The 142,406-nt window shown below is 45.1% G+C and overlaps 5 protein-coding genes across 8 annotated transcripts in view; 3 read left to right on the plus strand and 2 right to left on the minus strand.

Moving 5' to 3' along the window:
* TMEM178B (transmembrane protein 178B) overlaps positions 1 to 22,312 on the minus strand; it is a 280,209-nt gene extending 257,897 nt beyond the window's left edge. Inside the window, exons 1-2 of one of the 2 annotated variants that reach the window (XM_081212075.1) lie at positions 19,738 to 22,312; positions 19,033 to 19,047 (exon numbers count right to left, since the gene is read on the minus strand). In XM_081212075.1, the coding sequence (XP_081068201.1) occupies positions 19,033 to 19,047; positions 19,738 to 20,119 (397 nt within the window). In that variant the 5' untranslated portion in view covers positions 20,120 to 22,312. The remainder of the gene's footprint in view (positions 1 to 19,032; positions 19,048 to 19,737) is intronic. The other variant, XM_081212076.1, reaches the window with a different exon arrangement.
* Positions 22,313 to 47,409: 25,097 nt separating this feature from the next.
* MRPS33 (mitochondrial ribosomal protein S33) lies at positions 47,410 to 52,107 on the plus strand. 2 transcript variants are annotated; one of them, XM_081212093.1, is made up of 3 exons: positions 47,410 to 47,505; positions 49,339 to 49,603; positions 51,955 to 52,107. In XM_081212093.1, the coding sequence occupies exons 2-3, from the start codon at positions 49,386 to 49,388 to the stop codon at positions 52,058 to 52,060; spliced, it is 324 nt and encodes a 107-aa protein (XP_081068219.1). In that variant the 5' UTR covers positions 47,410 to 47,505; positions 49,339 to 49,385; the 3' UTR covers positions 52,061 to 52,107. The 2 variants fall into 2 exon arrangements, with proteins under 2 accessions (XP_081068219.1, XP_081068220.1); XM_081212094.1 differs by having other exon boundaries at positions 47,462 to 47,505; positions 49,322 to 49,603.
* Positions 52,108 to 62,831: 10,724 nt separating this feature from the next.
* On the plus strand, positions 62,832 to 120,271 carry BRAF (B-Raf proto-oncogene, serine/threonine kinase). Of its 2 annotated transcripts, XM_081212041.1 has the most exons (20): positions 62,832 to 63,003; positions 72,229 to 72,330; positions 75,215 to 75,478; positions 81,939 to 82,042; positions 85,555 to 85,657; positions 87,878 to 88,026; positions 89,892 to 90,008; positions 93,987 to 94,146; positions 95,703 to 95,739; positions 97,994 to 98,113; positions 102,733 to 102,869; positions 103,208 to 103,325; positions 103,981 to 104,065; positions 105,530 to 105,706; positions 110,073 to 110,119; positions 110,872 to 110,990; positions 111,571 to 111,702; positions 113,143 to 113,277; positions 115,727 to 115,880; positions 120,210 to 120,271. In XM_081212041.1, the coding sequence occupies exons 1-20, from the start codon at positions 62,863 to 62,865 to the stop codon at positions 120,230 to 120,232; spliced, it is 2,424 nt and encodes an 807-aa protein (XP_081068167.1). In that variant the 5' UTR covers positions 62,832 to 62,862; the 3' UTR covers positions 120,233 to 120,271. The 2 variants fall into 2 exon arrangements, with proteins under 2 accessions (XP_081068167.1, XP_081068168.1); XM_081212042.1 differs by lacking the exon at positions 97,994 to 98,113.
* Positions 120,272 to 130,574: 10,303 nt separating this feature from the next.
* On the minus strand, positions 130,575 to 133,729 carry NDUFB2 (NADH:ubiquinone oxidoreductase subunit B2). Its single transcript, XM_081212095.1, has 4 exons — positions 133,555 to 133,729; positions 132,177 to 132,318; positions 131,330 to 131,433; positions 130,575 to 130,650 (listed from the first exon to the last, which is right to left on the minus strand). Exons 1-3 carry the CDS (start codon positions 133,650 to 133,652, stop codon positions 131,359 to 131,361), a joined length of 315 nt encoding a protein of 104 aa, XP_081068221.1. The 5' UTR covers positions 133,653 to 133,729; the 3' UTR covers positions 130,575 to 130,650; positions 131,330 to 131,358.
* A 537-nt stretch (positions 133,730 to 134,266) lies between these two features.
* LOC308596785 (uncharacterized protein) lies at positions 134,267 to 141,696 on the plus strand. The gene is made up of 12 exons (XM_081212037.1): positions 134,267 to 134,369; positions 134,918 to 135,126; positions 135,465 to 135,818; positions 136,183 to 136,277; positions 136,599 to 136,746; positions 137,399 to 137,630; positions 138,516 to 139,072; positions 139,404 to 139,518; positions 139,930 to 140,123; positions 140,283 to 140,446; positions 140,928 to 141,183; positions 141,447 to 141,696. Exons 2-12 carry the CDS (start codon positions 134,920 to 134,922, stop codon positions 141,669 to 141,671), a joined length of 2,547 nt encoding a protein of 848 aa, XP_081068163.1. The 5' UTR covers positions 134,267 to 134,369; positions 134,918 to 134,919; the 3' UTR covers positions 141,672 to 141,696.
* The last annotated feature ends 710 nt before the right edge of the window (positions 141,697 to 142,406 follow it).

Genomic DNA, 142,406 nt, shown 5'->3' on the forward strand with positions numbered 1-142,406 from the left:
GGCAGCCAGGAAAGGGAGCCAGGTCCTAAAGCCCGGCGCAAGGAGACAGGGAGTTCCGGGGGGTCGGCGTCAGAGGAATCCCGGAGGGAGGAGACCCCGGGGGGCAGAGGGACCCAGAGGAGAGCAGTCAGGCGGAAAAGGTGGAGCAGGGCTAGGATATTAAGTTGGTGCACAAGGGGCGGAGACTCAGACGGAGCTTCGCCGATCTAGCCATTAGACGTAGAGTTGCACGTAGCAGCTTGAGAATGGAAACTTTAACTCAATAAAGACTTTTACTTAATGACCGCTGGCTAGCGTGATCCTCTGTGAGCTAGGATCTTGAAGCAGCTCTGACAGTAAGCTCCGTCTCCAAAAATTGTGGGCATCTACAGCCTCGAGGAGAGGAGAGAAGCAGGTGCCTACTAGCTAGCTCACAAACGGCAGACAACATGACGGCTGAGCAGCAGATAGAGGAACTCAGAAAAGCAGTGTCACAACTGACTGCCGAGGCTCTTGCATCCAGGAAGAGAGAGGAGGAGGCAGCTGCCGCCTGCAGGGATCTCCAGGTCAGGTTGGACATGCTTACGAAGCACGGGCAACTGACACCCAAACAGGAGGGAATTGGGTTGGCGAGACGAACAGGCGGGCTGGTCTCTCACTTCGATGGGAATTTGCAACAGTACCCCAATTTTAGAGCAGATGTAATGTGTGCACTGCAACTGCTGGACAAAGACTTTAGAGATGAGCAAGAGAAAGTGGGGTTCATCATGTCCCATTTGCATGGGGAAGCTAAAGCATGGCTACGCAATTTGTGGAGGGATAAGGATCCGGCGCTCCAAAATGCGGATGCCTTTATTAAAGCGATGGATGGGTGTTTCTTATCAAGCATTGACGTGGATCTTGCTCGGCAGCGGATGCATGGACTTAAACAAGGAAGGGCCAGCGTAAGGCAGTATCATGCCCGCTTTTTCGCTTTGGTCAGTGCTCTGGAATGGGACAGGGATTCGGCTCCTGTAAGAGACCTGTTTTGGGAGGGATTGCACGGCTCTGTGAAAGATGAAATTGCGAGGGGGGAGAGACCCCGGACCACGCAGGAGATCGTTCAGAGGGCGCTAGCCGTGGGGGTGCGGCTGGAAGAACGTCCGTGGAACAGGGACGAAGGGCGTGGAGGGCGCGAACCAGCCAGGGGCTCCTCCTTCCTTCCCAGAGAAGCAGCGCGTGCGCAATCCACGCCTCCACAAGGAGGAGGTGGGGAACCTATGGAGGTTGGAAGTGCAAGGGCTCAATCAGCAGCCAGAGCCCTAGCACCGACAACAGTGAAAGCGAAGCCTCCTAGAAGGAACAGGAAGTGTTACATCTGCGAGGAGCCAGGGCATATGGCGAAAGAGTGTCCCCAGAGGCTCCACAAGCACACTGCAGCCTCAGCAGTGGTAACTGCAGCAACGCAACAAGGAGGACCACAGCAGGGAAACGACGATGTCTGGCTGGAGGAAGAGGCAATGGGGCCCAGCCAGACGTGTCACTGAAGAAGTCCCCGGAGATTTCACAGCCCATGGACCCCCTCCCGCCCAAACCGGTAGTGAGGCTCACCGCATCGCTCCAGCTGCCCAATGGAATCACCATGGACGTGCCGCTCACCATTGACTCCGGAAGCAATGCGGACTTTATTGGGCAGGACTTTGTAGACCGGCACGCTATACAGTTGCTGCCGGCCACGCTGCCCCTGCAGGTGGTCACGGTGGATGGCAGGGAGCTGCTAGGGGGGCAAGTGGTGAAGCAGACGCCACCAATGGTGATGCGCCTTGGGAATCACAAGGAAATCATCAGCTTCAACGTCACTCGACTATCGGACACGCCCATTGTATTGGGCATGAGTTGGCTGGACAAGCACAGCCCAACACTGGCTTGGTACCAGAGGCAGCTGACCTTCGGCTCTTCCTTTTGTGCTGAACACTGCATCGTCCCCCGGCAGGACGGGGAGGAAGAGGAGTCACAGCTGCTGCTAGGCACGCTGCAAGCGATTCCCCACAAGTACGCAGAATTTTTGGAGGTTTTCTGCGAGAAGGAGGCGGACAGGCTGCCCCCCCACAGACCATATGACTGCAAAATTGACCTGCTGCCGGGGGCGGCGCTACCTAAAGGGAAGCTGTATTCCATGTCTGAGGACGAACTACAGGAACTCAAAGAGTTCATAGATCATAATTTGGAGCGCGGTTTCATCGGGGAGTCCAAGGCAGCGGGGGGCAGTCCGGTGTTCTTTGTTAAGAAGCGGGACACGCCCCAAAAAAGACTGGTGGTGGACTATCGCATCTTAAACAGTGTGACCAAGCCATTGGACTTCCCCATGCCCCGGATCGACGACCTCCTCGCAAAGGTACGGAAGGGCAGCGTGTTCACCAAGTTAGACCTGCGAGGGGCGTACAACCTCATTCGCATGCGGGAAGGGGATGAGTGGAAGACGGCCATGTTCACGCCTCTGGGCACTTACGAATATAGAGTTATGCCTTTTGGATTGCAAAATGGCTCCCACGTTTTTCAAGCGTTCATGCATCACGTGTTGGCGGGGCTCCTCTACAAGACGTGCGTCTGTTTCTTAGATGACATCCTGATCTTTTCGGAATCGCAGCAGGAGCATGACAGACACGTCAGAGAAGTGCTAAGCAGGCTACAGCAGCATAGGCTCTACGCCAAGCTGGAGAAGTGCCAATTCGACGTGACGGAGGTGGATTTTCTGGGCTACAAGTTGTCTGACAAGGGGCTCGCCATGGACAGCGCCAAGGTTCGAGCGGTGTTGGACTGGAAGAGCCCACGCAACCGGAAGGAGGTCCAACGGTTTGTCGGCTTCGCGAACTTCTATCGCAAGTTTATCAAAGGCTTCGCTATGCAGACAGCGGCCATCACGGACACGCTTAGCTCCAAGAAAAAGAAATTCATCTGGACAGAGCAGGCGGAGCAGTCCTTTCAGGCACTCAAGCGTCTCTTCGCGTCGGAAGAGCAGCTGCTGCATGTCGACCCCAGCAGGCCGATGAGGGTGGAGACAGACGCCTCGGACAGAGCCGTGGGAGCAGTCCTGCTGCAGAAAGACCCGCAGGGGGTTTGGCGGCCGGGAGCGTTTTACTCCAGGAAGCTCAGCAAGTCCGAACAGAATTACACCATCTGGGACAGGGAGTTGCTGGCCATTCATGCAGCATTCAAAGCATGGAGGCACTTCCTGATCGGCGCCAAGCACACAGTGCAGGTCTGCACGGACCACAAGAATCTGGAGCACTGGCGCACGGCACAGTTCCTGAACCAAAGGCAGATACGTTGGGCTGAGTTCTTTGCGAACTTTAACTTCCGAATAGAGTATGTCCCGGGGGACACCAACATCATGGCGGACGCTCTCTCTCGTAAGCCACAATATCTGGAGGACGCCAAGCCAGCGGCCGCCATGCACATCTTCGCACCAACAGTGTGGGCGTGCGCTGCGGCAACAGTGGACCTGGAGGCGGTGCGGCGAGCGTTGCAGGATGACTCCTTCGCGCAAGCGAAGATGGCAGAGGTACACAGGGGCACGGCAGCGACCGACGAGTTCCAGCTGAGAGATGGATTGCTCATTCGTAAAGGGGCCATCTACGTGCCGGGAGACGAACTTCGCGCCAAGGTACTGCAGCAGCTGCACGACGCGCCCACTGCCGGGCACTTTGGCAAGGAGAAGACGGTGGAATTAGTCGCCAGGGACTTCTGGTGGCCCGGAATGAGAGGGGAGGTCGCGGACTACGTGGCGCGGTGTGACACCTGCCAGAGGGCCAAACCAGTGCACAAACCGCCGGCCGGACTGTTGGAACCGCTGCAAACTCCGGTCGAACCATGGAAGAGAGTGGCCCTGGACTTTGTCACGGATCTGCCCAGCTCGAGGGGCAAGACGGCCGTGCTGGTGGTGGTGGACTTGTTCTCCAAGATGGCACATTTCATTCCGTGTGCCAAGGTGGCCACGGCGGAGCAAACCGCCAAACTGTTCATAGACCACGTGTTCAAGGTTCACGGTCTGCCACGGTCTATTCTGTCCGACCGGGGGCGGCAGTTCATCTTGAGTTTCTGGCAGAAGCTGATGGGCTTCCTGAACGTCAAGGTCAACCTGGCGTCGGCGAGACACCCGCAGACCAACGGGCAAGCGGAGCGGGTCAATGCCATCATGCAGCAGTACCTGAGATGTTATGCGAATCAACAGCCTGCGACGTGGGTGGATTACCTGCCGCTCGCCGAGTTCGCCTACAACAACACGAAGCACGTGTCCACGGGGGTCACGCCGTTCTTCGCCAACAACGGGAGGCACCCCAGAACCTTCCCGGGACTGGAAAGAGTGGGGGAGGGGGAGCCGCAGACAGCAGATGCGTTCGCGTCGGAGTTGCAGGAAGTCCACGATCAGCTGCGGCGACACCTGGAGCTGGCCAAACATGCATACAAGGTGCAAGCGGACAAACACAGAAGGGTTGGCGAAGAGATCCATGTGGGAGACTGGGTCTGGTTAGCAGCCCACGCAGTGCCGGCCAGGTCGTTGGCCAAGAAGAAGCTGGGGCATAAGCAACTGGGGCCCTACCAAGTCGAAGAGCAGGTCAACCCGGTAGCTTTCAGGCTGGCGCTTCCGGAGGGTTCCAGAATGCATCCGGTGTTCCACAGATCGGTGCTCACTCCCTACAAGGCACCGCACAGGTTTCAGGAACCCGGAACGGCACCGAGTCCGCTCAGAGAAGGAACCGGGCACGCGGGAGTGGCACAGAAGGAACGCATCAACGAAGTCACGGAGATTTTGGACTCCAGATGGGGGGAAGAAGGGGTAGAATACCTTCTCGCCAAGGAGGGCACCCCGGCCAGTGCGAACAGCTGGGTGCCGGGCTACGCCTTGGACGAACCTCTGCTCAAAGACGAGTTTCATGCCCTCTTCCCGCATAGACCAATGCCAGCAGACTTTTTCGACGACTGGCTTTTCACGCCAACGCTTTCTACCAGCACGTTCCGGGGGTTCGACTCGGACGAGGACCCGATACGAGACGCCAGTTCCCCGGAGGGGTCACCCTCGGGATCTGCCTCAGAACCCTCGTATTGGTGGGACGATAGACCAGAGGAGCAGTGGCGCAGGAAGTGGCAGGAAGGTCCAGGACGAGCAACGCCGCCAGGAGGAAGTGAGGGAGAGACGGACATGGACGTTTTCGGGGACGACCCTGGTTTCGAGCACGGCGGCACAGAGATGGAAGCGGAGGTGACCGTCGTCGACGAGAGCAGGGAGGCAGAACCGGGAGACTTCAGATGGAGGCCCGCCACGGGAAGCGAACTGTATCCGACGTTCGTCCCTCTGACACAGCAGCACCCAGTTCCCGCACCGGAAGGAGGGGAGGGGGGAACGGGGGGCTTCGAGGGGGGGATGGATGTCAGGGGTTCAGGAGCAGAGGCAAGGGCAAGGGAGGAAACAGAGAGCGAGGGGGAGGAGGCAGAAGAAAAGATGAGTGATGACGACGGCCCGAGATCTCCGAGCCTTTCCAGTGAATCAGAAGATTCACAGAAAGGGGCACCAGTGGTCAGGGCAAGGGGGGAGCCTAGGGGGACACCCCAGGAAGATAGAGCCAGAGGGGACTCCGAGGGGAGCAGTTGGAAATCGGGACCAGCGTCACAGCCAGAGAGCAGGGAAGAGGAAGAGCGCCAGAGATCAAGCGCTGGCAGCTTGCAACAGGGGGGAGGGCACGAGTCAGGAGTGGCCACACCTCCATCGGGGAGCGAAGAAATGGTCAGACGGAAAGTGGAAGGTTGGGCGCGCGCGCCAAGTTCAAATGCACAGGGAAGTGACGCAGTAGGCAGCCAGGAAAGGGAGCCAGGTCCTAAAGCCCGGCGCAAGGAGACAGGGAGTTCCGGGGGGTCGGCGTCAGAGGAATCCCGGAGGGAGGAGACCCCGGGGGGCAGAGGGACCCAGAGGAGAGCAGTCAGGCGGAAAAGGTGGAGCAGGGCTAGGATATTAAGTTGGTGCACAAGGGGCGGAGACTCAGACGGAGCTTCGCCGATCTAGCCATTAGACGTAGAGTTGCACGTAGCAGCTTGAGAATGGAAACTTTAACTCAATAAAGACTTTTACTTAATGACCGCTGGCTAGCGTGATCCTCTGTGAGCTAGGATCTTGAAGCAGCTCTGACACTATCTATCTATCTATCTCTATCTCTATCTCTCAGCCTAACCTGCCTCAGTGACAGAGGTGAGGATAAAGTGGGGCAGGGGGTTCAAACCGTGAACACTGCCTTAAGCTCTTTGGAGCAAAGGGTGGGATGTACATGCAACCACAGTCATCGCCTTCCCATAGCATGACGTGCCAAATTTTGCACTGTATAAGCCACAACAGGCACAAACTCCATGGATGTTTCTACACCCTTGGGGTACATAGAGAACTGGGTGGCAGGAACAGATGTTTCCCCTAATTCTGTGGCTGGCTCCACCTGGCCAGGAACCAAACTCCTTCTCCAAATTTGTGTTTTCACTGCCATGTTGGAGCAACCCTAGGCATCTCTCACATACAGGCTGGCACAATACATTTTTCTGATGGAGGCAGAGCAGCAAATACTTCCAACCAAGTCAAGGTGCATAGTGGTACCCAAGACCAACCAACTTATTTCTTGGCAACAGATGAGGAAATCCAACAAGCTCCTCTCCCACTCCTTGGCTATAAAGACACTGTCATCATCATATAATATGCTGCCCTTTCAAAATCGCTTTGTTGAATAGCAGAGGCACACAATATGGCAGTGCTGCTGTTTCAAAAGCAGGGGTACAGATACAAAGAGTCACAGCTCAGCTTTTCCTTCACGTGTAAATTGTGACTTGGCTCACTTGCTTGAGCTATCTGCTTGGCAGGTGCATTGATATGGCACACCATGCTGACACGGTGGTTTGTGCCTTCCTGTAGAGATCTAAGAATGGGTTGCCTTCTGGTTCTCTTCCAAGTATCTATCCATATATATGTGTGTACCTAATAATAAAACTGAAGAATTCAAAGTACAGGTTCCAGTGGCCCCCTTCCAAATCTTCCTTTCGATTCCAGAGTAGAGCAATGCAGACCACTGGAGCACTCAAGAAATCACTCCCTTCATTAGCTGCTACAAAATGGCAATGCCAGATGAAAGCAATGAGCATATAAAGCTACACAAACATCTGCAAAGGTCACGCAAGCTGAACACCAGCAATCAAGAGCATCAGGCAGGCACTTGCTGGAGGAGATTATCTCCTAAGGCCCTTTGAAACCTGGCTGGCAAAAAAAAATTGTGACAGGTACAAGCTGGCTCCTGTATGTCTCCTATGGAAACCACAGGAAAATGTATCCATGTTCCTTACATCATTACCATGAAATGTCAAAGGAGTCACCCTCTTAGCAACAAAGGCCATCAGAAACAGGAGGAAGCCATTTGGAAAGTCTTTGAAAACCAACACTTTCCCAAGAAGAAAGTTGTCTGTTAATCGCTGCCCATCTGCAATGGGTAAGGCAGAGGCTATATTCACATCTAACTCACATGCCCCTGCCACATTGAAATGCAACAGCAATTGCTTCCCTTGTGTGACCGAGAAAAACCGATATACATAACCCAATGGAGTGCTTTCAAAAAAAGTGTGCAGGAGCAGAACCATGGCACATGGGGAAGTGGGGCTAAACCCTTTCTTCCTAATAATAATAATAATAATAATAATAATAATAATAATAATAATTTATACCCCGCCCATCTGGCTGGGTCTCCCTAGCCACCCTGGGCGGCTTCCAACAAAGTATTAAAATACAGTGGTCTTTTAAACATTAAAAGCTTCCCTAAACAGGGCTGCCTTCAGATGTCTTCTAAAAGTCTGGTAGTTGTTTTTCTCTTTGACATCTGGTGGGAGGGCGTTCCACAGGGCAGGTGCCACTACTGAGAAGTCCCTCTGCCTGGTTCCCTGTAACTTGGCTTCTCGCAGTGAAGGAATCGCCAGAAGGCCTTTGGCGCTGGACCTCAGTGACTGGGCAGACGCTCCTTCAGGTATACTGGACCGAGGCCATTTAGGGCTTTAAAGGTCAGCACCAACACTTTGAATTGTGCTCAGAAACATACTGGGAGCCAATGTAGATCCTATGCTTCATCCCAGGAAAAAATACCACCAGCACTAGCAATGGCATTTTTGCTGGGAGGTGTCATCCCCCTAAGGGACTGTAGCAATGGGATTTTCGATGGGAGTGAAGCGCAAAGGAGAAGAATTAACACACACCCTTCTCCTGCAAGAACAGAAGAAATGTTTGTTGGATGGGGCCAATGGTCCATCTGGACAGCATCCTTCTCTCACAGCAGCCAACCAGATGCATGTAGGAAACCAACAAGCAGAACCCCTTGCACAAGGGCCCTCTCCCTTATTCCAAATAGGATTCCTCGCAAGAAAAGGGGAAAGTTGACAGCTATGGACCCACTGCAAAAGCTCCCCTAGATCATCACCCCCTAACACGACTCCTGACCCCCCACATATCTGGGGGCTTCCATGTCTGGAGGAGCCATCACTCAATAAAGAGTTATGAGGATCCACTTTGTGACAACCCAGTTCTGCTTGAATCCCTCCACCTGGCAACACCAGCAGTCAGCATTCATTGCCCGACATGACAGCATTGACGTCGTCTGACAGCCATTTTTTTCCCCTCAACAAGCATTGACTTTTGCAATTGCCTCATCCCTGCAAAGATGTCACATAACGTTTTAAACGTTCCCAGGGAAGGTTCAGTCCTGGTGCAGCTACTGTGAGAAAAGCAGAAGGTTGATCTTGCCAGTGGTGCAGGGGAATCACATTCTTCCTGGGGAGGGGGCAGGCAGACAGGCAACTGACAGGATGGAGAAAAAAATGGGAAAGAAGCACACAGGGACAGAGGAAGGGGGTGTGGTGGGGATGGACCGCCCTGGTGTCTTCGCTGTGGGAGGTGACATTTGGCCCACCACCCTCCCACGACTCCCAAGCCTACCCCAAGCCATCGGGGGAAGGGAGGAGCTGTGCCGGTTTGCCTTGTGCCAGAGAGCCAGTGTGGTGTAGTGGTTAAGAGCAGTAGACTCGTAATCTGGGGAACCGGGTTCGCATCTCCGCTCCTCCACATGCAGCTGCTGGGTGACCTTGGGCTAGTCACACTTCTCTGAAGTCTCTCAGCCCAACTCACCTCACAGAGTGTTTGTTGTGGGGGAGGAAGGGAAAGGAGAATGTTAGCCACTTTGAGACTCCTTCGGGTAGTGATAGAGCGGGATATCAAATCCAAACTCTTCTTCTCTTCTTCCCCCCCCCCTTCCCCCTTCATTTTGGCAGCTGGGGGAGGCTTGGGAATTGCGGGCAGGCGGCACGCCAAATGCACCTCCGGCTGCAGGGTGCACGTGCCACTCCATGCACCGAAGCGGCTATGCTGTGCCTTGGAGGGCACCCTCTGCACTCTGCCCCCCTCGGGAGCCCCCCCCTCAGGAGTACGCCCACCCTGGGCAGCGCGGGCATATGCTCCGCCACTGGAAACACAAGGGGGAAGACCTGGGGAAGTGGGAAATTTGCAGCCCAGAAGGATCAGAATTCTCAATATTTCTGTCAATCCTTTGCCAAAAGGGCACCATCATCTCTAGACCAGGGATGGGGAACCTATGACCCTCCAGATATAGTTGGACTACAACTCCCATCATCCTTGACCGCTTTGCCATGCTGGCTGGGGCTGATGGGAGTTAGAGTTCTACAACATTTGGAGGGCCACAAGTTGCGCATCCCTGCTCTAGAATTATGCCTGTCTGGACTGACCAACTGAACTTACTTACCATCTACTTCATAGCTGTCAGGGCAGGCAGTCTGGAATCAAGCAAGCATCAAACAGAAACTTCAGTAGCTAAGTGGGAGCAACAGTCAGTCTGAGAGCAGTTCCGTCTGTACCTGAACAACAGTTGTTCAGACTTTGGAGCTAGACCATAGTCGGAACCTTAGGGAACCAGGTGAAAACCTAGTACCTTCCAGTATCACCTGATCTCTCCTGAGCTGATAGCTGCAATGCCTCCTTGTTGCATACCCTCCAACATTTCTCTGATGAAAATAGGAATGTCCTAAGGAAAAGCAGGACATTCCAGGATCAAATCAGAAACTGGGAAGTTTTCTGTAAATTCGGGACTGTCCCAGGAAATAGGGACACTTGGAGGGTCTGTCATTGTCAGAGGTTGTAATCCAGTAACATCTCAGTAGTATCACATTAGCTACCCATGCCGGACATAGCAAGAACAATCATACTGCAGGAAAGGCTGTAGCATGTGTCTTCCATGAAGAAGGGACCAGGTTCAATTTGTGGCATCTCCAGGTATTGCACAGAAGCACCCTTTTCTGAAACCCTGGGGAGCTGTGGCCACACAATCCTGAACAAGCAGGCAATGGCCTCTGACTTGGCAAAAGGAAGTTTCCTCTGTGTACACATTGTGCAAGTAAGCCATGATTGCATCTCTTCTGTACTAACACCATGCATTTCTCTCCGCCCCCCCAAAGTACAAGGCACAGTTTGCTGGCCTTGCCTTGGGATGCTGGAAGGATTTCATACTCAGGAAAAAAAGAAAAACACGTGAATCTTCCCCCAGACCAACAGAACATTGCATTGCACTCAGTCTTACCTTGGGGAAAAGAGGAAAGAGTCAAGCAACAATATGTGACAGATGTTAGACCCATCACTTAACGCATGATAGGAAAATACCATGGCAATGAGAGTCGTGTAACAACTTGTATAGGAAGAAACAAAGAATTCCCACTAGCGGGTCCTTGTCTTAGCAGAGGGTTCATATTTAAGGAGGTAAACAAATGGTCACTGAAGCCCTTAGATAAATAAAAAAAATCGCCTCAAAGGTGAAATGAAAACTTAGTTGTTAATAAAATAAATAGATTGTGACTATAAATACTTTGGCCACCTCATGAGAAGAGAAGACTCCCTGGAAAAGACCCTGATGTTGGGAAAGATGGAGGGCACAAGGAGAAGGGGACGACAGAGGACGAGATGGTTGGATAGTGTTCTCGAAGCTACCAGCATGAGTTTGACCAAACTGCGGGAGGCAGTGGAAGACAGAAGTGCCTGGCGTGCTCTGGTCCATGGGGTCACGAAGAGTCGGACAGGACTAAACGACTGAACAACAACAACATATATGGTTGAGGTATTATAGGGAAGGATCCAAAAGAGATGGCTGGTTGGCCATGGTTGAGAACCGGATACTCGACTAGATGGGCTTTTGGTCTGATTCAGCAGGGCTCTTCTTCTGTTATGTCCTTACATATGGGAGCGGATGAGCAACAGGGAGGGAATCATGTGGCTGAGATCAATCCAAAAGTTATGGAGGCAAATTCCACCCACTGTCATGAACTGACAAGAAAATAGGGAGGAGGAAGAGGAGGAAGGCAATCCTGGTAAGGGGTGTAGCCAGGACCAGAACATACCGGGGCAAGCAGGGGATGGGAAAGGGAGTACTCACAGGGTGATGGAGGATGACAAGAGAATGGAGGTCAGTGCATAGGAACCAGAGCAGTAGGACCCTTCACCAGAGCCAGGGGGTCCCTATCTCCAGAGGGCCCCTATCTCTGAGGCATAGGGAGCAGTGGGTGGGATGTTCCAGGAGGCACAGGCAGACAAGGGCCCACAGTCCAATTCCCTAGCTGGCCAGGTGAGGCTTGCTAGCTCTAGGAGGAAGCGTGTGATTCATCAGCTGGAGTAGGCTTGGAACACGTAAGGTTCACATGTGTAGTCAAGCCCAGATGCTGCGGAGTACATAAGGGAAGCAGAGCTGAGGTACAAAAGTGTCTGCTCAACTGTCCATGTTGATGGGCCTTGGCTTGGATGCTCCTGGACCTCTATGGGACTGTGCTTTGGGTTTGACTCTGAACTGTATCCTGTCTGCTGGACTTCATACTTGACTTACTTGGATGGACCATGGATTGTGTTTCCTGACCTTCAGGCTTTGGACTTTGCTTGTATGGATTGACTCCCCCAGACTTTGAACTTTGGGTGACAAACTGACTTGCCGCCAGGTAAGCCAGGGATTCAAGACATCCACTACCCTATGCCCATGAAGACCAGGGCCAGTTGCCCTTCTCAGGAGTTGCTGGTGTGGGTGCCACTTCACCACAACTAGAAGGAGGAATGTTTCAAGAAGCATACAAACAGTTTTTCCAGATGACAGGCAGTAGCCAACTAACCCATTTCATCTGTGTGGGGATTCCTACTTGTGCAATGGAAACTCCCTCCCTCTCCTCCCTGCATGGCAAACCCAAATCTGTTCTGGGGGTGTTCCCATTTCTCAAGAGCAGATTTGGAGAGGGCACAGGGTGTGTGCAGGGACTGGATGGAGGGGAGGTCCATTGCACAAATGAAGATCTTCCTGCTGACAGTATGAGTTAGTTGGATACCAACCAGATCTTCCAAGGCAATGTGCAGTCAAATGCGTATGAACCAATATAATAAAAGGATGAACTGCAGCAATACAAAGTCATTCAACCAAAAAGCTAAGGAAAGAAACAAAAATCAAGCTCAGAGCCCCAAAAACTGCCCAAAGAGGAAAAGCAGAGAATAACTCAAGGCGAACAGGTGTGGGATTCTCAAAGAGGGTTCAGAGCAAGTTTCTTTAACCACAGATGGAAGCTGGTTTCACACCTTGTCTTATGCACAGCGATATCTGCAGGTTGAAGCTTGCTCAGACCTTGTCTTGCCCCCTTCTCTCATGCATACTTTTATAAGAAGCCTATATGTGTTGCTGCAGATGTGAGTTCACCATTCAGCTTTTAAAAATATCAAAAACACTCTCACATTTTTTTGAAGGTATATCCTACTGAATTCATTGGAGCTTACATCTGAGTAAGCATCCACAAGGTTGCACTGCACGTGTCCTTAGGGTTCCCTGTGGTACTCATTCCATCTTCTCTTTGTCTAGTTCCAGTGTGGACCCATTGGGGTACTCGATTTTGTCCCTCATAAGAAGTAGGCGTGTATCAAAGCAATAGCTCAGAGTAATCCAGAAACAAACATTAAGAGACAGCTTTGAAATCAGCAAGACCAAATAAATTCTCTGAAGTGTATTGTGCAATCTCCAGCTGAAGTCGGCGTCAAGAACTGGGATTCCTGCTTTGTACCATTTCCACCTTCACTATGGACTTAATTTCCTTTCTCTCTAGAAACAGATCTAACAGGTCTTCTAAAGCAATTTATTGTGAAAGCAGTAGGTCAAAAGAGCAGCTCCTTGGAACACTGTGTATCTGGAAATTCAGCTAGGAGTTCAGGAGTATTTTAAAGAAGTGGTGGGGGAATGTTCTAGGGCTCCATAATATCACTAGGACCATTCCCTCCATCTCCAGTGTTCAAGCCGTGAGTGCTGTTACTTATGTAGCCAAAACGGCATGCAAACACACCCCACACCCCACAACAGGGAGGTATCATGACGTATCATGAGGTTTGGCCCTTGAGATACATGCTCCCCCTGTCTGTATCTTCTTTTATAGCAATATATAGCTTCATGTTATCCTGCTTGTTGCTGTTGTATTACTGTTTACTATAATGCTTTATTGCTTTGATTGTTAGCCCTCTGTGAAACTAGTGTTTAAAAGCAGGCTATGAATCCTTAAAAGTGTGTTGGGGGGGTGTATTCTGCATTTCCAAGGAACTGATCCTTCAAGTGTGGCAGCACCTACATTCTGAAACTCTGTGCCCACTGATATTAAGCAGGGCACCTTTGCTGTGCTGTTTTCAGCAGCTGCTAAAACAGGTAGATTTGCCATGTAATGTACATTTAGCATGGGTTTTAATCTTGTTTTATTTCATTATTTTATTTTAAAGCATTTATAAACCGCTTCGTATTTTAAGAATCTCTGAGTGGTGCACAACCTAAAAACAGTACCATTAAAACAAAACAAAAATGCAAGACAGTGTTGTTGGTGTTAAACTGCTTCTTTTATTCTAAAACAAAAATGAATTACTGAATTACTGGGAGGGGTGAATTACTCCTCCATTCCTACGCAACATGGAGGAGATACTGCAAGCCTTAGAAAGAGCTTCCTCAGTTGATCTTAATGACCAGAAGGGCCTGTCCTACCATTAGGCAGAGTGAGGCAACTGTCTCAGGTGGCAGATGCTTAGGGCAGTGTTTCCCAACCACTGTTCCGCGGCACACTAGTGTGCCGCGAGATGTTGCCTGGTGTGCCGCGGGAAAAATTAAAAAAATTGAAAGATTTTTTTTTTAAGTCAAATTTTTGATTGGGGCGCCGTCACTAGATGACCCCTGGGGTTCCCTCCCTCCTCCTCCTCCTCCGGGGAGGCCCTTCCTGGCTCTCGGCCAAGGCTTGGCGGCTGCCACTCACTCACTCGCTCGCCCACCCATCCCTCCATCCCTGCACCTGGCCTCTCCCCCTCCATCCCCGGCGCGGGGGCTGCCGGGATCCGTAGTCCCCTCGCCCTTGGGCTCCGCGCCCGCGCGGGGTGCGCAAACTACGTTTCCCAGCATGGCCTGGCGGGCCTGGCGTTTTGTTTGAAGCGCTCTTCTCCCGGCCATGGAATGAGCGCGGCGGCGGCGGCGGCCGGGCGGGCAGGGGCTCTTCCGCGCAGACCCCGCGCAGCCTGCCTGCGCCCCCGCGGAGATCGGGTGGCAGGATGGAGCCCGGGGATCCCCGCGGAGGCGGAGCGGCGGAGGCGGAGGCTGCCCCCCAGGTAGGGCTGCGTCGGGGGGGGTTATTTTTGCAATGCTGCATCCGCGCCGGAGGGGACGCATCGGACCGCGGGGAGACCCCTTGGCGGGCGTGCAAGGCAATGCATGCGTGCAGGCGTTGCATGGAGTGCAGTGCAATGCAATGGCAACGCGGCGCCCTACATGCATGCATGCAACTTCCACCGGCGCTCCGGACTTGGCAGGTGAGGGGGGTCCCCAGTGGGCGGCAGAGAGAGCCGGGAGGGCGAAGGGGAGCCGGGGGGGAGCAGCGCTGCTCCCCGAGCCGAGCCCGGGGGGAAACTTCGGCGTCGTTGCGCCGGGTGTTGGAAGCGGAGGCTGGCGGGGGCCCCTCACCTGCAAAACCTGGTCGCCTCTCATATATTTCGTGCATTGCATTCATCGCCCGCTTTCTCCTCCAAGGAGCTCCCGGGGGCGAGCGTGGTTCTCCCCGTGTTATCCTCGCAACAACAGCCCTGCGAGGTGGGTCAGGCGAGTGGCCCAAGGGAGCACCCAGGGATTGTCCTGGCCAGGTGGGGTGATTTGAACCCTGCTCTCTGCCCGGTCTTCGTCCTCATTTAGCCCCCACATGTGCATGACTGTGCATGACTGAGGTTTTCCCCCCTCGTCTTGGCTATGGTGTGAGTCTGTGCTGTTAATTAATGGGGTTCTGCCTTCGGAGAAGATGAGCCAGCCCTCAAGGAGGTGATTATGTAATTTGCTAGCAATTCATGTCCCTCTCGGCGTGACGCTGCGCGCTGACGTCACGGGGCTGTAATGGTGGTGTGCCTCGAGATTTTTTTCATGAAACAAGTGTGCCTTTGCCCAAAAAAGGTTGGGAAACACTGGCTTAGGGGCAGCAATAGGAGCCCCTGCCTATTCCTCCCAAGTTGCCAACCATTCCCCCTTTGTTGCCACATGGCCTTTATTTGGTTCCCTAATCTGACCCGCTGCCTCAGTGGAGGATGCTACTGCATCACCAGTGTTGAAGTAAGATTCAGCTGCTGCTTCAGCCAACTTCTGGATGTGTAATTGGAAGCAAGCATCTAGTCCTCCACCAAGGCAGCAAAATATCTTGGGCTGGCTGTGATGAGCAGCACATATGGAGGGGGAGGCGGCAAAAGGTAGCTCAAGATCTGCTGGCAGTTGTCTGGGTGGTGTAGATCATATAGGATTTATTTTGATTAAAAAATTGCAAATTGAGCATCTCCCCTTCCCCACATTTGCCCAACCCTAAGGCATAGCTCAGATGTAAACAATAATAGCAAAGGTCATGCAAGCACTGAAGTGGCAAGAGAATGAAAGTTGCTGTTATCAATATGAAAGAAAATGTTAACACAGCTATATATTGCAGAACATGGCAGGTACAGTCTGTCCTCTAGAGTCCTTGTTTCTGCACTGGATGAATGGCCACCATTCCAGCATAAAAGTCTCTCAGGGTTTGTTTGTTTGTTTGTTTGTTTGTTTGTTTGTTTGTTTGTTTGTTTGCCCTCCAGGCACTTGAAGTTTTTGTGTCAGCTTTTTAAGGATTTTCAATCCCCCCCAAAAAAAATTATATTATCCCAATTTAATTCATATAAACTTTCTGCTTCTTTCCAGTTTCTAGCTATTCTTGAGGCCATTAATAACCAATTAAATGTTTATATAATAATCCTTGGTTATCTCCACTGAATATACCCAACAATACTGTACTATTTCCAGTGGAGTTTTCCCCCATCCCCGGTTTTCCCAGTATTTTTGATATTTCTATAAAAATCTCATCCCAGAACTAGGCAACTTTGGCACAGTCCCACCACATATGCGTGAAGGAACTGTGAGCTGTACGTGCCCTCCAGCAAACAGGTGAGTATGACTTATCCATTTTAGCTATTTTGTAGGCGTTAAATGCCATTTTTGCATTAGTTTCAAAGAATTTTATTTTAAACAGGCTGAGGTTATTTTATAAGGACTTTTTCCCCACATAGCCGCCCAATCTTCATCATGATTTCCCAGTTTGCTTAACAATAGCAACAACCAAATAACCCACACATAGACTGGACTGTCTCAAAGTAGCCCACATCTTCTGCTTGGTGAAGTTGCATCTTGTTGGTTAACACACATATTAGACTGCTGAGATGAAGAAATCTTGAAGTAACCAGTAATGGATTTTAGTATGGAAGCTTGGTTCTCATCCTCAAAACAAATCCCTGTGCTCAGTGGCTGCTCTAAGAGATCGTGTTATTTTATTCCAAGTCTATGTCTTCTGCACCCCTGTCTTCTCTTGGTGGATCTCAGAGTTTTAGTAAAACAAAACTTAGATCTCAGAAACCACAAGACAGACCTCCCTTGCTAAATGGGGGCCAAAAAAAAAATAATCATTTAGAGATCCTCATCCTAAACCAGCTCCCATTGACCCTGACCATGAGTTATGCTAACTGGGGTTGGTGGCAATTTGATAACATCTAGAAAGCCACTGTTTCTTGCTTCCTTACAGTAGTGCTAAATTCTTATGGTGTTTGATGCTCGATAATCTCTCTTAACGCATCTCATCTCATTTCATTGTATGCAATGGCTTGTGAAGGCTTTGCTCTAAGAGATTACCTATATTACGGTCTTATAAAATGTTTCAAATAAATAAAATGGAGTTGTGGCAAGGAAGAGCAGACAAATACCATACATTTCCTATTTGATGTATCAGACTCTTTTTTAGATTTCAAAAAATCTGACATACTATCACATTCCCATCAGTCTCAGTCTCAAAAAAACCATATTCTTACTATTTCCATTTTGCTAATGGACAGTTGAGGCCATGCATGGTTGCTTGCCCAAAGCTACTAAGTTAGCTCATGCCTGAGGTAGCTTGTAATGTAGATTTTCCAGATTTACACCTGTGTCAATATCTGCCCTACTTAATAGTAACCCAGCCAACCCAGAATTAGACCAAAGGCCTGTCTAGCCCAGTATCCTATTTCACAATGGCCAACCGAACAACTCTGCAAAATCCAGAAGCAGAACATGAGGAAAATGCCCCATCTGCACTGTTATTCCCCAGTGACTGGTACTCAGAGGCATGTTGCTTCCCATACTGGTGGCAATATAAAGCCACCAGTGCCTGGGAGCCATTGACAGGATTTGTCTAATCCCCTTTCAAAACCATCTACGATGGCAGCCATCACTACACCATGGACTAGCAAATTCTATAGTTGTACTATGTGCTGTGTAAATAAATATTTCCTCTTGCCTTTCCTGAATCTTCCAACATTCACGTTCATTGGGAGTCCCTGGATTCTAGAGGGGGAAACATATCCTTGTTCTCTTTCTCTACAACACACACACTTTTGTTTGCCAGAGCCATGTCCCACTTTACTCACCTGTCTCCCCCACCCACCCAATCTAAAAAGCCCCAAATACTGTGACCTACCCTCATAAAGGAGTTACAGGAGTGCTCCAGTTCAGCCCCTGATCATTTCGGTTGCTCCTGTCCTCATTTTCCAACTCTACATTTGAGATGCACTGACCAAAACCATACACAATATTTCAAGTGTGGCTGCACCAAATATTTGTACAAAGGCATTGCAATATTGGCAGTATATTGCCAAGCTAAAAGCTGGGGGTTATTTGCACCTATGAGCAATAGAGACCTAAGTTACTTATCAAAAGAAGAGGTCTGTCCAAGACGTAGTCCCATCATTCCTTTTGGTCCTATGCCAAGAAACCCAAAGCCTGACCTAGAAGAATCCTTGGTTTCCCTGCTGAGCCTGCCAATCAGGATGCTTGTTGTGATGACAGCTTCTGAGCATGGACAGTTGCCCGTTACAAATTGCAACAGGGCCAAGAATGTATTTCATGAAGTCACTAAACAGCCGCTAGCTCATAACGCCTTCTAGCCATTAAACCCCAAAGTTGCGTTTGAACTCGAACTCATAACAAATAGCCAACAGGCTTCCAATTGCTCATTCATAAAGAGTGTTTGATGTCAGGGTGTTGACCTTTGCAATCCTTTGTGTATAGCAAATGAACCAAAGTTATATATTTATGCAAATGCACTTGGAATCTATGCTGAAGACAAACATATTTTTAACAGAGCTTGATAAAGCTAGCTAAACAGAAGCTCTATAAAATGAAGGAAAAACCAGCCTAATCCCTGTATGCAAAGAAAACCTTGCAGGTGATCTTTTAAATTCATCCAGGAACTACTGGAGGATATTCTGTTTTGCAGCAAAAAGATATAATAGCGTGGGCAGAAACCAAGCAAAAACAATCCACTTGTTCCTTCACATACCTTTTTTCTAGATAAATATTTAACTGAAGCTGATTCATTATATACCTTTTTGCATCCTGTGCTATGAGCAGAAGAAATAATCCAAGTAGATTGACTAACCTTGTTGGCCAAATGCTGCATGGAAAAGGAGGAAATGATATATGTGCACTTTTTGTCAACATATGACTCTCCTTGGGGAGGAGGCATAACATTATTTCATTTTAGAGCTTTAACGGGGTACTTTTGCCAAATGAAATTCAATGATCTCTTTTTAAATAACCTGTAACCACTGGGCTTGAACATGCACACATTCTATCCCCACCTCTTGCTTGCTTGCTCCCTATCTGATGTTTAAAGAAGTCTATTAGTTTATTCAGAAGTAAGCTAGCTTTCTAGCGTAAGATTAGTGACAACCAAAAATTAGCGGGATTCAGTTAATCGGGGTCAAATTCAAAATGCTCATCTAGTTATTTTCTGCACTGTTTATGCATTAAGCAAAGAGTTCTAAATGCCACAGTGATTTGTGGCCTTATTAAAAAAAATTATACAGAGCAGAAGATTTGAGGACCATGCAGACCCCTTCCTATAAAGTCTATAAGCCCAGCAGAATGTCTCGACCTTCATATATGTTCCAAGTCAAGTCACTCAGAGCATAGCCAACAACCATCCTTCCCACAGAAAAGAAAACTCTATCAAATGTGATTGTTGGGCTAATGGGATAATCTGGTGGGTGCACTTGTAGGCACTGCACAGTATCTTTGCACCTGGTTTCAGCTTATTCAATAAACTTATATTGGACAACTGCTTCTGAAAAAGAAACCCTACCTTTAGCAATGAGCTCCTCCAAGTCCAGGTCAAATCCCAGCCGGTGACATTTCCTCCACAGCCCCATGTTAGTAGAGTTGTACTGTCTGTTGCACTCATCAACGGCACTCATGGCAAAGAGCTGCCTCCTGTTTCTTGCCAAGAGAAGTTTCCCTTCCCAACGGTCCAATCTAGACCTGCTGGCTCTGAGGGGCAGGTTGTTGTTAGAGTTATAAATGAAGCCGGGGTCATTCCTCCGGGTGGTGATGCTTTTGCACCGTTCCCTGTGCTTCCTGGCATCAGTTTCATACCAATGGTCAGAGCAGATCGCCACAGCCAGCATGCCTAGAGCACACAACGCTAAAGAGAGACCAGCATAGAGCAATAACCTTCCGGCAGCCATACCTTAGCTTCACAGAAAGACCATGGACATCTTCACTAGGAGGCAGAAAGCCCTTTGAACTGGATACCAGGTATGAGCCCAGCTCTTGGGCAGGTGTCACTGGACAGTGGCTTCCTTCAGTGATCACATAGAAGCAGGTGGAGATTCATCAAACTCTGGGGGAAGTGAGGAGAGGAAAAACTTAGGCTCCAGAAGGAAAGAACCCTGGGCACTCATTCGCTTTTTCCTATGGGCAAGAGTAGGTAGGGGTGGCAAAATGGCCAGGAAATTCTGAAGCTTCAGCTTCACTCAGTCTGCTAAGGCGGAGAGGTCTTGTCACTGGCCAGGAAACGGCAGTCAGTGGTAAACAGCCATCCCTTTCTTGTGTCTGGCCATCTGGATCAGTCTACTGAGCCCTTCCAGACTGAACCCACCCAGAAATACCAGAGGGGGGCTTTAGATAGACAGATATTCTACCTCTCTCAGCCCTTTAAGGGGGCCACATTCAAGGAGTAGAAACGCTTGAAAATCAAAGTCCAAAAAATAAGGGGGGGGAGCCCGAATCTTCAGCTTCCCAGCCTCCAGCAATCTTGCTTCTAAACACCAGGAAGCATGCGATGTGAAGTAGAGTGTGTTTTTATGATGATGGTGATGATTTTGCAAGAATCCTGGTCACGGTCGATATGCTTGCTTGTTTCAGAGGACAGGCAGCGAAGGAAGAAAGCTGCCCTTTGGTCGATTTCAACCCTGGGCTTTTTCTTGAAACACACACACAACGCACATCCAAGCCAGTCCTTTGCCTTCCTAACGCGGGAGTCTGGTCGCCCTGCTCCGTCGCCCCAGAAGTCCTGCAGCTTTGCAGCAATGCACTGACATCTTGGTTCTCTCGCCGAGCCGCCGCCGCCGCCGCCGCTCTGCCTGCCTGCCTCCTCCTACTCCTCTTCGCCAACTGATTCAGCGCGTTTGTTGTCCTGCCTTGCGCCCGTGATCACGGCAACGTAAGGGGAGAATCGGCGATCGGCGATCGAGAACGCCGGATCACCGGCGGAAGAAGAGCGGCTGGGCTCTCGTCGTGGCCATCGTCAGCGACAAGGAGGCGCACCCACCCGGGCACCCTGCCGCCCTCTCTGTCGGTTCCTCCCCCGGGGAACGTGTGGCAGGCGGCGGGAGGACAGGCACGCACAGAAGCGCCGGGGAGCTTGGAGGCGCCGCGCGATTCAGTACCACGGACAGCGCCAGCTTCCTTCCGCGAGACCCAGCCCCCGGAATATGTGTGTGTGTTTCCTCCTGCTGCTGCTATTGCAAAGCGGTCCTCCTTCAACCCCCTCCTTTTTTCCTATTCTCCCCCCCCTTTTTTTTTTTTTTACACCGGGGCTTCCGTTTTCTGTTGAGCAAGGCTTTCCAACGTACAGATCCTATATATACAGACACACACAAAAACAACAACAATGGGGAGTCTTCGTTCACTCCCCGCTTACCGTTGCAAAAAAGAAAAACCCCACCCCGGTGAATTAAAACACGATGGTAAATGGAGGGAGGGGGGCAAGCAGGAGAGGGAGGGGGTAAAATTAATAAATAAATAACGCCAGCCGATTCCACTCCAAAGGAGGAGGGGGGTGGGCAATAAGCCTCTGCCTTGTCAATAGCTCACGGTCTGCACCATTTCCTTGCCACACGGCCTGATCCTCCGTTGCAAGAAGCGCTATCTTCCTTTGTAGGCTTTTCCCTCCCCTTTTTCGTAGCAGCTTCCTACCCGGCGTGATCCTGCCGTCAACAGCTGGAGAGATTGCCTTCTTCAGACATTTTGCTGGGCCGGACCTCCTTCCATCCCGCTTTTCTCCTCTAACGGGAAGAACTCGCCCATTCTCGCCAGGAGGCTGCCGGGCAGGCGAGATAGAGAGCGCCGGGGAGCCTTCGCAATGGCATTGCCCTCGCCCCGCTTGCAGGGCTGGCTGGCTGGCTGCTGTTGCCCTTTTAATGCCCCCGCGCTAATAGCTCGAATATAAGAGCGGCTCCAAGTCTTCTGCCCACCTGGGAATCTCGCCTTCTTCAAACACGCCACCCTGCAGCCTTGGCTGAAGCCTACAGCCAGAGAATACAGAACGCGGAGCCAAAAGCTAGTGATGTCACCCATGCAGCGTGAGCCTCATTCCTTATTTCTCTAGCCTCCTTAAAGATAAACTGCACTCCTTCTCCGAGAGAGAAAATGCCTGGAGATTCGTCCTTCCCTTAAAGCAGGCAGAATAAAAACATGGCTCTGTTTGCTGGGCTTCCTGATTTGGGGTCACCATGCCCTTTAAACTGCCTAAAACCAGCCTAAAAACCCTAAATGGTCCTGTTGCACACTGTTACATGCACATGCCGGCATCTAAATATTGCAGCATGCTTGGAAATCTGCAAATCTACACCACAATCATTGTGAGACTTTTGCACAAAGGACCACTTCCCTGTACATTTTTTTGGGGGGGTGTACACATGCACACACACAGTAGTGTGGTCCAAACGATCATGGTAGCTGAGTTGTCATATCTCAACCTCAGACCCCCCCCAGCTGGAAAAAGAAAAAGGAATATGGAGATTACGGTGCAGTCGTATACATGCCTAGTCTACTCACAAGTAAGTCCAGTTGAGTCTGATGGGGACTTACTCCTGGGTAAGTATATTGCAGCCATAATCACCTACCATTCATACTGCTGGTGTGCAGATTAAGGAGCACTGTAAATTATTATGTATAGCCAAAGAGCTATATGTATTATTAATGAAACCAATACATAAACATATTCCAGACATGTATTTAGACAAATAGGGTTGTCAGCTACTCTGCATTTTCAGAGCAGTCCCCTGCGTTATGAAGGACCTCACAGAAGTGCATAGAGAGAATTGGGCAAACAAAACCATACAAGGAAAGGAAGGTTTGGATGTAGGAACTCCATGGTGCCTTCACAAGACTTGTGAGAGTGTTGCGGTGAGGCGGCGTGGATTTCAGCTATCACCCAGATACCTACATCGGTATTTAGACAAGACAAGCTGATTTTTTTCCTACTACATTACACTGAAAGTAAACGGAGCGCCATTTCTCTTGAACCCTGGCTGTTGAATAGCAGCACATAGTATTTCCATAAAATGCTGGAAGTATGAAGCCGACCTATCAGGAAAGACCATTTGTCCAACTAACCCAGAGTTGTTTACTCTGGTTGGCAGCAGTTTGACAGCAGGGCTCTTTTTAGGAATGGCATCTCTGCCCCATCTAAACCCTGTCTGGCATGGTGGGTCGGTGGTTTGCATCATTCTGCACAGTTTTAAAGCAGTTGTCACAATCTGTACAGTTTGCTTTTTAGTCCCTTCAACCTCACTGCTTACAATTCTCCACTATTGCACAAACATGAACATACGTGTGGTGTGGGTGGGTGGGTGTACTTGCCAACTAAGTATAACATTTCATGCAGCTGTGTTGTTTTTTAACTGACTCCTAGGGCTTCACCCCTCAGCTCTGACTCTCTGGTGCAAGTCCTTGGCTGTGAACATACCATACATTTAAAGCACATTCCTCAAAGAATCCTGGGAACTGAAGTTTTTAAGGGGGCTGGGAATTGTAGCTCAGCTATGGGTAAACTATAGTTCCCAGGATTCTAGAAAAGAGGCCCGTGTTTTATGTGTATGGGGTGTACACATCCCTGGGTCCTAGCCCCTCTCCAAGACCTGCTTACAACTCAGCCATGACACAACTGAAACTGAGGTTTCCAAAATAATCAACATTTCCAACGATTTATTATAAAAACAAAATGTATCTCTCTGGTTGTCTGGGATAAGTGTCAAATGTACTGAGATAGTGTTTTGATCCAAAAGAACAGATATGTTTTAACCTAAAAACATAAACCGTAGAATTCTTAATCCAAAACTATACACAATTTCAATATTTGTCAACCTCGGCAACAAATTATATGTGGCTTTCACTCCAATGTGGTGAAACAAAAGCTGAATCAAATTGGAGGCAGGGGAGAGAGAATCTGAATTTACAAGCACAAGTCATGTCAGTTCGCAGATTTCTTGCCTGAGGACAAAATTGACAGATTTGTCGCCGAAGTGTGATTATGCCGCAAAATTCAGAAAAGTTGTAGGTAGCTGTGTGGCTCCATTATAAAATCCAAACTTTGCAGTACGGCAAGACTTTTAAGACAAACCAGGATGTTAGAAAGGATGTTTTCAAGGTCTCAGAAACAAAGTTATGTGGTGTTCATTCTCTCATCTGATGCTTGGAAAGGAAAGATAGAGGGCAAATATTCCCCTTTTTTTCCATATATCAGCATTTGTTGGAACCGATCGCATCCAAGTATGAACAGCCATGTGACATGAATTCATCCATTTGATGCCGCAGTCCTGCAGGCTCCAAGTTCTAGATGTGTGGCTAGAATCAGGGTGGAGGACAACTTCCCCTCCTGGTTGCTATGTCACCAGATGCGCTTTGCAGCCACCTCAAGGTTCATGGATGCTTAGCAACTGCAGGAATGTTTTCTCCATTTTCTTCAAACATCCAACAAAATAGCTAGCTTGGAAACTGATAAGCCACTTCTATTAGAGAGAGGAGGCAATGGCTGCCTAAATTATTAGACCTTGGTCCTCCAAGATATTGCTGAACTGCAAGTCCCATCATCCTAGAACATTGGACATACTGTCTGGGGTTTACAGTAATTAGAGACTTAAAACATCTGGAACCTCAATGGGCTACCATGGTTGGAATATGACAGTAGTTCATCTATGAGTCTTTATCTAACTACATTAAAAATCATGACTTAATCCATTATGCCTTTAGTACTGTGGCAGAGCATGGGAACCTTTGGCCAAACACATAAACCCTTATTTCTCCCCTAATAACCTTACTGAAATCAGTAGTTAAAATCAGGGCAGTTCAATTGACCATCTTGATTCAAAATGGCATCCAGTGACAAAAACGTGTACATCTTCAGAACCAAAATTTGGCTATGATCTCATGAAAGGTATCCAGAGGCACAGGAAAGGACAAAATATGTAGAAGAACATACCAGTGGAGCATAAGTGTGACCACAAGCATTAAACAAAAGATGCTTTGTTGTACTTACTCAGAGCATTGGGCCAGCTGACTCAGCATTGTCTACACTGAATGGCAGTGACTCTCCAGAGTTTCCGAAAATTGTCTTCCCCTCAGTCCTTCCTGGAGGTTATGGGGATGGAACCTGGGGCAAGGCATGTGTATACCACTAGGCCAGGCATGGCCAAACTTGGCCCTCCAGCTGTTTTGGGACTACAATTCCCATCATCCCTGACCACTGGTCCTGTTAGCTAGGGATGATGGGAGTTGTAGTCCCAAAACAGCTGGAGGGCCAAGTTTGGCCATGCCTGCACTAGGCTATGGCCCTTCCATGGAGGCAAAGAGATGTTCTTACAAGATTTCAGATCCACTACCCCACATCTGATCCCTAGAAGGAGGCCCTGAATGGCCAAGAGGCCTTGAGTCCTTAGCCAGCTCATATCTCTTTCTTTTTCTGAGGCCCTCCCTTCTCCCTCTTTCAGAAAAAAAATTGCCAACAAGTGTTTTACACACACACACCTGTCTCATATGGAAGGTCGTCACCTTCTCCAGGCTCCAATGCTTTATCGTCTTGAAAAAGGCTCAGAGAAATTCTTCAGCTGCCTCAGGAGACCATCTCCTGTCAGCAGCTCTCATTGATGAAATGTCAAAAATCAACATGAACCACTTGCCTAATCAAGGAATAGTCAGCTAGGCATCAGGAGATGTTAGGCCTTGATTGGGGAACCTTTGGGACTGTGTGTGGCTGCCCTTACCACTACAATGAGCCACTGGATTACATATTATAGCAGGGGTAGCTCAAAAGGCACCCTCCAGATGTTTTTGGACTGCAATTCACATCATCTGCAGCCAGCAGGGCCAATGGTTAGAGGTGATGGGATGCTGTAGTGCAAGAACGTCTAGAGGACAGCACATTGCCTTTCCCAGTGTTATAGCATATGTGTGGGCAGCACCATATCCTGAATTGACCCTGCCCAGCCAGATTATCCTGGGCAGGAAGGGACTGCAAGACGGTTTCCTGCCCTAGCTAAGCCTCGCTTGAGAAACAAGGTCTTCCTGAGCTTTGCCATGGTCATGTTTCCCAGGAATGGAGAACCCCAAGCCATGCAGATGTTGTCAGATTCCAAGTCCCATCAGTCTCAGGAAGCAGTTATATTTTTTTTTATTTTTTTTATATGGCACCTTTTTTCTCCAAGGAAACATACATGGTTCTCCCCAGGCTTATTTAATACCCACAACAACTCTGTGAGGTAGGTTAGGCTGAGAGGCAATGACTGGCCCCAGGTCACCTGATAAGCTTAATGGTCAAGTGGGGATAGAAACCCTTGTCTCCCAGGTCCTAGTCTAACACTCTACCAACCAGCTCACATTTTCCACATCTCCAGTTTAACCTTTGCTTGTCCTTCACTTTGGGCTTGCTCCTGACTCCAACCTCCTGGCTTATCCTTTGGTCCTGACTACTGGTTTCATCAGAGACATGACTACTCATCTCTTATCCCTACATATTGCCCACCCCTGACAACCAGCAGCCCTAAATGTTCGGTTGCTTTCTCATCATTGCAGATTGGGCTGTTTGTATAGAACTGCAGAGCATTAAACAAAGGAGGGGAGAGCAATTTAAAACTTTGTGCATAAAGAACTCTATGTACCAGGCAGATGTGGTGAGATTTATGTGAAGTGCAGGCATTCAACAGGTAAAACTCTCCTGTTCACTGCATCTCCCTGTTGGGGGAAAGCAGTACCTGTCAGATTTCTGCTGGTCACACATTTATTAAAGGGACACAAGCCCCTAATGGGGAAATCATGTAAATCCCTGCACGCACCTCTGAGCTTTCCATAAACATATTTTCTGCGTTGGGAGAATAATCGCTCTTTTTCTGCTTTGTTTCCATATACTGCAGATGGAGGAAAAGGGGTGTGTGAACTGGAATATCCCTATGACTTAAATAAACGTTTCTTTGCTTAGACAATATCATGGGTGTAGCCAGGGGGGCAGAGAAGGGCAGCTGCCCCCCTAAATCAACAAACATCAATAAAAAATACATAGAAAACTGAAGTTCTGCCCTCCCCAACAAAAGGCCTGCCCCCAGCAAAAATCCTAGCTACACCTATGGACAATATGCAACACTCCTCCTTGGTTATGGTTCAGAATTCGGGCCGCTGAAAGGCTAATTTCCTCTGCAAGGGGAGCAGCCTCATCCGTCCCCAATAAGTCTTAAAATGCGGCTGAATCCTGTCGTGTCAAATCCAGCCAGGTGCCCGAACCAGGTTTTTGCTCTGCTCCTTCTCCAAGCTGAGCCGATGTCTCCTGCTCCCTCCCACCTCCTCCCAGGTGGGAGAGGCTAGACTTCTTCATTTATGATGATGCAATGCTGGGCCTTGTGGCCAAACAATTCTGCAGGATGCAGGTTGATCCGGGTTTTACCTTTGGCCCGCTGAAAGGGAGTCTCTCTCTCTCTCTCTCTCTCTCGCTCTCTCTCTCTCTCTCTCTCTCACACACACACACACACACACACACACACACACACACCTTGCATATTATTTCATCGCTTTCGCCTGCTCCTCCATCGAAGGACAACCGATGGCTTTAAGGCTGCGATCCTGTGCACGTTTCCTTAGGAGAGGCAAGGCCCGTTGAACTGAGTGCGTAAATAGCACAGCACGGGACTGCGCTTCACAGGCTGCTGTCGTGGGCGCGCTTTAACCCTGGGAGTCAGCTCCATTGCACTCAGTGCGATTTACTCCTGAGTAAGCACACACAGAGGGACGCGGGTGGCGCTGTGGGTTAAACCACAGAGCCTAGGACTTGCCGATCAGAAGGTCGGTGGTTCGAATCCCCAACCGGGTGAGCTCCCGTTGCTCGGTCCTTGCTCCTGCCAACCTAGCAGTTCGAAAGCACGTCAAAGTGCAAGTAGATAAATAGGTACCGCTCTGGCGGGAAGGTAAACAGCGTTTCCGTGCGCTGCTCTGGTTCGCCAGAAGCGGCTTAGTCATGTACACTGGCTCCCTCGGCCAGTAAAGCGAGATGAGCGCCGCAACCCCAGAGTCGTCGCGACTGGACCTAAAGGTTGGGGGGTCCCTTTACCATTACCTTTAAGCGCGCACAGACTGGGGCTGTGAAAGGGAGCCCGGATAAGGTTGTGACTTGGAAAGTAGTGCCCATTGAACGTAATCGGCCTTACTTCCGAGTAAAGGGGTGCCCTTCCGCTTCGGTTCCAGCCTCCTTGCAACCTCTCCTTTTTTTCCTTTTCTGTTTTTTTTTCTGCTTGTGTATCTCACTGCCTGAAGGAGAGAGCCAGCCCATCTTGTTACTAAGGTTTCCTGGGTTTCTTCTCAGGCTTATTAAAGGGAGGCGCGTCTCCGCACAAACAGATCATTATTAAATTCCCTGCCACCCACCCCACCTCCGCGCTGCCACCGGCGCGGCGGGTAGGCGAGCGCAGTCTCGGTGGATCGGAGAAGAAATGACTGTAAAGTAGGAGGAAGACGAATAAGAAGAACAAAGCTAGTCCATTGATCTGTTCTCTCCCCCGCTCCCCAAAATAATAACCCTGGATTGTGGAAGCCCATTTCGTTAGCGGCAGCAAACCTGATGCAAATCATTAGGCTGGGCTCTCAGCATCTGGACTATGGGATGGAGGTTGGGGGGAGAGAAATACAGGAAAGGCAGCAATTTGCTAACACAGTCTTCCTCCGACTGCTCCCTTCCAGATGTTTTGGGCTACCACCCCCATCACTCTGGTTGAGTTGGCTGCGTGTGGTGGTCCAAAACATCTGGAGGAAACCAGGGTGGAGAAGGCTACCCCAAAAGGAGAAGAAAGCACCACTGAACTTATGGGTACTGTTCCTTTTCTTAATGCAGGGGGTAGTCAGTGCTATCCACATGTTTGGGACTACAGTGTACAGACCACACTGGCTAGGACTGATGGGAGTCTGCCACTGGAGGGTTCTACACTGGCTGGCCCTGTCTTAATGGAGTCTGGCAAGCTGCACTTGGAGCTTCTTGGTGGATGCTTGCCTCCATTTAGAGTCAGCAACTGGAGGGCCATCAGCTAAGTTGAGACTCTATGATTCTGTGATTCCTGGAGAATCCAAAGGAAGGATATTCCATCCAGCCCAGTATTGTCTGCTCTGGGGGGTACTGTGGTGCTCCAGGTATTGTTGGTCTACAATTCCCATCTTCCCTGACCATTGGTTGCACTGGTTGGGGTTATGGAACTAAGAGGACCACCAATTCCCCCTTCCTTTTAAAAATAATTTTGTATTAAGTTTTTTATTTATTAAGGAAAAAAATTATACGTATAAAACATAGCTATTTCGAACATTAAAATACAGAGTTCTTTCGAACCCTTAGATCTCCTTCCCTCCCTCCATGGGTTCTGTCTTTAAGATTAAATTTAGTGCATCTTTTACCCTCTAGTTATTAGATAACCATAATTACCATTAAAACAATTCCACATTATAAGTGTCTTTACATCCCTACCAAAGATTTTAACTGTTTACAGTGGTCTTTTAAGTAAATTACAAATTTACTCCAGTCTTCAGAAAATACTTGATCTTCCTGGTTTTGGATCTTCCCGTCAGTTTCACCATTTCCGCATACTCCATTTCCGCATACTCCATCGGTTTCATCTGCCATTCTTCTTTTGCTGGGATTTCTCCTTCCTTCCACCTCTGGGCTAGTAGCATTCTCGCTGCCGTTGTTGCACACATGAAAAGTCTTTTTTCTTCTCTTGGAAACTCTTTACCTACAATACCTAGTAAAAAGGCTTCTGGTTTTTTAAGAAATGTATTTTTAAACATTTTCTTAAGTTCATTATATATCATTTCCCAGAAAGCCTTTACCAATGTACATGTCCACCACATGTGGCAAAAGGTGCCCTCTTTCTCTTTACATTTCCAACACAGTTTAGAACTTGTTTTGTACATTTTAGCAATTTTACTCGGTGTTAGATACCAACGATACATCATTTTCATATAATTTTCTTTCAACGAACAGCATGTAGTAAATTTAATTTCCTCTTTCCATAACTTTTCCCAGGATGAAATTTGGATATTATATCCAAAGTCTCTAGCCCAGTGTATTCCTGGTCTGCTCTGATCAGCAGTGCCCCTAAGGCGTGTCCAGCAGAGATATTTCCCATTCCCTGTTTCCTAGAACTTTCAACTAGAGATGCAAGGGATTGTGATTAGGACCTTCTGTAGACAAAACACATGTTGCGTGCCAGGGTGAGGAAGCCATGGTGTTTCAGAAGTTTTTGGACTCCCAATTCCCATCGGCCTCAGCCAGCATAGCCTATAGTTATGGATGATGGGAGTTGTAGTCCAGCAAAATCTGGAGGGCCACAGGTTCCCCACCCTTGCTGCATATTGAGCAATGGTCCCTCCCCATGGTGATGCCTGATTCCTTTCATTGCCAGTTTAACAGCGAAAGAGACATGTGGCTGGAAGAACAGCTGCAACAATGAGACTTACCAGAAGATTTCCTTGTGGTTTTGAAGAGCACTACCCCTCTTCTATCTCACATTTGCACCCTTCTCCCAAGGAGCTCTGAGTGGTACCTGTAGGCCATAGTAGGGTTAGTCCAATATTTTTTGCACAACGACTCTGTAAGGCTAGTTAAGCTGAAAGAGTGTGAATGGCTGATGGTCCATCATGGCTTTGCCAAGCCAAGTCCAATGTTCTGTCACAGCATGCCCTCTTAGGGAGGGGACATGAGCTGTTGACCATGGGTCTCATGGCTTTATATGGTAATGAAAGGGTGGTCTCACCTCCAGTGACCACTACCTGGAAACACTGTTGTTTCTCAAGCTGGGCTAAGATGTGGAGGCTGTGCAGTGGTGAAGAAAAAGTACTAGCATCTAACAGAGTCTATTTGACCTTCCAGATGTTGCTGAATTATAACTGCCATCATGCCTGGTCATTGGCCATGCTGGATGGGTTGATGCAAGCTGGAGCCCAATAACATCTAGAGGGCTCCAGGTTAATCAGCCCTGCTTTAGATATTCATCTACCACACCAAAATCCCTTCAGCCTATGTCCTTCTTTCATCATTATTTTGTATGCATCTAAAGCCTAATGACCAGAAATATATATGTGGACTATTCACCTGTATGCATGGAATGAGTAGTGTCCAATGAGTACACACGGCCATGGATTTGAGTACAGTAAATGCATGTCTCACTGCACAATTCTACAAATCCCTAATTGGAAGTAAGTCCAGTTGAGCTCTATGGATCTGGCTTCCCAATAAGTGGTAAAGGATTGCAGCCTGACAGCTGTAATTACTTGGGAGTAAGTCCCAACTGAAATCAATGGAACTTGCTTCTGAGTAAATAATGTTGAATTAAACTGCATGTCTCATGGACTTTCACTGAGTTTCTTGTTAGATAATGCTAACATCCTAAGCAAACATATCCTGGAAGTAAGACCCTCTTAACTTGCTCTTGAGTAAATATGCTTATATATCAGAATGTGTCAGTGCATTTATGATTTCAGCCTTGAAAGCAACTTCTGTCAAAATGATTGTGTCCTCCTAAGGGAACCTGGTTGTGATTGTAGCATTAGTTTTAAGAGACGCTTTTCACCTCCTTCGTTTATTTATTTTTTCTGCCTTTTGCGCCAAAATGACCTTCATTGTATTTTCCCTCCTTCCCCCTCCACCATTTTTTCCCCTTTGAAATAAAAAGAGTTCAGTGCCATCTAGTGGGGGAGGGGGTTGGGAATCCAAAAGCAGCCGCCTTTTTTTCTGGGATCAGTGGTAGGCAGGCAACGTAGAACAATGGCTTTTGCCTTCCCCTTTTTGTGGCTTCTGGGAAGTAAGAGCTAATTCACACCAGACAGACGGATCTCAAACCATTTACCTAGGAATCTGCCTTTGAGTTAGATGACCATCTAGCTCAGAAATGTCTGCCTTCTCCAACCCAGTGCTCTCCAAATGTTAGACTCATAGAAGTGCAGAGTTGGAAGGGACCCTGCAATGCAGGAATATGCAGCTGTCCCATACAAGGATTGAACCTGCAATCTTGGCGTTATCAGCACCATGTTCTAACTGACTGAGCTATTCAGGACATGTTGCTGGATGGCAGTCTGACAATTGACCATACTGGCTAAAGCCTCATGGGACTTGAAGTCCAAGAACATCTGGAGGGCCACCAGTTCTCCATTCCTGGTCACCAAGGACCGTTGTGGCTGTAGCACAAAGTAAATTCACTTTTATTTGGTTCAGGGCTGACCTTTATGTTTTTGAGGATGCTGACTGCTGTTTGGGAGCACATCCACCCACACATTCCTCTCTAGGAGCCCTATTTACCTCCAGCCCTGTGAGTCTTGGCATAACTGGGGGAAAGAGGAGAGAAACACCAGCTGTGATTTACTGACTGGCTTTCAGCCTGGAGATTGCTATTTAAAGAGCCCTGCTGTGGGTTAACAAGCAGCTGCCAATGGTCTGCCCCAAAGAGGATGCTACTGCTTTTGGAATCACTACTTTGGTGTTGCCACAAATGTGCAAGTGTCACTCTCTTACGTTTATTTATGGGACAGCCTCTCCTGGAACACCCTGCAGAGGACCTTAAGGTCCATGAATAATCATAGTTTAGAGGTCCTGGGCCCTAAATCAGTCAGATTATCATCCAGGGCCTTCTTAGTGATGGCTCCAACCTGGTGGAATGCTCTGTCCCATGAGACCAGGGCCCTGCAGGATTTAACTTCCTTCCTCAGGGCCTGTAAGACAGAGCTATTCCGCCTGGCTTTCAATTTGAACTTAGCCTGATCTTTTATTCCCTTTTCTTCCCTCCCCCTCCCCTTTTTATGAAGATTACCCGCTCTGGGGTCCCACAGCTAATTCTCCCCTGGTCTCCTTGCTGGCCCAAATAGGACTAATTTAGCCAGCTAGCCCTGGTGATCATCTAATGTTTATTGGATAGATTTTCCCCCTAAATTGATTTTTGAATTCTGAATTTATTGTTATTCACGTTTTATACTGTACTTTATGCTGTTTTTTGTTGCATCAATTAGTGTTTTAAATTTGTTGTTAACTGCCCTGAGCCCGGTTTTCTGAACTGGAAAGGGCGGGGTATAAATAAAAATTTATTATTATTATTATTATTATTATTATTATTATTATTATTATTATAATTATTATTATTATTATTATATTGTTATTATATTGTTATTATTTGCTGTGTTGCTAGTGTGGGATATTCTTTGCTGTGGATGGGCAATGATTCATGACACTCAGGGCAAAAGCCAAGATGGGGATGAAAAAGGTGGGAGTCCATTGGCACAAAGCGAGGGGTCCTTTGTATGAGAAACAGAGAGGGAGTCAACTGCCCCAGATAAGAGATGAGTTGGTAACCAATGCTAAAGACCATTTGTTCATTTCATTTGGTTGGATACAATTTTCTCTGCCCAGGTTAAACTGGAAATCTTAACAGTTGTCCTTCATAAACACTTGTTTATGAAGAGGATAGCAATTTGTTTATGTTGTGTATTGGATTTGCCATTATGGATTCTGCATTTTCTGTCTGTCTCTCTGTCTCTGTGTGTATGTAATTGTATTTCTTTGTGCCCCACTCTAGGACTGAAATATTCAATGAAGAGTGGGTTATAAATAGAAATAAAACAAAAAAATGAACATAGTGCCAAGCATAGAGTCCTAAACTCCTAGAAAGGGAAACTTAAAAGGAAAGGCAGAACACCCTCTCACTGTGTTGTAACTACCATTTGTTTCACATATTTGAATGGAGCAGGTTGTGGTAGTCACAGGGGAAGGTATCACAGACAAAAGCTATGGCAAGTTTGGAAGGGAAGAGGCAGCACAGTGGGGTAAAAGATGGGATCTGGCCCAAAGGGAAAACTCAGGGATCAGCAGGTACTGTTAAGAAAGGAACCCTCTTAAAAGTTTTGACCAGCTGAAAGCTATAAGATACATTAAAGGCAGTCGGAAACTCCCCCTGAATAATGCATAACTCCAGTCATAATTCATGGTGTATGAATATTTGCTAGCTCTATGCAGTCTCTGAGGCTGTGTGCATGAATGGGCTCTCTTGCCTTCCTTCTTTTCCTCTCTGCCTTATTTCCTAGCAGGACTTTTTGCAGGACCCTTCTCTAAATGCATTAGAACAGGCATAGGCAAACTCCAGCCCTCCAGATGTTTGAGACTACAATTCCCATCATCCCTGACCACTGGTCCTGTTAGCTAGGGATGATGGGAATTGTAGTCCTAAACATCTGGAGGGCCGGAGTTTGCCTATGTCTGCATTAGAAGAATCCTGCTGGTTCAAGCGCCCCTGCCAATCCAGTCCAGCATCCTGTTTCTCATCTTGGCCAACCAGACGCCTCTAGGAAGCCCACAAGCAGGGTGTGAGAATAATAGCCTCTTCCACTGCCTCTGATCTTGGGAGTAGCATAGAGCCATTGTGGCCAGTAGCTTGGGATGGAAGGAGGCTGTGATTTCCATCCCGTCCTGTGTTTGCTGCTTCCATGCCCCTGCAGTTCATATTCCACTAATACCATCTGCTGTGGCTGAGCCTAATGATGTAATTATAGAATAAATTATAGAATAAATTATAGAATAAACAAATGAATGGGGAAACATAAAAGCAATGCAGAAAATAACACAACGATTTACATAGCATTTATGGACTAAAGGAGACATGGTAGCAAATGCCACTCGTATACACTTGCATGGTTTCCGTTCCTGACCTCTAATGAAAGTGCAGCAATTTCAATTTCTGACTGAATTCTCTAGCATTCCTACTAGCAGCCGGTGAATTTCCCTAACTGCCTTTTTAAGCTATTAAAGTTGGCGACCCTCAAACATTCTGTGGCAGCAAATTCTATATGCACTGTGTGAAGAACTACTTCCTTGTCTGGCATCTCCTATCACTTAGCTCCATTGGACGATCCTGGATTCTAGAATGACCCCTGGCTGGGTCATCTCAGTAGTGCTCCGCCCCCTCGGAACACTCCAGAGACATTTCAGTGGGAGTGTTCCCATTGATCAATGTGAACTGCACCCACAGACTCATTGAGAAATAGACCTGGAGTTTAATCCTGCCTCTCTCGAGAATGAATGCCTCATCTCCACAATGCCAGCCCCAGCTGGTGACTTGCTTTGCTGTGAACGGCTGGCATCCAATGAAATACAAGGCAGCAGTTATTTTTAGTCGGCATTTGTGAATGTTAGGAAATTGCTATAGGAGGTCTGGAGTTGAGAGAAGGAAAACAAGAAAGAAAGAAAAATCCCACAGACCCAATGAGGAGCGTTTCTCCAAAGTTCTTTATATTTGCAGGAGGACAGAGAAGGAAAACCTCATTCTTTTGTATCTTTGCTGGCAGCTAGTCCCAGCTGAGGAGCTTTACTCAATAGCACGAAAATATCTATAAGAACAGCTGATGCCGAGGATGAAAAAAAAATCTATTTATAAAAAGCCTACTGCATCCATCTACAAGTTTTGAATTTTTCTCCTCCCCATGTTCCTTAGGACTGGATCATTTGCATGAAAAATGTGCTCTGTGGTTCTTCAGAGTTCATCTGTGCCTGCAGCTTCTGCTTTCCCACCTGAAAACTTAATAGTTTTGTGAATATTGTAATGGGTTGCTGTAAAAATGATTAGATCACAAAGCACAGATTATAAATTGAGGCGGTGGCAAATGCACAGAAAGGAGAGAGGAATTCTCAAAGTGAAGAAGGCCTGTTTTCCCCACTGAATCTCTTAAGCCACAATGAAGAACGGAAGGAAAGGTATAGGAAGAAAAATACTTGAATATTTTCAGCAGCGTTGATGCTGCCCAAAATGGTTTCTTGTTGTAATTACCTAATGATGGAACTAAGGTCTTACACCCAAAGGCTGTGTGTTCCTTGAAGGTGGGTCACTGAGCTGCCATTGTGAGGACTACTCCATCAATCCTAGTCATAGGAACATAGGAACCAGCCTTATTCTGACCAGACTATCAATCCATCTAGCTCAGGTTTGTCTACACCAGGGGTAGTCAACCTTTTTATACCTACTGCCCACTAATGCATTTTTCTTGATGGTAAAATTTCCTTATTGCCCACTAGGGCTTGATGGAAGGAAGATTCAGCTTGTGCCGTAGAACCCCCTACCGCCCAACTAGAATCCTGAAATGCCCACTACTGGGGGGTAAGGACCAGGTTGACAACCCCTGGTCTACACTGACTGGCAGCTGTTTTCCAGGGTTTCTGGCACAAGCTTTCCCCAGCAGTACCTAGAGACTGCTAGGGCTTGAACCTTGACCTTCTCCATGCATACAAGGCAGATGCTTCAGCAAGGAGCCTCCATGTGCCTTTAGACCAGCAGTTCTCAACCTATGGGTCCCCAGATGTTGTTGGAATACAACTCCCATCATCCCTGAGCTCTGGCCTTGCTAGCTAGGGGTGATGGGAGTTGTAGTTCAACAACATATGGGGACGCACAGGTTGAGAAAGGCTGCTTTAGACTATACTTTGGTACTAAGGCTGAACCACAATAAACATTGGGGATGAGGTTAGCATGGCAACATAGGGCCCCCCACAGAAAAGTCATTGCAATGTGTTCCCTGTCAATTTAGCATCCAAAACAGAGGGTGGGTGTGGGGGACACAGGTACTGAGCAAAGTCCTTTCCCTAAATCTGAAGTAAGTGCAGGCAGATGTTTACAACTGATGCTCCTTGAACTACACTTGCCTCAACCTTCTTGGTGCAAACCACTGCAATTTTATAACTTAGCTAGTGTGATGTTATGGGTAGAGGCGGAGGGCTTAGTGAGTATGTCTGTAGTTCCTTATCCTGGCATCTGAAGGTGTGATTGATAATTCAACTTAAAATGGGTGTTGAAGTTATTTAATCTACACCAGCAATCCCAAAAAGATGCTTAGACTCCATACAGTACAGTACATTTCAAGCAGTCCAAAGTGTTTCACATACATTATAGCTTCCTTATATAAGCATACTATAGACCTGCCTCCGACTAATGATTTATTTTACTTCAAAGCTATTACAGGCCTGGATGACAAATGGGAGCAATTACTCCAAATGATACACCTTGGCTTAGCCCTGGGGTCCAAGCCCCCTCTCCATCTCTCCTGGCTTCCCAATCTTTTGCAAGCCTACACCAGTAATTTGACCAAAAGGATAGATGCACAAGTGTGGGGTAATTTATTCTCATCTTAGAAGCATGCTAGAACATACGTTGTGTGGGGCTTATTCAAGATAAATTTTATAAGTAGCATATTTTTCCTACAACAAAGAACCCAATGCTTCCCCTCAGCAGGCTTTCCTGGCGGTGGTGTCACTACTCTGGCACAGGCCACTACTGTTTAGATTTCCCATAATGCCCTGAGTAACACTAAAGGTCAGCCATGTTCAAGACAAACACTGTAAGGTCACCAGCTAAGGAGCGAAACCAAGTACAGTAGTACCTCAGGTTACATACGCTTCAGGTTACATACGCTTCAGGTTACAGACTCCGCTAACCCAGAAATATTACCTCAGGTTAAGAACTTTGCTTCAAGATAAGAACAGAAATCGTGCTCCGGCGGCGAGGCGGCAGCAGGAGGCCCCACTAGCTAAAGTGGTGCTTCAGGTTAAGAACAGTTTCAGGTTAAGAACGGACCTCCAGAACAAATTAAGTACTTAAACCGAGGTACCTCTGTATCTGACTCTGAAGCTGATGCTGTTGAGCAGGGGCACAACTCTTAGGGCTAAAAGGTTGCTGACAACTCAGAATCTAAGAGAGAGGCACAGTCTCAAGTTCCCAGCAATCTTCCCGAAAACATAGGTTTTGGGGCTTCAGCCCCTCTGATACACACATGGACAGACGTCCAATAAGGACAATTGGAATCTGGTGGCCAGGAACCCTCTGAATCAGATCCTACAACAACAAAGCCCATAGGGTCAGAGTTGGGCACCTGCCACAAACAGGAGGAGATGATCACAGCATAGCACAGCCAGAAGGCGCCTGGGGCAGACTTGCAGATCTCCCTACAAGAACTACACTGAACACAAAATGCCACTTAACACTGCCAATGATTCACTCTCAGAGGCTGTTTGTGATTTTGAGAAACTGTTTGTTTTGGCTCTCTGTGGCCAAGGCCCTGAGGGTGAGGAAGAAAGAGGCCACTGGTCTATGAAGCTCAGCATTGTGTACAGGCATGGGATGGACCTTGGAGTCTTATATTTCAGTGGCGTCCTGTGCATTGCCTAAATTTGGCACCCCTGCCCCGCCTCTCACACTCCATTCCAAGTCATAAATGTGGCACCCTTGTGTACAGTGACTAGCAGCAGTTCTCCACTATTTAGACAGAATTTTTTCCCAGTCCTAGCTAGAGGACTGAATTTGGGACCTTCTGCATGGAAGGTACATACTGTACCTAGGGATAGTTGATTTCAAAATGTATACAGCATTTCAAGAGAAAATAAATTTAGAAACATGTATTTGGAGAGACATGTTTTACTAGGAGCTGCCACCCCTGCTTGCTCTATTTTTCCTCTTCTCCCATACCTGGCCAGACTCTTTACACCTTACTCATCCATTGCTGCTCGCTCCAAGCACCACCCACTTTTATAGGAGGGGGAGGCGTGGTTTTCTGAAGCACCTCCCCCACTTTGTTGAACCTCGATGCAGCCATGTTTAACAGGGGAGGGGGGTGCTTCACAAACTGGCAAAGCACTCTGTGGAGGACCTCCCCTGTCTTTGTTAAACACCTGACCTGAGCAGCCTGCCACTCTGTTGTTATGCTGGAGTTGGCCATGCAAACTGCAGCATGACAACAGCCTTACATTTTTATGTATATAGGAAGAAATGCATACTTTATTATGGATAACTGCATATCTAAGTCCAAATTTTCATTTAAAATCCCAGATTAAGGTGGACTATTTCTATTCGGTCCCATTTCTGCATTAATCTGGGATTAAAAAAAAACCATGAACGTTGTTATGTACTGAGTTGAATAGGATCCAAAAGGCAGCAGTCTGATTGGTCCTAGAACAATAGGATTCAGAATGTAGCAGTCTGATTGGTCCCAGAACAATAGGATTCAAAATGCAGCAGTATGATTGGTCCACAGGAGACACCCAATCCAGCTCCAGGTGGAAGTGAATCTGCCACCAGATTGGCCTACAGGTGAATCCCGAAATTAGCCAATCACGTGGGGCTCATTGTGTAAATAATGTATATAAAGCAGACATTCTGGGGGAACTTCCATTCCTCCTCACCACTATGAGCTGAATAAAGAGCATGAAATCCACTCTCGACTCCGAGTATATTTCAAAAGTAAAGAAAGGTAGTTAAAAACACATTTTTAATTCATTTTTTAGTTGAGAACTGCATTGCAATGATCCAGGAAGTGCACGATCTAGTGGACAGCTAATTCGTACGTTAGTCCAGGAGACACAGATCAGGTTAATTCATATGAGGATTTCCACAGAGCCATTTTCTCAAACACAGAACTTCTATTGCTGAGTGATAGCTCCCCTCCAGTAGTGCAATAGCAGGTCTATACGAGCATTGCTTGCTTCCAATTTCCCTCAGTGACCCTTTTGATCCTCAGTCTCACACAATGACTCAGTTAACGCATGAAGCTAAGCCAAACCATGGCTTAGCATGAAAGAGCAGGTATGCAGGTTCCCACAACAAAGATCACCAAAGGCGTGTGGTGGAGTCTCCTACTTTGGAGGTCTTTAAGCAGAGGCTTGACAACCATATGTCAGGAGTGCTCTGATGGTGTTTCCTGCTTGGCAGGGGGTTGGACTCGATGGCCCTTGTGGTCTCTTCCAACTCTATGATTCTATGATTCTATGATTCTATGATTCTATGATTCTATGATTCTATCACAGCCATAACCCTCCTCTCACAGTCCTGCCACTGCCATGCTACCAGGACTAAGCTAGGGTTTGGCTCAGTGTTACGTCTCGCCCCATACAATCCATGAGCTGTATCTAAGATTTGTTCTTGGCTTTGCTGATTGCAGTTTTTCTGGGGGAGGCAGACACAAGTCTGAGTTTTGATGTAACACTGTGCTAAGCCACAGGACCAGGTGAGGAGCACTGGCTTGGTCTTCACTCAAGGAAGGAACCTGCTCATTTGATATGGTTTAGCTTGGCAATATTTGCAAAACGGGCCACAGAGAAGCCTCCTGAAAAAATGGTGTAGCCTAGCTAGCATGAGAGAGAGGCGCCTTGACCATACTTGCAGATCCTCCCCCCCCCCATAAGTGCTAACAGCTGAACACAACATACCACTTAACACCTCTGATGACTCAGGGGGCTGCTACTAATTTTGAGAGACTATTATCTTCCCAGAGTGTTACCTATGGATTTCTGTTTTTGTTTTTTACACTTGGGCAAACACAGTTAGGCATAGATAGCTGCGTTTCTTCAGTCTGGAAGCCCATGATGAATGGGTGAGTTTCCAGGGGAGCTCTTAAAAGGGTAGTTGCTGCAAGAGTTTTATCAGCACAGTGCCAGATGTTTCCATTACGCCTTTTCTTTTCAGCATGCTCTGTCATTTAATTCCGTTTTGCAATAGTGCATGATGACTGAATCAATATGCTTTTGCCACTGATTTCACCCACTCCTTAAAGAGAAAATAGCTTATAAAGGGAGAGGTGGAGGGATGTGTGTTGGGTACTAAGTTGTACTGCATGAACCTATGACTGCTTACTCAGATGTAAGTCCCACTGATTTCAATGGGGCTTACTCCCAGGTAACTGGTGTTAGGATTGCAGCTGAGCAAGTCAACTGCAATGAATCTCTGTTGTCCGGGGATCCCTTAAGTCCCAGACATCCACCCATGTATTGCAGCACTTTCAACTCAGTTTCCCATTCACAGCACTTTAGCTTCTGCATTATGTACACTACAATGCATAATGGGGTTTTGTGGGCCATCTAATGCTGTTTTGAAACCCCTGGAGAAATGTGTTCTGTGAGTTCCAAATTCCCTTTCTAGAATTAAGATGCAGATCTTCTCTAAAATGGTTTGTGAAGACTGATGATTCGAGTATCTTGTTGTGTGTGCCTATGATCACACAGCACATAAGAATACTGCAACATTGTTGTTGTGTGTATGCTGATCAAGCCCCACTCGCTGGATCATCACTTTGTCATAGTGAGTGGGCTTGCATGATCCTATGACCCCTGTGAGCTCTTCAATCTGAGCAGGCTGAAAGCAAAGAGTAAGGTAACTTCCGTCAGAGAGCTTCAGTATGCTGATGAGAACGTAGTGTGTGCACGCTCAGAGGATGACCTCCAAACCATCCTAAATATCTTTGCAGAAGTGTACAAAAAGCTTGGCCTATCACTCAACATCCAAAAAACCAAAGTGCTGCACCAACAAGTACAAAATAACCCCTCTGAAGCGCCACAGATCCAACTCAATGGTGTAACATTGGAAAATGTCGATCACTTCTCCTACCTAGGCAGTTATCTTTCCACAAGGGCCAACACTGATGCCGAAATCAAGCATCGCCTAAGCTCTGCAAGTGTGGCTTTCTCCCAATTGAAGCGCAGAGTGTTTGAGGACCGGGACATTCACTGGGAAACCAAAATGCTTGTTTACAAAGCTATTGTACTACCAACCTTGCTGTATGCTTGTGAAACATGGACCACGTATAAACGCCATCTCCAGCTCCTCGAAAGATTCCATCAAGGGTGTCTCCGAAAAATTTTACACATCACTTGGGAAGACAGGTGAACTAATATCAGTGTACTGGAAGAAGGAAAGATCACCAGTGTCAAAGCAACGATTCTTCAACATCAACTTCATTGGACTGGTCATGTTGTGCGGATGCCTGATTATTGTCTTCCAAAGCAACTACTCTATTCCAAACTTTAAAATGGAGAGCGTAATGCTGGTGGTCAACAAAAGAGGTTTAAAGACTGTCTCAAGGCAAATCTAAAAAAAAATGTAGTATAAACACTGACAACTGGGAAACACTGGCCTGTGAGCACTCCTGTTGGAGAGCAGCCTTTACCAAAGGTGTCATGGGCTTTGAAGACACTCGAACTCAGGACACAAGGGAGAAACGTGCTAAGAGGAAGGCCCGCTTGGCAAATCCACACCATGATCAACTCCCGCCCAGAAACCAATGCCCCCACTGTGGAAGGACTTGTGGATCCAGAATTGCCCTCCACAGTCACTTACGGACTCATTGTTAAAACCGTGTATATGGAAGACAATCTTACTCGGCTACGAGTGATCACTGAAGAAGAAGAAGAAGAAGAAGGAGAAGAAGGAGAAGGAGAAGAAGGAGGAGGAGGAGGAGAAGAAGAAGAAGCCGACCAAGCAGGCATTCTATCATGGGATATGCAGAGCCATGTTCATGATCTGGATGAATTTATAGGAGATGGCAACACTAATGCAAACATACATAGTTCTTTCCTTAGGTAAACGTTGCTGCTCATCAATCCCAAAGATTGCCAGACAGATAGGAGAGAGATCGGTGTGTGCTGCCCACAAATACACCCCCTCTCCCCCAAAACCCAGCCTTTATCAGCAATGGTAGTGGCCGGAACAGTAATTAATCTGTTTGTCCATAGTGGCATACAATAAATCAACAGTAGAGCAAGCAGCTCATGGGCCTTGGTTGCAGCATCAACAATCACTAGAAAGCCTTGTGATGATGCCAGGAATCCTTTTTTTCCTGGAAGCTGTCCAGAGTGGCTGGGGAAACCCAGATAGATGTGTACGGGGGGAGTATAAATATCATCATCATCATTGGTGGGGAATGTCTGTAGCTCAGAGGTCGAGCCCATGCTTTTCAATCAAAAGGTCCCAGTTTAAATTCCCAGCTTTTCAAATCAAGGTGGGAAGGACCCCATCTAATGCCTGGGAAGGGGGATTAACTGTTAAACCACTCTGGGCATTGTAGTTCTTTGAGGACTAGAAATCTCCTGACAATGTCCAGCACCTTTTGCAAACTACAGTTCCCAGGGTTTTTGGGGGGAAACCAGGACAGTTTAATGTGGTATAATGCTGCTTAAAATGCATACACTATACGCTATGGAGCCCATGCAAGAGAGAGAGACAGATTCCACAGGCAGTAACGCTCCACAGTCTCAGGCATTTAAGGTCCCCACGCTATGAATATATGGCAGAAGGTCATAAATGCAGATCCCCATACCAAAGTAACCTTAAACTATTGTTCTGGGAAGCAGCCAGTCTTCAGTTCCCCGAGGGAAGTGGGAAAACAGAAATGAGAGCAAATGGGGGCCCCAAACCATTTATGGCTTTATGAATTATACAAAGCCTCCTCCATTCTGCCGAGAAGTAAACAAGGCACCTTGCGCAAATGACGTGAGCTCTTTTGTTTACTGGTGTGGCTTTATGGGCCACACTTTGCCGGCACAGCGCCCACCCGCCTGCCGCCTTTGTGAGCCACTGTGCTACCTAATAAAAAGCAGCAAATAACGCTATCAACACATAATGCGCTTCAGTGAGAAGGCTCTTTTATTTTATTTCATCCCATGCTTCTATTGAAACAAACTTTCAGATTTGTTTGCAATTGTTTTGAAAATAAAAAACAGGAGCACTTTTTCCACACTTTTCAGTCCCTGCCAGTTTTACTTTGCGGGTGGGGAGGTGAACATTAATAATAATAATAATAATAATAATAATAATAATAATAATAATAATAATAACAACAACAACAACAACAACAACAACAACAACAACTTTTATTTATACCCCGCCCTCCCTGGCCAGAGCCGGGCTCAGAGTGGCTAACACCAATAAAATTACAATAAAACATATTTACCAGTTTATTAAAATACGGGTTAAAATACAATTTAAAATGCACTCCCTGTGTGCATTCTTGCGGCATCAAAGCTAGAGGATTGTAACCCAGAATGAGAAGGTCCTGTCTTCCTGAAATATTATATTTTGAATCAGAAAATTGGACTTGTTTTCAAAGTTACAGGAAGTTCTACGGCCTTTCCTGGAAAGACAGGCAGGCTGTGGCAATAAACATGGGATGCTCTAGGAAAGGGATACAGACGTAACTCTCAGCCGCAATGTCTCTCCCTCTCTGAGGAAGGACCCTGTAAAAATCTAAGGCTGCCCACCTATGGCTGTGCGGTACCTTGCACTGACCCACAAATTAATGTGAAGGAGCAAAGTAAGGATCTGAATAGCAGTAAAACTGTTTAGATTAAAAGGTATGGGGAAATTAAAAGGTCCTTCTCTGGCATCAAAACAATCAAGGCAGACACCCAGTGAGCTTCTTCAGGGAAAGCATTCCACAATAGCAGGGGCACTACTGATAGGGCCCTTTCCCTTTCCATCCATCCTAAGGAAGCAGCAGAACCAGAAAATAGCCTGTTGTGAAGATCTTGGTGTATAGAGAGGTATATGGCCCACTGAAGCCAATAGGGCTCACTCCCCACACGTGTATGATTTCTGCTATGCATTCAGAACCCCTTACATTCTTACAGGTAATGAATGATCAGTGGTACTATATTCTGAGGCTCCAATACTTTGGCCACCTCATGAGAAGAGAAGACTCCCTGGAAAAGACCCTGGTGTTGGGGACCACGAAGACGAGATGGTTGGGGGGACTTCCGGGTTGGCGCGATCTGGAAATGGCGGATTCCCTCCGAGCTGCGGAGGGAATCGGCTCAACTGAGGACGGGTCTTGCCGCGCCGGCGACGCGGGGACCCTTAGAAACCGCAGGCGCTGAAGCCTGCAGACTAGAAGACTCGGTGGGTGCCTTAAGCGCCCCCCGACCCACGAAGAGCCTTTTTAAAGGCTGCGGAGAGGATACGGAGGGTGGCGTGGCGCTGAGAGTCGATCGCTACCTCGGTTGAGCGGAGCCGCGAGCCATGACTGGAGAGCGCTGACTTCCTTCCTTGAAATTCGGACTGAAAAGAATAACCCGTGAGTAAGATGAAATTGGACTTTAAGAATATTTTCCTGTGAATTCAAGACGACCGGGGGGTGTGCTAAAAGGAAGTCCGCACCCCCCCTCTTGCAGACGATTTAAAGCAACAATAGAAGAACTAAGCTGGAGAGCCTACCCTTTGTGGGGTGAGTTAAAAAAGACTTTAACTTCCAAGATTTGGCAAAAAGAAATTTTGAGCTGGAGTGAAAGAGTGGAATTTTAGAAGCTTTTTTTTTTGTTGTTGTATGCAACCCCCCCTCCCGGGCCCGGGAGCGTCCTGTATTAGAGCTTGTGGAAGAGGAATGTGGAGTTTGACAGCTGTCAAAGCTGTCAAACGGACAGTTTAAAGTTGAAAAATTGTCATCTAAGATCCCTCTGGATTAAAACCAGTTAAAATTGAACTAAAATTGTTGGAAACAAAGTAACAACAAGTCAGAGGATTATTGGAGAAAGATTATTAAGTAACCAGATTCCCTCTAGGGGGAACTCTGTGACATTACAATGGCTGTGGATGGAAAGTTACTAGTGGAAATCGAAAGAATGTTTCATTTGGTGGGAATTTTACAAGAGCAGAGTCTGGCTATGAATAAACAACTTATGACCTTGACTTCTGGAACAAGCAGCCCTGCTGAATGTATTGAGGACCTGAATGAGAAAGAATCTGCAGCTGAATCGGAAATGATAACTCAAGAAGTGGAGGAGACTAAACAAGGAGAACTGAAAGCAAAGATGGAAAGTACCAACCAGAAGCTTACACCAGTGGAATATAAGCAAGGAGACTTTTGGATTACATTGACTACAAATCTGCGAAAGATGCAAAAGACGAAGGAGGAGGCCCCGGGAGTATATGGAATACAGGAACTCAAAATAAAGAATAAATATGATTGGGGCCTTCACACTGACTCTGAAGATGCATGGCCTGAGGAACTTTTGCAGCAGTTGTTTTCAAATGTCCTTGTGGGAAGAGAACCTGGTTTGATGGGGACAGAACTCCTTCGAGATTCGACGACCAATATAAAGGACTACCAACAAGACCGGCGGAGAGGGACTGAAAGAGACTTGAAATCCTCGGACGTGAGGAATCCAGGCTAAGAACTGTTATTTTGGACATGTATTGGGGAAGGGACGAAAACCGGGGATGGGAGGGGGGGAAGAATAGAATGTTAAAAACACTCAGGACTTTTGGGTTTAGTTAATTTGACTTTTATTTAAGACAAAATGGGAAATCGATGGAAGGGAATTTGAGTCCAACTTAGAAATTTTTTTTTCTTTAATAAAAGAGGTAATATTAAGATGGTTAAGAGGAGAAATACCAATTTGCTGACATAATTATGGGAATTGGGATGCATGAAGGGGGGTGGGGGGAAGTTAAGGAACAAGGTTAAGAAAGTAGGATTTTCTGAAATTATACATGTTTTCGTCTCTTGTCTTTTCTGTGTGTGTTATGTATTCATAAAAGGTGAAAAACCAATAAAAATTACTTTTAAAAAAAAAAGAAGACAAGATGGTTGGACAGTGTTCTCGAAGCTACGAACAGTGGAAGACAGGAGTGCCTGGAGTGCTCTGGTCCATGGGGTCACGAAGAGTCGGACATGACTAAACAACTAAACAACAACTATATTCTGTGGCATTTCCTTCCTAGTAAGAGCTGCGGATAGAATTGCATCCTAACAACCTGATCCTGTGGGCATTATCCAGGCATAGGCGAGTGCAGAATGGGCAGTCTTCACTTGCAAGCCTAGGCATGTTTGCTCAGAAGCAACACCAAATGTGTTCAATCGCGGGGTCATACTTCCAGGTAAAATGTGCAAAGGGCGTTGCTGTGGCTGTAACACTCTTAATAAAAAAAATCAAATCGAAATGGTTGAGCCCCACTGCAATTAACGGGCAGTGCAGCTGGATCCTGTGTCTATCGGAAGCAATTCCCACTGAGTTCAGCAATGTTTGCTCCCAAGTGCATAGGATTGGCGCGTAACAAGTGCGCACCCAGATTCCCATCTAAACCCACAGACTTTGGACTGTTCGTATGAACAACATCCCGATCGTGTGCAGAGACAGGCACGTGTAAACAGAAACCTTCATTGGGTTTTTAGTCCTCTGTAAAGTGCATACAGGAGTGCCTTGAGCCCCTTGGCTTTAATAGACTTAGGTGTGTGCCGTAGGATCTTGGCTACTACACGGCACAAGTCCTGCCAGCCGCCTAGCTGCCACTTAAGGAGCAAACGCGCTGCAGCTCCTCGCTATTGAAAGAGGAGTCCGCGAGCCTCTGGGTTCCGTACGCTGACGTCACTCCCGGGCCCGGCCGAATGGCGGCATCCTTTGGGGATACGGCGCATGCGCGTGCTCACCTTCTAAGGTTCCCCTCGGCGGCGCCTTCCGCTTTCGAGATTTTGCGCGCGGACTCGGACCCGGAGCGCTTAGGAGGGAGCACGCTTCCTGCAGGCGGAGGAGCGCTTGGGGCAGGTGAGGTGCGGGAGGGAGCGCTTTGCAAAGGGTCGCTCCTGCTTTCATTTTCCCGAGAGGGTTGTGAGCCAAACCGTTTGCAAACTCCCAGGAGAGAGTCCTGGGCACGGACTTGCGGGTGCATTTAACTTTGGAACTGGGTGCGTTTAATTTCATGTCCTCGGAGCGAGTCACATCCGTGCGCGCTTCCTTGCATTACGCTTGGCTGAAATCCGTACAGATCGCGATGGGATCTCTGAACTGGATGGGGCTTGCTCTCCAGGAAGCGCACTCCAGAGTCCAGCCTTGCGTCAGAATGATTAGGATCCGTTTGCCGGGAACAGATACAGTATAGGTTTGCAACCCGACGTGCCCTTCCCGTGAGAGTAAAGGTAAAGGGACCCCTGACCATTAGGTCCAGTCGTGTCCGACTCTGGGGTTGTGGCGCTCATATCACTTTACTGGCTGAGGGAGCCAACGTACAGCTTCCAGGTCATGTGGCAAGCATGACTAAGCTGCTTCTGGCGAACCAGAGCAGCGCACGGAAACGCCGTTTACCTTCCCTCCGGAGTGGTACCTATTTATCTACTTGCGCTTTGACGTGCTTTCGAACTGCTAGGTTGGCAGGAGCAGGGACCGAGCAACAGGAGCTCACCCCGTCACAGGGATTCGAACCGCCAACCTTCTGATCGGCAAGTCCTAGGCTCTGTGGTTTAACCCACAGTACAGTACTTGTGAGCAAACACGCCCAGGCTCCTCCTGCACCTTCCCTCCAGCTGCTTTTCTTCCCAAAAGGTTCACCTTTCTTTCCCTAAGATATCTCTCTTTAAAGAAGTCCCTGCTATATCGAATCCTTGTACTGGGGCTGGTGAGAGGTAGAGTGCAATTGAAACAGCATCTGGAAGGCCGCAGGTTCCTCATCCCTTTTCAGTCCAGGGGTCGCTTTCTCTTCTCAGCAACTTTCCAGGGCTGCATGCTAGCAGTGGAGACAAACCCCCTAAGCGAAAGCAGTTGGAGAAACAAATACAAATTTTGCCTTTCAACAGAGTGCCAGTTTCTTCACACAGTCTCATTGTCTCGCACACCCGTCTTGGTCCTCCATCCAGAAAAGCAAGACGCATTATGGCCATATCTGCGCTATACGTTTAATGCAGTATTGTGGCACTTTAAACAGCTATGGCTCCCTCCAAAGAATCGTGGGATATGTAGTTAAAGGGTGCTGGGAGTCGTAGGAGACAACCTAACTACAGAGCTACAGTTCTCGGGTTGGTTTAACAATCAGTTCTACCCAGAGAACTCTGGGAATTGTAGCTCCATGAGAGGAATAAAGATCTCCTAACAGTTATCAGCAGCTTTAAATATATAGTGCAGATGGGCCTATAAAAGTTCAAGCCAGGCAAAAGAACTCAAGGAGATGTGAAGAAGGGCCATTAGTAATGGGACAAATATATGCAAATGCTTAGACTTCTTTTTAGTTGCTGGGAGTTTGAACTAGGAGGCTACTCCAACCTGGTGTCGTCTAGATATTCTGGACTGCAGCTCCTCCCATCAGCATCAGCTGGTATAGCCAATGATCAAATATGATGGCAGCTGTTGTTCAAAGCATCTGGAGGACACTAGACTGGGGAAGGTTGGGCTATGGTGATAGCTTAATGGAAAAGGTAAGTTTTGAAGGTACAAAATGTTTTAAGAATATGAAGGCTTAATGAGAATCTTTAGAAGAATTTTTTTTTTAATTGCAAGGCACTTTGTACGTTCTTTTAAAACAGATTGAAAATGGAAGTAGACATTTGATTGAAACGTACTCTCGGTGTACTGGACTGTCTCACTGCTGCAGCCTTCCCGCATTTCTAGTGAGGAGGTGTCCACAATTCCATGTGCTGCCCAGTTTGTGCTTGGAGATGTCGTCCAATCTTTCCTACTACGCTTTACGGATGGCCCACTTGAGCGCTCGGATATTTGGAGAAGTGGCTCGCCCGACTGATTCATCGTCCATGAAAGTCGTGAAGCTGTTAAGCGAGCAGCCCTATGCAAAACGGAAGGAAGTTTATGGCTGGTATCCTCCGCACAATACCTACCACAACCTCATGACGAAACTTCGCTACTATGGCCTCTACAGGTGATCCAGGCGAGGGGGTGATGATGAAGGGAGAATAGGGGACTGAGAGGAGAAGGTGGCTCCTTATAACCTACAGCTGGTGAAGGTGGTTTGAGCCTGCTTCTTTGCTTCAGGCAGAGAGGAAGGAACCATGTGTTTTGTGTACACAAGATTCCAAATTCAGGTCTTTTTAGTGGAATCAAGAGAAGGGAACTTTCTGCCCTCCAGTTTTTATTTATTGATTCATTTATATACCACTGGACTACAATAGCCAAAGTGTTTTACAAAGATAAAATACAAAAAAATTTAAATCAGTTAAAACTATAAAATCAAACATCAATTAAAATGCCTACTGAATTAAAGTCTTCAGCCCAACAGGGAGGGGGCTTGTCTGACTTCAGCTGGAAGGGAGTTCCATAAAACTGGACCCACAACGCTGAAGGTACCTTTATTGCTGGATATGAGCCATGGTTTCCTGTTTTCTCTGTTATCAGGCCAGCGTCTTCCAAACAACATTTTAAGCCATGAAATCAAGCTTTTTTTGACATCATACTGGCTTCAAAATGCTTTTCGCATAACAGACAGTGCATGCTGCTATTTTTAAATCCGGTATAACAGCCATGCAGGTGTTCTCTGTTGCTGGGGAGAAAATGTCACAGCTGCCCATTTCACAGGAGGGCATCCCTTTGGCGCAGGAAAGATGTAAATTACACACTTGGCTCTTGCAAGCACCTTTCTTTAGCAGGTCTCTTACTCAGAGATGCCTGCATGGGTTCACAATCTCACTTTTCAGAAATGCATTTGGCTGCAGGCAAATAGTCAGTAGGCATTTTATGGGGGTGGAACAAAATCACGGCCTGAAAGGTACTTCATGAACATCTAATAATATTAGCAGCTTGACAGCCTTAGGCAAACGACATTATCCCGCTAATGGACAAGTAGAGCAACTCGGAAAGGTAAATCAAAATTAAAGCTCTAATTCAGTTCAAGGCTCTTTAATCAGAGTTGGCTTTATTAAAAGGCATACTCTGATCCTATGAAGTGTAAGCAGAATGCTTCCTGCAGCCAAACAAGACACGTGAAGCCATTTCTCTCTTGAGTCTCATTAAACTTTTCATGATCCCTGGCAGTTTTAATAATACCACATTGACAGAAGGGTACAAGTTTCAATAATGTTTTAAGCGGGAAAACTAAAAGGATAAGTAGTGAAGGATAAAGAGTACTTCACAGGAAATCTTTTTTCTTGGCTGCAAGGGGAATTTGTATTGCTCTTAGCTGAGGCATTTCTGTGACTCTCTGCATAGGCCACCCTGTTATTGTACCTCAAACCTGGATTCCTGAAAGGCATTGATCTCAATTTCCATTTTATGAAAGTTTATTCCTCGCCCTCATGGTTGTGACTTGAAAATTGTGAACTATGGTCAGTAGCATTGCTACCATTAAGGGTCAAACTTAAATATTTATGCTCTATAACTCTAAGAAGTTGGTTTTATTAGAAGATGGGTGAGATGTCACCCTTGAGGTTCTGGTCTGGTTCACACATGATGTGAAACCATAGTTTGACTGATTATCCACACCCTCTCCAGCAGCTTAACTATGGCTTGTTTGCTGCCACAAACCATGATTTGAAGCCAGGGTTTGTTGCTGGTATAAGAACCTTGGTTTATTTTTTTTAACAATGACGGTGTTGCATGCAAATGCAACACTCTTCCTTAGCAATGGCTTGATTGGGCCATCCCACTGGAGATGTTCATTAAGCTTCAAAGGCAAAACATCCAGAAAACAAACCCAAGCTTTTCACAAAACAAGCCATGCATGGTTCGTTATCTGTGCTACAGCTTACCCAGGCTTTTGATAGCTGAAAGTTCTGCCCCTCGTGACCCCGAAATCATTGATTTCAGAGTTTTTAACTAGTTTTAAAAGGTTGGTTTTAACGGATTCTAGAAGTTTTAATAGTGTTATTTTAGTGTTAACATGTTTGCCCCCCAGGCCTCCTTTTGGAGAAAAAACAGGATATAAATTTAATAAATAAAGTCAAATCATGCCTTGTTGAAGAAACCATGGTATAGTGTTATGTGCAAAGCTGGCCTATGAGCTGTTTGAGAAAACACTCGCTAAAGAACTAAACATGAGGCTTGCCTCCTGTTTCTCATTCAAACCCATCCAACATTATGATGGCTATCCCATTTCATGTAAGAAAATAGTGCAACTAAATACGAGGCAAAATGTGCAGGCATTGTTCTCATCTGTTTAGTTTGAAACTTGCCTGCTCCCACTTTTCAATTATGTTCCTCCCCCTTAAAAAATAATAATTAAAAAATCCCTGTGGATACCAATGCTTCAGTGCTTTTAACCAGCTTTGTTTCTTTCAGAGATGAACATGAAGATTTCAAAGACGAGATGAAACGGCTGAAAAAGCTGCGCGGGAAAGGACGCCCTGTGAAAGGAGAAGGAAAGAGAGCGCTGAAGAAGAAATAACGCCGTTGTTGCAGTAGACCTTGTATTTAATAAACACATCTTGGACAGATGGTGACTGTTTACTAGACTCTCAGAAGGCCGGGGAATTTATCTCAAGATGAGGCATCCTTTGCAAACATATTGCCCCTATAACATAAGGAAGAGAAAGGCTGTAACAGATTCATCTGCATGACCCCATCAATTTTGGTGGTGGTGATAGCAAAAAGAGGGTGGATTCACTTGCTGCTGGGGTCAGCAAAGGGGGTGTCCTGAGGACTTGCGGCCTCCAGAGGGTGGGCCAAGGATGAATGTTGCCCACAGGAGCCAACTCCTGGGGACAAAGGTCCCTTCCCCACCCCAAAGAAAAATATTTGAAGGTGCCAGGCCATAGTTGACAAACAATGCCATGCAAATGGTGTGCGTGCCCTGCGTCTTGTGATCGATTATGCAGGGTGGGACTTACCTGGGCCTTCCCAATATTTAATTCAAGTTGCCACCCTGACGTTGCCCCTGAGCAAAAATAGCTTAGCTAGCCGGTCCTGTTTAGTAGTATTATCAGTAGTAGTGGTAGTGGAAGTAGTACAGTGGTACCTCGGGTTAAGTACTTAATTCGTTCTGGAGGTCCGTACTTAACCTGAAACTGTTCTTAACCTGAAGCACCACTTTAGCTAATGGGGCCTCCCGCTGCCGCTACGCCGCCAACGCACGATTTCTGTTCTCATCCTGAAGCACTATTTCTGGGTTAGCAGAGTCTATAACCTGAAGCGTATGTAACCTGAAGCATATGTAACCCGAGGTACCACTGTATTACAATTTGTTATGCCAGGTTCCCAGGGCAAACTGCGACAATTAAAACAACACAATATTACAAACAGATTGAAACAATTTTAAGATTACGGGAAATAAGGCGGGCATGGGGGGGACAGAAATCTCAAGTGTTAAAAGCTAGGGTAAGGAGTTAGGGTAGGGTCGTCTTATAGAGTGACGTGTAGCTTAGTGGCAGAACACCTGCTTTCTCTTACCGTTTCCTCCAACCTGCCCTTGAGATGATGGTGGCTGCCAAGGCCATTCTTTAAAAGCACAGGCTTAATTGCATCTCAGCTGGAGGACACTGGCTGTTACCCTACATCCTTTATTGAAATGTATATAATTGGTTGCATACTGAAAAGTGATATATGCTGTGAGAAATAAGACATGTTCTTTGCCTAAACTATATGGTTAACTGAAATACGCATTTCTCCTAGAAGTGTGCAATAAATTACAGTGAGGTCCTGGTACAATGAGCACCTTTCTTATAGCTTCCATTCCCCATTGTCAGGAGTACTTAGAAATTACGCTCTCTATACTTAAGGTCCCATCTCCTATGTCTCTACCAGCCTGATCCTTCCCCTTTTTTATATGAGGGAGGCAGCAACAGGAAAAATGGGTCCTCACCTTTCTCTTGTGCTCCTTCCTTCATTCGTCACCTCCCAGATCATCTGCTTTTCTCTTTCAGTGTTTAATTTCATGGGTGTTTGTCTCGTTTTTTTAATCCAATGCCAGAGTGGGGGGAATCTTTGGCCTGCCAGATGTTGCTGAACTACATAGTCAACCTTAAGTCCTACTCAGAGCAGACCGACTGAAATCAATGGAGTTAAATAGTCATGTATATTTCAATAGGTCTCTTGTGACTTCTGTTGGAGGCAGGCCTGTGCTAATTTACATTACACAAGCTCTGAGTGCTATGCCAAGATATCAGTTTTGAATTTCCTTAGAAGGTTAGATCAGAGGGCTGCTTTTTCCCATTGTATGGGAGCGTTTACAGTCACTGGATAGTTTTGTTTACGAAGCTCTTAAAATAAGCTAGATGCTGGAGAAAACTGGTTAGAAATAAATAAAAGACCCTTTCCGAAAACTTCATGTTCTAAATAGTTAACACTACCATGCCAAGAAGAGACTCTGATAAAATGATAATATAATTAGAAGAATGATAGCTGAATTTAATAAGGATTTAAATTTAATAGGAACATAAGAATCTGCCTTATATGAGGTCAGAGTAGCTCAGATTAATCCATCTAGCCCACAATTGTCAAGTCTGGCTGACAACATCTCTCCAGAATCTCTGGTTAGCAATTTTTTATATTGCCTGTTACCTGATCCTTTTAGCTCGAGATCCCAAATGATTGGATCAGAGACTTTCTGCATGCGAGTAATGCACTCCTATCAATGAGCCATGGTACCACAAGAGACTTATTAAGGTTTAGAAGGGATTGAATCAAGGAGACTGAAGCATCACGGCCCAGAAATACCACTTTGACGGAAGTAGGGATGGAGAAAGGCTGTCAGCTTTCAGCCTTACAGGAAATGGTGGTTGCAGTTTCTTGGGCTGATTTTGCCAATAAGTGATTCAGGGATTTAAAAAACAGAAATATCTCAAGTCAATCCAGTTTTTGGTTGGTTTGCATTCCGGAGAAAGTCAATCATAGGTTGAAAGAGTCGTCATATTTTGTATGAACTACTGAAAGTTATCCTGTTCCTTAATCCCATTCTCCTTTTTTCATCACACTTATGGGGCGTTCAGACTTCAGGCTTGATGGATCTATTCTGCTGTTGTTTACTATCCTCCAACCAGAGCTAGTGCAGAAGAATTGTTTGTTGAACCAGATACAAACTGATGGCTGGGGGGGTTATAACCAGTTACCCACTACAAGCCATGAGCGATACACTGCGATGATCTGCATATGCAAATACAGATCCATATCTGAGAGACTACAGATGTAGAGATTTCAACAGAAAACTCTTAACATTGGCTCACACAACTGCGGGAAGATGTTGTCCAAGACAATTACTCTTATTTCTAAGGTGCAAGGCCTACACACCATCCCCCCCAAAGGATCCTGGGAAATGTAGTTTGTTCAGGGTGCTGAGAATTGTAGCTCTGTGAGGGGTAAACTTCAAGCCCCGTGATTCTTTGCAGGTAGGGATGTGTGCTTTGTTGTGTATGCAGTAACTGAGATAAATAGTACAAGGCAAACCATGACAACGTTTTACGGATTTTAAAAAATAAACCTAGAAGTTTACTTGGAAGTTTCACCTATTGGGAGTCAGAAACACTTGCAGATTTGCTAAAATCACCCAGCAGAACCCAATTACGCCAAGTCAGCGGAGCTCATATATTATCATGTAAGCCGTGGGCAGGGACTATGTTGTTTTTACGTTTTTGTGTAGCACCTAGAGAATATTTTGTTCTTTATGAATAATAAAAGCAAGAGCTGGCAATTCTCTTCTATTCCTGGGGAATGTGGTCATATTATATAACATTATCAGAGTTACGTCTGAGTGCAAGAGTTCATTGTTCCATGGAGAAACCATGACTCATGAATTACCCAAGATTATCAGCAAAAGGGTCATTCAGTGGTCACTAGGAATTTTTGTTTTGTTTGAGCCAGCTGGTATTGTAATTTTTAAATGTGTTGTTTGCAAAGCCCCTGGCCTTAAGGCAGGCAAAGGCAAACTCCGGACCTCCAGATGTTTTGGGCTACAATTCCCACCATCCCTAGTTAACAGGACCAGTGGTCAGGGATGATGGGAATTGTAGTCCCAAACATCTGAAGGGCCGGAGTTTGCCTATGCCTGCCTTAAGGTGTGTCCTCACATACTTCATTTGTTCAGGACAGCACAATAAGGCATACTTGTTTATAGGAAAATATGTCTAAATGCAGTTCTTTATCAGAAAGGGTTTTAGCATCCGTATAAGGGTGCTTGGGCTTATAATGCGTTGTTTGTATTTTCAAAAGGGTTCCAGATTTTTAAAACAACGCAGAGAGCATAAGTTAGGCACTCAGGGTCTCATTGTTTCCAATCACCTGTTTGTTTGATTTTCACTTTACAATTTAGCTGGGGTACTCAAGGGTACACGGGTGGCACTGTGGGTTAAACCGCAGAGCCTAGGGCTTGCCAATCAGAAGGTCATTGCTCGGTCCCAGCTCCTGCCCACCTAGGAGTTTGAAAGCACCTAGCAGTTTGAAAGCACGTCATAATGAAAGTAGATAAATAGGTACCGCTCCGGCGGGAAGGTAAACGGCGCTTCTGTGTGCTGCTCTGGTTTGCCAGAAGCAGCTTAGTCATGCTGGCCACGTGATCCAGAAGCTGTCTGCGGACAAAACGCCAGCTCCCTCGGCCAGTAAAGCGAGATGGGCGCTGCAACCCCAGAGTCGTCCAAGACTGGACTTAACAGTCAGGGATCCCTTTACCTTTACCTTTACTCAAGGGTACGCAGTACCGGCACCTTTTTTTTTTCTATGAGAAAAGCATTGCCTCAAAGTGTGGTACTTATACTGTAACAACTTCATGGTGACTAAAGGCACCTTTTTTCTAGAAGAAAAGCACTGGGTGTGGAAGTGTGGAAAATTGAACTGGATAATGAGAAACTGAGAGAAACTGAAAATGGCAGATTTGCCAATTCCTATTCATAGCCAATCTGGGTCTCTCTGGCACATGCCCATGAACATTATGAGTCACAGCTTCCCACCTTACCATCTTTCTATAGTGCAGCTGTGGCAAACGAGCTTGTCACATCAAATGCAATGTGCCACTTAGCACTGTAAGTCGGGAAAGCCACGGTGAAATGTTTGTTGGCAAAACTCTGCTTTTCTGGCTTTTAAAAAGTCACGTTACTACTGACTGACTAGTGAGTCGTAAAAAGGAGGAGGATGGATTTGGCTGAATTGGACGGAAACTGCATTTAAAGTGTGGGCTGATCTAACAGGCTGTATGGAACAATCTCCTGAGACCCAAAGGTCGTTCTCTTATTGCTTGAAGCACTCAGAGCTATACTAGAGAAAGCACTGTTATGTATAGTATCAAGATGGCTATATGGGATTTGGGAGGGTAAGCTTGGGTGAACTAATAGCAGCTTTTCCACAGCAACCTTTGAGGCGGGAGGAAAGATATTAGAACAAACTTCTCAGTTGACTAAGAACTGGGGGTTTATATCCATTAGGCTGTTTCCTTTGTACACTTGACTGTACTTTTGTCCGTCTCACTGCTCTTAAAACTAGCTGTAAATATTTGATGGGGTTCATTTTAATGTTACCACAGCTGGTTATTGTTGTTTTTATTTGGCTTTTCAAGCAAGAAACTTTGTAATAAGCCACAGACAAAATAGCAGCACGCATAGGCAATAGATTCACAGCCAGGGGTTGCAGACCACGGCCCTTTTCAACATTGCTGCCATAGTTTTCCAACAGCAAAAGCAAAAGTCCAACAAGGACTGCAGTAGTTTTCAAACCATCATCAGACACATTTAATTCTGAATTGCGATGTTTATTGCTACTTATAGCATTGTTCTCACATTCCTCACATTTGCATGAGTCGTGTCTGTGCAGGATAGCCCAACAGTCTGACAGGAGCACCTCAGTGCTTGAGAGTTTGCTTGTTCCCTTCTAGAGTGCCCCTGTTCCAGGATACTACCAGGCGGTAGTCGTCCTTGTGTTGTCAGTTTTCTCCCAACCATCATCCATTGTCAACAGGGGAAAGAGCACTCATCTTCTAACCAGAGAGCACTGCATGATACCTGATGAGCATGTGCTCTTTTCTAATGCTGGGGCAGAGCAATGGTGAGGACCCTGTTGCCCTCCTGATGTTTTGCCCTACAGCATAGCTAAGAGCCAGAGATGATGAGAGCTGTGATCCAAGAAAACATAGAAAGCCATAGGCTTCCCCCTGCCTCCATTTGTGTAGAACATTGTGGTTTGGTGACACGATCTTGTCAGGAAATGAAGATGATGTAAAGCAGCCAGCATCATTCATGACTGATATATAAACAGCCTAAATCAGATTTTAACTGCCATCCATTGCTGATATAATTTATTTCAAAAATGCATTGCTATTCTGCTTTCGCTTTCCACTAAAGTGTCTCTCAAGAACACTTACAATAAGAAGCAAACATAAAGGAAAAAGTAATGCAGTCGTTAAAATGCAAATTAACGAAACTTAAAGCAGTAGCAAAAAGTAAAAACACAAGAAGCAGCATTAACAGTCAATATGCAAAACAGCAGTAGAACCAAAAGCTTCTTTTAAAAGGAAAGTTTTCAACTGCTGGTGGAGCACAAATAAAGAGGAAGATAACCTAACCTCTTGGGCCATCAGGTGTGCCACATATAAGGTGTCACCACAGAAAAAGTTCTATCAGGAGTTGCCACAAACCTTGCCTCAGAAGGCAACAGAACGTCCAAGAACATATCAACAGCTTATCTCCAGATTAATATCAGAGGATGTGTTCCTTCAAGCAGTTTGCTCCCAATCTGTTTAGGGTTTAATGGATAATAACTGCCAGCTCCTTTTTCTTATCATCAGAATGAAGCAGCACCCTTGCTAAGATGTGGTTATGATTGTGCAATTTCCCAAAAATTAAGAGCAAGGCCATCTTTATTTCAGGGCAGAAAAATATCAACAAAAAATGATTTATCAGACTTTGTTGGTTTGCCTTGGGACACTATCGAGAGGGTATGAATTTGCTTCCGAGGAGTAGGACAAGATTTCCCTCAAAAACAAAATTCTCCCGCCAATCCATTGGGGAAATGCAGGGTTTTGGTAAAAGGATTGGCTAAAAAGCCTCTGGGAACTGGCACTCTGGAGTGGCAGCACAGTGTAATAAGGTTGTGAGGGGATTGGCTGGATGTGACCATTTGGAGGTCTGGATGCCCTCTTTGTCTTATGTCAACAGACAAGGGCAGTCACTTCAGCCCCCCAATTTGCCATGTTAATTTGTATAGGGATATGATAGGGAATGGAAACTGAGTCGTGTCTCCAGATGTATCACATAAAAGAAGAAATGCTACACTGAACAATTTGCAATGAAGCAGTTGATTTGCTATAAGGATCGAGTGAGTCTGTTGTATTTCAATATTACTGTGGTTTCGTTAGGTGCACTGTGGTACAAACAAAATAAAATTTCTCCTATGACCTACTAAAATTATTGGCAAAGTGTCTGGACCCAGCACAAAATGATATCTTGGCAGGAAACATTACTTTTATTTTATTTTATCATTGGATGTTTTCAGGTTATGCCTCTTCGTGGAAGGGGGGGGAATCCGAGTAGCGGAAAGAAATTGCTGGTTCAAGAAGTCCAATTTCACCTTTCTGTTCAACTATAAGTCAGTCAATCATTTGTAACTGCTGTCACACAAGTACCTGAATTGGAACATATACTGGACTATTTTGAGGGTCACTGAAAAGATTCCAGTTACAGATGGGTAGCCGTGTTGGTCTGCCATAGTCAAAATAAAAAAAATTCCTTCCTGTAGCACCTTAAAGACCAACTAAGTTAGTTCTTGGTATAAGCTTTCGTGTGCATGCACACTTCTTCAGATACACAGTGTATCTGAAGAAGTGTGCATGCACACGAAAGCTTATACCAAGAACTAACTTAGTTGGTCTTTAAGGGGCTACAGGAAGGAATTTTTTTATTTTGACTGAAAAGATTGGTTATGCTTTCACGCACCATTCTCTACTGTGCTGTAACTCAGAAAGAGGATCTATAGATCTCTCCCAAGCAGTTAATGCATGAACTCCAGAAGTCATCTGTGGCTGAGTGATTTCCACTTCACACACTACAAGAGAGACGGAGAAATCAGAAATATGAGGCACTAAACTATAGCTGTCTACACACTGCCATTTAATCTGGCTCCAGTACACTCCCAGCACTACTGCTTGAAGCTGAGGACACATGGTGTTGGCCCCAATCCATAGGTATCCTGCAGTTTCTTGAAAAATGACTGGCATTTGATGTGCTTTCCCTCAAATCAACAGCTCTGAAAACATAATCTGTGGTTAAGCCAAGGTGTAAACACTTCAGACATCTGTTGTGCATGTGCAGATGACAGTGGGTGTCAAATGACAACTTCAATGAATAGGAGTTTGTGGGGTTTCAGGCACAGAGAAAGCAATCAGGTAATTAGGTGCAGCAACATAAAAATGAGAGGATCTCACTTACTGGGGTCTCGGGAACATCGTGTGATGCCTTTTGCATGATTTTGCCAGAACCTGGATGCCAAAGCGGCACAACCCCAGTAAGTGAGACTTTGGTGCAGGTAGCAAGGGTGTGTGTGTGTGTTGCATGGTGTTTGGCACTTCTTCTTTTTCCTCCTCCTCTTCTTCTTCTTCTTCAGTGATCACTCGTAGCCGAGTAAGATTGTCTTCCATAAACACAGTTTGAACAATGAGTCTGTAAGTGACTGTGGAGGCCAATTCTGGATCCACACGTCCTTCCACAGTGGGGACATTGGTTTCCGGGAGGAAGTTGATCACGGTGTGGATTTGCCTAGCGTGCCTTCCTCTTAGCACATTTCTCCCTTGTGTCCTGAGTTCTAGTGTCTTCAAAGCCCATGACACCTTTGTTAAAGGCTGTTCGCCAACTGGAGCGCTCTCAGGCCAGTGTTTCCCAGTCGTCAGTGTTTATACTACTTTTTTTTTTAGATTTGCCTTGAGACAGTCTTTAAACCTCTTTTGTTGACCACCAGCATTACGCTTTCCATTTTTATGTTTGGAATAGAGTAGTTGCTTTGGAAGATGGTCATCAGGCATCCACACAACATGACCAGTCCACACGCAGGGCGACACTTTTCTGTTTTGCCTCACGCGGTGGAATAGAATGAGCCATCACTGCTACCTAGTATTGTCTCTGTCTTCTTCTGAACACAAGGCAATAAGGTTTCATTTTCCTGAGCATTTGGACAGTATTAATGCTCGATCTTTTAGCAGCTTTGAGACAGTATGTCTCTGCATGCCAGTTGCTGGGAATATCAAGTGGGTGGAGTGCTTTTGTGGGCTTCCCATAAGCATCTGGTTGGCCCTATCACCCACACCATATATTTAAAGCAGCTGACTTTCCCCAAAGAATCCTGGGAACTGTAGTTTGATAAGGGTACCAGGAACTGTAGCTTTGTGTGGGATCTTCTCAACACCGTTATAAAACTACAGTTCCCAGGATTCCTTGGGGGAAGCCATGTGCCCTAGGGCATGCGTAGACATGGGATAGGGATGCATGTGTTGCCTCTGGTGGTTCTGGCTGCAGTGTTAGCCCTTGGGTTGCGCAGTTCTGTTGAAATGACCATAGATACTTGTCTGGTTTAATGTATTCCACAGCCAGAGCTACTGAGTAACTATGTGCTTTGGATGGGCTTGGTGAGGACGATTTAGCACTTGTGTTTAATGTCCTAGTTTAGTCAGGTTAGATTACATTATTCTGAGGGCTTTATTGGGGGGCGGGCGGAAGGACTACAGAGTGGTGTGTATTGCAGCTGTTTTTAGAAGTCTGGTTTTGTATTTTTCCCAGATAAAACAAAATTTCTTTCACACCATTTGCCTCATCTCACTGAATTGGGGTGGGGATTGTGCAGTTCGCTTCCAGTGCCAAAATGTATTGTGCCAGCCCTGGATCCAAGTGTCCAGGTCAATCTTTGTGTCGCTAATATCCTAAAACAATACTTTGACCTCCACATACGATTACACATGCCTTGATCTCCACTTTTAACATAATCAGGAGCTCACTTAATAAATAAATGCCCTGTTGAGCATTGGAATGATATGATGTGGAGCCATTTGATTGCTCTGTAAACACAGGCTAATCATTTTGAAGCCCTGTGGAGTCAGATGTAGATAACCATTATCATTCCTATCAGGTTTAATAAGTTTCTAGTCGGTCCCTCCCCTTTAAACCCTTTCAAAATATTTTAATTCTGATGGCTACAATCTCTTTTATTTGGAGATATTTCACATGAAGCACCCATCAAAATTAGGGATATTAGAATAGCCTATATCTGCTCAACACTCTGATATCCCAGAGTCTTAATGCCACACTCCAAATGATTCCATCCTGAGTATTCTTAAAACTGTGTTATCTTGGCTCACAATTTGAAATAGCAACCAACTTACTCAGCAAAGCAAAATATTTAGTTTCATATATGCGTAGTTTACTGGGGTTTTTTCACATATCTCTTACACATGCATATGTGTGCACTAGACTAGAGATCTGTCTGTTAGCGTGGAAGATGTTCTGTAAAATTGGTGAATTCGATCTCTCTCACAGGTGCATTGGAGACGTTCCACACGGGGAAATAATTATGATTCCAGGGTACCACAGCAAAAACCAGATTTGAGTATATGGTTCCCAAACCATTTATATTCTTTGGGTAGTCTTTTTTGTTTATTATTTTTAACAACCACTGATACTAATGCTAATATTTATTGAGATTAATACTATTCATATTGGGCAGCAGCACTGCAAGGCGATACAGTACTAATATAGCTTGCGTTTAAATGCACAAATGCGTACCTGACGGTAGAAAAAAAAAGACCGTGCAAGGAAAACAAGAGTGCAGTTTATAATAATAACAACCGAGGTGGCGAGGCAGTGGGAGGGAGGTCTGAGAGGAGGCGTGGCGAAGCAGTTCCGCGCCCTCCGGGTTCCCTAGGTGACGCTGGAGGAGGAGGGGGGTGTCGCGCCGTGACGTCAAGGTATTTCCCGGTGACGTCCTCCCGGGCATGCGCAGTGGCGGCGCGGCGATTCTGGGTGACGTCACGCCCGAGGTGTGACGTACGGCCGCCGCTGGCCGCCTGGAAGACTCTCTCGGGGAATTTTGCTGCTCTTGCTGCCCACTGACCCACCCACCCCCCGCTCCTTTTTCTCCCCCCTCTAGTCCCACCCCCCTTCTTCCGCTACGGGTCGCGGTTGGGGGCGGCCGGGTCGTCAGGGGCGACACGGCTCCCCCTCCCCTCCGCCCCCCTCCTTGTCCTCCTCCCCCCTCCTGCCCCCCTCCCCCTCCTCAGCACTTCGATCCAAGATGGCGGCGCTGAGCAGCAGCAGCAGCGCCGAGGGGGCCTCGCTCTTCAACGGGGACATGGAGCCCGAGCCGCCGCCGCCCGGGGCCTGTTACGCGGGGGGCAGCGGCAGCGCAGGGGGAGACCCCGCCATCCCGGAGGAGGTGAGGCCCGGCCGTGTGGGGAGGGCGGTATGAGGCCGGCCTGGCATCCTACGGCGCCCCCTTTCCCTCCTCGCCCTCCTCCCGCTTCCCTGCGGGGGGTCCGGCGAGGGGCTCCTGCTGGAGACTTAGGCCCGGCAGCGGGAGGCAGGTCGGGTGGCTGGGAGACAGGTGGGTCAGGGCCCCCGGGCCACCTCCCCCCGTGCCAAGGCGACGGGGCCAAAGGGAAACCGCGAGGCCGGGCGGCGGGTTGAGGTTCGCGGGTGGCCAGCAAAAGCCGCCCCGGCCTCCTCCTCCTCTGGCAGCAGGTGAAGTTTCCCCCCATCGCGGAGGAGAACCCGGCCCCCTTCGCCTCTCCAGCTGCAGCGCCGGCGGTGAGGTTGGCAGCCCCAGGAGGGATGGGGGGTGTTGAGGTCGACGGCGGGACTCCTAGCAGGGCGGCTCTCCCCGTCCCCCTCGGGCCCCTATCCCGTCCCAAATTCCCTTGGCGTGCCTCTGAGGCCTTGTCTGCTCGCTCCCTCGGTTTGCACAGGGGAGGCAGTGCCTGGGATTTCTCCTCCGCTTCTTTCTCTCCCTCCTCGTCTCTGGTTCTCCCGATCTGCACGGTCGTCAACAGCAGTTACCTGCCAAGGGTTAATGGAACTGGAGCAACACTTCGTCAGCTCCCCACCCCCCTTCTCCCCACAAGTGCAGTAGGGACTCCCTCGGGCCCCAGTTGCGTGGCCGCGGAAGGCCAAGGGAGTTGATTCCGCGAGTGCGGGAGAAAACGGGGCACCTTTTGTTTGTTTTTATCTCGCTGTCTGTATCGGAGAGGAGGGGGGGGGTTGGGTGCCTGTGCTTCGAGAGGGCCAATTTTGTAGAGCTGAGTTATGAGGGTTGGGTTGCCACCCTTTAAGCCAAGCAGTATTAAAAGCTCCCAGCAGATTGCATCAATATTATTAAAAACAAACACGGTCACATGTGCTCTGTGAACAGCACTTTGGCACGGATGGGGTAGGGCTGTGGGTTTTGCTAGGCTCTTGGCATTTGCATCCTTTTTGGGGGAGGTAGTGGCAGTGACAGATAATTTTCAGTACTCAGACTCCAGTATAGAAAAATGCACAAATCAGTGATGCTGCTTTATTAAAAAAACCAAGTGTAAGTAAGTAAGACATGGTTCATGGCTTCTATAAGTAATTACTCCTAAAATAGCTGAATTTTTTTTGGGGGGGGGAGGGATGTATTAGGAGTACACATGATTAGAAGATACATTCATACATGGCTTATTCAGTTTGCTAGGTAGTGCTTGCTTTCTGCGTATCTCTTTTGCGTGAATCCCACGTTCAATGCTTATCGGTCACTTTTGTGTTGTGTTACAGATTGGAAGCCATTTGGGGAGGACCAGTGTAGATTCTGTGTTGCATTGTCAGCTATGGTTGGCAAGACATAAGGATTAAGTTCAAGTCTGTATGTGTGATTTCTCCACAGTTATTGGAGTTTCAAGCTCATGTCCTCCCAACACAACAAACAAACACCAGGCTGATGGTATGGTTCTGTAGGGCAAGATGATATATTCTTAAACTTGGCACAGTTTGTTAGGTTTTGCAGCTTTCTCTTACATACTTTACATAATTATTTGTTGTACACCTGGCATTTAGAGAAGACATCTCCTGTCGGACTTGTAGTGTTCAGTGGGCCAACCTCTGGTAAGGTGGTTTATGATTGCAGCCATAGGTGTCTCCTGTTGGCCACCATATCAATAAACTGTAGATAGTACAGATGGGCAACACACACCATGTATTATTCTCTTTTTCTTTCTGTAACTGCAATGAATTTCTGAGGAAGATACAAATTTCTCTTCATTGGGGCAACCCACTAGATCTGCTTGCAAATGTAGTAAATAGAAAGAGCTGATGTAGTGTAGTGACCAAGATTGTACTTCTGCCTTTGCTAACCTGAGAGTAAGCCCCACTGAATTCAACAGGACTTAGCTCTGAATATCTATGGTTAGGATTGTGCTGTAAGAGGCTGAGCTGTTAATCAGGATGACCCACCATGTATTTCTCCTCTGTCATAGCTACCTTATATCATGGCCTCCCTTCACACGCAAATCCCCAAACTGTAACATGGTAATGGTAATAGTAATAGTAATACTGACCTAACTTACAGCATCATTGTTGTAAGGATTCCAACAAGATAATGTCTGTGAAATCCCTTAAACACTCTAAAATACTATCTAAATGCTAAGCATTACTATTAGCTTACTAGGCTTTGGAAAGAAATCTGAAGCTTTCAAAAGGAAGGGTTGTAGCCCAGTGGTAAAGCACATGCTTTGCCGTCAAACAATCCCAGCTTCAGTTGCTGGCATCTCCAGGTAGGACAGAGAAAGACTTCTTTCTGGAACACTGATGAGCATCTGTCATTCATTGTTAAGAGTAGTACACTACATGGACCAGTGGTCTGACTTGGTATAAGGAAATGCCTTATATCGCACACGGAAAACAAACAGCTCCTCTGAAGTAAGCGCTCTAATAGACTGTATGCATGAATGCAAGTAAATACTTGGCCATAGCAGTTTGCATACTGATGAATAGGTGCTCTGTTGCTGTTTAAGAAATAGGGCCTTTGCATATGAATATATATGGCTAGGTCAGATCAAAGGGCCTTATAGCCCAGTGCTATTCTGTCTCTGACAATGACCAATGGCTTGAGAATCTCTTAAACAGGACCTTGTTTGCCAGATGTTGAAAGCAATCTGAGGTATTCTACCTCTGAATATTATTGTTCCACCCCCACCCCCATTATTGGTGATATACATTCTGATGTAATTTCACCTGGCATCTTCCAATTTCACCTGGCATCTTCCAATTTATCTAATCCTTTTTAAAGTTGTCTAAACTAGTTGTCAATACCGCATCTTGCATGAGTTCTTTAATTATGTTGTGTGGATTTATACTCCTCATTGACCTGATCCTGCCACTAATAATTTTCACCAGATGACTCAATTTTAGTCTTTTGAGATAATAATCGTGTCTTCACACTCTTCACACTTTATAATTTCCCTTTTGTGTTTTGTCATGAGACAGGCAAGGGGAGCCACAGTGGACAGAGCACATTTTTTGTCTGAAGGGTAAACTATGAGCATCTTTGGCAGGGATGGCAACTCAATTTGTTTACATTTCCTTGACTCTGGTTGTTCACTTCAAGATATCTCTTAATGAGTGAGGTCCTTCTATGTTACATTCTATAAGTAGAAACAGACAACTGAACAATAATTGCACAATTTACAAGAATACATCAGATTCAAAGAATCATAGAATTGTAGAGTTGGAAGGGACCCCCAATGGTCATCTAGTCTGTGGTCTATAAACCACTGAGCCTCTTGGGCTTGCTGATTGGAAGGTCAGCAGTTCGAATCCAGTCGACGGGATGAACTCCTGTTGTTCTGTCCCAGCTTCTGCCAACCTAGCAGTTCAAAAGCATACCAGTGCAAATAGATAAATAGGTACTGCTGCGGTGGGAAGCTAAATGGCGTTTCCATGCACTCTGGATTCAGTCACAGTGTTCCATTGCGCCAGAAGCGGTTCAGTCATGCTGGCCACATGACCCGGAAAGCTATCTGTGGACAAATTCTGGCTCCCTCAGCCTGAAGTGAGATGAGCTCCGCACCCCATAGTCGCCTTTGACTGCACTTAAATGTCCAGGGGTCCTTTACTCTCTTTTTTTTTTACCTTAGTCCAACTCGTGCAATGCAGGAATCTCAACTAAACCATCCAAGACAGATGGCCATCTAACCTCTGCTTAAAAACAATGAAGCAAAGCTCACAAACTCTTGAGGGAGACCGTTCCATTTAGTCAGGAAGAACCTTCTGACAGTAAGAGCTGTTTGACAGTGGAACAGACTGCCTTGGGATGTTGTGTACTCCCCTTCTTTGGAGGTTTTTATAAGATTATAAGTAAACATTAAGTAACAATAATTACTATTGTAATCAAGGATATTATGTCAGTAAATAAATATATTTAGAAAGAAAAAGGTGAGACTGATAGATTGATAGCAATCAATGCACTTATCTTTTGTGGCTATCTTCCTTAGTCTTGCACACTTTGCTGTTCAGCAGATCATCAGGAAAATATGCTTATTGCAGTCTAGTTGCAGTTCTTTTGAAACTCTGAGTTAAGGATAATTAAACGGAAATGCTGTGAATTTTCTGTCTCCTTACTTTGCCTTTCAAGAAAGTTCAGCTAAGCTTTTGTTTTGATGCTGGAGATGGATTGTTTGGACAGCGGGTAAGGATGCAGTTGTTGATTTTGATAATGCATATGATTCCAGCCGATTTTGTTCTCTCGATGAAAGCTTAGGCTTATGTTACGTGTCTGGAATTTGGCGTGCTTAATCAATAGGGCGTCTTCGCTGGATAGCATGACATGTAGTTTTAATCTGGCACTTTGGTTGTGGTCTATAAAGGTTTAAAAAAAAATCTGTGACAGACTCACATGGCTAATGATCCACCAGACTGCAGTCTTCAGTCACGTAATCCAGCCTGTCGAGTGGTTGCCATATTCCCCTTTTTCTGTACCCCCAAATTGTCAGCAAAGCCAGGCTTTGCTTATTAAGGCATCTGCCCCCACTAAGCTGCTATACAGAACTGGTAGACTTCATTCAATTTAGTGGGTTATAAATTGTTCAGGGTGTTGTGGTTACTTTCGATGCCTAAAAGAGAGTGCAACTGGAAATGGATCAATGGGTGCAAACAGGCAAGTATTGAAGATTGATAAACTGCCCGCAAGCAACCTGAAGAATGTTCAGGCACTCTAGCAAAGTTGTAACTTGAAAATGACATAGTTTGCCAACTCAGCTTGAAAAGGTAATGTAGGATTTTTTGGAAAGAAATGCAAGGTTACTATAATCAACGTGGCTGGGGGGCTGGGAAGGTCCCTGCATATTTTCCCAATTAATTGCAGAGGTTTAGTAAATAATAATTAGAAAAAAGATGTACTGTTATGATGTACATGTTTATGCAGCGATAGTAGACAGGGAAAGTCTTCTTTACTAGTGAAAGAGTTGGACAGTGCTTAATAAAAAAAGAGTCTCAGTTTGCAGACTCTGAACAATTAAATTTTGTTCAGGTTTAAAATCAATCTTGTCAGTTAGAAATATAACCTAGTTCCCCGTAATAAAAAAATAGATGAGCTGTATCACTCACTGGCTCTACATTTTAATACAGAGAACAGAACGTATATGAATACTAACACTTTTGGTCACTTTTAAATTGACCCAATTTTGGAAGGGAGGATTAGAGGTACGCAACTGATAGTATTCACTTGTGAATCTGCTCCGTGAATGCTTCCTAAGAATGGTGGCCACTGATTTTAATTGATCTCTTAAAAGTGATTACTTTCTTATAATTCTATAAGAAAATGCTGTAAGTGGTGATTATGTTTTTATTGTAGATGTTTATATTGTGTTTTTCTAGTTGCTGTAATTGAAATACTTGCATTCAGAATTTCTGACCCCTTTGTTTGAAGGAAGCATAGTTGGTCCACAGAAAATAATTTTTTGTAGTTGTCTGTGATGTAGTTGTTTGTAATGGAATTGGGACTTAATCCAGACATGACAAAAGTATTCTAGTGCTGCAAAAGTGCTGATCCAGTGGAAAGGTTCTAGCTTATATTGAGAAGGACTTGTGCTCACGTGAAAAATCTGCTGCTCCTGGATACCTAGGGGCATGGATGTATGCCCTGGAGTGTATGCTGATGTGCCAACTTTGCCCCTTCCCAGAAAAGGCAGCAGGCTTGTGAGATTCTCAGACGTTTATGTCATGTTGAGTTACTATAACACACTCTACAAGGGACAGCTTTTGGAATGTGAAAACTTCAGCGGATGCAAAATACATGAGTTTCAGTGGGACTTACTTCTGAGTTTATACGCATAGTGGTGTTCTGCATTCTGTTGTGGGGTGTGCATGTGCTATGTCAGCACTTGCATATTCTACCCACAAAGCCGTAGAGAGCTAAGGCATTGGTGTCCTGTCATCATTGCTGTGGGCAGTCCAGGAAACCCTCTTCATGCCAGGTGTAAAGGTGTAAAGAATAAGAATGTGCAGAGGCTCAGTCTTACTGGCTGTCCTCTCTCCCTTTGTCGCTAGTGAGTTTGAGCATCTTCATCAACCATTGTAAGACCAGTTTTCTTGTTTTTTAGAATGAGGAGTTTAAAGACACAAGCTTTTTAAATGGTACAAGTTGGATTTGCAACAAAACTTTTAAACATATCACTGTCTTTTAACAGAAGTACTGCTGTATACCGTATTTTTCGCCCTATAAGACGCACTTTTTCCCCTCCAAAAATGAAGGGGAAATGTAGGTGCGTCTTATGGGGCGAATGCAGGCTTTCGCTGAAGCCTGGAGAGCGAGGGGGGTCGGTGCGCACCGACCCCTCTCGCTCTCCAGGCTTCAGGAAGCTATCCGCTAGCTGTGGGAGACCCAGCTCTCCCAGGGCTAGCGGAGAGCTTGCCTGCACCCAGAAGCTTGGGGCGCGCTGAGCTCCGCACGCCCCAAGCTTCGGGATTAGTGCAGCGCTCCGCTAGCCATGGGAGAGCCGCGCGGATCTCCCACGGCTAGCGGACTGCTTGCGCGCACCCAGAAGCTTGGGGCGCGCTGAGCTCCGCACGCCCCAAGCTTCTGGTGTAGCGCAGCAATCCGCTAGCCCTGGGAGAGCCCCGCGGCTCTCCCAGGGCTAGCGGACTGCTTGCCGGCACCCAGAAGCTTGGGGCGCGCTGACCTCAGCACGCCCCAAGCTTCTGTATTAGCGCAGCGGTCCGCTAGCCCTGGGAGAGCCCCGCGGCTCTCCCAGGGCTAGCGGACTGCTTGCACGCACCCAGAAGCTTGGGGCGCGCTGACCTCAGCACGCCCCAAGCTTCTGTATTAGCGCAGCGGTCCGCTAGCCCTGGGAGAGCCCCGCGGCTCTCCCAGGGCTAGCGGACTGCTTGCCGGCACCCAGAAGCTTGGGGCGCGCTGACCTCAGCACGCCCCAAGCTTCTGTATTAGCGCAGCGGTCCGCTAGCCCTGGGAGAGCCCCGCGGCTCTCCCAGGGCTAGTGGACTGCTTGCCGGCACCCAGAAGCTTGGGGCGCGCTGACCTCAGCACGCCCCAAGCTTCGGGATTAGCGCAGCGCACCTGGGGGGGAAATAAAAATTTTTTTCCTTTATTTCCCCCCCAAAAAACTAGGTGCGTCTTATGGGGCGAAAAATACGGTATGTTGTATCCTCTGCTAGTCATATCCTCCGATATCTACCTTCCCTCTCTTAGTTTTCCACTTCATTTTGCAGCTGGTACTTGCCATTTCATGGCTGCTGAGCTTGCTCAGTCCTCATTGAGCTCACCCTCTTGGTTTTGGTTTTAAGAGTTTTTCTACTTCTCCAAACCAGGGTGTGCTTATGCCTTCCTTTTGTGTCTCAGTGGTCCTGCTTTGGCTCCCATTTGTCAACACCTGATTTTAGAAACACGGGAAGTAGCTTTATTAATCAAAGCTTTGTTCTATATTAGTATTGATTACCTTTTCACACACTTACCCCATAAGTAGTAACACTTGAGGTTAGCACCTGGCATGTAGGCCTGTAGGTGTAATCTTCTCACATGTTATAATACAAAGAAGGGTGCATTTGAGACTAACTTTTCAAAAGCTTTTATAAAATGGCTTAAACCTTTGAAGGTGACAGATAATGAGTTGGAACTGAAAGTAACATGGAAAAGTCAGTTAAAAGCTGACCTAAGAGTAAACATTATAAGGTTCTTAGAGTGACAGGTAATAGTGTTAAGTTATGTGGAATTTTTATAGTGGAAAAATAAATCATATTCTTTGTTAAGCCATTTGTTAATGCTGTACGGCCAAATTTCTTTATAAACTCCTGTTCCACTGTTTCACATTCCATGCATCCTAAGAATGGTAACTCTTAGGTCTGCAACTCTAACGTGTTCCTGAAGATTTAAATGATCACCCACTGGTTTCATAGCATTCTTGCTTCTCTAAGTATGATTTGTGCCCATTGAGCCTTGCCTTAAAAATGGACTCGTTCACAATATTACATAACAGCCTTCCTTAGGTCTTTGCCAACATTTCACTATGAAGTTCAACAATGAATTCATGGAGTTTGCAGTCTAAATATCTAGATCCTTGTAACTTGCATGGAGAAAGCAGCTTTATAGAATTGAATTCATACTGCATTATTTGTGAGGGAAGAGTACTTAGGGGTCTCCCCAATGCTCTGTCTCAAGAAGAAGAAGAAGAAGAAGAAGAGTTTGGATTTGATATCCCGCCTTTCACTCCCTTTAAGGAGTCTCAAAGCGGCTCACAATCTCCTTTCTCTTCCTCCCTCACAACAAACACTCTGTGAGGTGAGTGGGGCTGAGAGACTTCAGAGAAGTGTGACTGGCCCAAGGTCACCCAGCAGCTGCATGTGGAGGAGCGGAGACGCGAACCCGGTTCCCCAGATTAGGAGACTACCGCTCTTAACCACTACACCACACTGGCTCTCGAACCCAAGCCTTCATAATTTAGTTCTGCAATATAAACTCAATGTAGAATTTCACAGTGTAATAACGCTTAGATTTTGGTTACGGTTGAAGAGGGGGAAATCTTTTCAAGCAGTCATGTTGGTTCCTGGGTGAAGCTGACTAGCACTGTTTTCCACAGACAGATGGCTAAGTCTGGAGGTGATAAATGTACTGTAGCTTTTTTTTTTTTTTTACAGGAGGAAGTATTTAAATTCTTAGGTGTTGACTTTTGGCTAACTGTTACTGTTACCCTTGTGTGTCTTCTATAAATAGTTTCATGTTTAGTACCGGAGTAGTGTAAACTTTTAATGATATCTTACTGGGAATCTCTGGGATGTGTTCACAGGCTTGTGTGTTATTTTGACAGGTTTGCACATGGGCCACCTGTCACACATTCATTTTGTGTTCTTTGTGGTGGGTGTGCACAGGCCCGCACTCCACAGCCTGTAGTTCTTTGCTGGATTCATTTCTGCTAGCCAGCGGAAGGCAGGGTCGATGATGTGAATTGAGTGTTGCATGTGTCATGTTGTACCATTAGGGACAGGTAGACCTGCACCTTTGCCAGCAGAGAGGAGTGCTAACTGTATCAAAGGTAAACTGTCCTTCAATATTTCTCTGAGGTGTATCAACTATGGGCTTAAAACTTTCCAGCGTGCTTGTTCAGGCTTTTTTTTGAAACATATGCCTGTTTATTTTTAGGTGTGGAATATAAAACAAATGATTAAATTAACACAAGAACACATAGAAGCCCTGCTGGACAAGTTTGGAGGAGAGCATAATCCACCTTCTATATACCTGGAGGTAAGTGCTGAGTTGCAGGTGTTCCATATCTGGTTATAAAATAATGTATCTGTTGGTTAAGAGACTAGGAAATGTTTTTAGTTGTTTAAAGTATTTCTTAATGTAGCTTTGCTTAACATTTATACACACACACACACACACACACACACACACACACACACAAATATCATCACCTGCTCTGTGAAAAATCGACACACCTTGTTATAAGAACATCTTGGGCGGTGGGATTTAAATCCATTGTCACACAGTCCGCATTGTAGCTGAAGAGCACCGTTGTACAGGTACTGCCTGCTTAAAAGGACTTTGCCTAGCTCTGTAAAGGAGAGGTCATGCTTAACAAATCTGATTATCTCCTTTAAGCAAGTGACAATGAAAGCTGACAAGGGTGAAGTAGTACACATAATCTATTTAAACATTCAAAAGGCTATTTTATATTATGTCTCAGAAGCGGACAACTCTGCAGCACTTTCTGGATGGTTGTGCAGGGTTAGGATTGATAACATAATCTCAAATAGTGTTTGATTTTCTTCAGTCTTTAAAGAAAGAAAAAACTCCAGTGGGAGCATGTTTCCAGCAAAGAAGAAATGGAATCTCTCTCTCTCTCTCTCTCTCTCTCTCTCTCTCTCTCTCACACACACACACACACACACACACATATATATATATATAGAGAGAGAGAGAGAGAGTGTGTCCACTAAATCAGTGGCTAAAAGGATTGGAAATGTGCTGCATGTTCCGCCCTCCCCTTTCACATGAGGTTTTTCTCTTCTGCATGTCCTCTTTAGCATCAGCCATAGTTTGTTCTGACATTTGAATCAGCAGACCATGGTTTCTGTTTCTGGTTTTGAGGACAAGTTTATTGAGTTAAACATTTCTGCAAACTCTGGTTAGTGTTGAACAGCTTAAGGAGAGAGAAGCTGTGAGAGGGAAGCATGGTGCATGTGAGTGGGTGGTTTATTTATGGTCTTTCAAACAATGGTTGCGAGGAGCGTCTGACTTGAACCGTTGTAATGTTTGTTTGGGGGGGGTTGTTATTCAATAATATGCTCCAATGAGAACTTTCCTGGACTGTCACACAGGCTGCCCAAAGAGTCAGATATGCTCTGGGGGGTTTGCTCAACCCTCTAAAGTGGACTTGGGGAGGGGTGGTTCTGAGTGTTACCCAAGGAAGTAGTTCTACTAGTGCAAGGAATTTTGGCTGCACAATGGAACTTCATTTCCACCCCTCCCACCAATCATCTGTTCTGGGTTTTACCTGCAGCCACCCAGAGGCAGTGTGGGGCAGGGGTGTGGAGAGGAGAGGCAGGGAAAGTTCCATTATGCAAGTGGAAGTTCTTGTGCTAAGAGAAGTACTTAATTGGATCCTACCCTCTGTTTTGTGAGTGGAGGTTATTCGGCAGACCTTTGTTATATGCAATACAACCCCATGTGTTGTCCTGTCTGCACAAGCAATACTCAGAAACATATCTTTTCTTTCCACCTATTAGAAAACTAGAAACAACCCTTAGGTTAGCCATTTTAGGCATGCACAAGTCTTTTTTCACAATTACGTCCGAGATACTGTTTTTATTTTCTCGAGTTGTCTGATGTCCTGCTTTAGCATAAAGCAATTTCTTCTTCAACAAAATCAGTATAAGATTACAATAACTCCCTAAGCCTGTCTCCCTGTATTTTGCATAAGCCAGTAGGTTTGTGATAGTGGTCAACAGCCAGGAAACAGAAGATACTACACCTACAATTCTGAATATCCCTTTAGTGTTTCTGACAGTTTCTTCTGGTCTCTGGCCATTGATGTAACAGTCCAGGTTTTAAGGCCCTTCACTCCATAGGGATAAGCTAGAATGACCTGTACAGACAGACTCTGGCTGGTTGCGGTAAACATACCAACCCATAGAAATGGCCCCTCTGATTTTAGATTTGAAGTGTTGTAGAAAGTATCTAAACTTGGTCTTGAAACTGGGTTAAAACATTGCACAAACATTTTGCAAAATACATATCAAGCCAAAAAGAAGAACATATGGGGAAAAGGGAAAGGAATATTGACAAAATGACCATAATAGCTTGCTACTCTGCTTCTGATGTAATTGTCTTTCTTAATTACTGCACCGGTTCTGTGCTCACTTATGCATTCCTGCACACTTGTTATTTCAGAGAAACCTGAGCGTGCATACTTGGGTGCAGGATGACAACATTTTCATGAAAAGAAGAATGGGGAGAGAATCCTGTATTAGAATTAAAATACCACATTTAAAACATATTTTCAAAGTCAAATTCTGCCGTAAATCTATTTGGACATCACTCTCTTAGATATTCATATTCCTGTCACTTCTCTCAGTCTCTAAATTTCTGAACTCTTCCCCCGACCTCCTATTAATTCCTCATTGCAAATCTCTCACCAGCCTTGAGTTATATTACGATGCCTTGTAAACATGTAGTTCTGCTGCAAAGAAGAAGTAGAGCTGTTTATTCATGATCCTTCATGGAATTTCCCTTGAAGGTTATCGTGACACATGTATGGACAGTGTGGGGGCAGAGGCTTAGTACTAAAACAGTTGTTGAATGAATAATATTGGTTCCATCATTTCCTTCTTTGTTAGAAACTGTGCTTTTTTTTCTAGAAAAATAAGTGCTGGCACTCACCATGAAGTTGTTACAGTAAGTGCCACACTTTTTAACAGCAACAAAAATGAGATGCCGGTACTGCATACCTTTGAGCACCCCTGAAAAAAAGCACTGGTCATAAATCATCCCTGAATGCGTTCTTTGGAAGGTTGGGTTGGGTACTGTCCCAGTGATCGTATTCACAGTGCTTAAGAGGCTATAAATATCTCAAAAGTATACATCCAGGTTATCACTGTTTTAAATTAACTTTTTCCTTCTAAAGGCCTATGAAGAGTACACCAGCAAGTTAGATGCACTGCAACAGAGGGAGCAGCAGTTACTGGAATCCATGGGCAATGGAACTGATTTCTCTGTCTCCAGTTCAGCTTCAACAGATACCGTCACATCATCGTCATCTTCTAGTCTCTCTGTAGCACCTTCTTCCCTCTCAGTTTATCAGAACCCTACAGATTTGTCACGGAATAACCCTAAATCTCCACAGAAGCCTACTGTTAGAGTCTTCCTTCCCAACAAACAGAGGACAGTGGTAAGCACATCTGTCAGAAATTTACTTTCTGCCCCCTTGTCAAAGGAAAGCATGTTATTTAAAACAAGGGAAAAACAAAGAAAGGTATAGTATAATCCTTATACCGGGGTAGTCAACCTTTTTATACCTACCGCCCACTAATGCTTCTGTCTTGATGGTAAAATTTCCTTACCGCCCACCAGGGCTCAATGGAAGGAGGATTCAGCTTGTGCCGTAGAACCCCCTACCGCCCACCTAGAATCCTGAAATGCCCACTACTGGGCGGTAGGGACCAGGTTGACAACCCCTGCCTTATACATTGCCACAGCATGATACACTAAGTAGTGGAGTAAGCAAAGTGTTTTATTTGAGGGATCCTGAATGCAGAGCTTGACTACAAATGCAATTGAAGAGTCGCAACACGGGCTTATTTTGCCGCTGTTGTTCTTGTGAGACGCAACCTCTTTTATGAGAGTGGGGGGGATTACTTCTGTTCAGTGGTTTTTAATGCCAAGTTTGTGCCACATGCTGTACCGAATGTAGAAATGACTTGGAATGTGTTCGCCCTCTCCATGCGCAATGGGCTGGGTAGTTGGGCTGCAGCCATGTTGTGTGCACAGCAGTACACGATGGCACAGAAGAACCTGAAGCCATCTGTTCCTCCCTTTAGCACATGAAGTGTCTGAGGTTCCACTTATTTGCACCGTGCCTGCCAGGAGCAGAAATGAGGAATTGGGGGCCTTGTGGCTGAAGCTGTCATCGCTGAGTTGCAAACGAGAGGAGAATGCTGGCCTAGCAAACTCCTCCTCCTCCCAGCACATGGGGCCTTTCTGCAAACAGAGCAGCTTTGCAGCCCATGCTTCTTCTCGAGGAGCCCAAGAAAGTCAAATGGAGGAGGAACATGGAAAGCAAATGCGTAGACAGGCAGTAAGAATTGGGCAGGGAAGGGCTCACCAGTGTTGGAGAATTCTTGAAGTTTGTTGGGGAAATGAGCTTTTGCATAGCACACAGGAAATTGTTTTAGACAATAGGGTGCAGTATGGTGCGAGGGAGTCAGAAGAAGGGAGAGAGGCTCCTGGACACAGGTGAACTTTAATGGAGCAAGTAAGACGGGTATACAGTCGTACCTTGGTTGACGAATGCCTTGCGATTCAAACGTTTGGCTCCCAAACGCCGCAAACCCAGAAGCGAGTGTTCCGGTTTGCGAACGTTCTTTGGAACTCGAACGCCCAATGCAGCTTCAGCGGCTTCCGATTGGCTGCAGGATCTTCCTGCAGCCAATCGGAAGCCGAGCCTTGGTTTCCGAATGCTTTGGAAGTCGAACAGACTTCTGGAACAGATTCCGTTTGACATCCAAGGTACCACTGTAGTAAGGTGAATTGAACAGGGTTATCCTTCTAGGGTCATGGGTGGCGGGGGAGAGTCATTTGCACACAATAAAATACTGTAGGCTTTTTAAAAAAAGATCCTAGACTTTGACACTGGACCTGCTTTTGGTACACAGAGAATGCACATTGCTAATCCATCCCCCTTTCTAGAAATTTTCTAGTGCACATTTAAGGCTTATTGTTGCCAAGGAGACTGTGAAGGCTAGGAATGAGAGAAGAGTGAAGACGTGCTTCCTTTTGGGGGGCAGGCTACATAAAAGATGTGAGGTGACAAGCTGAAACTGTAATTACCAGTGGTTCAGACAAGGAAAACAGTGGTATTTTAAGAGCGGAGACAAGACAAAAATGAAGGAGCAAAATAGAAGGGGCATGGCTGGGGGGGAAAGGAAATTGAGTTTAGGGCTACTTAGAGTTTAATTTCAGTTATAGGGTAAAACTTAGTGAAGCCAAAGGACTTTTAGTTCTGATTGCTTTCACTGAGAGATTTAAGCATGTGCTTAACTGCAATATTGTGTATGTCTAAGGCTGCAGTCTTCTGCTCTTAGTGAAACCAGTGGTACTTAGCAATCTTAATGGTGCAGTCTAATATATGTCTGCTCAAAATTAAGGCTGAGTTCAGTGATAGTTATCCCAGCTATGTGATTACAAGATTGAAACCCCATTTTGACTGGTTTGACACCTGTTGGTTTTAATTTTCAGTAGTTCATTCCTACATAGTACATTTTAACAAAATATTTCTAATTTAATATCAAGTGTCTCTTTTTTTAAACAATATGCTTGGCTTTCTTTTTCTGGTTTCATTTTTTAATAGATAGGTTATAGCAAAGATTCTTTGTGGATTGCCTTAGTACCTAACCTGCTTTCAAGAATATATTGCTTTTAAATATGAGAAGTATCCTAGTAGGGAGATTAATAAAGTTGAGCAAGATTTGTTTGCAGAAGTCACTTTATGCATCTAAGAGCCTGTATGGCTCTTAGCTACTCATGCGGGAAATATTTTGCTGGTTGTGGGAAGTGGCAGAGTGTTATCTGGGGAATCGAAACCTTGTTCTCCAGTCCCTGGGAATCTTGCTCAGATCTGTCTGTGACTTCAGAGATTTGACTAGGCAACCATCACACACTACAGCTTCTGTACATCTGCTGAACTTCTATCTAATTGCAGACGTGCTTCAAAAGGTTCTGAGCAGCACACTGTCATAACATAGAGACTTTTTTCAAAAAATTACGGCAATGAGGAAAGTTGGTCTCCTACGTTACGTTAATTAAAACACATGTGCCCAAAGAAATTATAGCTGGCTACACAGGGTGAGCTGAGGTTGCTGTGTAATTGCACTATGTAATAGACCTAACACTTCAGCATAGAAAAGCTTTGGGGAATATAGTTCATAAGGGAAAAAGCACATGCAACAACCCCTGTAGCACTGCCTCTTTAATATTGCATATATCCTTACTCTTGCTGCTGGTCCCAAGCCAGGATTCCCTCCTCCGAGGGGCGACCAGCTGGCCGTTGTTGTAGCAGCTGAATCATGAATTTGCAAGGGGCGGGTGGTAAGAACAGAGCAAATGGAACACAGGATGGATACCTATCTCTGAGGGAAGTCTGTGAAGAAGAGTCCTGTTTTGCTATAGGAATCTATTTTCTAGGACCCAATTTTGATTTTCTAGCTTTCTAAGGTACAGTGGTACCTCGGATTACAAACACTTCGGGTTACAGACTCCGCTAACCCAGAAGTAGTACCTCAGGTTAAGAACTTTACCTCAAGATGGGAACAGAAATCACGCGGCAACAGGGGGAGGCCCCATTAGCTAAAGTGGTACCTCAGGTTAAGAACGGTTTCAGGTTAAGAATGGACCTCCAGAATGAATTAAGTTCGTAATCAGAGGTACCACTGTAGTGTGCCTCTTCTGGTGCATACACAGCCTGGTTTGGATGGATGTAAACAGAGGGTGTGGAATGTACATATTCAAGACAGTCCCACAGATGCTGTCTCAAGTAGCCGAAACTTCTTCCATCCTTTGTATTTGTTGACTGTCCTGTGCAGGATGGGTGATATCTGCAGCATGTGCTCCACACTTTACTTGCCTTGCAATCCTCTCCCAGAGGTAGATTTCTGAAAGCCCACCGGACTGGATAAATTTCTCTTACATTGGATCTGTGCATCCTAAATAAACTTCTTACAGCTGGATCCTATGCGTGTTTTACTTGGAAGAGAGTCCTACAAATTTCAGGAGCGCTTACTTCCTTGTAAATATACATAGAATCGAAGCCTTGATTTTGAGATCCTCTCAGATTGGTGAAATTGCAGGCCAGGAACTTCTTCCCATGAGGTTTGCAGTTAGCGCGTGCTACTGTGCGGTTTAGGCATCAGAGAGTGGGGGAATTTAGGAGGGCATATTATCTCAACCACATATTTCCATCCCTAGTTTTCCTCCTCTAGAGATGGTTGTAGTCAGCAGAAGATTGCACCAGATACTGGGTGAGAGTTGGTCGAAATTCATCAGAGCATATCAGTTCCAAAAGGGCATATTGATGGAATGATGAAGTAAATGTAGCCTTGCAAGTTACTATCCTGCCATATTTAAATTTTAAAATGGCTTTGATGCGGGGAATTCTGGCCTCAGGCTTAAGAAAACACTGTTGTTGCTGTGTAGGTTTAAAAAAGACCTCTTCTGGGATTGCAAAATAGCGTTTAGAAAAAGCCTAAAAGATGGGAACTTTTAAAAAAAGAAACCCCATGATGTTTCTTTGAAGCAGCACAAAGAAAAATACAAGGGGGCCGGGAATCAGAAGAGCTTTTCTTTCCTCACTTTCCTTCAGATTCTGATTGACCAAAGACCAAGCAAATTTCTTTTTGCCTAAACTGGCAGGCACCTATTTACAAGAAAGCTGTGCAGCACTTTGCAAGGATACATGCCTCCTCCCTTCTTTATGTTGAGCCAGGGTTTGCTAGAACTTAGGCTCAAGCCTTTATTTTTAACTGCCAGGGCTAAGTCCAAGAAGGACGAGCATTACTCAAGTTCCTCATTCTCTAATGGAATAGTCCAGTATTTAGTCTGAAGGCATATGTAAAGCAATGTAGAACTGGGCCTGGATCAGTGACTGCCTGGGAGCCCCATGTGCACCAACAGGACATAAATGTAATGACTATGGTTAATTTTACATAGTTCTCAGACTTCATACAAAGGCAATTTTGAGACTGTTTTCTCTTCATAAGATAGTTCAGACATGCTGCTGCTTAAGAAGATGCAACTAGCCAGTGAGCACATGAACACTTAGCTCTATGACTCAAGCTCGGAGCAAGGAAAATATAAACAGGAAGAGATAAGATCTCCTTCCTAAGAAACATGTGTCAAGCCTAACAATCTGCTAACTTAGCTTAATTTATTGAGTATTTATTAGGCACGGAAAGCATACAAGCAGCAGTACTCTCTTGCAAAAGGCTTTGCAAGAGGCTTCTGACTGGGCACTGACTAAGATGGGTAATTGCAGAGGCCAATCAATGCAGAAATGACCATGTTTAGATGGCTTTTTTTTTTTAAGTGTTGTACTTCTTGGGAATGTGGTATAAAGAAGGGGCTCTGAGTCACCACATGGTTACCTGAGGACAGCTTCCAGTTGCCAGTTGTGACCAGGCTCCTTCTTAACAACAGTTGTCAGTACTTGGGTATAAACTGTTCTGCTGTCCCTTCATGACTTAAGAAGAAGAGAGGGCAGTGTGAGCTTACCTGAAAGGAATTTGAAAATAGTCACATTAAATGTCAACCGTACAACTTTTCTTCATGGGTGCACATTGGGAAGAGGCAAAGAACTTCGGGAAAATTGTATTTATGACCAATAACATTCATTTACTTATTGCAGAATACTTATATCCCATTTTATAACCCCCAAAGGTGATCTAAGCATTTTTAAAAAGATTATGAAAATAGAATACAGTGGTACCTTGGTTCTCAAACTTAATCTGTTCCGGGAGTCTGTTCGATTCCCAAACTGTTCGAAAACCAAGGTGCGGCTTCCGATTGGCTGCAAGAGCTTCCTGCACTCAAGCAGAAGCTGTATTGGACGTTTGGCTTCTTGTTTTTATCTGTAAGCCACCTTGAGTCCCATCAGGGGGGAAAGCAGGGTATGTAATAATAATAATAATAATAATAATAATAATAATAATAATAATAATAATAATAATAATAATAATAATAATTTTATTAATATTATAATGGGGGTGCAGGTGGGGAGGACTCATCCTCTTTTCCTGGCAGTTTTGAGGCAGCAATCAAACTCAGCCCACACCAAAAGGCAGGGCAGGAGTTAGAGAAGCATTCCTTCATGTATAACCCAATGGAAACATGAATCCACTGCCCTAAAATGTGCTGATAACTACAACCTTAGATCCCTTGGAAAGGGTTTAGAGCAGAGCAGGAAGGGCAACCCGTGACCCTCCAGATGTTGCTCACCTCCAGCTCTCTTCAGCCCCAGCCAGCAGAGGCAATGTTCGGGGTGACAGGCATTGTTGTTGACCAAAAACATACAGAGGACCGCAGGTTCCCATCCCTGGTTTAGACTAATTCGTGAAGGGTCTATCAACAGCTGTGATAGCTAGATGGATGGTCCATATTTAGAGGCAGTATACCATTGAACATCAGCCAGTTGGGTTCAGTAGAGCTTTTATTTATTTACAGCATTGATTGAGGCTGCCCAATAACTGTCTCTGCATGATTTACAAAACCTTTCAAGACAAGACAGATTCACAGCATGGTCAAAAATCATCAGCATATAAACAGCGGGTTACAATTCAAAACTTTAAAATCACAGATTTTAGACTGCTAGGAGAATTTTTAAAAATACCTTATCTGGTGCCCAAAACAACCAGGTGAGTCTTGCTAAGGAGGATATTTCACAGCTGTGGTGCCACAACTGAGAAGCCCCCCCCTCTCTCTTTCTGGTTGCCATGTCTCTTTATTTGATGTTGGGGGCGCCCAGAGCCGGACCTCTGAAGTAGATACTCACATGGATCCACTTGTGAACTGCAGCATGCTTTTAAGGCTTCAGAAATACATTAAGCTGAAGTAGTGCTAATGGTTTGATTTTGATTTTGCAGGTTCCAGCAAGATGTGGAGTTACAGTCCGTGACAGTTTAAAGAAAGCTTTGATGATGAGAGGTCTCATCCCAGAGTGCTGCGCAGTTTACCGAATACAGGATGGGTATGGTTTGTATGTAGTATGGCTTGGGTAGGGGTGGAAGAGGGAACGATTGCTAAAGTGATTCTTTCTGGGTGTTTTAAATGCATGAATAATCAAGATAAAAACAATTCACTTCATATTTTAAACAAATTGTTTTCCAAAGCATAGGTTAAAATCTCACTCTATGCCCCTTAGCAGTGGTTGTGGGTTGAGGGTGGGAGAGAATCCTTTGCTTTGTTCCTGCTAGTAGATTTGCTCAAAGTGCTCTCTCTTCTATACCAGCAGCCTTGTACCTGGTGTTTCTCAGGGTTTCTAAGAAACCAAAAACATATGTGCAGTTTTGAAAGGTTCAGTCCACCCTCTTGATTCAAAACAGTACCTGTTTGTATCCAAATAGAATCATAGAATCATAGAGTTGGAAGAGACCACAAGGGCCATCGAGTCCAACCCCCTGCCAAGCAGGAAACACCATCAGAGCACTCCTGACATATGGTTGTCAAGCCTCTGCTTAAAGACCTCCAAAGTAGGAGACTCCACCACACTCCTTGGCAGCAAATTCCACTGTCGAACAGCTCTTACTGTCAGGAAGTTCTTCCTAATGTTTAGGTGGAATCTTCTTTCTTGTAGTTTGGATCCATTGCTCCGTGTCCGCTTCTCTGGAGCAGCAGAAAACAACCTTTCTCCCTCCTCTATGTGACATCCTTTTATATACAGTGGTGCCTCGCAAGACGAAATTAATTCGTTCCGCAAGTCTCTTCGTCTTGCGAGTTTTTCGTCTTGCGATGCACGGTTTCCCATAGGAATGCATTGAAAATCAATTAATGCGTTCCTAGTGAAACCGCTTTCAGACCAGGTCCGGGGACAGTCTGTTGACCGGGGACAGTCTGTTCCCGCCCCCCCTCCCCGCTTCGGAACAGCGTTCCGAAGCGGGGCGGCTGGGGCAGCTGTTCCCGCCCCCCCCTCCCCGCTTCGGAACAGCGTTCCGAAGCGGGGCGGCTGGGGCAGCTGTTCCCGCCCCCCCCTCCCCGCTTCGGAACAGCGTTCCGAAGCGGGGCGGCTGGGGCAGCTGTTCCCGCCCCCCCTCCCCGCTTCGGAACAGCGTTCCGAAGCGGGGCGGCTGGGGCAGCTGTTCCCGCCCCCCGCTTCGGAACAGCGTTTTAAAATGCTGGGGGTCGGCAGCGAAGCGTTCGCTGCCGACCCCCAGCATTTTAAAATCTCCCCGGGACAGGGGGAGATTTTAAAATGCTGGGGGTCGGCAGCGAACGCTTCACTCCCGACCCCCAGCATTTTAAAATCTCCCCGGGACAGAGATGTCTCTGCTGTCCCGGGGAGATTTTAAAATGTTCCCGACTTCTCTGCTGTCCCGGGGAGATTTTAAAATGCTGGGGGTCGGCAGCGAACGCTTCGCTCCCGCCCGCCAGCATTTTAAGATCGCCCGGGGCAGGCGGGGGGAAGGCAGGCGGGGGGGAACAAAGACTTTTGCCCTCCGCCGGCCTTCAGAAGAGGTCCTCTTCTGAAGGCCGGCTGTGGGCGAAAGTCTTTGCTCCCGACCGCCAGCATTTCCCTATGGGCTTTCGTCTTGCGATGCAAGCCCATAGGGAAATTCGTCTTGCGAAGCGCCTCCAAAACAGAAAACCCTTTCGTCTTGCGGGTTTTCCGTCTTGCGAGGCATTCGTCTTGCGGGGTACCACTGTATTTGAACATGGCTATCATATCACCCCTTAACCTCCTCTTCTCCAGGCTAAACATGCCCAGCTCCCTTAGCCGTTCCTCATAAGGCATCGTTTCCAGGCCTTTGACCATTTTGGTTGCCCTCCTCTGGACACGTTCCAGTTTGTCAGTGTCCTTCTTGAATTGTGGTGCCCAGAACTGGACACAGTACTCCAGGTGAGGTCTGACCAGAGCAGAATACAGTGGCACTATTACTTCCCTTGATCTAGATGCTATACTCCTATTGATGAGGCCCAGAATTGCATTGGCTTTTTTAGCTGCCGCGTCACACTGTTGGCTCATGTCAAGTTTGTGGTCAACCAAGACTCCTAGATCCTTTTCACATGTACTGCTCTCAATCCAGGTGTCACCCATCTTGTATTTGTGCCTCTCATTTTTTTTGCCCAAGTGCAATACTTTACATTTCTCCCTGTTAAAATTCATCTTGTTTGTTTTGGCCCAGTTTTCTAATCTGTCAAGGTCGTTTTGAAGTGTGATCCTGTCCTCTGGGGTGTTAGCCACCCCTCCCAGTTTGGTGTCATCTGCAAATTTGATCAGGATGCCCTTGAGTCCATCATCCAAGTCGTTGATAAAGATGTTGAATAAGACTGGGCCCAGGACAGAACCCTGTGGCACCCCACTAGTCACTCTTCTCCAGGATGAAGAGGAACCATTGATGAGCACCCTTTGGGTTTGGTCAGTCAGCCAGTTACAAATCCATTGAGTGGTAGCATAGTCAAGACCGCAATGTAGTGGTTGGGAGTTACTCGTGCGTAATCCTGCCCCGTTTGAGCATCGGATTGCCTGGTTAAACCCTCCGGACTGCACAGCCCATCTCAGCGTGGCTGCCCTTAGTCACTCGTAGAATCTGTCTGTGGGCGTTTCTTAAAGCGCTGCCAACATAAGAGTTGTTTGACGCCTAAGCGTCTCCGCCTCTCACTGCGCGGGAGTCTCCTGCGCAGGGTGGGCGTGGGCAGCGGGGTGCTTGGGCTCTCCTCGCTAACTTCCAACGAAGAGTCCTGGAGCCCCTGCACCTCCCTGTCCCGTTGCTCTCCTGGATCCCTGGTGTTACACTCATTCTCTTCCCCTTATTCCCAGCTGAGTCTCCCTCTAGCGCTGGGACCTTCTCCTGCAGAATCAGAGACCCTCTCCTTCTCCCGTGCCTCTGATGGCAGTTCCCTGACACCAAACATAGGAGAAAACCTGCTTCTTGATCTCAGAAATTATCATGCAATATTTGGTTATGGCATCTTAAGAGGTGTCCAAATGCATAGCAAACAAACAATTTCAGAAAATATATAGTAGATAGTTAGCAGCTTCCCAGTTGCTTCCCTTTGCTTTTTCTGTATAAACTGCCCTTCTCATTAACTAAACTTTTTGTAGACTTTTTAAATAGTGGAGGCAAATACCCGAGAAATATTATTTACCTAGCAAAGCAATGAGGTTTACTTTAGGTTCTGGAACTCAAGAGCCATCCATTCTTTAATGCTGTGTATCAGGGATGGGAGACTTGTGGTCCTCCAAATGTTGGTCTCCAGCTTCTAGCACGCCTATCTAACATGACCAGCAGCAAGTGGGATGGGAGCTGTAGCCATACCAACATCTGCAGGGCAAAAAGTGCTTCATTCCTGCATTAGATCTTGTGATCTGAATTGCGGGAGAGAGTTAAGTATCTTGTAATTTGCCGCACAGTTAATTGTGATAAATCCATGCTAACTTCTTGCCATTTGAAGTTTCTAACGATGGAAGGCTTAAAAACAAATTCAAACTACTGTCCTCCACCCGCTCCCCATATCTGCTCATGGAGTTCATTTGCACTGCAGGGAGAAAAAGCCCATTGGCTGGGATACAGACATTTCCTGGCTCACAGGCGAAGAACTGCATGTGGAAGTCTTGGAGAATGTACCTCTTACGACACACAACTTTGTAAGTATTTTCCTACAACGCCTGCTGGTGTTGCATCTGTTTTTATTATGTTCTGAAAAGAAAAATTGGCAGCACGAGAATGGGCCTTTTCTGCAGTGGCTCCCCGTTTCTGGAACTTTCTCCCCAGGGAAGCTCGCCAGTGCCTTCATTATGTATCTTTAGACGCCAGGGGAAAACATTCCTCTTCTCCCAGGTCTTTGGCTAATTAAACAGTATGGCCTTTAAAACAGTTATATATTTTTGTGTTATTTTACTGTAAACTGCCTTGGAATTCTCTGTTGGAGGACAGTATATAAATTTTTTTAAAAAAATCACAGAATAAATAGCTGTGCCATGGGCATAGACAGCTGCTGCTTTTGAGCAGAATATTTGTGTTTTATACAACACATTTCCCCTTCGCTACAGTCACCTTCTTACATGTGTACACACCTGATAGCTATTTGTACATTTTAGCAAACTCAGTATAAAAAAACAACAACTTTTCCCCCCCATATACAAGTTTGTCTTCCTAGTCTCCTAGAGGCAATTCTCACTCACCACAGGCAAGCAGACAAGTGTCTTCTTACAAGCCTGGTTAAGCCACATTGTGAAATGCAGACTGGGGTGAATTGTATGCAACGTTGTACTTATTGCTGAGTGGAGGTTCTACCTCCAGATGAATCTACAGTACTTCTAGGTGAATAATGGTGAGACTATAAGCGTAATCTGTATGATGAGGGTAAATCAATGGACCAAATGTATTTAGAATCTTGTTTTAAAGTAGGATCTGGACAAGATGACCTTTAGTTCATTTTGCATGCTTATTTTAATCATGCAGTCTGCTTCCATATCATTGTAATCTCAAGGCTGAAGCCATAATTGCAGGAAGAATTATGTAAATTGTCCATGATTGAGAGCAATTTACTTGTCATTAAATAAAGTGTGGCTCTTTAGAAATAGCAGCATTCTCATGGGGAATTTAATAAAATGCCTATGTGAACCAGATTTTTAAATACACCGGAGCATGAAAGAGCAGCAAAAATCTGCTTGTTATATATTATTGTGTTATGAAAAGAATGTGTTTGGTGATCTCCTGCTTGCTGCACACCAGCAGGCAACTAATAAACCTGTTACAGAGTTGTGCTGGTCACATCAGTGATGCCAGCGCTGAGAGACAATCTGACCTAAGGAATGACAATTTAAGTGGAATCTGGTGGAAGCAAATTATCTGGATGGCTTTTTCACCAAAGGACTTCTGTCTTAGGTTTATTATATGGAGAGGCATTCTTAAAAATACAGCTTTGGCACTTCATTTTTGTTTCATTCACTGGAACCCAAGGAGGATAATTGCATAAAAATGCTCTGGGTAGCATCCTCTTAAAGTATTTTGTCTATTTTATTTGCTTTAAGTAGAATTTGCTACCTAACCTGCCTTTCGCATTCTACCAATTTTAAATCTTTTCAGATTCTGCTAAATAAAATGTGCAGATCTCTAAACCTTTGATACAACTTTTCTACTAGAGTACTTCAGCTATAATGATTTTTAAAAGAAACACATCCTCATTTTATTGTTTGATAAAAAACAAAAACAGTGCCCAGAGCTTAGATAGAACTTGGCAAATGTGCAAGTTTTAGTTGCTAGCTCTGGTAGGTGGAACTCTGCTAGAGCAGGGAGCTCCCCCCTCCCCTTGTGTAGCTAGAAATGGCGAGGCTTTGCCTGGTATGGTATTATATCATTTACATGGACCTTACTCTTCACAAACTGCTCCAGAAAGAAGACAGATTTCACTAGGTTACCTTGCACGTGTGATGGTTCTTTGTTTGAACACCCAGGAGCCATTTTCTTTCATAAACTGTTTCTTGGTAAAATTGCCATAGAAACATGAAATGTAAAGTTGCATGAAGGCAGGTGCAAAACAAGAAGGGGCAGATCTCCTGACATCAATGAAAATTGAGTTTTTGCTTTGTAAACACAAATGTGTATTAAAGGATTTGTATTGCACTTAATATGCACTAAATTATTATTACACACAATAGAACTGTGGGGGTTCTTCTGTTAGTTAAATTAGCAAACCGTTTGTCAGGATTACAGCTCTCTTTTCGGTCGTAGGGCTTTTAGAGTAATACCTTCGATGTAACTTAAAAGGAGCTTGAATCGGCCATTTTCTGACGAGATGACATTGCAGTTTTAGTGGGCGCGAGAGGGCCTTGTTTCTCATGCCTGCTTTCTTGATGGCGTAGGTACGAAAGACGTTCTTCACTTTAGCGTTCTGCGACTTCTGTCGAAAGCTGCTTTTCCAGGGGTTCCGTTGTCAGACCTGTGGATACAAATTTCACCAGCGTTGTAGTACAGAGGTGCCGTTGATGTGCGTGAATTACGATCAGCTTGAGTAAGTAATCAAAACTCCTCTGCGGTTTCAAATGCTCTTTCTCTGAAGCTACACACATAAGCGGTCACAACAGCACACAAGTATATTGCTGCGGTGGCATCCTTTGTATGGCATCCTTTGTAGGCAAAGGAGACATCTCTCCACCTAGGCTGCCTCTTCCACAGAATTAGACAAATGTGACTAGTATGCCCTGTGCCCATAAATGAAAGTTTTAAGCATGACCTACACAGTCGATGACAGGTCACAGTTATTGCAGTATAATGTGCCTGTGCTTTAAATGCAGTGTAGGCCAAGTTATGCGGTAGGGTGTCTGCCCATGAGTCTTTTCACTGTAGCCACTGTTTTTCTTTGCTGGCACAATATGACCAAGCCGTTGGTTGTCCCTTGAAGCTTTCTGTGTGAATGAGGATTACCTTTGGCAAAAGTAATTCAAAAGTTCAAGAAAAGAGTCTAAGGCAGTAAAAGTGTGGTGGGAGACCTCACGGGGTTTTGATTTGTTAAAGAATAAAATACAAGCTTTAAAAACCAGTTCAGCTACTGTACTTCGGTCCCAAAGGGGAAGGATTGTGCCTCATATTCATATGTAGACTCTTGTATTTGACTATAGAAAATGAAATCAATTATCCTCATAAAGTAACTGACTATTTGTTTTGTTGCTGCCAAGTTGGAAAACAAAACTTTCAGTAGCGGTTTTTCTGCCCCATCTATAAAACCATTTCACAAAAGATTTTCTACCTTTTGTTGGATACTGACTGTAGGGTAACCCACAAAGTCTCTCTTTTTGGCCTAGCAGCAGTGAAAATCTGGATGAGTTATTAAAGAGATTGCAGTCGACTGCTTTGAGGATGTTCTTATTTAGCCATAATTGTTCTTAATGGCTATTTAAAAAAATAAATCTGTATTAAATTTCACCCTTTCAACATGTGTTATATATACTGCATATATATACTTATGCAGAATTTTTAAGATGTAGGTTTTATACATGATTCTAGGTAGTAATGAGATTTTATGCAGTATTTTATACTACTGGTTTGTGTACTGTACCCAATCCACCTTATATGTGAACAGCCTATGGCCCAAGCCTTGATAAACTGCTGCACAAGGCTTTTCTCTTATTTAGTGATCAGAGATTGGTGAAACCATTTAAAAAATGCTCATATGGCAAAGAGATCTTTGAGATGTATTGTTTCCGAACAGATTTGCTTCTTGCTTATCTCCATATTTTTGAGAAACGGCTTCTGAATTGCTTGTCTGCATTTAGAAGCCGCTTCTTAATATGTTTGAATAGCATTTCAAAGAACTGACTGTATGTTAGTGTAGAATGTAGATGTTATGCTTTGGGCCAAAGGCCCAAATGGCAGCCCTGTTTGAAGCCAGCCCCTTTTCCCCCTCCAGATAATCCAGCATACTTAGCCAGGTTGTGGTGATGTCACATTGTGTTCTCCTGATAGGAAGAGGAGGTGGGGAAATGCAGTTTTAAGTTTATTATAGTGGCAAATGTGCCAGAATGTTTTGGGGAGTACTGGAATAACTGGACAGGGAGCTGCCCCCCCTTTTTATAGCAAAATCCCTGTTGGAAGTGAAGCATTGCAATACATGGAAATGCAGGACACAGCTTAGACCTCACAGAAGTAAGTGTCCTGCCATTATATTACAATGCTAAGAACTGATCTAAATAAAATGTTTCAAATCTCTGACATTTGACTTTCCTGCTTTACTGTTACAAAACTGTAGTGTCACCTTTCAACGTCTTTTCTCTTGGAAACATGTAATTTAACCTATGACGTTTTCTTCCTCGTACGTTTTACGTTGTGAAACTTCTGGGTCTTGCCCAAGTTAGGTTTTTCTTTGTTTTTGCCTCACAGTTTGCTGTTTGTCTCCAAGTTCTTTGAACATCACCCAATACCGCAAGAGGAGGCCTCCTTAGAGACGACCCCAGTATCCGGATCATACACTTCAGTGGCCCCCTCAGATTCGCCTGGGTATGCTCTTAAATCCTGCTCTTCTAATAATAATGTGGGTTTGTAGTTTCTGAAAGGGAGGCTTGGGATTCAGGGGGAGGGGAACTGGGTGTCTACACCCATTTATATCAATATAATGAATAGAAATTAAGTGATTTTTATACAAGGGCTTAAGAAAATAACGATAATAATGAGGAAAACTTTGTGAAGCATTTATTCATCCTTACTCATCTGTTTGTTCTGGCCTCGGTTACAGTACTGCTGTTTACTGCTTGCTCTAGATGCTTCAGCTTAAACAGTTTGCTCAACAAAGGTCAGCTTTGGCATGAGAAACCTCTCTTTCTTCCAAGGGGATCTGATTTGTATAAGCAGAAGTTGTTGGGAGGTTGCTATTGTAGCATTCTGCATTGGCCCAAAGTGGAGCTTGAGTGCTTTTCCTTCCCAAGTTTTGTTTGTGAGTAGATTTCTCCCCTGACACAATGGCTGTGTTCACAAATCGCGGTTTAACATGACACGCATGGGAAGTTCAGGAAGGCCTCACCTCTGCCGTCTCCTCCTCCTCCTCCTTAGCCAGGAGATGTGTGTGATAGGCTTGCCCTCTCATACAAACCTTTTGCAACTGTGTCTTTACTTAACATTTTGCATGTACCCTAATAGGGTCCATATTTGAGGTGCAGGGGTGATGCCATCATTCATCTTTCTGGTTCATCATTTTGGACACCATGAATGGTGTTGTGTGTGTGTGTTTGTAGACTTATTTTGAGGTAAATTTCTATCCTACCTTTCCATTTCCAAAGAAGTGCTCAAGTTGACTCACCTAAATAATCAGTAAAACAATTTATAAAAAAGCACACTCAACAGTAAAAAATAATTCTTCTATTTATTGTCTTTATCAAATGTATGTTCCACCCTTCCTCCCGTTGGAGCCCAGGGCAGCAAACATGCCTGAAATAAAGATCTACAACCTCTCCTGGACAATGACAGTTCTCTTTCTCAAGCTCTGGGAGGAAGACCTTTCATTGCCTACAGACAGCCACCCAATCTTAAACAACTCCTAACCCACAATAATACTACAACCAGACTTAACACAGACACTGGCACCAGAGCCTGCAATAAACCCAGATGCCAACTTTGCTGCCACATACACCCGGACAACACCATTACTGGCCCCAACAACATCACACATACCATCTCGGGACTATTTAATTGCTCATCGTCTAACATTGTGTATGCCATCAAATGCCAACAGTGTCCTTCAGCACTCTATATTGGACAAACAGGCCAAACCTTACGCCAAAGAATAAACGGACATAAATCTGACATCAAGAATCACAGAACAGAGAAACCAGTAGGAGAACACTTCAATCTCCCAGGACATTCTATACAAGATCTCAAAGTAGCTGTTTTACTACAAAGGAATTTCAGAAATAGACTGGAAAGAGAAGCTGCTGAATTACAACTCATTACCAAACTTAAAACCATGAAAAGACCTGGGCTGAACAAAGACATTGGATTCTTATCTCACTATACATGACTAAACCATTTCTCACCTTCCCACCCCTTGCCTTTTCCTGTAAGACCTATTACAGTCGTTAAGAGTCGTCAAGAGGCTCTCTCAGCTATCTGCCTATCTCCCATTCCCACCACCCTTCTGAGTAACACCCCTCCCCACCTTCTCACTATATAGAAGGATCTGGCAACTTCTGTTTCAGTGTATCTGAAGAAGTGTGCATGCACACGAAAGCTCATACCAAGAACTAACTTAGTTGGTCTTTAAGGTGCTACTGGAAGGAATTTTTTTATTTTGAAATAAAAATGTGGCTTAAAAAACAACAACAAAATATTTGAAACATTTAAAAACTGCTAAAAACAACAAAATACAATAGTGCTGTAATGGGTATGGGGTTGCTCGTGCGTAAGTTGCCGCCTCTCCTGGTTATGTTGCCTTGTTAAACCTTTCTGTCTGGACAGCCCTTCAATTCGTGGCTGCCTCAGTCGCTAGCAGAATCCGTCAGTGGGCGTTTCTTAAATCTTTTCCAACATAAAAGTTGTTTGACACCCAGTCTCCTCCTACTCTCTCTGCGCGGAAGTCTTCTGCGCAGGGTGGGCGTGGGTAGCGGAGGACCCGTGCTCTCCCCGCTGGTGTCCGGTGAAGAGTCCTGGAGCCCTCTCGCCGATTCCCCCATCAGCCCCTCTATATCCCTGGTGTTGCGCTGATTTGCTTCCGCATCTGCGGAGCTGCCTCTCTCCCTGCTGGGCCCTTCTCCAGCATCATTTGAGAGCCTTCCCTCCGCCTCTAGCTCCGATGTCAGTTCCCTGACAAGTACCTGTAACCAAGCATGCACTTCAGTAAAAACAGAAACGTTTTAAGTAGATGTCTGAAAGAATACAGTGATGGGGCTTGCCTAATATCAGTTGGCAAGGTGTTTCCAAGCACTAAAGGCCTGACAAATGTAGAACGAAGATTGTGATGCACTTTTAGAAGCACAAGTTCTACGCATCAGAGTTATACCTGAAGTAAACTGGTCCCAACCTGTTAAGGGCTTTATATACCAATGGTAACCCCTTGAACTTGGACCAGTGGTGATCTGGCAACTAGTGCAGATCTTTGAGCACAGGTGTAATCTGCTGACACTCTCACTCCTATAAGTGATTGTACTGCAGCATGTTGCACTAACTTGCCTTTTCCAGACTGAGCACAAGGGAAGCCCCAGTAGAGTGGCATTGTAGTAGTCCCATTTTTAAGCTACCGATGCCTGAACCTCTGTGGTCATGCTGCCCCCCAGTCCAGGAACGGTCACAGTTGTCTTACTAGCTGAAGCCTGTGGAAGAAAAAGAAGTAACAAAACGAAGTTCTTACAAAGCATTTAAAGTAGTAGAGAGCCACAGATTTGGTCTCCAGCCGAGGACAAAATACAGGTGAAGAGAAGCCAACCAAGGAAGCCAGTTCTGTATTCTCTGATATCAGTCAGGGTTGGGGCAGGATTTGTAGCAGTTGTCGGAAGCACAGACATCCATGGCGTGCCCACCATTTTAGATTTGCAGTGCTCTGGTACAGAATCACTCTGGAAGACTGTGGATGTCTTAGCCTTGCACCAAGCAATATAAAAACTGGTTCTAGGATGTGGGGGGGGGGCAGAAAAGTGGGTGGGGACCATCTTATGCCAGGATCAGCACCCACCAGATCTTGGCAGCTGCCCAAAGTGTCAGATGCTGCGGCCAGGCTTACCCCAGAAGGTGGCAGGCGGCATGGAAGAGCCACACATTCTGATTACTGCAATAAATTATACGTAGGGCTGCCTCTGAAGACTGCTTGGAAACTTCAGCTAATGCAGAATTAAGCAGCCAGGTTGCTCACTGGAACAAGACAGTTTGAGCATATTACACCAATCCTGGTCCAACTGCACTGGCTACCAATTAGTTTCCGGGCCCAATTCAAAGTGCTGGTTTTGACCTGTAAAGCCTTTAAACGGCTAAGGACCGCAATACCTCAAGGACCGCCTCTTTCCATATGAACCTACGCAGACCCTGAGATCATCTTCTGAGACCCTCCTTCGTGTGCCGTCTCCTCGAGAGGTCCAGAGGGTGGCAACACGAGAACAGGCCTTCTCTACAGCGGCTCCCCATCTGTGGAATGCTCTCCCCAGGGACGTTCGCCTGGCACCTTCGTTATATACCTTTAGGCGCCAGGCAAAAACGTTCCTTTTTAACCAGGCCTTTGGTTGACCTGATTGACACCCTATACCCTTTTAAAATGTGGCTCTTTTTTGGGGGGGTGTTATTGGGTTGTTGTTTTTATTTCGATTTTATATATTGTGATCTTTTCTGTGAACCTCCCTGAGACCTCCAGGTATAGGTTGGTCTATAAATTAAATAAATAAATAAATCTCAGTGGGCAAATAGATTCAAGTGGGTGCAGATGGTCCCAGTTCCATCTTCTCTGCAATAACTAGGGAACCTGGCAGACCTCAACCTTTTTTTATGCCTTGTCTTTCTCAGCCCATCAGTTCTCCCTGGTCCTTCTCCTTCAAAATCCATTCCAATACCCCAGCCTTTCCGACCAGCAGACGAAGACCATCGGAATCAGTTTGGTCAACGAGACCGTTCCTCATCTGCCCCCAACGTGCACATCAATACTATAGAGCCCGTCAACATTGATGTAAGTTGCCGCCTAAGCTTGGTCTTTAGAAGCCGAACGTTTCTTTTCCTTTGCTATGCTACTTGAGGAAGAGGTGGGCAAACAATGGGCCATAGGACTTGATAACCTGGATAAGTCCTTTCTCCCAGCTTATGTAGCAGAGTCTTCTTGCCACTACCACCTGTTCTTCCAAGGGTGGAGGAATAAGTGGGTGTATAGGGTTGGAAAGAGAATTAAGACTGTCTTTTAACTGTGTGTGTGTGTCCATTTTTTAACTCTTTGGAGGAGAAGGAAAGGGATATTTGTTAATCGGCTGCAGATTCTGAACCATGCATTGCGTTATCTCTGACGATCAAACTCACATACAAAGTGATGAATTTTAATACATAATGCTGCCTGAGTTTCCAGTCCCCATGTATAATATCAGGATTTGGTATTATGGGCAAGTTCACATATTCTGTTTAAGTGACAGCCAACCCTGTGATAGTCTGGCAGACTGTGCCCATGACTACATAAATGGGTGAGATGCTATTGTTTGTTACCCACCCAGAGCCTTCAGAATGGGGAGGGATAAATACAGAAAAAATAATCCTTTCCCAGCTTGGCTGCCATGGCTGGGTAAAAATAAACAATTACGATGTGATTTCACACTATGTGATTTCCAACTATTTCACACCCTTTGATTACAGCTTGGTGGTTGTTACTAAATGGAACAGGTGAATGTGTTCTAATACATGCTGTGTGCATGTTCATGGCCTGAACAAATTTTTGACTGGAACATTTTGTCCCTAATTATTTAAATTTGTCTAATGCAAAGTCCAAGGTAGGTAGTGAGATCTTGTGTGTGCGGTCCACAGCAGCTAAAAATTACTGTGGATGACAGCCAACCATGGTGATCTAGTTTTACAATGGACTTCCCTTTCCACTCCTTCTACCTGCAGCACCCACATCCTCAAAATCTGCTTTGGGGGGTAGTGGGAGGAGAGGAAGGGCCATCAAATCCACTGGCATTACGTTGAATATAGCCCTGAGCATACAGGCGCCTGCAATCCATTGGTATTACCTCATGCTATTCTCCTAGGACATCCCAAAACAGAATTAGTTGCCACTTCTATTTTGCTTGATGAATCTGTATTAACTCAGAAGCTTGCTATTTGTTTGTAGTGGAAGTGGTCCATAAACTTAACGCCTTGCCTATTTAACACTGCTAATTGATGATCATCGTTCTCCTTGTAGTGTCAATCAATAGTCTTCATTTTCCCTTGCTCTTTTAGAACACTATTTTAAGACTATCTGTTAGAGCAGAACATGACTCTGGCGTCATTCTCCCAGCTGCTTCTTGACCCTATTTGCTAATACATTTAGCTTGCCATACCCAGCAAAGTTCAAATGGCCCTATGCGTGGGCAGGTATTGGCAGGCAAGTGACCATTTTGTGGACAGGAGGAAACATATTCTCTATCTATGCAACTGTTGTCAGTTGACATTTCTTATATTTGTGTTACATCACCGTAATTATGACAAGCAACTGAAGTAATGCATTAATAAGATGCATACAGCTTTGTTTTTGATTTGTAGGAGTTGATTAGAGATCAAGGGTTGCGAGGAGAGGGAGGTAAGTGATTTTGCTCTCTTGCATAAAAAATGCATTGCTTTGCCCCCTCCCCTTTGTCCACCTTCTTTTGCCAAATACAGACACAGAGAGAAATGTAAACAGAACAGTGAAATTGAGCTGCACTTGCTTGTCCCATGACCTTTGAGTTTGTTTGATGAAAAGTTTTAGTGGTTCACTCCCATTGTGGGCGAAGAGGAGGGAAGAACATCATGCAAAGTGGTAGCCAGTGTTTTTTGTGTTTTTTTCTAAAGTGGGTTATCAGATGGGAATAGTAGGAGGTAACTGACCTTCAGTAAAGTTATCCTTCTTTACCTTCCTTTTATCTTAAAAAGGCCAAACGTGCCACGCATCTATCTTGATATACAACCAGAACACCTACACAACAAGGACTCTAGGGGCCTGTCAGCCAGCACAATTTGTGAGCAGAATACTGAGCACTGTTCCTCTCTAATTTTACAACATGGGAGCATCCTAGAAAAATCCCCATGGTATTCAGAACCACGAAGGCTTGATCTGTGTGACTGTTGAGAATGCAACAGTCCTTAGCATATGCATAACTTTCTTAGTAGTAGAATAGATCAGATGTACACATATTTTGATATATTTTTAAAACAAGCTCCCAATAAACAGGACACCTGGCTTTAATGTTTCAATATATAATTTTTTTGAAACCAATCCTTACAAATACAGCCTAAAGGAAGCATTCCCTTCTATGTTGTGAGAGACAGAGTTGAGGAAGCCTTCTGCCATGACACATGTGCCTTGCCTGAGAGCAAGGTATGCTTTGGCCTATAGATTGATTGATTTTGTTCCCGATTGCATATTTATACCAATTTAAGATGGATGTCAGGGATGGGCAGGAGATTGAGGGACTGGGCAGAGGAGGAAGATGCAGGGTAAGCGGCCAACGATTTCTGGGGTTCTGGGCCACGTGTGGCAGCAGCCAGGGGAGGGGGGAGAGACGGGGACAGGGGAATAGGAGGCGGAGGAAGTTCTGCAGGAGGTCTTGGGAGTCTGAAGAGCCCACAACAGCCCCAGATAAAGTTGTGCCTTCAGAATCCCCTCTGCTGTCTCCATGCTCAAGGAGGGCCTTGAAGGACAAAGCTGCCGTTAAGGAGGGGCTGTTGGGTGCTTGCGCGAGTGCACCGCATCAGACAAGGGTGGAAGAAAGCAGAGGTGGCAGGGCCACACTGCCACTCGCAACTGGGCCGCGGAGGGAACTTGCCTAGGCAGCTAGTTAAAAGGGAGTGGTGTGTGTATCCGGTGCACCATAGGAGCTGATGTGCCAATAAAGAACAAAACATCTAGCCGCTCGTCCTCATTAGTTTGGATGCATCCAGGACAACAGGTATGGTGGCTAAGATGCTCCCATGCAGTAAAAAAGTAAAGCAGCCTTGAATTGACTTCTCATGAATATGTCCAACTCTTGAGAGTAAAAGCCTGCTCTGTGTGCTTATATCCTTTCCCCACCTTGTAACAAACGTGCTTATGGCAGCTGCTGCTGCTGCTGCAAAACCTGTTTGGGTTAGAGCTCCATTTGCTAACTGGCTGCCAGGCTTCACATTAAGGCTTTGACTTGGCTCGTCATCATTTGAGTGCGCAGTATGGGCTTTGCCATATAATGCAGGAGAGCATGTGTCCCTAATCAGCCGGCCTTTTCACTTTCCATAGCTTCTTTTATGTCCCCCCCACCCCCCCCCACCTCCCTTTCTTTTTATCCCATTTGCAATTTACGACTTCAGCGTTCAAGACAAACCTTGTTTCAGCCAGGATTTTCTTCTTCTTCTGTTGGTTCCATCTGACAAGCTGGCTACTACTTTGCAATTTTGAGTTCGGAGGAGTGAATTAAAACCGTAAACCCCACCAGTTTAATTACATTGCCCGTTTTGACTATTGTGTATGTCCAGGTAGCTGTGGCTTTTGAACAGTTTTGCCCATTTTGTCCCAACATTTAAATGTTGTGTACTATGATGTCATTTTTAAACTCTGGTCAATAAGCTCTCTGCTGGGCATCTGAGAATATGCAGCAATTCCCTGCCATTTGAAAGTATGCTGTTCAGGGTTTTGTTTTTGGTTTTTTTGTGTGTTTTTTAAAACAAAAAACAAAAAAAGTAGAAATATGGGGTTCTCCCCTGCAAAGTCATAAACTATCTATGCCTAGGAGTCAAAGCACCTTAGTTATGTCCCATGACTTTCATTTCTTCTGTGTGTCTGTCTTCCTGTCTCTGCCTGCCCGTCTCTTTCTCTCTAACAGCCCCTATGAACCAGCTGATGCGCTGCCTTCGGAAATACCAATCCCGGACTCCCAGTCCCCTCCTCCATTCTGTCCCCAGTGAGATAGTGTTTGATTTTGAGCCTGGCCCAGTGTTCAGAGGTAGTTGGGCTCTTCTTTCTCGTTTTCACCCAAATCAAACTAAATAAAAACCACAGATGCTGTTTGTGCCTCACCCTCACAGCGTGTGTATGTAAGTGTGTGAGTTTATCAAAACACTGTCTTTTTTGTTTTTGTTTTTTGGGTTTGTTTGTGTTTTTTTGGCTTGGCCTGGCTGGAATGCTTTGAATGTGCTTTTTCACCCATTTTCACTCACCCTTATTAAACTCACAAATTACTCTGCGTTGGATATAGAGCATTGTAGAGACGATGTTTTTTCCATGCTGCCTTTCAAAAAGTGTTGCTTGTTGCAAGGGTCTCTAGTTGCAATGGAAATGAGGATAGGAGAGGTCCTGCAAACACTTAACATCTGTACAAACTATTTTGCACTCCAAGAGATTCTTCTATTAAAGGCTGCCAACTGACCTCACCCACCCCAAAGAAAACAGCCTAGCCTACTCCTGTACCTTTAACAATAGGTTGCATCTGCCAAAATTAACAGGTTAAGCCTTTTCTTGGCAACAGATCAGCCTGCTTTTAAAGTCACAAGAGCGAAGGTTGGTAGAAAAGTTGACAACCCTACCTGGGGTTCCAGCAGAACCATTCTTGTTGTCTGTCTGATGTTAAGGCTTTGCAGGATTTTGGAGGAGACTGATATTCCTAATTTCCTTGACTGTCAGTTTCAACTTAATGCTTGAGATAGAGCTCCTCAATTAATATTGTCTTTCATAGAACTGTTGCAAAGTACTAACAATTCTGCTGACAACTCACTTCAGTATATAATTAATTACCTTCTAGTATAATTTATCTCACTGATGATATGTTGGGGCTGTGACTAATCTGGATACTAATGGAATATATTACAGAACTCTGCAGACATCAGTTGAAATCAGGTTTGGTTTGTGTACAAGCAAGTTCCATTTCGACTTAAGTCTGTAGATATTTGGCTGCCTGTAAACAAATTCTGCTAAGCAAAAGCATCAGAGCTGCAATCTAGCACAGAACTGGGCATGCTTAGTGATATTTTTCTCTCTCTACTAGATTGTGGCCCAGATGTTAAACTGAAGCATGATTCTGATGTGGCAGTGCACAGCCATAAAGCACATACAAAAATAGCGATACACAATTCTGAATGTTTCCAATTTGAAGCAATAGGCAGTTCACCCCATTTGTTAAATAATTTCCAAAATGTATAGATTGATCTCCAACTAAGTCACACTCGGAGTAAGCCTGTTGTAATTGATGAACTTGTTATTGGAGTCGATTGAGTTCATTTAGTTTACTTGTGAGTATGACCCACATTGGATCTCACTCATAGCTTTCATAATACAGTGGTGCCCCACAAGACGAATGTCTCGCAAGACGAAAAACTCGCTAGACGAAAGGGTTTTGCGGTTTTTGAGCTGCTTCGCAAGACGAATTTCCCTATGGGCTTGCTTCGCAAGACGAAAACGTCTTGCGTTTTTTGCAAGTTTGTTTCCTTTTCTTAACACCGTTAATACAGTTGCGACTTGACTTCGAGGAGCATCTCATAGAACGCGGTGTGGTAGCCTTTTTTGAGGTTTTTGGTGATTTTTGAAGCTTTTCCAAAACTTTACCGACACCGTGCTTCGCAAGACGAAAAATTCACTAGACGAAAAAACTCGCGGAACGAATTAATTTCGTCTTGCGAGGCACCACTGTAGTTTAACCAGATAATTCAGAATGAACACTCTCTAAATAAGGTTTTATGTTTTGTGATAATAAGTGCCGCTTTTTCAAAAGTTTCAGGTTTTAATTATGACCGTAGAGATAATATCACTTCTAAAAAGTGAATAAGAGCAGTCCCCTCCTGCTGTAGGATTAGCTTTGTATTGATGGTCCTGTGTCTTTTGAAATTTAGTCCAACACTCATGGAAAGTGTCAAGATGACACTTCAGACCAAGTTAGCAGTTTGCTAAAAAAAAATAGCAATTTCCAATGGTAATCTTACACATTCATTTCCCCACACAGAGCTTTTTCTTCAAATTTTCAAATCCCAATAGATACTGGCCCTGCTAGGTAAATCCCGGTTAATGACTCCCTGTGAAAGAATAGCAATCTAGTGCAAGCTGCCCAATCACTCTTACCCTGGCACAAGCAGGACCAGCAAGGCATAAAACTTAGTTTAGCATGATGTCCAAATCAGGATTATTATGCTTTACCTACCCCTCACAAACTATGAACATGAAGCCAAAAACAAACCTTGGGTTTGCGACACTGGTTTGTTCAAGAGAAACAACCACGATCCTTGGTTTGAGAGAAATGACAGCCCAGGCTTCGTGGCTTTTTCATTACAATCATACCAGGGGAGGAGCAAATTGTGAGTCAACAGGCAGCATTACCGTGGCATGTGAACGGCATCATAGGAGTGGAAAGGGTGGATGCTACAAGTGCAGAAAAGGCAGAAGTAACCACTGTAGACTGAGAGGACAGACCGATAGATGCTGCAGAGAAGAGGAGTTAAGGGCCTCAATGCAGAAATCTGGGATTCATTATTCAGTCTGAGCCAGAGGTGGAACATCTGTAAGGAAGCATCACGGACAGTGGGAGAGAGTAAATTAGATAGAAGACCAGGGAAAAGCCAGGCATTCGTTATAGCCGAAACCATCAGCACAATGAGAGCCCTCAATAAGAAGAATTGTGTGTAAGGTCCCCCAACCCATTACAGGATTCAGGAAATATGAGACGCCTTTAGTTTGCTAAGGCAGCAGTCGTAAATGCACTTGTGAGGAGTAAGCCCCTTTGAATACAGTGAGACACACTTCTAAAGTAAATAGGCGTAGGATTGCACTCAGAATTGTTCTGTTGGGGAAAGAAAACAGTTGTAAACTTAAATGGTCGTGGATTTTACTCCTCCAAATCTGAGCTTCCGATATTCCAATATCCAAATTGCATTTTTATTCTTGTAGTGCCAACTAGTAGTGCTCTGTAAATAATAATACTCCTATTTAATGCTTTTAGGGTGGGGTGCTGCTTAAGGTAAACGAGATAGTGGAGCAGAAGGCATCTTCTGCTTGTATACCACTTTTGTGACAGCTCCTTCACAAGCCCAGCAGCAGAACAAACCATGACCCCCCCCCCACTGTGTTATTGCAGGGCTCAGAATCTCTGAAGCCTTGTAGAGGATTCAGCACAAAATCCATCTGTGTGTGGCTTCCTTGCTTTTGTGTCCAGGCCAGTAACATCTTTTGCCCAGTTATAAGATACTCTTCAGTCGCTTGAATTAGTTCCCTTTCAAGTGGCATTGTAAAGCTGTGTAGATTTAGGCCTATTTGTGGCTCTTGTGTTCATCTCTTTACATGAATGTCTCCCTTCAGCTTCAAGAGCTGTTTGCTATGTAGCGTGTGGGGTGGGGGAAGCCTAACAATTGAGGAGGGGAAGCATTTCATAGACACCGTTAGGTTCACAGAACTCACTTTACAGTTCTCTGGATCTTGGCCTCCCCTTTTAATTCTTTCCATTGAGTCCAAGTTGGTTTCACATTCTCCTAGGGCAGCCTTTGCTAATCTAGTGTCCTCCAAGTGCTTGGGATCACAACTTTCGTCAGCACAGCCGAAAACACCTGGAGGGCGCCAGCTTGGGGAAGGCTGTTACAGGGTTAGTGGTAGCAAGTCAGGAAAGCCAGCAGAATTAAACAAAATACAAAATAGTCTGAAGTTTCTCTTAAAAACAGGCAAACCAAGTGCACAAACACGGTTTCACTTCACATCTTGCCTGCTTAAAGAAAGGATGCGTGCAGCCCAGAAAAATCTAAAATGCGCTTTAGGTTCTTTGATTAAGGTGGGCCTTAAATCTTTAAGCCCTTTAACTCCTTTTGCACTCATTTTAGAGGCCCAGTCCCCCTGTCACATTAGTTTAAATCCATAGTTTAATATGAATGAGCAACACGCAGGTCCACATTGCTCAAAAGTTCCCGTGGTGCTCCTTTCCTACTCATGATTCTGCTCCATGGACCAAATAAGCTAGAGTCTGGCTTGTCCAGTTGTCAAAACCCGGGCTCATGGTTTGTCTCCTCCAGACAAACCACAAGCTGTAATTGAGGCTTGCTCTTCACTTACGACTTGTGGTTTGTTTGCAGAAAACCAGTCACTAATCAGCGTTCAGACAAGATAACCGGTCAGACTCTGGATTGTTTCATCTTTGGAGTGGCAGGAACAGGGGAGGCGCTCTGGGGGAACTTGTGAGCATTGAGCAGCATGTTGCTCACTCATAGCACACCAAAGTCTGTTTTAAACTATGGCTTAATGTAACATGTGAGCTGGTCCAATAATTAAGCAACTAATTGCAACTGGGCAGTTTGCAGTGATTGTTGTTGAACAAGCTTGATCTTTCCTCTTTTGTGAATTAAAGGCACAATCCCACAGAAATCAGCAGATTTTTAAAAACTGAATTTAGTGTGCTAGGACTGCAACCTGAAAATGTATGTTAAGTGCACTTGTTTCGTAAGTCTTACCTCTTACTTTTAAATGCCTTTTATGTTTGGAAATATTGCATCTTAACTGCAGTTTCTGCACTTAACTATTGTGTGAAACAAGCCTAGCAGGGAATGTTTATGTCTTTAGAAAGCCAGAAGTACTTTTGACTTTTAATCTCAAATACAGGCTCAACCACGGGTTTGTCTGCCACGCCACCTGCCTCCTTACCCGGGTCCCTCACCAATGTGAAAGCGTTGCAGAAATCCCCGGGGCCTCAGCGAGAGAGGAAGTCTTCCTCCTCTTCAGAAGACCGGAGCAGAATGGTAAGTCCAAAGCTGGTTTATTGAATTGGCAACCAGGCTTTACCACATTAGAGACTCAGTGTAGATGTTGTGCTGCCCAAACTTCTAACTGTGGTTAGAAAATCAGGAGTGCCCCAAACACTTGGGCACTTATTCCTCCCCCTCCTCCTATATGCCAATTCCCCCTCCCCTTCATTTGCAGAGGTAAACTTAGTGTAGCATTATGCACTATGGCTGCAAACTATGGGTTGTAACTACTTATGATTAGCAAAAACAAAATACGAAACACCAGTGTAGTTGTAAGGCTTTCTGTGTTAGGAAAACATATGGATGTATTACTAAGGTTGCTTTTCTTGCAGAAAACTCTTGGTCGGCGAGACTCAAGTGATGATTGGGAAATACCAGATGGCCAGATCACAGTTGGACAAAGGATAGGGTCTGGGTCATTTGGAACAGTCTATAAGGGAAAGTGGCATGGTATGTAATTCCTGCACCAAACCATTTTTTATTTACGAGTTGATTTTTTTTTTCTATTTTAAAGTGTGTGACACCAAAACCTTAGCAGATTAAGCCAATCTCAGTTTTGTTAATGACTTTGAGGCCTCTTATTCTTTGTTGTCTATGTAAAAGCTCTCCCAAGTTTGTGTGCTAGAGTGAGAAGAGTGTCTTTTGAAGGAAAATGCAGTAGTTGGGGACCAAATCCTGTGCAGCCGGTTCCAGTGGCGTAGCGTGGGGGGTGCAGGGGGGGCCGGCCGCACCGGGCGCAACATCTGGGGGTAAGGGTTAGGGGGCGCAAATCCACAGGTTAGGGGGCGCAAATTACTTGCCTTGCCCCGGGTGCTGACAACCCACGCTACGCCACTGGCCGGTTCTATGCACCCAGTGGAGCTTTAGTCTTGCAGTTTTTTTGAACAGCAGTGTTCTACGCTGCATAGCAGATCTCTTTCGAAAAGGAGGGCTCAGGCATCGAAAAGCAGTTTGTGATACAGCATGACAATAGTAATCAAAAGGAAGAAAAGGCACATTTTGCACCTAGAACACCACATAACAATATCTGAGTTTTGCATTCTGCTTTTTGAAAAGTTGAGCAGCTGTATTATACAGCTGATATTCTTTAAAATTGCTTTTTCAGGTGATGTTGCAGTGAAAATGTTGAATGTTACAGCCCCCACCCCCCAGCAGTTACAAGCCTTTAAAAATGAAGTAGGAGTGCTCAGGTAAGGTTGTGTTAGTTGCATGTTGATGGCTTGACTTCCCTTGAGAAGCCAGTGAGCTTGAGCCGTTTGTTCAGAACACTGTGCTCCTCCCAGTCCTTCTGCTGAAAGGCAGTTTGTGTTTTCCTGATATTTTCTGGTCCTGTGTTAATCCCTTATAAACATGTCTTCATGCCCACACAGTGAGGGAATATTGGATGCTTCTGCATTGTCAATCCATGTTACCACGAGAGAGAAAGCAAATCTTTCCTGCACTTCCTTCATGGATCCTTGTTTTCCCTGGCTCTGCTCTGCTTGATGACCTTTCCCCCATCGCTCCCTCTCATAGTAAATTCACATGCTGAATGCCAAGAACTACATATCCAAAATGGAGTCGTTGAGAAACAAGAGGGATGTATCAACATGCTTGGGAGAAGCCCGAGTACAAAAATAATTTTTTAAAAAAATCTATAGGGGCACTCCCCCCCCCCCAAATAAAAAATAGCTGGATGGGCACTGAGTCTCCTCAGAAGCCCGAAGAATGCTAGGTGTCAGTAGAAAAGAACAGCAGCAAATCCCAGGTCAGGGAGAGAAAAGGTGACACGATGGTTCCCAGAAGAGGTTGTGGCTAACTGGAACTCTGAGCCAAAGCATTCCTGTCGTGAAGCAAGAATACCCTGTAACATTGCAGGTTCCCAGTGTCTTGTCAGATGCCAACTGTGAGCCTTCTAGGCACAGTCTGTGCTAATTCTTCAAAGTGTCTGTCACAGTAGATAGAAGGTTTACTCCATCTTTCAGACTTCAAGTCATTCAATTAAATTGATTGGCAGGAGAATCTGTACAGACAGCAATTATTTAATATGGGGTTGTATCCAGTTTTGCCTTTGCAGAAAGCACTTCTGCTTGCCCAAGTCATCTCCCTTGCTCCCTGAAAACCTGTTCTCAAGGTTTAGAAGACCTTTCATATCAGAACAGGATATTGGGCAGAGGGCTGCAGTAGATGGATAGGTGACAGTTGTGTATCCCATCCTGAGTGTGTAGTGGCAGGGAGAGGTAATCTGAGGTCCTCTAAAGAGGATGGCCATCATCTTTGGTGATTTAGCTGTACAGCTGAGGGCAGATGGGAGTTGGAGTGTAACAACATCTGCAGGGCACTAATGCAACCCATAATGCAAAACAGCAGCAACAACAATTTTATTATTTATACTCTGCCCATCTGGCTGGGTTTCCCCAGCCACTCTTGGTGGCGTACAGAATATATAATGCATTTAATGAAATAGTTGCTACAGGATGTGGCAGTGGTCACTAGCTTTAGATGGCTTTAAAGGGGATTCGATAATTTCAGCCATGATGTCCATATGGAATCTGCACTAGATGGACCTTGGTCAATCCAACAGGATTCATCATATATCAGGGCATTCATTGTTAGAGCCCTTCAATCCATCAAAAGTATTTTCAGTGATTTTAAGCACTCCTTTCTTTCCACAGGAAAACAAGACACGTGAATATATTGCTTTTCATGGGTTATTCAACAAAGCCGCAGTTGGCTATAGTTACGCAGTGGTGTGAAGGCTCCAGTCTTTACCACCATCTACACATCATTGAGACCAAATTTGAGATGATCAAGCTGATAGATATTGCACGGCAGACAGCACAAGGAATGGAGTAAGTATAGTACTATATACTCAATAGGAGAGAGGGAGGGAAAAGAGAGTTCTCCACACACTGAGCTTTGTCGGTGCATGTGGCAGGGATAGACAGGCCTGTGGCCCTCCAGATGTTGTTGGACTACAGCTCCCATCAGCCTCAGCCAGAATGGCCAGTGGTCAGTGATGATGGGAGTTGTAACTATCAGCATCTGGAGAGTTGCAGGTTCCCCATCCCTAACACAGGAGGTTACCGTATTTTTCGCTCTATAGGACACACTTTTTCCCCTTCAAAAATGAAGGGGAAATGTGTGTGCGTCCTATGGAGCGAAGACACCATAGCCCCGCGACCCTCTCCCAGCTGGAGAGGTGACACGCAGCTATGGCAGGAGCCTCTATAGCAGCGCGTCACCTCCCCAGCCGGGAGAGCGCGCGCGGGGCTAAAGCAGCCTCCCGCGACCCTCTCCCAGCTGGAGAGGTGACACGCAGCTATGGCAGGAGCCTCTATAGCCGCGCGTCACCTCCCCAGCCGGGAGAGCGCACGCGGGGCTCAAGCAGCCCCCCGCGACCCTCTCCCAGCTGGAGAGGTGACACGCAGCTATGGCAGGAGCCTCTATATTAGCGCGTCACTTCCCCAGCCGGGAGAGCGCGCACGGGGCTAAAGCAGCCCCCCGCGACTCTCTCCCGGCTGGAGAGGTGGCACACGGCTATGGCAGGAGCCTCTCCGCTGCGCCTTTCCGCTGCTCCCTGACCTGCTCTTTGGGGCTGGTGGTGGGCTTCCCCCCCCGCCAGTCCCAAAGAACAGGTCGAAAGGAACCTGAAGCCTGGAGAGCGAGAGGGGTCAGTGCACACCGACCCCTCTCGCTCTCCAGGCTTCCAAGGTAGCCGCCTGAACGCACCTTAAACGGCACCTTGTTTTAGAGCGGGAAAACAAGAGGGGGAAAGTTCTCCCCCTCTCTGTGCAGTGCCTCCTGCCGCTTCACTGAAGGGGCGCTGGGCAGAGAGGGGGAGAATTTTTTTTTTCTTGTTCTCCCCCCTCTAAAACAAAGTGCGTCCTATTGTCCGGTGCGTCCTATGGTGCGAAAAATACGGTAATATGGCAACGTCATAGAATCAGTGGGGAGGTATTCTCGTAAATTCCTCCAGATACTTTGTCTGGTGCCAGATACTTTGTCTGGTTTAAAGATTTTCATCGTTTTTACTTTTTACTGAAGACAGCTAGAATAAAATCTCTTACATTTTTCCTCCAGCTAACATTAGAGCATGATGTTTTACAAGGGCTGACACCAAGCCATCCGGTGTCTTGTCATAAAACACCGTAACAGCTGTAAAGAACGATCAGTAGCTGTATTTGGGTGACTATCACAGGAGAGAAGCTCTTACCAAGACATTTTAAATATAACTGTATTTGTTCTTAATGTATGGTGCTAAGGGAGTTTATACCCAAAGCACTGCTTTTCCGCGAGGGGAAAAAAATGAATAGGTTTTGTCAAAGAGAAAAAACATAAATGAGGGTAAACTCCCCCAAAATTTTTTTGAATTGGTTGAAAACTTTGGCTTAATAGATACCTGGAGGTGGAAACACCCAATTACAAAACAGTTCACCTTTTTCTCGGAACCTCACCAAAGCTCGAGTCGGATAGACTATGTTTGGGTCTCTAAAGAACTGGTTTCCAGAGTAAATAAAATTGAGATCACGCCACGAACTCTATCGGACCACAATTCGATTTATCTGGAACTAAAAGGTAGAGAACAATCCTCATTTAGATGGAGGATGAATGACACTTTATTTGAGAACCCAAAAATAGTAGCGAAAGCGAAAGAGACAATTAAGGATTATTTTGAATGGAATTTACATAAAGAAAAAAGTCTGGACACTGTATGGGACGCGAGTAAGGCTGTCATGAGAGGCTTCCTAATCCAGCAAAATAGCCATAAAAAGAAAGAAAGAGAAAGAAAAAAAGAATAAATTCTGGTTCAACTCATGGAGAATGAGAAAAAATTGATAATAAAACCTAAAGATGAACAAATTAAACAGACTATCAAAATGCTACAAACTCAGTATTCCATGTTGGTGAATCAAGAAGTGGAATGGAAAGTACAGTGGTACCTCGCAAGACGAATGTCTCGCAAGACGAAAAACGCGCAAGACGAAAGAGTTTTCCGTTTTTTGAGTCGTTCCGCAAGACGAATTTCCCTATGGGCTTGCTTCGCAAGTTCTTGCAAGCTTGTTTCCTTTTTCTTAAAGCCGCTAAGCCGTTAATAGCCGTGCTTCGCAAGATGAAAAAACAGCAAGACGAAGAGACTCGCGGAACGGATTAATTTCGTCTTGCGAGGCACCACTGTATAGAAAGTAAGTCTAAACTACTTTCAAAAATGTATAATCTCCTATTAGAATGGAATACAAAAGACGAACTTATAAAAGAGGCTATGATAAAATGGGCTATTGATCTAGGACACAACATAGACTATGATGTATGGGCCAAACTCTGGAATGAGAGTATAAAATTCACCTCTTGTTCTGCCTTAAAAGAGAATGTTATGAAGATGGTCTATCGTTGGTATCTTACTCCCACCAAATTGGCAAAAATGTACAGAACTAGTAGTAAAACTTGCTGGAAATGCAAGGAAAAGGATGGCGACTTCTTTCATATGTGGTGGTAATGTAATAAATTAAAAGAGTTCTGGGAATCGATTTATAACAAGTTAAAAAAGATGTTTAAGTATAGCTTTCCCAAAAAGCCGGAAGAATTCTTGCTAGGTTTGGTGGGAGAAGATATTAAGAAGACTGATCAAAGATTATATTTGTACGCAACAACAGCAGCTAGAGTTCTGATAGCTCAAAAGTGGAAGCAACAGGAGATGCCGACAATAGGAGAATGGCAGATAAAGCTGGTTGAATATGCTGAGATGGCTAAATTGACGCGCAGAATTCGCAGTCAGGAGGAGACAAAGTACCAAAAAGAATGGTGTAAATTTTTGATCTATATAAGTGAGAACTGTACAAATTTGAAAACTTTGGCAGGATTGAAGTAAATCTTATGTCATGTTGTAATATCTAATCAAAGAAACTGTGAACTATAGAATAGAATAGGAAAACTGATGGAAGGGAAGGACAGAAATCAACAGCTCTACGGAGCATAAAGTAGGATACATGTAATAAGATTTGATGTTTTACTGGTGTTGGTGGGTGATCTTAAATCTCAATAAAAATTATTTATAAAAAAAAGAATGGAAGCTCACATTTTTTTCTAGTGCTGCTTCCTGGCATATCTGCATAGAAACAAGTAACTGAGCTGCATAGCCTTCGGGCTTCCTCCAGCATGCATATGGCCTGCTGTGGTATGCCCTCTTCCCCAAGTCAAGCCTTGCTGCAGATTGGCATTCATGTAATACCAGCATGTTTTAACAGTCTTCCCAGTAACAGGAACAATGAGTGTGTGATTTGTGTTGCTCTACAGTGTTCTGATATAAAGGAGAATGATTTCTCATCTTCCCTTTTCTCCTAAAACATTTCAAGTGGGTGTGAAGAAATTGGCAGCAGTGTCTCATGATACTAGAGGGGTGGAATATGATGGAACCATAAATGTAACTTAGGCTAATAAATATGAAGCTGTCTTATAGCTGATACGTTCCGGCTGCCCAATCCTAAGCTTGTCTACTTGGTTTGAATTGCATTAATTTCCAGGCAACTTACTGCCAAGTAATTTGTTTTTGTATTTTTACCTGCTTTTCAGCCAGGATTGACACCCAAAAACAGATTGCATTGAAAACCCACTATTAAAATGAAATTTACAATATATTAGATAGTAACCTTGCCAAAGCAATTTTTTGAACAAATTGTGCGGTACTCCCTAATAAGCAAAGGAGTTTAGGTCTGCTGAAAACAGATCATTATTATTATCATGCAAAAATGACAAATATTTAGTTGGGGGGGACGCAAGGGATGGGGCCACAGACCCCCTGGGTGCGTTCCGTGGACCCCCAGCAGTCCCCAAACCCCTGATTGGCAACCAGTGTATTAGAGCGATTAGGAGATGTTTGGGCCCTGGCAAAGTCTAAGCTCCAGGCTGTTCCTCCCAAAGGGGAGTGGGCAGAAAGAGCTGCAGATTTGTGCATGGTGTGTAGGTTTGCAATTCAGTTGTCTTAAAAAGCCTGGGCGTTGCAGGTGCTGATAGGTGCAAGCTGACATAGCAAGCTGACTCCTTGAAGGAAGAATGGGAGACAGATGCAGTAAATAAACAAATGGCTTAGACACTATACAACTTAGAGACTACCTTTTGCCATATGTTTGTGTCATCTTTGAGATCATTCAGCTTCACGCAGGCTCTTGATAAGCAGAAATATATAGTCAACTTTCTATCTAATATTTTCTTGCTTTCCAGTTACTTGCATGCCAAGTCAATCATCCACAGAGACCTCAAGAGTAATAGTATCCTTTTTCTAAGAGACCGGACCTTTATTGTTCTTCCTCCCCTTCCCACATCCCTAAAGTGAGTATCTGTTCTAAAAACATGAGAGAAAAAAGTGTGGTTAGGTGAGATCAGCTGATGATCTGTGGGCAAGGTAGTTGTCCCACTCAAGGCTTTTTGAAGGGTTTATGCCTAACTAGGAGCAGTGGAGCCTGAAGTGAGGATGTACATCCTAATTCGTATCTTACTGAAAATGTGAAGTGTGAATAAATCCGTATCTGCATTCTGATTCATATTTTAGTTTATCCTTGTAATTACTAGTCCAGCAGCCAATATGCACATTTGCTAAATCAGAGTGATTTGTTCTTTGTTGCCTGATGACATCAAGCCAAAAACAAATCAAGTCTTGATTGAAGAAGCATCATTCACACAAGTGATGTAGTTTATTATGTGACACCATGGAAGCACTGTGCTGGCTTCCTCTCAAACCAACATTTGACATGCCGGAAACTCCCACTAGCCTTACCAGATTTTGAAGACCCCATACAGTCAACCCAGTTATAGAGACTCTTCCTTAGTTTGCTTATTGTTCTTACTATTAGATAATAGGAGCACTGTTCAAATTTCAGCTTAGAATCTATAGGTAGCAACTAGATAATAATGCAGGCTTATGATCTGGGCTTTTGTAGTAGTTGAATGGGCACAATATGTACTCTGATGGGAAATTAGGATTGCCTCTTTCCCTCCTTTTTTCTTTACATCCTCTGTTCAGATATATTTCTTCATGAAGACCTCACAGTAAAAATAGGTGACTTTGGTCTAGCAACAGTGAAATCACGATGGAGCGGGTCCCATCAGTTTGAACAGTTGTCTGGATCTATTCTATGGATGGTAAATAAAGGGGGTATTCTCTGAACTATTTTTTGATCCACCCGATAGTTGACACCATCTCCTGTGTAGATGTATATTCATTGTGCCTCTAAGATAGGGATAGCAACATTTATAAGGCACCGTAATAGAGGACTGCACGCCACTGCACATGGAACCTTCTGCTTTTTGTGTGGTATTGCAAGGGAGCTGTCCTTTCTCCTCTTTCTGGAGGTGAAATCCCAATGCACAGGTCCCTTTCTGTACTTTATCCAGTAGGAGGCTCTTATTTTGCAGTCAACTCTGTGTTCATACAAAATGTTAGCCCGGTAGATTTCCCTGTTATAATCACTGAAAAGTGATAATAACTCTCCTTAAAGCAGTTTATTACCTGCATACCTGGGGAAATGATGGATTAATTTGTATTAATGAGTGCCAAATGAGTAGGCTAAATATGTGGCTATTATAGACATCTTACATCCATTAAAGGCTTTTATGTCTCCCTTTCAAGAAATGGAGTCTCCGGGGTTGGTGACGTAAGACATAAGAAAATAGCTTTTCAATGCAACAGAATAAAGCAGTTTTCTTCTCTTCTACATCACAGGCTCCAGAGGTAATTAGGATGCAAGATAAAAACCCATATAGCTTTCAGTCAGATGTGTATGCATTTGGGATTGTTCTTTATGAGCTGATGACTGGGCAGTTACCATATTCTAACATCAACAACAGGGACCAGGTAAGGCATTCGTGGCTTTGGGGAAGCTTGGATTTTGTTGGTGCTTTCACATTCTCATCACTTGTCATTGTCTGAAATAATTAATGAGTGGTTTAAATTTGTCAAATGGTCTTTGGCATAAGTGCCTTTTTTCCTGCTTCAAGTAGACCCTAATTTTAAAAGGTCACATATCAGGAAGTAGAAAAATGCAGGAAGTGTTAAGGACATAGACTTGTGGTGTCTTCCCCTAGGCCCTCACTTAAGAGCCAGTGTTTTGCATTTGATAGTATTGGGCTTGGACCAGAGAGACATGGGCCATGTCACCTTGGACAAGTCATGCTTTGTCAGCCTAGCCAACCTCCCAGGTTTTGGGGGATACAATGGGATCACACCCACCCACCCATGTACATTGACCTGAATTCCTCAGAGATAAGGTGGGAGGTGACTGCAAGAAAAAAAAACTTTGGCATCAGGTAAAATGAGTGAAGTGCTCTAGTAAGAAACCCAGAGGATGAAATGCCAAGTTCCTAATTTGATTTTCTTTGGTCCACATCCTTGAGTACTTCAATATTTGGGATATTTTTGCCCTTTTTGATGAGATCTGGTTCTGCACAATTGTGTATCACTTTACACTGAACAACTGGCAAGTGAGGAACGTTATGGTCAAGATTCAAAGAATAACACAAATAATTTAGGGCTGAGGGTCTTTGGGCTTGGGTGTTTTTTTTTCCAACTAACAACCTCCATGGTTTTTGAAACTGAGAGGGCTTTCAGACTCAGCTTGTGTTGTGGCACCTAGTCTTCTCTTTAAGTAAGATTAAGAAATCCCACTGGGTGTGCTCAGCCACATGGACATACCTAAAGTAGATCTTTGGATCCTGGCTATCCCTGCAGAACAGGGTGACTGGCTATTTCTTGAGTTTTGACAATATCCAGTGGGCTGGCAGACAGCTTGCACAGAACGAATATTAAAATTGAGTTGCATTATCTTAGATATTTAGTGACAAGTCTCGTACTTAACCCTCCCTTTACCTGAAAGGGGGCAGGACATAGGTCAATTTAGTGTCTACCTTTGGGTTGTCTAGCAGGCAGCATAATTTATTCAATACTGATACCACATTGCAGATATGTGTGTATATCTGAGTGTATGTATTCATATTAATTCATTCCAATCAGAATATAACTGGGTACCAAGCTACCATTGATGAGTATGTTGCACACCTTATTGTGAAATTACTGTCACCCTCCAGTGTGAAAAGAATTTTAAATTTGGGTTTAGAAAACCTTTGAAATATAGTATGGACTGAAAGATCACAAGTTTTGTGCAAGCCTGGAGTTCAGGGTTATTATTATTATTATTATTTTACATTAACACTTCCCCCTTGCCCAGTTTAATGTAGAAAGTAGATGTTTGCTGGAACCTTCTCATTCCCACTCTTCTTTTCCTCCCTGTAAACAAAGATCATTTTTATGGTGGGGCGAGGATACCTCTCTCCAGATCTCAGCAAAGTGCGAAGTAACTGTCCCAAAGCAATGAAGAGGCTAATGGCAGAATGCTTGAAAAAGAAAAGGGATGAACGACCCCTCTTCCCACAGGTAAGAAATATTCCTAATATTTGACTACATTCAAATTGGACTACACTCACATTGCCTTGCTAGGGTCAGCAAGCACCAGCTGAAAAAGACTATGCCAAAATGACCTCCCCAGTGCAATTCACGGCATCCAAGAGCACAAGGTCAATTCTTAGGCTTTGGGGGGGTGGAGGATGAAATTGTTTGGGTAGTTTCATGGACCAGGATGGGATGCTTCCTGTGGCTACAGTGCTGCTGCTTTTCTCTTCTCACTGTAAAAAAAGAAGAGCTTACGTATTTACGTATTTAAGAAGCCTTACGTATTTAAAATATTTATTCCTCACTCTGGGACCAGCTTTCACATCAGTAAAGACAGCAAAGCCCCTGCCCTTGGGCTTACAAGGCACAACACAAAAGGAAAAAAGGGATGGGAAGGAAAGATGAAAACAAGCAAACTTAGTGTTACAAGTAGCTATAATAACCAGCTGCATGGAAGTAGGTTGTTTGCCATTCAAAGACAGGCCTTGGCAGGGCCCTGAGGCCTGGTGACCTCGCCTTCCCAGAAGTGTCTGCAATGTGGCCAGAAGTTGTTGACCTCACAGTGTGAGGCCTTATAGGCATAACTGGAGTCTGCTGGCTTCTTGTCATTCCTTCTGCAGCAGTTATGGGTCCCAGTGCCAAAAACCCCATAGACGATCCTGTCATTCTTCCTCACAGGGTAATTGCTTCCAAACATTCTTAGGGGTGACAGTGGAAGGAGGCCTTCTTCTCTGGTCACCCCATCTCTGTCCTGAACAGCTTGGAAGATGTTAGCAGTGCATTGGCGCTGGGTGATGCTAAGGTTGCAAGCATCGTTCAGGATCATTGTTCAGGGAAGTGAAGTGGCAGCCGAAGCAGAGAGCTCCGGCTGCCAAAATAAATGGAAAACCCACTGCTGCAGCAAGTGGCATGTTTTCCTGCTGCAAAAAGTAATTTTTAAAAGCCAGCACTACATTGCTTTATTAAAGGTCCTTCTTCATCCACCCTCAAATCGTTCTCAGCCCTCACCGTGGTAGCTTTACCTTTGCAATAAAATGGGGAGGAGAAAATTCAGATTTCATTTAGACTGGCTCTAAGGGAGTCTAAGAAATGAGTTTCTTATCAGAAATGCATCTTCTTTTAGAGCAGAAAATGAATGGCTTGCCCTTTGGCATGTACCTGCCTTGGGAATCGCATAATGGTAATAATAGCCTGCTCTGCATGTGGAATAATAGAATTGTTGCTAGAGACGCACTGGTTTCTGCCTCTCTTTGTCTATGTGACTGTCTCCATGGAAGTATTAGCACCATGGGTCTTTTAAACATAGTCTGTGAAATAGCTGCAAGTTCCGTTTTCTTGCTGCAAAACACTTCACCATCACCGCCTTTGTTGGTTTTGATTTTTCATTCCACAGGGCAGCTTCAGATGATTTTATCAATACACAACAACAGTTAGGGGATGTCCCTATTGTGCCTATCATCAATACTGAATGATGCCCAACTCTTTCCAGTGACAAGAAATCAGTAGAGCTTCAGCATAAAGGCCCACTGGGTCCGTTTAGTCCAGCAGTTAGCTAGGATGAGAGTCTAAAGCCCTTTTTCAATCTGGGATTCGCTGTTAAGCCTAATCTGCATTGTGGGACCAACTTCTACCTTTTTTAGCCTATGGTGGCTGCACTTCTTTCCCCCCTCTCCTCTCCCCAATCCCTTTCCAAAGGAAAACAAAACGGTGGGGCTAATGGTGTTACTGGTACAACTCGCATGAAATCTAGACATGAGTCAGGTGGATCACAACCTGCTGGCCGAAGACTAGTAAACAGGGAGATTGTACAATCCAATAGAGAGCACGGCCCATCTCCCATGCTGTCAACCTTTCTGAGAAGATTGGACAGAGGCTGGTACAAAACATGATGAGCAATTGCAGCATCAATGCTCTTAAGAATTTACTCCAGCACCATCATTTCAGTGCTTAAATGGCAGTGTTCCTGTTTTGCTTTCTAGTAGTGCTTAAAGCAGCAAGACATTTCTAAAGCCTTTAATTCCAGCATTGCCTCTTAAACAGAAAGTGCCAAATCAAGCAGCTGCACTGCCATCATTGTAGGAGGGTCATCTTGAAGTCCTGAAGGGCAGTTTCTCTCTCTTACTAGGTTTCTCGGTGAACATTGCATAGGTAGGTAGGAAGCAATCTCTACTAAGTCAGACCATTGTTTCATCTAACCCAATATCGCCAACCCTGGCAGCAGCTCTCGGTGGTTCCAGACAGAATTCTTTTTCAGCCCCACCTGGAGACACAAGGGATGGAACCTGCATGCAAAACAGGCGTTCTACTACACAGCAACAGCCCTTCTCGGAATTGACAGAATTATAATTCGTTGAGAATTAATTTGTTCCAGTTTGGAACTGCTCTGTTGTCTTCGCTCCGCAACACCCACTCTCTTTTCTCTCTTTGTTTTCAGATCCTCGCCTCTATTGAGCTCCTGGCCCGGTCGTTGCCAAAAATTCACCGCAGTGCATCTGAGCCCTCCTTGAACCGAGCTGGTTTCCAGACAGAGGATTTTAGTCTGTATGCTTGCGCTTCTCCAAAAACACCCATCCAGGCAGGGGGATACGGTGGGTTTTCTGTAATCTGAAAAGCTGAAAGCATGTGCCTGTGTGTTGAATGTGCCCCCCTACCTCCCTTCATGTGTGCATATGTTTCACATTCCAATGAGCTGGTTCGCTTTGTTTTTGGGGAAGGTGTACTGACTGAAAAAGAAACTCACCTTTTAAACTCAGTCTTGTATATATTCCCAGCATGGCATCTGTTGCTGGCGATGGATGGCCTGGCAATTGCCAACCATGAAAAGCTGCTCAGTAGAAAAGGGAAAAGGTCGTTGAAAGTAGCTAGCACACTCTCTCTCACACACACAAATGCATCTCCATTTATGTTTGGATTGTAGGTCAAATTTCCTTCTCTTCTTTTGCCATCTCTGCTGCACAGGTAGCTGGTAGAGTTTTATTTTTGTGTTTTAAGCTGCCTGTTTTGTCCCTTCAGTCAGTGTCATGTGGTAGCAATCATGTTAGCGTCTCAAGTCGGCAGCGTTGCTGACAGTGGGCAAAAGTAAGACAAGATGAACTTGGATTTAAAAAGCCAGCTGCAACCACCCTCGTTTCAGTGAGCAAAGGTGAACAGAACATAAAAGACTTAGGCAGGGAGTGGCTTTTTTCTGAACTTCCTGCTCTGAAAATTGTTGCTTACTTGGAATTGGAAGTCTCTTTGTGTTTTTGTTTCATTTTATTCTTGGGTTTGTTTGTTTTTGTCCTTTCTTACTGCCTCTGTTCTGGCACTGCTCTTGCTTAACACCCCTTTTCGGCTGTTTAAAATCATTGCTGGACCCATGCCTTTGCGCCGGTCTGCTTCAGGCATGTTAATAAGCATTGCTCGACTTTTAACAGGTTAGAAGGGACATTTTTAAAAAAGTGAATATTGCTTTTTGTCTGTGTGGCCGTGCTTGAAAGCAGTGATGCTCATAATAGGAGGAAATGGCCTTGTAAAAGCAAGAGTAGTAAACTTTAAAAGTTGTTTAAAGGTGGGGAAAGAAAATTTTGCCACCAGCTCTCTTACAAAGTCAATGGCTTGCTGCTAATGCTCAGCTTTACATGAGTTGATATTTCTACTCAATTCTCCTTTATGTGGAGAAAACGTTTTATGCTTGTGTACAGAATTTGTCTGATTAGATCTCCAGTAAGGTAATGTGGATGCCAACCTAGCAGTTCGAAAGCATGTCAAAGTGCAAGTAGATAAATAGGTAACGCTCCGGCGGGAAGGTAAATGGCGTTTCCATGCGCTGCTCTGATTTGCCAGAAGCGGCTTAGTCATGCTGGCCACATGACCCAGAAGCTGTATGCTGGCTCCCTCGGCCAATAAAGAGATGAGCGCCGCAACCCCAGAGTCGTCCGCAACTGGACCTAACGGTCAGGGGTCCCTTTACCTTTACCTAAGGTAATGTGGAAGTCAAGGACCCTGAAGTCAAGGACTTTTTACATTCCCAACCTTCCTTTTTTCCACATTGGGAGTATCTACCTTGAGCAGGTAAACCTGCTCTTCATTGCTTCGTGCTACATTCACCTCTGGTGACAAGTATCTAAATAATAACCTTCATCCATATCTATGTGTCAAGCTTTTTTGTCTAGGTGACAATGATCTTGCTTGCTTTGTTATTCCTGATCAGTTGTAAACTGCTCAGCATGGTTAGTGTCTCAGACAAGCTGTGGGCGATTAGAAGTTTTCAGGAGTGTTCTTGCCATTCTTTGTTGTCAGATATATGGAAGTAGGGAAATTCCCCTGCAAGCTAGTATGCAGCTGATTGAGTTGAATGGTCGCCATTTAAATTTCCTGAAATGCCCTTAGGTAGCAGAAGTGCGGGTGCTTCTGCCTCAGCACTACGAGTGCCCATGGCTTATCTGAATCGACTTGCAGTGTCCAGTGTGAACTGATGAAGCCAAGGCTTGTGCCTGCTAGTCCATCATCGGTCACACGCCTGCACAACGTGAAGGCGACAGCTTGCCTATCTCCTCCTTGTGACTTTTTCTGGTTTGTGGGTATCAGGCGTCCCTTGCCCTTGATCATTGCCCAGCAGTGGCTGCCTTTATACCTCCAGCAAGCTGCCTTGTGAGCAGTTGCAGGTTTTGCATCCAGGACAGGGCAGAAAGTTTTGATGGGCACCTTACTAGGTTATGTTGCTTCTGCATAGTGGCTCCGTGGAGGTTCTCCGTTGAGAGAATCAGAGAACTAAATAATTCTAAGCATTTGTTTTTCTGCTAGCTCACAGAATTTCAGGATGCTACTGTCCTGATTGTTTACCACCACCACCGCCTTAAATTTAAACTTTCAGATGTTTTGAACCTGATACCGATGACTGTGAATTCTAACAAGTCTTAAAATGGGCTTAGGATTTTCCCCCTCTTTATGTTTTGCATAGCTTGGGGGTGAGGAAGACTCTGAGCGAATGCTCTTAGTCTATGGCTAGATGGAATGTCTAGCGGAGCCCTGCCTTTCCAAATTAACACATTTTTATCTTCACAATCCTGTGGCACCAATTAACACTCCAAATGATAAGCTGAATCAGGAAGACCAGAGGATCAGTGGGGATGTAATTTATTATTTACAGACTAGCCAGCAATCAGTGTTAAATGGACTGAAGGTGGTAACCAAAGCCTGTAGTTTGGAATGGGTGAAAGAACATGAATGTTCTTAAAATTAGCCCCAGAGCACAAGGTTTTGCTTTTTCTACTCCAACAAATGGTGAAGCTGTTAGTTCGCCCAGGGCCTTGCTAAGATAAGAGACCAGAGACCTGTAATAAGCTGGAGAAAGTAGAACCCAGCCGTACCTGCTTTTGACATCAGAGCACAAAATTTCTCATTTGGGTAGCGTTAATAGGGTGTACATATATGCTAATAGTATGGTATTTGGTTAACCTGCTGCCCTGAAGTAGAGCTTCTAGAAAGTCTACCTTTTAAAGTTTTCCAGAGTGTAGCTTCTTCAGATAAACTCTTTTAACTCAACCATGTGACAGGAAATGGAAGCTCCATCCATTCCCTGTCTCCTAAATCAGTTAGGTAGCCGTGTTGGTCTGACGCAGTTGAAATATATTAAAAAATTAAATAATTGTCCAGTAGCACCTTAGAGACCAACTAAGTTTGTTCTTGGTATGAGCTTTTGTGTGCACGCACATGGGACGCGGGTGGCGCTGTGGGTAAAAGCCTCAGCGCCTAGGGCTTGCCGATCGAAAGGTCGGCGGTTCGAATCCCCGCGGCGGGGTGCGCTCCCGCTGCTCGGTCCCAGCGCCTGCCAACCTAGCAGTTCGAAAGCACCCCTGGGTGCAAGTAGATAAATAGGTACCGCTTACCAGCAGGAAGGTAAACGGCGTTCCGTGTGCTGCGCTGGCTCGCCAGATGCAGCTTTGTCACGCTGGCCACGTGACCCGGAAGTGTCTCCGGACAGCGCTGGCCCACGGCCAATAGAGTGAGATGGGCGCACAAACCCCAGAGTCTGTCAAGACTGGCCCGTTCGGGCAGGGGTACCTTTACCTTTTACCTTACATGAAAGCTTATACCAAGAACAAACTTAGTTGGTCTCTAAGGTGCTACTGGATTTTTTTCCTCCCTAGATATTCCTAAATCAGTACAGTGGTGCCTCACAAGACGAAATTAATCCGTTCCGCGAGTCTCTTCGTCTAGCGGTTTTTTCGTCTTGCGAAGCAACCCTATTAGCGGATTAGCGCTATTAGTGGTTTAGCGGCTATTAAAGGCTTAGCGGCTATTAAAGGCTTAGCAGCTATTAAAGGCTTAGCGGATTAGCGGCTAAAAGGCTATTAGCGGCTTAGCAAGGGGGGGGAGCGAAAAAAAATTGGAACACTTGCAAGACGTTTTCGTCTTGCAAAGCAAGCCCATAGGGAAATTCGTCTTGCGAAGCAGCTCAAAAATGGAAAACCCTTTCGTCTAGCGGGTTTTCCGTCTTGCGAGGCATTCGTCTTGCGGGGCACCACTGTATGGGGGTTTGGAGAGCAGAGAGCCATGCCAATAAATCCTTGCTTTTTTGACCCCAAGAGAGCAGCTGCCATTGTGTAAAACGTGTTGAGAATAATCTTGCAAATGTGAACGATGATAAAACTTTACATTTGCACATTCTTCATGAGAGCATGCGGGCTCTTAATAACCTGCCATATGGTCCAAGTTTGCTTTTTGGAAACCCATAGTTAAGAGATTTGGGGAAAGTAACTTTGTCTTCTGTCTCTGCCAATGATATCCTTCTGTACATTTAATTATTAACAATTGCATTTCTCCTAACACCTGCTCCACCCGGTATATAGTGTCAAATTTATGCTGGATAACATTTCTGTCTTGCTGATGAATGAAACCCAACTTTTTAAAACTCAGCTCTTGTCCTCCCTCTACAGGCGAATTTGCAGCGTTCAAGTAGCCACGGCAACATTGGCAGCAAATCCACTCTCTCATTATTATTATTTTTTAAAAGTCTTGTGTTCCTACGGTTTCTTTTTATAACATCCAGACTCTCTTCTGCCCCTCAAAAAAAAAAAAAAGGAAAGGAAAGGAAAAGGAAATTTAGAGGAAAGAGATCTGTACGCTTAGAGGAGAGCAGAATGGAATTACCAATCCAACTTTGGGTGGGAAGGGAAAATCCCTTGTTAGGAACCAGAATCTATGCTGCCTGTATGTTCACCTCCAGTCTAAACGCCATGTGCATTTGGAGACCCCCTTTCCCCACCCTGTGGCTGCCTGTTCCATTGGCATCATTCCCAGGAGAGAGGAGGGCTCGTGCTTTGACTTTCTGATGCTCTGGCATGATGAGATTGGAACTCCTACTGCATCATTGGCTTGGGATGGTCTGCTGGTCGGCTTTCTCCCTCTAACAACGAGTTATCAAAGGCTGAACATCTGACGAGACAGAGCTAATCCAAACAATCATCCTCGGGTCTGATTTATTTTTTTCCTAGGGTTATGTGTGGTCTTTTTTTCCTGGTGTGCTTACCAATCAATGGGATAAATGCAGTATATCCTTTTCAGCTGAAGGAGCACCCGCTCTTTCGGGTAAAAAACACAACAACAGGAACATGGCCAAATTGGCAGATATGTGGAAGGGGGAGTCTGAGAAAGGATTAATTTGAAGGAAAAGGGGATGCTGCACCTTCTCTTTCCAGAATTGCTTTTATCTCTTGTTCAGAGCCACCCTTTCCCCTATCTTTCCTTTTTGTACACTTTCAGAAAGGGTTGGGAGGCTTTTTCCCCCCCTCTCTTGTCAGTCCAGCAACAAACGTTTTTACAAAATTACATCGAAGTGTTAAAACATTTTTTGCTGATATCATTTCACTCTGTATGTTTGTGTGTTGCCTTTTGGGGGGGGGTGTCCAAAAAGTCTAATGCAGACTATGAAAAACAAATGTACCTATTTTAAAAGGTGCAAGATAATGTCAGGTACCTAATGTTTCATAAACGGGAGTTCTCAGGTTGAACTGAATATGTTTTAAAAAGGAAAACCCATCCGCAGCCCCTCTCTGAAAGAATTACACATTCCAAAAATTGTGCTTTGGTACTTTTTGAAAAAGAACTTTAAAACATGTTAAATCTGCAAACTCAGCAAGTGTGTGTATGTTTTAATATGCAGTAAGTTGTCTTAAATGGCAGTCTGCTAGGAAGGTTTTGTTAAGAAATGGGACTTCCTGGATCAACATTGACATCTTTGCTCACTGTTTGCCTATCCCCAACTTTTTCTATGTTACTCCTTTCTTGCCCTATGCCTTGTGGCTTAAAAATGGTGGCGATTGCATTTTGCTTTCTCTTTTTGTCTTGCTCTTAATCCTCATTTGCAAAATGGGTCCTAATTCTTATTTTTATCCAGAAAAAGGGGGGGTCAAAGTTACCTCTAGTTGGAATCAGAATGCTGTCAGTTAGCAGAATTCTTTGCTGTGTTGATTAATATAACATAGATTTATTTTTATTTTATTTTATTTCTTTTTGTTAAAGAGGCAACTTAGATGCCACTAGAAAGAAGCTCATCGTCCACCAAAGCCTTGACATTTAGTGCATTTTTGCCCAGTTCCAGAAGATAGGAGGCTGGAGACAACCTCTCCTTCACTAAACATTTCTAGTGGAAGCTGGTCGTCTGATGAGAGAGTTTAAGCAGTGGTTGATAAATACCTCAGCTCTGTTTTTAGGAAAGCTAAGAGAAAGGGAACTGTCTTTCTCGGAAAGAAGGTATGTTCATGGAAAGCAAGCATACCCTGTTGTGGTCCTTGTTCTTCAAAACCAAACAAGTGTCATTTCATTGGATTGTTAAATCTTGTTGAACACCAGGGTGCGTAACAGAAATTAGACCAAGAAACAATTGAAATATGGGGTATAATCCAGGTAGCAATAGGAAGTGGTTAGAAGTCACTGGGTCACATTTCATGCCTTCTCTGCACAAGTGCTACTGAAGCTATGGAAGTTCTTGGGCAGTTCCTTTTCACTTCTGTGGCTGGTTGTGCTAGAGAGAATTCCAGTGGATGTGGGCAGTGTAATGAGAATAAAGCAGCTTGTGTGGGTGTACAAAGAGTGTGCCAGACCTACGATAACTCTAAACCAGAAAAGCACAATTTTGGTTTGCTGTGCTTTTCTCAGCTGTCTTTGTGTGTGTTGGTGTGCAGATTTGGTTTGAGAGCAGTGTTTCTCAAACTTTATGAATATGGACCATTCTTCCAGACTTACCTTGCCTCTTCTTATCACTACTGCCACCACCCAACCGCTGAACCTGGAGCGGCAAGAGGTCTGTTACAGAGATGAACATAGGAGATCCTTGCAATTGCTCATGTGTGTGCCCACTACAATGCACAGAGACTTTTGGAGTATGCTACTACTGGCATTAAGAGGAAAATAGCAAGACGTCTCCTATCATCTTAAAACCATGCAAGACAAATAAAAACCAAGCAGTAGCTCTTTGAGACCTGTACATTCCAAATTGCATTGGGGTAATGGGGCAGTGAATATGCAAGCACACCCATAAATCCAACACGAATCAGTGCAAATTTCTGCCAGGGAACATTTAGTCCACCCACATCCTAATTGGTGGGGAGTGAAGGCACCATCTGCTTCCCATACTTTTTGGCTGTAGAATTTTCCTACATTAGTAAACCTCATTTTTGTTTCTCGGGACTTGAGTGCTGGCAAGAATGGGTCATTTAGAGATGTTTGGTAATTGCAAGAAAGAGGATGTGGGTTTCCCACATGCAGGTTGTAGTGCTTAACTTTCTGATGTGCAAGCGTCCTAGATCAGGTTTAGAAAATGCCTAAGCATCCAGGTTGTTAGGGCTTTTAGAGATTTGTTGCTGTTGTTTAGGATGTGGGGATATTCCAGCACTAGCCTAGGCAAAACCTTAGAATCCTCTGGCATTTCCACTTGTTCTCCACAGTCTTGTAGTTCTGTTGCCCCTTCTGCCTAGCCTGATACTTGTTGAGCATGTGACATCTTTCATGCCCCTACAGTCATACCTCAGGTTAAAGTCGCTTTGGGTTAAATTTTTCAGGTTGCGTCCCGCGGCGACCTGTAAGTAACGGAACGGGTTACTTCGAGGTTTCACCGCATACGCAGACGCTCAGAATGACGTCACACGCATGCACAGACGTGGCAAATCGCGACCTGTGCATGTGCAGACGCGGGTTGCGTTCTGCTCATGATGTGAACGGGGCTCTGAAACGGATCCTGTTTGCATCCAGAGGTACCACTGTAGTTTTCTTCAGAACAGCCAGTCACTCTGGTGCCTATTCCCTCCCCGCCCCCCAAATTACAGCTCGAATGTTGACTGCTGGCCAACCCATTGCACGTCACAGCTGGCCCACCCTTTCCTCTTCCTCCCGATGTTTGCAGCCATTGGCCTGTTTTGCACATCACATTAAACCATACTTGTATACCAAGTCTGCCTCAAACCTAGCCAGACTGTTGGTCCCTCTGCTCAGTATTTTTGATGCACTGACTGGCAAGGGCTCTCTAGGATTTCAGGTGCAGGATGTTCCTAACCAAGACTTGCCTGCAAAATAGGTGCTCTGCCACTGAGGTATGGCCCCTCCCTTATGCTCAAAAGCATAATACCATGCTTCTCTCCTCCTCTGCCTTTTTCAGCATACTGGGGAAGAAACATACCACACAACAACAACATGCCCAACAACAACAACATACCCTGCCCATCTAGCTGGGTTTCCCCAGCCACTCTGGGCGGATTCCAGCAAATTATAAAAATACAATAAAATGTCAAACATTAAAAACCTCCCATTAGAGGGCTGCCTTCAGATGTCTTCTAAAAGTTGTGCAGTTTTTTTAATCTCCTTGACATCTTTATCTCCTTGACAATAGTAGCAAGCCAGTGTCTGTTCTGTTTCCTTCCCAGGGCACTGAAGGAAGGAACAGCAAGAGCCTGTGGGGATCTTGTGAGCTGCTGTATTCCAGTATATTGCTCCTTAACTTAAAAGCATTGTTTTGCTTAAACTATGCTTTAAGGTGACGTGCAAACAAGGCCTATCCCATCTTTCATTGTTCCTGAACAGCAATAAGAAGTGCCCTGAAGCAACATGAGGAAGCAACAGCCCCTTTGCTGCTCTCCAAAGATGCTGCCCTTCTAAGGTCTGCTAGTGCTAAGGCCAGCCCTGCTTCTCTGCCAAATTTTGAATCATTTATGGGAGACCAAATTCTGCTAAGTTCTATCCTTACCTGCTTAGTTCATTGGAAATACTACCTGAAAATACACAATTCTCTTTGGGCTTTTAGAATGTGGAATGTGTGTGTATCCTGGCTTGAATGTATTACAACTTCGTTATTCATTCATGTGCAGTAAGCTTTTTTTTTAATAATAAAAATATATAGATAAAGCAGTAGGAAAAGGGTCTTGTTCCCACAAAGCACTTTAGAATGAGCTACATACGCTTTGACTTTTCTCCACTTGCATCTGAACATACTGTAAGTCATGTGGCTACTGCTTCAGTAGGACATTTATGCTGAAGCTTCCTTTTTCTCCTTCTTGCTGTTGTCCCTGAGTCACCATAATCTGATGAAACATAGTGCAGGTCACTTTAATTCTGTGCTCTCACTTGCTTGAAATTGCCCTTAAATTTGAAAATGAAGAATCCCCCTTGAGCTCTCCTGAAAAGATAGGTAGGTAGGCTCCAACAGCGGGTTTGTTTTTTCTTAGACACTGTTGCCCCATGGTCTAACTGCTAAATTCCTCAACAAAGAAGCAGCAATGCACACACGAGACTTGATGCCATCTTTGTACGGGCATGACACATTGTGCATTAGCACCATCCTTGCATTGGCACTGGGAATATTTATGCAAAAGTTGTTTTCAGTGCTGTTAGTTGCTTTGCCGCCTGGCTTGTTTGGCGGATTTTTTCAATGCTGGGAGACAGTATGGGCAGCAGTTGACCGAAACCTAGTTTAAGATCCACCTTAACCTACACCCTGCTCATACCTGCTATAAGTGTCTGCTACTCTTTGTGAAGGGCATTCTTATACTGTAATTTCCACTGTGGAACATCGTTATGTTTTGATCTTCTGTGAGGGAGCAGTTGCTTCTGGTTTGGTTTGCGGGGGTTGTAGCAGAAGGCTTAGTGAAAGAGTTCTGGTATTGGGTATGTGTTTGCAGGTGTGTTACACTGAATTACTTTTTGGACCATGAGTGCAGCATGTGTAGCACAGACAGTTCATAGTACTGTAGCTAAGTAACTTTCCGTCCATTGGAAAAGAAAAGGAAAAATCTTGCCTGAAGGGAATGACCCCATTGAGCCTTGTGGATGTTCTGGATTCACTCTGAACCAACTTTGGCTAGGTTAGCTTTGAGATACGAAATTGCAATTTGCCAAATGATCTGTGCCTTTTGTGACTTTGAGATTCTAGAGATACCTGTGTAGGTGCTTTATCGAACTAGAGCAGTGGCTTTGCATTTCTTCCATTTTCAAATGTGGGTGGAACCAATTCATGGAACAGGATCTCCTGACCACTGAAACAAATGGCGCTAGTAGACCTGCAGCATAAACGTCATTTTATCTCAGTCGAGCTTTTTCTGGTAAGAAGAACATGTATCTTGTGTTTCCAAGTTGAAGTGTTCTCTCCCCAACCCCCCCCCATATGTTGTTGAGTTGGAAAAAACACACCTTAAACTAATTATATAAAAAGAACCGATGGCATTTGTAAAGGAGGGAAAAAATGGAGACACCATTGCCTCTTCTGAGAGCCAAACATTTTAAAAAAGGAATTTTAGCGTGAAGGTGAAGAAGAGTACCTTTTTGAGACTTCACTGTAATGGGGGGGGGGGTGGCGGCGGCGGGGACGGACCTGTTTGATTGCTAATATTACTGGAAAAGGAGGGGATGGTTATGCTTGTAACCATAAACAGGATTACAACCCAGGATTGCCAAGACCCTTTTCTCTGATTGAAAGAGGTGTCCGATCTTCTTCAGGCTTCCTATTGTTACAGGTAACCTGTCTAATAAACCCCAACCAGTTTTGTCTGGCATTTAAGTTGAAAGATTATGGATAAATAGCAGAGAAGCCGTCAATGGACTAAAGTGCTGAAGTTGTATCTTCCATAGTGATGCTGTCTTCCATCCACCTGCCTAGGAAAAAAGTATGGGTTGGATTTTGAACTGGCCTTTCCAGTTTCTTTCCTACCCTTTAGGTTCTTGGCCCGCTATTATGATTTATGTAGAAGCGGCATTAAGTGTATGAATTAGGATAGAAATGTAAAAGCCCAGATAGCCCTGAGATAGGTCCCTTTCTTAAAAGAGCACATGGATAATAATAACACACGAAGCTGCTTTACAGTGAGTCAGAACATTTTGTCTGTCTTAGCAAGAATAGTCCAGTCTGACTGGCAGCCAGCCAACCAAGATTTCTCCAAAACTTGCAGCAAGGGATTCTGCAATTGAACCCTGGGCTTCCTGTCTGCTTAGCATGTACTGCACCACTGAGCTGGGGCCCATTCCACCCCTCCCAAAAAAATATGTCTCATGCAACACAATCATATGCATAATTACACGGAAGCGAGTCCCACTCTGTTTACTCACAGCTAGACTTGTACAGGGTTGCAGCTTTAGTTGTCTATTTCAGACCCCGTTTTTGGCAGCTGGGGTGGGTTTGAGAGCATTCTGAAACTTTCTAGGCATTTATTTTGCAATTGCCAAAGCAATATCCATCTGTTCCATTCAGCCTCTGATATGTACTCTTTCTGCAATTACCTTGGAACCGTAATTAAACAGAATTACTCTACCTCCCCCTTTCTGAGCTAGGGAAATGCAGAGCGAGACTGTGCCATTTTTCGGATTATGGATTTGTCTGGGGGTTTGTTTCTTTTTGACATCTAAGGTATTGTCCTTCATTTGTGCTCTGCCTAGTTAATGCCCTTCCACTCCTTTTATGCTGTTTGGAGGATTCCAACAAGAGCGTTAGGACCTATAGGCTTATGGGCGGGGAGGGTTGGAAGGGCAAGCATTCATTTAGGCATGTATTGAATTAGGAGGATAAAATGGACCAATGCAGGGAGGGGAGGGGGAATGTGGTAATTGTCGTTTAGGTTGAGAGTATAGGGCCGAGTCTGAATAACTTTTGATTTAAATGATTAAATAAAAAACAAAAAACCTAAGTGCAATAAATGTACTTTGAAATTCAAAGCTGTGAAAGGTTCAAAGAAACACACCTCATTCCTTCCAGATTCTCCTTCCTCACTCCTTCCTGTGACTAAAATTGGGCAGTGACCAGCTTGCATGTATCCCGTAGATTTAGCCCCAACCCCCAAAGCTTGGGCAGGTTCCCATGTTCAGTTTACACAATGACCAAACAGAAGCTCACCCTTGCCCCAGCTTTCTTTTTCATAACGTAGACCTGCAGTTTGTTAGAATTCTGTTATAATTGACCCGACAGCAATTTTACCCGTTTCATTCTCACAAAATAATTCCCTTGCCATGTGACTGATGTTGGCCAATGCTTATTTTGCTCCTAGCTCACGGCACCCTGCATTTTTAGTAGGAACCACATGGGAGTATATTGTGACCGAAGAACGGAGTGCTAATTGAAAGCTGAGCATTGCTTGCCCATCCACTGGACTGCAATAGCCCTTCTAGCCTGAGTCGGAAGTTTATGTAACCAGCACCTCTCCTGGCTACTAGGGACCAGTGAAGGGCAAAACAGTTGTTTCTAAGCAGCTGGAAACAGTAGTCAACATCCTTGCTTTCTGTTCTCTCTGAAATACACACAGGCTTTTTCTCTCATTGCTCCCATTTCCTTTAGGAGATTTTATAACCACATTTGGTTACATGTGCTGTCCTTTTTCTCCTAGACCACACTACTACTTTCCAATGAGATTGGGAAAATGCACTGTAGTTGATCATTCTCTCCATTCCTTCAACAATAGCATTCCAATCTGTTATTTCATTGTAACACTAAGAACTAACAGGTGCCTACCCGCAAACAACTTCAAGGGTTTGGCTGTTGCAAGGGAATAGGCAGTTCGTAAGGTTGTTGCTTTTAATGGCCCCTATGCCCATCTTTCTCTACTATAGCAACCAGGAATCTAGTTATCCCCTGCAATCATACTTGGTGTAAAGACAGATGAGACTGTTGATGCATTGTGGGGCGGGGGAAGCTGCCACTGGTATAAACTTGCTGTCATTGTGTGCTCCCCACCTTTATAGTGATGGGCAGAGTCTTTCGAGTAGAACTTGCCAACCCTAAGCACTGTACAGTTAGACCCAATGGAAGTGATTGCGCAAGTCAGATGACAAAAAAAATGTTTAAACAGTTACTCTAGAAAGGAGAAATGTGTATAGTGTTTTTAATTAGTGCAGTGAAATTCATATCCCAACCCAGCATTCCTTGAAGCTGTATTTGCCACAAGATGTTTTGAGCCTCCACAAGTCTGCAATTTTTAAAGTCTGTTCTTTCTTCAGAAGACAATTGATATCCATAGCTTACTTTTTAAAAATGACAATGGAGTAACTAAATGTTTAAAGGCCTGTATTTCTAAGCTCATAGGAAAATGTTTATTTTCAGCTTTCTGTCTCATGGATCACTGCAGCTTTTCCTCCCTGCCTCGTTTTTTCCCTTCTCCCCTGTTATCCACTGTAAATGCTGACACAGATTAATTTCGGTTGTTTTCCTCCCATGTTTAACCCCTTAGCCTAAACTCCCTTCATTTGTATTTTGGAGCTTTTTTCTCTCATGTAAATTTGTACAGTGGGAAATATTGTCCAGTTTGGTTTAGAAAGCATGGAGACATAAACTAAAGTTTGATAGCTGAAAACAGAGATTGAAGAACTATTTGTGTAAAGTTATTTAAAGAACTCTGTATTATATAAAAAGTTAAAAAGTTCTATGTATTTGATGTGAATACTGCTATAATAAAGATTGACTGCATGGAGTCTGTGTAAGAGCATTAATAAAGGGGGATAATTCACAGTTGAAATCAGAATTGGATGGGTCCTTGTAAGCCACCTAGTCCAGCCCCTTACTCCAGGAGTGGAGAAGCTTTGCCCTTCCAGGTATTGGTGAACTACAGCTTCTATCAGTGCTATCAAGTGTGGCCAGTGACCAGGGATGATGGTAGTTTTGACTACCATCTGGAGAGCCAAAGGTTCCCCTCACTTGCTTTACTCTCCAGGAAACTCAGAACTAGAGCATCTCCAACAGATGGCTGTCCAACCTCTGCTTTGAAGACCTTCAATTGAGGGCGAGTCCATCACCCCTCTAGGTCCCTGCTTCCATTATCAAATTGCTGTTACCATCAAGAGGATAATTCAGATTTCCAACTGAGATTTATCCTCCTGTAACTTCAGCCCATTGGATCTAGTTCTGCCATTTGTGGCAGCGGAAAACATGTCTCAGCACTTCTTTAAAAGCTGAAGTCTGAAGAGGGCAATTATATTCTACCTACCTGTCTTATTTTAAGTATTCTATAGCACCTTTCATAAAATCATCACATATTGTCTTACAACGAAAGGAACTGAAAATACATTCAAGTAAATTCAGCAGTATTTCCTAAAGTCAAGACAAAAATTAATTTGAGATAACTGTTAACAGCAGATTTGTATGCAATGGTCAGCAAAAGCTGAGCACAAAGGAGTTTTTAGTAGGTGCCAGAACATAGTGAATCTCTTCTCCAAGCTACCTGTACCCAGTTTCTTCCATCTTTCTTCACAGGAATTGTTTTCCATATTTCTAAACATGTTCGAACTTGTCTGTATCCTTAGCATGCAGGACCCAGTACTGCTCTCAGTAGCTGCAGCTGAAGAGTGCAAGTGAGGAGCAAGATGCAAACACCTCACGTGTAACCAAATGGCTTCGCTCTACATGGGAAGGACCATAGCCCAGTGGTAGAACACCTATTTTTTTGCGTGCAGAAAGGCCCAATCCCTGGCATCTCCAGGTAGGGTTGGAAGGGACTCCTGCCTGAAACCCTGGAGAGCCATTGTGAGGCAGTGTAAACAATACTGAACAAGATGGGCTGGTAGTACAACTTGGTATAAAGCTGCTTCCTCTGTACAATCCCTTTCCTAGTCATACCCCTAAATAAGTGTTTCTGGAAGAGAACATGCAGCCACACTAAGCCGCAGCAGACCCTTAGTTCTGACTGTTATTATCTAGAAGGTATATATGGAGGTCCAGGCTTTTACACAATTGAAATTCTAGTACCAAATGCACATGAGTTTAAAGATACAATACGTTGTAAACACACACACACCCCACCCCGCTTTGAAAACATCAGCACTTCCTCAAACAGCTGTGATCTGGTTAGCTAATTTTATTTACAACCTGAATTAAAGTCTCTGTAAAATGAAGCCATTTGTAGATCTCCCAGGAGCCTGCAAGCGGTAAGGACAGATGGTTAGTTGGGCTGATTTGCTTCAAAGTGCACAAATCTTAATAACTAGAAACAAGAAAAATAGGCCATGAACAAGGCAAGCGCATCTTGCCACACTGAAGTTTCTTGTTGATTTTTCAATATAGAAAATGGGAAAGATTAATATTTCAACTGCATGGTTGGGGGGGGTGGTATTCAGTGCTGCACATACATACTGTTCACACAGTAGGACTTCCCTGCACACCTCAAAATCTGCTCCTGAGATGGACTTTGAGGGTGTGCAGGGGGCTGGAGACATGAGTGGGAAATTCTGTTGTGCAGAACAGCTGTATTGGACATGACCCAATGTCTGCTCTACGACCTTCACATAGCTTCATTAATTGCCAGTCAATTTCTACCATAAGTGAAAACTAATTTGTTAATCTAAGACAGCACCATCAGTTTACATAACATCTTGGATCCGGAGAAAAGCAAATCGTTTGTGAGTTCCTGGGGGGCCAGGAACCTAAAATGGATAATGGGGGAAACGGAGATAAAAGTGGGAAAGTGCAATGACATGTACCTCAAACATGCTTATACTGTAACTGGGGATGGGTATGAAGGGGATAAGTGGAAGTATTCCAGAGCCACTTCATTAGTTTAGCCTATGAAGTGATTGTCATGTAGAAGTACCATCATACCTAAACTTACTTAGAACAAACTATTCAAGTTATTCTTCATCATCAGGAGGGATTCCCAGCTCTTCATCTGTCCACTGAGAAGCATCTGGATAAGGAAAGTGACCCTGTTTGGGATGGGAAAAATAGAAAAGATTGAACACTTTACACCACCAAGGATACAGAAATGTGTTTTAGGACAAAGTCTGCCAAACACTCTGACTTCTATGTAAAGAGACAGCTATAACTACAACAGAGTCTCAGCTAATGAGTAAAGCTTTAAGCCAGGAGTACTTTAGGTATACTTAAAAGACTTTTATGTAACCTCTCTTCAGCAGCAGCCTTTAAAAATGGTTATGAATGAAACCAGATGTTCCAAAATAGGGCCACAATATCCTTACCTAGGACTTGGTCTTTCAATCATATTACACCTGTGCTATGTCAAATGTAGTGGCTTCCGGTCAGTTTCCAAACCCAATTTAAAATGCCAGTCTTAACCTTTAGAGCCCGTAATGGTTTGAAGCCAGGTCACCTGAAATATCACCTCCCATATATACCAAGATGCTCTTCAGAGGCCCTGCTCTGTGTGTCCCCAAGGGAAGCAAAGAGGGTGGCTATTAGGAAATGAGTCTTCTTGGAGCTGACACCCAATCTATGAAATATCTTCCCTAGAGAGGCCTGACTGGAACCTTCTTTATGATCTTCTCAGCAGCAGGCTTTTTCTGTACAGTAATCTCAAATCTATCTCATGCACACAGCTAGGTAACGGGACATTATTTTTCAATCACATTCAATACTTCTTCACCTCACTAGAGAAGATAACCCTGATGCTACTGCTCTATAGTCTTTCCCAGCCCATTCAAGCTCTCACCAGCACAATATCAGGATCATGCCAGAAGTTCCACAGGATCCAGAACCACATGAGCGCACTGAGCACTTCCCCCTTTATCCGATGGGCCGGCGGAGGCTCTACATAGTGGCGGTACTTGAAGACGTGCGCCTCTCCACTTGCGCTGCAGGACAAACACACGTACATAGAAGCAAGCGTCATGAACAATCAGGGCCACAGAAGAGCAGAAATTGTGCAGAATACAGTGGTACCTCGGGTTAAGAACTTAATTCGTTCTGGAGGTCTGTTCTTAACCTGAAACTGTTCTTAACCTGAAGCACCACTTTAGTTAATGGGGCCTGCTGCTGCCGCTGTGCCGCCGGAGCATGATTTTTGTTCTCATCCTGAAGCAAAGTTCTTAACCTGAAGCACTATTTCTGGGTTAGCGGAGTCTGTAACCTGAAGCGTATGTAACCTGAAGCGTATGTAACCCAAGGTACCACTGTATGGTACTGGGATGCCAAATATGGCCTTCCAAGCCACTCTATTTGTCCCCCATAACTCTCTCCAGGGCACAAGCTCATTGTGTGTTTTTTCCTGGTTGAAATGCGCACTTCAGCTGCCATAATGCCCCTTCCTTGCCTGGAAGGAGGATGGCGAGATGCGGTGGTTTGTGAGCCTCTGCAGAAACCTCTGACTTTTGCACGAGGGTAGCATAACCTATTGTACGAGTCACACCTATGGATTGGGCCCAGACCACCTCTGGCGCACGGCCCCCAGGAATACCTCTATTCTATGTAATGTTTTACTGATATATGGAAGTGAGAGCTGGACCTTAAAGAAGGCTGATTGCTGAAGAATTGATGCTTTTGAATTATGGTGTTGGAGGAGACTCTTGAGAGTCCCATGGACTGCAAGAAGATCAAACCTCTCCATTCTTAAGGAAATCGGCCCTGAGTGCTCACTGGAAGGACAGATCCTGAAGCTGAGGCTCCAATACTTTGGCCGCATCATGAGAAGAGAAGACTCCCTGGAAAAGACCCTGATGTTGGGAAAGATGGAGGGCACAAGGAGAAGGGGACGACAGAGAATGAGATGGTTGGACAGTGTTCTCGAAGCTACCAGCATGAGTCTGACCAAACTGCGGAAGGCAGTGGAAGACAGAAGTGCCTGGCGTGCTCTGGTCCATGGGGTCACGAAGAGTCGGACACGACTAAACAACAACATGTAATGTTTGTTTAGAACCGGGCTGCACGTATTATTGGGGCGACCCTATGTTGCGACGAGCCTACCATGCGGGGTTGTTGTGTCATGTAGCTCCAGAAAGAAGAGTCCCCGAACATTCCATCCCTCCGTTCCACTGCTTTGCATAATTCGCCCCGCCCCCTGGCACGCGCGGCGCGTCCTCCCCCCCGCTTACCGCCGGACTCCCGTAGTCGCGCCAGAACCGCTTTGGGCACGTAGGACCCGGGCGGCCAAGCGCAACCCGCCGCCCATCCGCCACAGAGACCCCGCCATCCTGGCTGCCGCCGGCGGAGCCCTTCAACCCGCCACAATGTCACTCTCCGCTACCGGGTAGGCCTCGGCTCCCAATAAACCGCGCTCTGATTGGCTGCCGTAGCTCTGGCTCTCTTTGGCGCGTTCCAATTCTAGTCACGGAGAGGGGGGGAAGCAAAAGGAATCACCGTTGAAATATTCCCGCTAGAGAAGGTCAACATACATTTTCCGCTTCTTTTTCCGTGGATATATATTTTGAAAAGCTGAAGAGAAGCGCGAGTTGTCCTTCCAGAGCGCCCTACACCTTCCAAGCGATGCGTCCCCCCTTCCGTAGAATGGACCAGCCTGGAAAGTACCAAAGCTTTTCGCTAGGGGAGGGGTGTGTACGTGGTTCGTGGCTGTTTTCTCCCACAGAGCGGTGGGCTTGGTTCTCACATCCGAGACGCAATAGACATGCCCCTGTCAGGAAATGTAAGGCCTTTCATATTATTTGAGGGCTTCGTAAATGAAAAGAAGGGTTTCCTTCTCATCCCCCCTATTCAGGTGTTGAAGATGGTTCCGTCTGTGGTATCTGGTTGCCTGGCAACAGGCTGAGACTTCAGTATCCTACAGGAGAAGAAGGGGGGATCAGGTGAGATGCGGGAGAACAAGACGAAGTGCGGGGCGGGGGGAGAAATAATGTATCCTATGCGGGAGGAGAAATAACAGTCAGTCCCATTGAGGTCTTGCAGCTTCCACGTGGGACACTCCCCGAAATGCTTAGAATTGCAGCCTCAGTAATTCGCTAAGGTTGCTTTAGTAGTTCCTGGTTATTTATTGCATGAAAGTTCAAAACACTGAAAAAGATCAAAAGTTTATATGTCCCTGAGCCAGTAAACTTTGGCACACGATGTCTAATATCATACGCAATAACGCAATAATAACCAACTTCGGCATTGTGTTCTCATTCCCGCCCCCGAATCCGAACCCAGTGCTAGTTCTGCTCAGTGTAATCAACTCACTAAAATGACTAGCCATGGCTGACTTCACCCCATTAATTTCAATGGCTCTACTCGGAGTAAAACTTAGCTGCATGCACACACTAATTCAGACCTCTACCTCAGTAGTGCTGCCAGAAGTGATTATTACCATAATTATTACTGTTATATACCCCCGTTAGAAGAATTAAGGGTCTGCTGAGCAGAAGGTGCCCCAAACACAACTAAGCTGGCTTATCACATATTGAAGTGTGTAAAGTAGTAAACATAGTAATAATGATGCTGGTGCTGTTGTTGTTTGTCATTCAGAAATGTCCAGAATGTCCCATCGCTGTTCTAGTACATTACCCTTGTTGGCTGACATCCACGAGCAGAATGTGGCCTTTGTGCTTTGCACCTCAGAAACTGAGACCGCCGGCCTATGCATCTTGAAAGAACTCCTCATAAAGACTCTTTTTTCGCTGGCCCACAAACCAACAGATTCCATGTTTGGCATTATCAGTTGTGCCAACCAGCAGGTAATGGAAAAAGTATCAATCAAGTGGTATAGAAAAACCATGCCAATATAGGTATCTGTGATTCTTCCCAAGGATATTGAACGCCAAATTGCCATCAACCCTGGCCAGCATTCCCATTGGAGTCCAACAACCTATGGAGGGCCTTAGGTTCTGCATACCTGTTCTAGGGGTACTTTCCACAAGCAGCTTTGTAAGCAATTGACACTCTGAATCAGAACAACAATAATCAGTACACCACATATGGACTCCTGGAAATGTGGGTGGGTGGACTCCCGGAAGTGTGCAACCTTCTTAATTGTACTTCAGCCTTTGTTTTCAACCTTTCATTTCCCCTCCAGGTGTTAAAATGGCAGAAAAGCTTGGTAGAATGTTCCCTCCGCAGTGTCACTGAAGCAGCTGCCTGGATCAGAGCCCTTCAGAGCAGCAGTGGGGCCAGTCCTGTGATGGCTGTGGCAGCAGCGCTGGAAGACCCATTTTGCCAAGCAGTGTACCTGTTCACCAGTGGGCTACCTGAGCATGCTGTGGAGGAAATCAGTAGTCATCTTAAGAAGGCAGAACAAGCGCACCCAGTGCACATAGTATACTTGGTAGGAAGCAGAGGGGAAAATGAACACGGGACACAAGAAATAATGGAGGAAGTGGCCAAGGCGTCTGGTGGTTCCTTTCAAGCAATCAGCCTCAGCTCTGATGAGGTAAATGAAAATTGGATGAAGCAACGTTGACTCTGAGGGCTCATTCAAACATACCTGGGCACTGCTTGATTTTTCATCACTTGATGTGTCAGTCTTCAGTTAGCCAAATGTGTGAGCTAGTCTCTATTGGAAAAAAGTGCACTCAGAAATACTATAATTCTTTTTGTGGCTTTAGATCTATGATGACTCCTTTAGACATGCAAGTCATCGCTTGATATTTTAATGGTCAAATGATGGACATGCATGTGTGAATTCAATCAAATTGTTGGAAAGGATGGCATGAAGTCCTAACAATGCAAGTAATTGTAACGGATCTTTCAAATCCCTTACTACTTTGTGATTCTGTATTTCTGCAATTTTCTAGGATATTCCTGGCTGCAGTGAAAGCATTTGCCACTCTGATTGTATGTGCAAGCAGCCCTGTTCCTCTCTGCTGATAGGCCATCATGCTACAGCACGGTAAGTTTAAGGACTGTGAATCTTTTAGGTTAATAAGTCCTTAGAATGGCAACTGAATCCGTATTGGCTTCCATGTTTCTTCAGCCTTGATTTATATAAGTCTGAGTGATCCTAATCATCTAAAAGCAAAGTTATATGTAAAAAGTAAAGGTGCCAGTGTTGGTCCACAAGTTGGTCCAAAAGTTCAAAATCCATAGTTGGGCAGTATGCACCTTTTTATTAGGGCAACCAAAATGTCACAAAATAATGAGTAAACCTTTGGGTTCTGCAGAACCCTTCGTCAATCTTGTCCCAGCACATGTTAGTTTTCTATACCCACAGATTTCCTTCGGATGCTTGGAGCCCAGTAAAGGAGGATTTTGTTGACTGGTCTCCAGAGGTTTACAACTTGCAGAGGGGGGTTCAAGTCCTCGCCAGAAGAGAGACAGATGGGTTTTACTATCTGGGTCACATTGTCCAAGAGGTTAAGGTGAGCTCATTTAACTAAAGTAGTGCTTCTCAAACTGGGTTTTAGCAGATAGTTTTGCTCACTCCCTTCTAACCTTATTCTCTAGAATCTAGATGTCATGCTTAAATGCTGCCTACTATATATAAAATAATAATGTTAACTAGTGAAGTGATATCCTTGCATTTTCTGTTGGGGGTGGGGGAAGGGAGTGGAATGGGGCTCAAAAGATAAAGTAAGATTACAAGCAGTGAGTTTTTTTGTGATGGTGCTCACCAGTACCATGTTGGTTGCCCTCAAGACCACGAGTTTAACTATTTCTTTATCTATGTCATCATATGAGATCCTTATTTCTGTGCCTCCTCCACGAGAGGGCCGGAGGGTGGCAACACAAGAAAGGGCCTTTTTGGTGGTGGCTCCCCATTTGCAGAATGTTCCCCCCAGGCAGGTTTGGCTGACACCTTCCTTATATACCTTTAGGTGCCAGGTGAAAACGTTCCTTCCTCAACCAGGCCTTTGGCTAATTAAACAATCTATGGCCTTTTAAACTGTGTGTTACTATATTATGTGTTTTTGGTTTTTTTATATTTTTATATTGTAATCCTTGGATGAAGGGTGGCATAGAAATGTAATAAATGAATGAATACGTGGCAACATTGCTGGCTTAATCTTGCAGGGCTCCAGAGAACACGTTCTGATTGAGTTCCAAAGATCGCGGCAGTCCCGGAAAGGCAAGATCCTGTGTCGGATGCAAGAAACGCCCCTTTACGATGTCATCCATTATGAGGATGCCAGGTGGCAGCCCTTAGCTCCAGGAGATGCAGTCCTGGCTCCGTGGGACAAGAAAGGTGAACGATATGGTCCAGGCGTGATCCTTCAGGTTGCAGAGGCTGGGCCTTCTCACTCAGGTGCTGCTTGTTTTGTGCCCTTTCCTTTTCCTTTCCTTTTAATTTAAATGTGTTTTTTAAATGACAAAACACAACAAAAGAAACATCTGGCAAAACAAACATCCATTTTGAAAAAGAGCAAACTCACAATAAAGGAAAACATATCTCAGGAATATACAACTATTTATTAGAATGGGAAGTGAAAGAAGAGCAAGTTAAAGTTGTAATGGTGAGATGGGCACAAGATATTGGATATAATAGCCACATGGAACAATGGGAAAGATTATGGAGAAAGGATATAAAATTCACGGCGTGCTATAATCCTAGGGAGAACGTAAAGAAAATGCTTTATAGATGGCACCACACTCCAGCAAAACTTGCTAAAGGTAGATCACCAACGTGCTGGAGGTGCAAAAAAGAGACAGGGGCATACTTACACATGTGGTGGAATTGCACATTCATCCAGGAATTTTGGGACAAATTATATAATGAATTCAAAAAGCTATTCAGATTTACATTCAGAAAAAGACCCAAAGCCTTCCTCCTAGGAATAATGTCAGCGGAAATCAGAAAAGATATAAGACCATTGTACAGCAGCTAGAATATTAGTGGCAAGAAATTGGAAAAATGAAACAGCACCCACGATAATAGAATGACAGACTCTTATGATTGAATACCTTGAACTGGCAAAGACGACGGGGAAAGTAAGGGGGCTCTCAAACCAGAAAGTACACAAAGAATGGAAAATATTCAAAGATTACCTAAAAACATATTGTCCATAAGCTCCTGCAGCCAATCAGAAGCCGTGCCTTGGTTTGGTTTGGGGAATTTAACTGCTGTCCTAGAAGAGTGGCATACATTGTGCTTGCTTCTAAAATATGGTTTCATATGTATTTCTGTTTACAGCCTTTAAAAACAGCAAAGTGCTGGTGAATTTCTGGAATGGGCAGACTAAGAACATGTCTGCAGATGTTGCTCTGAAGATCCCTCCTTCTTTGAGTGAACGCATCGTCCTTGAGCTTCAGATGCCATTAACCGCCAGGCAGATGTTAGTGGAGCAGAATCCAGATTATCCCTATGTTGTGCCACCTGGATACAGAGCTTCAGGGCCTTGCCAGCAGAGTTATTTAGGTGAGATGCACTGGCAAGATACTCCAAAGGACTGCTGTGTTGGTGCTGGCTGCAGCTCTGCCCATCACCCGCTTTGCCACTGCTGCTTCCAGGCTTGGGAGTCCTTTAGGTCTCCCATTTGCACAGTGCAACGAGATGATGCCTTGATCCCTGGAACCCAACTGACAAAGGAAGAACTGAGCAGGAAGATAGAGGAGCAGCTTTCAAAGGAAAGGCTTCCTATTTCAGGAAGTAATGAGAAGGAACAGAGCAAGAAGCTGAAGGAAGCAGATGATGTTGCAGATTTAAAATCACGGGAAGAGATGGAAAGCAAGTTTACAAAACCAAACAAGGTATGTTGTCATGTCTATGACGGCTGCAAAAGTATTATAATCCTTGGTCCCTTTATCTTGGGTAAGGATTTGTTTTCCCCCAGAGTCTGGTCACACAATGTTATAAACATTGTTGAAAAGACCACAGATTCACTATCATAGTCAGATCACAGGCAAATTTCCAGGTGAATGTTGCCTTTATAATGTGCTATGTACCTATGTGATGATGCTGTAGAAACTCAGCACAGTATAGTAAGCTTTCCCAGCCCAACCACACAAAGTCAATTAGTGTTTCAATCACTGTCACTCTCCTGTGTGCTCTTTAGCTTTTTATTCTTTATTGATTTTACAGGACCATTCGAGAGAGGGAGTGTCAGAAGCTTCACAGGAAGGCCCTGGCACCATGGTTGATGTAGCCGTCAACACAGACAAATGCTTAACTCAGCATAAACAGCAAAGACGAAGAGGTAGGCAGCTGTGATGAAGGCAATCTGGGGTCTCACAGTGACTTTCCAATAGGTATTGAAATATAAGTGTATCAGCCGGCAGATTGACATAATCAGATTTATTGTTGGCACATCACATGCTCCTTCCCCTTTCCTGTTTGCCAACCCCCAGGCTGCTCCTTGATAAACAAACCAGCAAGTGTGCATTCAGCTTCCTCCTGCTAACAACCAGAAGAGCCCTCCTGCACCAGTCAAAGGCTGGTCTAGCCTGGCGTCTTGTTTCCCACAATGATTGACTAGTCACTTTCAGGTTTCTGTAGATTTGAGCATTTTCTTGAATGTGTCTCATCAGATCAAAGTCTTCATATATCTGTGCCGTTATTTTTAATGACTTGCCTCACTCTAACATGGACTTTTTTTTTCATATGGTAGCCCTTTCCCAGTTCAACAAAATCCCACTTTCTGCCCAGCCATGCCAAAGGAGTCCTTCTCGGAAGACGTACGCTGCAGATCCTTCCCAGCTCCAGGCAATCTTTAACTGGGTGGACCAGTCACTGAAGGAAGACTATTCTGCTGTGAAATCGGTTTTGCCCATAAGAAGAAGCCACAGTGCACCTCCCATACAGGTGAGGACACCTCTCTGTCTTGGCCTTTCCAAGCGAATGACCAGACCAGACTTACCTGAAGCAGCATTTCAGTGTTAGTTTGGAACAAAAGCCAATAAGAGATTAGTCCACTCCAGAGAAACCCATCCCAATATGATGGAATCCCTCATTCCCTTTCAGAGAATAGTGACAAAAGCGGTGACTCGAGATGGTCCAAGAGAGATGGGCATCAACACAGCCAGGATGGAGTTCAAACGTCAGAAGATGGAGCAGAGGAGGCTTAAGGAGGAGCAGAGGCGGGAGGAGGAGAACCTCAGAAGAGAACTGCTGCTTGACAACAAGAGGTAATGAAAGGAAAGGGTTAAGGGAACCTCTTCCATCCTAGAGGGGCCCCAGAAGCGACTTCAGTCCACATTGCTTAAAATTCTGGGGCCTAGTAGACCCAATTTGAGCCACACAACTCAAATTGATTAATTTTTTGCTGTATATATTTCAACAATCCCAAAGTTTGAGAGTCAGTAGCACAGTTGATGTAAAGGTGTTGAAGTACCGCAGTACAGCAATTTTAAGCAAAATCCGAGATGTAGTAGTAAATTTGTTTTTAAAATGTGGTAATCTGTTGTGGAACCCTATTGAAGAAGATGACAGTGGGTTACCCAGACCTCATTGCTGGTCACAAAGCCCCCCGCCCTGTAACAGTCCAAGATTCAGGGCCCCCAAAATGTAGGTCCGCCACTCCTTTTGGCAGAGCCTCTGCTTTATGTAACAGGCTGAGCATGGCAGACTAAATGACGCTTTACTTTCTCTGGAACTTCTTCAAAATAGGCAGAGGTCACTCCAGCGAACCTTGGAAGGCTCTCAAAAGCAGCAGGAGAACATTGGGAGCTGGACCAAGTGGCATACAAAGAAGCAGCTGCAGGCTGCAAGAGCAGAGACCGGGAGAGGGGAATCCCGCTTCCAGGAAGACCTAAAGAACAAAGAGGAACAAAGGCTGGAGTTCTTAAAGGCACAGCACAAGCAGAGGGAAAAGCGGCTGGCAGAACACCAGGAAAGAATTGATGACCATGAGAAAAAAAGACTGGTGAGGACTGTTCTCTTTGGCTTGTCTCCAGTTTCTCAAAATATTCTAATCGCATGGAGCGAGATGACAAGCAGGGCAGGTTTACCTGCACATCAAGAAAATCCACCTTCTGAGCCAAGGAAATCCTGACTCTGCACTCAGATAAATTAGGTCAAATTAGGTCTTCAGAACTGCTTTATTTGCAGGGGGTACGTATTTCGACTGCAAATACGCTGTAAGGGGGGGAAAGAGCTTAAAGTCCTTTTTTGTGTCCTTTTCTGCAGGAGCTGCTCAGGAACAGAATGAAATCCATGCAAAACAACTTGGAAGCCGCAGCTCAGGAGCAGGACACACAGAGGAAAGAGAAGGCAGCTGCCAAATTGCAAAAGCTCCGAAATCAGGACCGGATGTCCCAGCAGGTGGAGAAAGAGGAGCAGAAACACAAAGACCTCCAACAGTATCTCAGAGAGCAGAGTCTCCTGGTGCTGCGTGCCTCACTGTTGCCATAAAAACATTGTCGTCTGAATAAGCCCACTTCTGGAACAAAGCTCTGTTACTAATGTTTGTATGTGCAAGGCAGTGGGATGTTGAGTGCCGCAGAAATGGCCCCACTGAGGCCATCTTCAGACAGTGGCTTATCTGAGAATGGGAGGGTAGTATTCTGAACCATAACTGCTTGTAGGACACAATTTTTTGGTGTCCTATCCGCTTGTGATCTAAGTGGTTCACAGTGGGTCTGCGTCATGCTTCAGGCTGTTCCTGGACAGAGGATCAGCTGGTCCCCACACCAGGGATCGCCAGCCTTTTCAGACCAGTGGGCAGATTTCAAATTTGGGGAGAGCTGTGGGTACCAGTCACTAAATGACTGACATGTGGGCATGGTGTAATGCAAAATTAGAGAAAGCCACCCCCACCACCTTCTGCTTAGCACAGGAAGCCAATTTCCAGTGCTATTTCTATTTCCAATGCTGCGCAAGCTGGAACGTGTGCAGAGGAAACCAAGCCTTATGACGAACGGTTGAGGGAGCTGGGTGTGTTTAGCCTGGGGGCGGGGAGGAGTCTGAGAGGAGATATGATAGCCATCTTCAAATACAGTGGTGCCCCGCAAGACGAATGCCTCGCAAGACGGAAAACTCGCTAGACGAAAGAGTTTTCCGTTTTGGAGGTGCTTCGCAAAACGAATTTCCTATGGGCTTGCTTCGCAAGACGACAATGTCTTGCGAGTTCCTGCTGGTTTTTTTTCC

The sequence above is a fragment of the Podarcis bocagei genome (assembly GCF_964188305.1).
Source record: "Podarcis bocagei genome assembly, chromosome: 10".
Lineage (NCBI taxonomy): Eukaryota > Metazoa > Chordata > Lepidosauria > Squamata > Lacertidae > Podarcis > Podarcis bocagei.

Excerpts from the sequence above, each read along its gene's own strand:
- LOC308596785 (XM_081212037.1), top strand. The coding sequence starts at position 134,920 with ATGTCCAGAATGTCCCATCGCTGTTCTAGTACATTACCCTTGTTGGCT. Across the intron at positions 135,127-135,464 it reads TCAGTTGTGCCAACCAGCAG|GTGTTAAAATGGCAGAAAAG; the intron begins GTAATGGAAAAA and ends TTTCCCCTCCAG. Across the intron at positions 139,519-139,929 it reads TAAACAGCAAAGACGAAGAG|CCCTTTCCCAGTTCAACAAA; the intron begins GTAGGCAGCTGT and ends TTCATATGGTAG.
- NDUFB2 (XM_081212095.1), bottom strand. The coding sequence starts at position 133,652 with ATGGCGGGGTCTCTGTGGCGGATGGGCGGCGGGTTGCGCTTGGCCGCC. Across the intron at positions 132,319-133,554 it reads GCGACTACGGGAGTCCGGCG|CGCAAGTGGAGAGGCGCACG; the intron begins GTAAGCGGGGGG and ends TTTGTCCTGCAG. Across the intron at positions 131,434-132,176 it reads ATGATCCTGATATTGTGCTG|GGTCACTTTCCTTATCCAGA; the intron begins GTGAGAGCTTGA and ends CATCCCAAACAG.
- MRPS33 (XM_081212093.1), top strand. The coding sequence starts at position 49,386 with ATGTCGTCCAATCTTTCCTACTACGCTTTACGGATGGCCCACTTGAGC. Across the intron at positions 49,604-51,954 it reads CGCTACTATGGCCTCTACAG|AGATGAACATGAAGATTTCA; the intron begins GTGATCCAGGCG and ends TGTTTCTTTCAG.
- BRAF (XM_081212041.1), top strand. The coding sequence starts at position 62,863 with ATGGCGGCGCTGAGCAGCAGCAGCAGCGCCGAGGGGGCCTCGCTCTTC. Across the intron at positions 82,043-85,554 it reads GTTTACCGAATACAGGATGG|GGAGAAAAAGCCCATTGGCT; the intron begins GTATGGTTTGTA and ends TTTGCACTGCAG. Across the intron at positions 103,326-103,980 it reads CTATAAGGGAAAGTGGCATG|GTGATGTTGCAGTGAAAATG; the intron begins GTATGTAATTCC and ends TTGCTTTTTCAG.